Below are 121,896 nucleotides of genomic sequence, written 5' to 3'. Positions count from 1 at the left end.
GCCCAGGCCAGGTTTAGGAGGGGTCCAGACTAGTTGTATGCGCATGGAAACCCCAACATGGCCAATCTCCCAGAATCACTGCCAGCTTTTATGGGCACTGACCATATGTTGATACACAACCAGCAGATTTTACAACCCTACATAGAAACTTATTGCTGTGAGCTGTGGCCACTATTTGCAGAGCTCGTTGTTTGTGACTCTGTCACTCATATTTGCAGTTGCCCTGAAACCTTTGCTCTGAAGAGCCCCGCCTCCCATCCACTTCTGATACTTCTCTTGCTTCATCAGCCGCCTCCATTACTTCCTGCTGCAACTACAGCGAGCCTGCAGCTGAGTAGGAGTTGGAAAAAGGTAAGTATGAATATTTATTTCCCAAGCATCTCCCCAGAGAAGTGCACGTGCACACGCCATTTGCAAGTGTTTTGCAGGGGCGTGCAGCACATTCCATTCCTCATTCCTAGAGGTCTAAAAATGTTTTTAACCTCTTCTTTTTCCTTCTCTATACCACCTTAAGCTGGGCAAAATAACCCACAGTCAACCTACCTCATCCTTTCTTGTATACAAGTGGAAAAATAACTTAAGGATACTATTAAGGGACCCAAGTGTATTTGGGGGGATCAGGTGTACATGTGCTTTAGCAACTAAGGTGTAAATGATTCATAATCAATTTGAATGCATAATTGTCTTTAACTAGAAGGTTAAAGACCAAAAATATAGTTTAATATGTATCACTAGTCACTTTAAGGCTCAAACAAGTTTTGACTACTTTGATAATGATGGAACTAAATTAACAGTAATTTATAATTAAAAGCAAGAATGGCAGCAATTGGAAATCTTGACCCACACATGACACTGATAATAGACTAATGACAAAGCACTTGTCCAGACAATGTATGGGGATGGGGAAGGCTCCCTCTGTGCTTTATGCTAGGTCCCATTTTCCCAGAAGCCAAACTTCCTGGTGGAATTCTAAAGCAGAATCCTCAAAAGTTGGTAGCTCAATGATTTTTGCATATGAATTCCAAATTGGATTAATCTGTAACAATAGTTCATATAGCAAGCTATCAGTAAGTAGTTGTTGTTGTTGTTGTTGTTGTTGTTAGTTGTTGATAGACCTTTTATTTATTTATATGTGGTGCTGAGAATTGAACCCAGTGCCTCTCACATGCCAGGCAAGTGCACTACCACTGAGCCACAGCTCCAGCCCCAGTAAGTAGGTTTTGATGTGTGCAAAAATGAAGGTGTATGGATTTGTTAATAGTTTATGCCAAAGGACTACAGGGAAGAATTGCTTTCTTGGATCAGTTTCAAGGTAAAATTTAAGAGCCTTGGGTAAAATTTAAGAATCACCGATTAGAAGGCCCTGGAATACAGCTGAATTGTTATTCTCAGATATTTTAGACAATATGAAATGAGATCTGAGAACCAAAGATATTTATTCCAAAGCTTTCTATAATAAGGGTCACACCAAGACCTGGGGCAAAAGCTAAACATTCCAGCCTGTACCCTAGTTAGGTCAGCACACAGGTTAATGTGTCTTTGAAGTTTTTCACACTTGCTAATTAAAAAAAAAAAAAAAAAAAGCAGTCTCCTCAAAGAAATGAAGATGGATACTGGCAACTCAGAAGAGTTATATTCTATTTGTAGCTTAAAATTAGCTAAAAGGACAGGAAACAGTTATTTCTACCTTAGAAAAGAACACTTCACAATTGCATAACACTTTTAACCTCTCAAAACACATTTGCATGCATGACTACAGTTTCCATAGAGCAGGTGTAATTTAATTTTTGAGGAGACCTAAGATAACTTGCAACTCTGACCTTTTTTTCCCCTTCCTTTCTCAACCTTCTCCTTGAGTTCATATTCCTTCTAAGTTTTTCCTTCCTCTCTTGTAGTTTTTGTTCAATTATTTTTACTTCCTGTTTTAAGAACCTGCTCATCCTTGAAGCAAGCCTATAGGACTTTTCAGGGTTATTCAGTGTTCAAGAGGTAGCTAATGCTGGAATCAAGGTCTAACTTGACCTAGATTTGTTGAGTCCTTTTAAAAAAAAAATCAAAATATTTTGCTTTTGAAATAGGTCAGGTGGGACCCATCATGGAAAGGCCCTTGTTTCCTTGATAGTCTCAAAGATAAGCAGGTCTGTGCATTGAGAGTCACTCAGGTGCCACATAGGTCATCTAAGTCATCTCACCTCCAGACTCAAGAGTCAGCCAGTGCAAGTTGGCAAGATCAAAGTAATCTGGGGAATGCTATGGGTTTCATGGTGTCCCTTGCCTCCACAGATTGCTATGTTGAAGTCCTGACCTCCAAGGCCTCAGAATGTGGCCTTATTTGGAGACAGGGTCTTTACCGAGGTAAGTCAAGTTAAAATGAGGCCACATGGGTGGACCTTAATCCAATAGGAACTGGTGTCCAGAGGAAATTCTGGACACAGACACACATAGAAGGCAGACCTTGTGAAAACACAAGAGGAGATGTCCTTCTACAAGCCAAGGAGAGAGGACTGAAACAGACCCTTGCTTCAAGGCCCTCAGAAGGAACCAACTCTGTCCATATTTTGATCTCAGATTTCTGGCCACCCGAACTGTGAGAAAAAGTATTTTGGCCGTTTGAGCCACACAATTGTGGTCCTTCCTTATGGCAGCCCTAGAGAACTAAGGCGTAGAGTAACAGGTGTGGGAGACTAATTTTTCCTGCCTCCTCACAAGATTGTTTTTGAGATTGAAATGAAGCCAGGCATGGAGACATACTCCCATGATCCCAGAGGCTTTGGAGGCTGAGGCAGGAGGATCACAAGTTCAAAGCCAGCCTCAGTAATTTAGCAAGGCCTTAAGCAACTCAGTGAGATCCTGTCTCTAAATAAAATACAAAATAAGACTGGGGATGTGGTTTAGTGGTTTTAAGTGCCCCTGGGTTCAATCTCAGTACCCACCAGGCCCCACAAAAGAAAAAAAAAGATCAAAATGAAGTAATAGAACTAAAAAATTCATAAATAGCTAAAACTACAAGGAAGATGAAAGCAATTGGTATTTGTTTCAGAAAAAACTCAGTGTTTAGAACCAGATGAAAAGGGATGGCACAGAGAAGCACCAAAGGAAGGGGCAGACATATACAGGATTGCACGGGATGCTGTATCAAGGATTTATGACAGAAACATGTCTTCAGCAGCAGCAAAATGGGAGTATCCCTGCACCCCAAGCAGGAAGAAGAGGTTTATACGCTAAGCCAGACAAATGACCTCAGTCAATTGCAGTTTACCTGGGCTTTCTCAAAAACTATTAACATGTCAAATGTCAGTTAAGAAACAGTCTCTGTGACATGAAATGCTCTGCTGACTGTGTCAATAACTTTGTTTATCCTCAAGGGTTTGGGAGGCATGCCAGGGTCACCTGCTGGGCAAAATGGCATTACAACCAATATGGTTGCAGCCAGATCAAGCTGGATCTCTGTAGTACTCATCTGGTAGTATTCCGTGGCTACGATATTTAAAATCCCTACGTTTTAAAAATTAACCCTCTTCCACACATACACACTGAATCCCCTCCTTTGATTTATTTTTTTTTCTCTACATAACATTTGTCACCTTCTAAGGTACTATATATTTGGTTTATTCATTTTGCTTATTGTCTATCTCTTCCCACTAGGAATAAGTCTGTGAGGTCAGGGACTCTGTGTTTTGTTTGTGGCTGTCCCCTTGGCACTTAGAACTTTGCCTGGCAAATGACAGTTCTTCAGTACAAACTGGTCGGTGAGGGATAAAGTCATATTTGCATCGTCTCATCTTCATCTATTCCCTATGGATTCTTTAAGACTTAACTTAGGAAAGACTTAGACTACTTTAGGAAACCTCCCAAGCTTCTATTCTCTACCCTAGTTTGGAACTCCTCTTCCATTCTCTAAAAAGGATACTTCTATCATTGTACTGAACACGTCACATTTCTATGGCGTCCTTACTGTGGGTTTCTTGACGGTAGGGACCACCAAGACATATCTATCCTATTGTCCAAGGAAGTGGTTCTGTGCTGTTCCTTAGGGGACTCTGGAATTGACTGTTGAGTAGTCAGGGTATTAGACTATTTCCTTTTTCTTCTTCATTTTTTTTTTAATAGTGCTGTGGATCAAACTCAGGGCCTTGCACATGACAGGCAAATGTTCTACACTGAGCTACATCCATAGCCTGTTTTTCTTCACTATAACAACATACCTGAGGTTGAATAACTTCATAAAGAAAAGAAGCTTGATTAGCTCACAGTTCTGGAGGTTCAAGAGTATGATGCCAGCATCAGCTCAGATCTAGTGAGAACCACGTGGTGAATGCATCAGAACAGTGAGAGTGTGTGTGGAAAGAAGAGATCATATGATGAGATAGGAGTGATTGAAGGGTCAGGCTCCGACTTTCATGAGTACTCACTCTCTCAAGAAAGTAACTCAAGCCAGGCATGGTAGCTCATGCCTGTAATCCTAGGGCTCTGGAGGCTGAGGCAAGAAGATCACAAGTTCAAGGCCAGTCTCAGCAATTTAGTGAGGCCCTAAGCAACTTAGCAAGATCCTGTCTCAAAATAAAAAATAAAAAGTGGCTCAGTGATTGAGCAACCCAGGGTTGAATCCCCAGTACCAAAAGAAAGAAAGAAAGAATTTAACACAAGGGGTCCCATGAGAACATCAATCCCTTTGGAGAACATCCTCCAAAGACCTAAGGACCTCCCACTAGGCTTCACCATTTAAAGGTCCTAATCTGTGTCACGTTGCCACAATGGAGACCAAATCTCCAACACAGGAACTCATGAGGGACAAATCACATCCACACCATGGCAGCCAGTCCCTAGGGAGCCAGGGAAGGAATGGGCTGAGGGTGGACTGGAAATGGCTCACTAGGGGTACCAACCTTGTTGCCTAGGCTGAGCCCATGAGCTAGAATGGTCAGCAATACCGAGCAATCAAAAGGAAGCCACCGCATTTCTGACAGCTGCTAGGCATGGCTTTCGATTAGTGACATCCATCTGTAAAAGGTACATTGCCCCACAGCCCATTACTGCTCTGGAGCTGGTGATGATAACAATACTTGCTATTACTTATTTGCAGTCTAATGTCACAGAGGAAACTATGAGTGTAAGACAGTGATGTCAACTGTGAGGGTGTAACAACAAATCAGAGCAGAGATGTGCAAAGCTACTTTACAGAGCAAAAAGAAAGCCTCCTGGATATGTAAATTGAGTCTCACCTGATTCATATGTTTTACTGAATACAGAATGAGTTCACCTGGAGCTGGGTAGTAGGGGGGTGTCAATTAAGAAACTTTGGGAAAGAGAGGACTGAGGGGCCTTTGTCAGCTAAGCCCTCTGGACTGAGAGTGCCTGAACATGGCTGCATGACCTTCCTGCAAAAAGTATGATGGGAACTAAATCCCAAAGGTGGGGGCAGGGCCCTTCTGGGAATGGAAGTGTTCTGTGGCCAGCAAGCAGTGTGGAGGGAGAGCTCACAGAGAGCAGATTTAGGTAAAAATTCTCTGGCCCATGAAACATGATGTTGTGGTTTGCATTCTACAAAGAAAAAATATAGAGGAAAGACAAATCTGTAAAATGTCATGGTGCCCTCAAGGAAGAATTAAGGCTCTCAACAAGATTGAGGAAAGTCATTTCTTGCTTGCCAGACTGACCCAGCTTTGGGATTTCATGATCCTTGGGGATGAGTCATCCTTCTGTCCTTTCATTCCTTCAAATATTTTTTCGTGAGACCCTTACTAAATCATGGGGATACAAAAATAAATGTTAACAGACGATCCAACTAAGAACCTTAACCTCCTGGATTTGTGTAATCCATAATCCAGTGGAAATAAGCATTATCTGGCATCTTCCCCTAGGGATGGGGAGTGGTTAGGAAGGGCAACAGTAACATTGGGGATAGCAAGGTCAATCGAGCAGAAGAGAAGTCTCCTAAGAGGGGTAAGATGCCAGTTCACAGGGTCACTCTGGAACCAAAGCATCATAACTTCTTGCTGGGAATGTTGATGGGGGATCCAGTACAGCAGAAATACAGCCCCAGGTAGGCTAAGAGCTCTACTATTAATAATCACTTTTTCCCATAGTCTGTGTCTTTGTCTTATCCCTATCATAACTGTACTCTTTATTCTTGGTTTTGTGGAATTAAACCAAGAAGTCTTAGCATACTGGTACTTTTTCTGCCTGAGCATTTTATAACAGTAAATAAAGAGAGTCATCTTGGGCTACATATTTCTACTGTTTTTGCCACAGTACTTGTCCTCATTCTCCATTTGGCAGAACTTTCCCCGGTCTGGTAGTCAGCATTTCTGACAGCTGCTTGGCATGGCTTTCAATTAGAGACATCCATCTGTAAAAGGTACATTGCCCCACAGCCCATTACTGCTCTGGAGCTAGTGATGATAACAATACTTGCTATTACTTATTTGCAGTCTAATGGATGAGGACCCTTTTTTAGAACACTTACCTGACCATGGATCTACCATTTCTGGATAAAAATTTCATTTGAAGAAATTGCATCTAGCAAATAGAATTAGACAAAGACATATGTGAGAATGTGGAATGCCAACACTCTCAACTACAGGGCTATCGTTGGGTGCACAGTTCAAAATGATTTTATGCATCTTCCCCAATCTCAGCTGTACCTATTTGAGGACCTTTTTTCTCCTTTTCATTTCCAAGTATTGAGTGCAGGCAGAGCATTGTGCTACAGGAGTTTGCCAGGGACTTTCTATGTAATCTCTTCCTTCTCCCATGGAAATCTCCAGCTGGATGACATAAGTCAGCCAAGGAGGTTTAGGTATGCAACATTATTAACAGCTCAGGTTTGGAGCCCAAGTGTCTGGGTTTGAATTCCTGGATTTGAAGACTGGGACACATTTCTTAATATTTTATACCTCTGTTTGTTCATCTGTAAAATGGAAGCAATAATAGTACTTATCCTTGTAAGCTTATTCCAAAGATTTAATGAGCTAATTCATTTAAAACATGGACTGACCCATAGTAAGCACTTGGTAGTAAAGATTAGCTAATCTTATTATCTATAGAACTATCATTTTCAACCTGAGTGGTATATCAAATGAATTAGAAAGATTTTGAAAAAATGCTGATGCTTAGAGACCAATCCTGGGTCGTGTTTTCTCAGCTGTGGCACTACAGACATTTTGAGCCAGAGAATTATTCTCAGTGGGGATTTTCCTCTGTATTGTTAAGATATCTAAGAGCACTCATGGCCTTCACCCATTAAAAACCTTTAGCAGCTCCTCCCTCCCCGAATTGAGACAACCCCAGATGTTTCCAGACATTGCTAAATATCTATTCCCTTGGGACAAAAATTGGTCCAGCTGAGATCCACTGCCCCAGATCAATTAAATTATAGTCAATGGAGATAGTTGGATAAGGCTTGGGTCTTTCCAAAGGCAAATCCTGGTTTTGTGGCATCAATTTGGGAGTCCTTCTTTATGAAAAAGAATGCAAATGCAAATACAAATTTAGGTATGGAAGTGAATATTCATTTAGAATGAGTAAAGAAATGACCACACAAAATTAAAGCCTTGGGGATATATATATCCCTTTCTTTTGTGATCATCATAAGCAATTTACCAGCAGAAAATTTGCTTGAAAATAACCTAGCTTTCCCCACCTAGAACACTGGACAAGTCTTACCATTCAGAGGGGCCCATGCCTGAGGGGCCCTGAAGTTCAAGTGTCCTGAGCCAGCTTCATGGATCATTCACTGCTGGGTCTTCCCCTGCTGTGGTCACTAGCTCTGGACAAAAGCTTCCTTCTCCCAGAGAGCAGGCACAAGGCCCAGGAGGCCCAGACACCTTAATCACAATTTCAGAATATTTGGCACTGGGAGGTAGGTTAGAGGTAGGTAGGGAACACAGAGGGAGGGACTCAATTTGCAGCCAAACCCTGAACTTTGGAGAACTGTGACCCTGGACTACGTAAAAGTAGTTTCGGTAACTTTGCTGAGCATTGGTTTTCCATTTTAGCACCAAGATCTTGGGCAGAGTAACCCATCAGACTTTAGTGGTGCAGGCTGGGCATCCAGTAGAGTTCCAAGGGTCAACACAATCACCCCTCCTTCTATTCCTTAAGAATGTTGAGTCCCAGCTCAGCTCAGAGACCAAAAGAATCAGGCACTGAATGAGCAGGCCATACAAGCACTCAGTGGCCATAACAAGGGAGCCAGAATTCAGGTCTTAGAAAGAAAAGTTACTTCCTGCTCCACGAGATGGAGTTGCAGGGAGAGACTACACAAACACAATACTGGATTTCCTGCCTTGGTCAGGATGGACTTAGGAACTGGGTGTGAGGAGGGGTGACTAGGATGGGGTATAGAGTCAGCTGTGAAGCTAGTTCAGAATTATAGAGCAAGGGAGAATGAGATGGGTTGACACAGGGCAATTGCCACTAAACAGAGGCTCTCTTGTTCTTGTGCAAGGAACATTGATCTTTGTAACATCAGCAGAGTTGCCCATGGAGGCATCATGGAGCCTGCTAAGAAAAAGTATTGGAATCAGGGGCCCTTCTTTTCTTTTTTCTCTTCCTCTTCCTTCCTCCCTCCCTCCCTTCCTTTCTTCCTTCCTTCTGTACTGGGAGTTGAACCCAGGGATCGTCTACCACTGGAATATATCCCCAGCCCTTTTATTTTATTTTGAGATAGGATCTTGCTGAGTTGCTGAGCTGGCCCAGAACTTGCAATCCTTCTACCTCAGCCTCCGGAGTTGCTGGGATTACAAGTATATACCACTGTGCCCAGCAAGAATTAGGAGTTTTCTAGACCCATGAAATGAAGAGTTGTACCCTGTAGTCACCCCACCATTATTCAGGTTGGCTATATACTCATTTTATCATTGAGAATTCATGCCAATTTCTCATAAACATGCTGCTATATCCACAGCACACCAAAAGCAAGGTTATAAAGGAATTGGAATAACACTAGTTGTTATTTTCCCAACTGTGTTGAACTGGGATCCCAAATATGTTATAACCAGGCTTGTCTAGCTTTGATGTCCATACTTGGTCCATTTCACCCACCACTGCCCATTCTCACAGGTGGTTAAACAGAAGCTAATGATGCTTTGCTTTTGAGGGAATTCAATATCAGCTTTTCATACTTTCAAATGCAACTCTCCATCAATATATTATTAATAATTAATGAAGTAATATCCTACAAATATCTATAACTGCTATCTTGCAGATTGCAGTGAGGAATAAAAATAATGTATATAAAGTGCTTGACACATTCATGATATTTATGAAACAGTAATTATTATTAATACTATGAATTTGCTCCAACTCCAAAGTCAGATCGGAGTTTAAATCCTAACCCTAGATGTGATTGAGCAAATTAATTAAAAGCCACAATCCCTTAGTTTCCACATCTATAAATGGTTAAAAATAGTTCCTACTTTATGTTAATGGTAGATATGTGATAATTCTAAGAGAAGGCATTTAGCATTGTGCTTATCATATAGTAAATGATGAATAAACATGAGTTATTGCATTAATTTTTTTATGATGTCCTTAACCATTCTGCTTCTGTTTGGTTTGTCCCTGATGTCATCACAATGCTATCTCCTTGTTAATAGCTCCACACTCTTTTTTGCCCTTTTGAAATAACATGCACTTTTGAAATTCTGAAATCTACTTGGAAGAATTCCATTAGATTCTTTCCTTCTGATGCTCATTGACTCTATTTTGATTACTTTTTAGTTTTCTTAAATCCTCTAGGTCCTTTCTCTTTGCCAGTATTATTTTAATTTAGGGCATTCTTGATACACAGCCCATTATTCAGGCCCAGAACATCCTGTGACTTGGAAACTCTTTGTTCAGTAACAGTCATGCCCTTGATTATAATCATGATGCTTGATTCAGATCCGTGGTTGTTTTCTCCATCTGTCTGCTTGCCTGCGCTTGCACCTTCTACTGTGAGTGAGAATCCACCATTATAGTACCTTTCCCTGGTACTTTGAAGGCCTCCTCTCACCTGTGCCTATACTCCTGCTTTGTCTCTGGAATCCTTTGCCCAAGAGTCCTTAAAGACTGTTTTCTTTCTGCTTGTCCACTTCTTTGAAGTTTTTCTCTTTTTGAGATTTACTAATGGGATTTAAATGTTTGTATTATTTATTAAGCTCTAGCTTCTAAAATAAAGACTATGCTGAGTGACTTGGGTGGCAGAAATATTTAAGTAAATTATATTACATGTAATGGTTATGTTCTTATAAACTATTGATTGGAATTTTTGTAAATAAGCTTTTACTTTAAATATTTTAGGGGAGATAACTTTTTCCCATAGTAAGGGCCTTTGTAAAGTAGATAATTACTCACTAATTTATGTTTTTTTAAAAATATTTTTTTAGTTGTAGATGGACTCAGTACCTTTATTTTATTTATTTTTTTATTTTATGTGGTGCTGAGAATCAAACCCAATGCCTCACATGTGCCAGGCAAGCACTCTAGCACTGAGCCACAACCCTAGCCCTACTAATTTGTTTATACATAAAAATGTGAGAATGTTGATATTGCATTAGACCCTTAATTCATTTGGTATTCAGTCTTCAGGAAAGGTTTATGAAAATCACAGCTATTAGACCCATTTAAAAATAGAAAGTGACCCAATAATGTCCAGCTTTTTTGATCTCCTGACCGTAAGTTTTTTAAATAATATAGGGAATAGGGGTGGAGCTCCTATTAGTGGTAGAATAGTGGTAGAATGCACACTAAGCATGTGCAAGATCCTGGGTTCAGTATCTAGCACTGCCCTCCTATATAAACAAAATGATAATACATGAAAAAGTAATACACTTCTACGGAAGCTAATGAATTAAACACATTTGTTAATCTCTGTTGTCTTCCAAATCTTATTAAAATGTGTGTATGTTTGTATGAGCGTGTGGCAAAGACAGAAAGACAGAGAGATAAAATGATACACAATCCTAAGAAAAACATAAAGAGAATAGGTGAGGTGAGCACAGCAAATGAGAGACGTCAACAATCTTTTGGATGATGGAAAATGGGTAGGAAATGATGATTCGTAGAAAGAAAACAGCAGAAATGCTGGTGTCCTTTGGGAAGTAACAACAAAAGCAAACTAATGCTTACACTGAACCCCAGAAAGAAATGGGAGATATGTGATTAGGGAGAAACTGCAAACCGAGGGATTGAGGGATTGAGGGATTGAGGGAAAACCTATATAAAGAAGAATTAGACTCCTTCAAGATTTCCCACTCCTTCTACCCAGACAAAAGCATACCCTAGGGCTGGGGATGTGGCTCAAGTGGTAGCGAGCTCGCCTGGCAGGCCTGCAGCCCAAGTTCCATCCTCAGCACCACATACAAACAAAGATGTTGTGTCTGCCGAAAACTAAACAATAAATATTAAAAAAAAAAATTCTAAAAAAAAAAGCATACCCTACTCCCATCCCAGTGGGAGATTATATAGACCTTTGCTCTCTGGAAAAGCTGACATCCAGCATCCCTAAAGTGGCTGAAGTCACCGGGTGGAATACCTTTCTAAAAACAGAGGAATCACATGAAAGTGTACAGACCAAAAATTGGGACTCCAGGCAATTTTATGTTAATTTCCAGATGCTAGCATCTATTCTTCTATTCCATTAGGTAGGAGATTATAGGATTCTTCCTTTGGGAAGACTCCGCTTCCAAACCAGCTGGATCTTTGCCCAACGATCTTACAGACAAAGAAGTTATCAATTATTCTCCACTTATGAACATAGAAACCAAGAACTGTAATTAGCAGTTTAGTGCTGTCATCCTAATACATGCATGGATGGTCAAGGATCATACAAAAAGCATTGTTGAAAATTTTTACAATGAAAGGTATTTGGAAAATAACAGAAAAGGGGCTGGGGTTGTGGCTCAGTACATGTGAGGCACTGGATTCCATAGTTGGCACTACATAAAAAATGAATGAATGAATGAATGAATAAAATAAGGGTGTTGTGTCCATCTACAACCAAAAAAAATTTTTTTTTAAATTTTTTTTAAGAGAGAGTGAGAGAGGAGAGAGAGAGAATTTTTAATATTTATTTTTTAGTTCTCAGCGGACACAACATCTTTGTTGGTATGTGGTGCTGAGGATCGAACCCAGGCCACACACATGCCAGGCGAGCGCGCTACAGCTTGAACCACATCCCCAGCCCCCCCAAATTTTTTTTAAAAAAATAAAAATAACAGAAAAGAGAAACTTGGAGGAAAGGAAACAATTCAGAAAATGCAAGGAAAAACATATATATTCCTCAGAGGAATAGAAAGACAATCATGATCATTAAGAGAAAAAATGCTCTTGGATATAAAAAATAGAATAAATTTAAAATTTTAATGAATACAAAGTCAAGAAAATCCCTCAATAAGAAGAATATAGGGAAAAAAATAGAAGGAAAATGGGAGAAGTAAAGTGAGCAAGGTTGAGGTTCGGACAAAGACCTCTATCAACAACAGGACTTCTAAGAGAGGAAGAGCTGGGGACATAGCTCAGTTGATAGAGTACTTACTTACCTTGCATGCACAAGGCCCTGGGTTCAATCCCCAGCACCACATAAATAAATAAAGAAGTAAAAGAGGAGGAAAGAGAAGAGAAGAGGAAGTAAGTTATGGAACACAGGAAAAAATTAGACATAAAAAGTGGAAAGGGGAAATTTTAAAATAAAAAAAATAGAGTTTAAATTAATTTAGCAAAAAGTTATAAATAATTTAAAACAGGCAAAATGTAACTAACTCTCTCTGAAAGAGAAAACCAAAGCAAAGGAATAGAAAAAATACTAAAAAATATAATTGGAGAAGACTTTCCTGAGATTAAAAAATAAAAAGTGTACATTGAAGAAGCACACCACATACCTGAGAACACCACCTCAGACTAAATAGCACCAAGATATATCTATGAAAATTATTAAACTTTACAAAAATAGAGGCAAGTGACTTTTAAAGGAAAGAAATACAAATTGTCCATCAGACCTTTTGACAGCAACAATTTATGCCAAAAGAAAATTAAATAACATATTTAAGATACTTAAGGGATGTAAATATAAGTCTAGCATTTTATATCTCAGTAAACTGATTTTAAGATTTTAAGAAAATCAGCTGTTTTCATATTCAAGAACTCAAGAGAAGCTAGGTGTAGCAGTGCACACTGGTAATCCTGAGACAACAAGGTTGCACAGGCTGTCTTTGAACTTGCATTCCTCCTGCCTCGGCCTCCCAAGTCACAGGGATTACAGGCACGTACCACTTTACCCAGTCAAAATGGTACCAAGTTTGAGGACAACTTGGGCACCTTGTCTCAAAATAAAGTAAAAATAGGGCTAGGATATAGCTCAGAGGTAGAGCACTTTCTTAGAATGTGAGAGGCCCTAGGTTCAATTCCCAGGATTACAAACAAAAATAAAAACCAAAAAAACAAACATCAGCTCAAGGAATATTTTCCCCCTAAGTGTTACCTGAGGAATACACTAGGTAACTAACTTTCTTTCTTTTTCTTTCTTTCTTTGTTTCTTTCTTTCTAGGAGTGGTGGTACTAGGGATTGAACTCAGAGTCTTGCACATGCTAGGTAACGTCTCTGACACTGAACTATATAATAGCTTCAATCTCTAGAAAATGAGTTCCAGAAATCAAAAATAATATCAGCATAAGGACTTATAATTACTTGTAGAGCTAAAGCTAAATGAGAATTAACGTCTCTATGTTCAGGCAATATAATATGATACAAATTCAAAAAATCAAATTAGTCAAAAATAGAGAGTACAAATGTAAAAAATATTTTAAGAAACTGTCCCATTAATTACAATTGTCACGGTAGTATTATTATTAGTAGTCTGATACTATATGTTCAATGCCAAATAAAATATAGGAGTAATAATGAAAATTTCTAATTCGATTATCCCACGTGTCCTTAAGAACTGGGATGTAATTAAGAAAATATAACTGTAATAAATAAGTAATGTAAAAAATGTAAACATGCAATATAAGTAATATATGAAAGAAAGAAATGAACAAAAAACAACAGTCCTTGTTATGTTTTATACCTGGAATGTTCCCCAAAGTCTCATATGTCGAAGACTTGGTCCCCAGTGTAGCAGTGTTCAGATATGGGGCTTTGGAGAAGTGATTGGATCATGAGGACTCTGACCATTGCTGGCTGAAAGGTCTGCTGTGAGGCAGAAGAAACTGTAGGCAAGTGGAATATGGATGAAAAAAGTAGGTCACAGGGGGCATGACCTTGGAAACTATATCTTATCCCTGGCCCCTTCTCTTTCTTCCCTGTTGTCTCTCTCTTTATTTCTTTCTGCTTCCTGAATGCCATGAGCTGATCAGGTTTCTTCTGCTGTGCCTTTCTGCCATGATGCACTCATTGTCTCTCCTCTGGCCCAAAGCAATGAAGTCAGCCAACAATGGACTGAAGCATCTGAAACCATGAGCCCAAATCAATATTTCCTCCTTTGAATTGTTTATGTCAGATATTTTGGTCACTGGGATGAAAAGCTGACTAACATATCATATAGGCCCAAATTTGAATGAAATATCAATAAGAACTCATAAGGAATGACCAATCCTGTAATGAGTCAATGCCCAGAATATAGTCTTCCCCACCCGCCATGTGACTGACCCCAGAGGCACTCTACCACTGAGCTACATCCCCAGATCTCTTTATGTTTATTTTGAGATAGGTTCTTGCTATGTTGTCCAGCCTGGCCTCAAATTTGAGGTCCTATTGCCTCCACTTCCCAAGAAGCTGGGATTACAGGTATGCACCACCATGCCCTGCCAGAATATAATCTTCAAATGCCATTTCCCATTAAAAGAAACAAGGCTTTGGGGAGGAAATGGTTGACTTTAGATCTGGGGCAGGAGATTTATAAAACAGTCTAAAATATATCACATAGCAAGGAAGCTATTAAGGATTACTAGGGTCATATCAAAAGGACTCAGAAGCCAACTTTTAACAGCACTCTCTCACTGGCTAAAGATGGTATGACTGGAACTTTAAAAAGGATAATATGGGGTCCTCTGACTTCACTTCCAGTTTGGTATGTCAGGAGGTTAGAAGTTGCCACTCTGCCCTAATAATGAGTAAAAAACTGAACAAACTGAAAAATCAAGAACTCTGTGGATCTGACAGAAAAGAGAGGTCACAGTGTAAACTGATGACCCATGATCCTAAGATTGGAGAGATTGACAAGTGACTATAGAGAACTGTAGCTTGCCAGGCTAGACCAGAGACTCATGGGCAGAAACCACTGTGGGAACTAGCACTTAGGTAGAAAAACCTGAACCCTAATGGATGACTTGCTGTAGGCTTGGTGTGAAGAAGCCTGACAGATAAAAACTCAAAGGGACTAGTCATGGAGTGGGGTCAGGGACATGATATTGTGAGATTTACCTCCTGGGGCTCTACTAGGTTCTCAGAGTGAATATCTGAGAAAAATCTCTTCATGCTTCTGGCATGGAGAGGGAACAAAGAACCATAATAAAATGTGCCAGGACATTGTGTTCTTAATAAGATCTGTCTTCAGGAGAAGCTGTTTTATCCAGAGCCCACCAACATGGGTAAAAGGATATCACCAACTTCAACTCCCTATAGTTTTCCATGTGAGGGAAGGGAAATTCCCTCTAGCCTTCCTGTCCCTCCTGAGGCAGGAGGAACAAAACAAAGCTTAGAAGCAGTTGGGAGGGTCACAGTTCAGGGGCACAGGCTCCCCATAGGACCTAATCATAGGATGACAGAATATATTCCCTCTTTTGATGACTTACTGCTAATTATTAAAAGCATTAATAGGAGTTGGGGCTGGGGCTCAGTGATAGTGCACTTGCCTGGCTTGTGTGAGGCACTGGTTTCAATTCTCAGTACCACATATAAATACATAAAATAAAGGTCTATCAACAATTAAAAAATTAAATTAAATTTTTTAAAAAGCATTAAAATATTATAGTTTATTTTACACAGTATATTTGTTTGCCTTTCAACAATTTTTTTTCAACAAAAAAAAACTGCAGTGCATACTAAGAGGCAAAAACAGTTTGAAGAGACAACAAGTAAAAAAAACTAGAATCAGGGGCTGGGGATGTAGCTCAAGCGGTAGCGCGCTCGCCTAGCATGCGTGCGGCCCGGGTTCGATCCTCAGCAGCGCCACATACCAACAAAGATGTTGTGTCCGCCGAGAACTAAGAAAAAATAAAGGTTAAAAAATTCTCTCTCTCTCTCTGTCCCCCTCTCTCACTCTCTCTTAAAAAAAAAAAAAAAAAAAACCAGAATCAGATATGGCAAGTATGTTGATAATTTTTAAAAATTATGATTAGTATGCTAAAGGCCTTGATGGGAAAAGTAGACAATGTGCCAAAACAGATGAATAACATACGAAGACAGGGTGATTCTAAAAAAAAGTAACAAACAAACACTAGAGATCAAAAGCACTGTAACATAAATGAATACTGCCTTTGATGGGCTTGTTAGTGGACAGGATAGCTGTGGAAAGAATCTCTGTGCTTATATCATAATACCAACTTCCAAAACTGAAAAGCAAAGAAAAAAACAAAACAAAAAACTAAAAAATAAATGCATGTTGGCAGATAACATAAACATCTATGTAGAAAATCTGAAAGAATTGACAAAAGTTCCTGGAACTAATAACCAATTATAGCAAAGTTGTAAGATACAAGTTTAATATGCAAAAGTCAATCATTTCCCTATATACCAGCAATGAAAAAGTGGAATTTGAAATTAAATTCACATTACTATTTAAATGAATATTCCCCCAAAGAAACAGTTAGGTATAAAACTAACAAAATATATACAAGCTGTATATGAGAAAGACTACAAACTCTGAAAGATATCAAAGAAGGTCTAAATAAATGAAGGGATATTCCATGTTCATGGACAAGAAGACTCAATATTATTAAGATGTTATTTCTTTCCAATTTGATCTATAGATTCAACGCAATCCAAACAAACTCTCAGCAAGTTATCATATAGATTGTTTGTTTTGCAATATTGGGGATCCAATCCAGGGTCTTACACATGCTAGGCAAGTGCTGTACCACTGAACTACATCCCTAGTTCTTACCATGTAGATATTGATTCTAAATTTTAAAATTCTAAATTTTATATAGAGAGTCAAATCTAGTTGACACAATATTGAAGCAGAAGAACAAAGTTGAAAGACTGACTCCTCTCAACTTTAAGACTTACTGTAAACCTACAGTAATAAAGACAATGTGGTATTGGTAAAATAATAGACAAATCAATCAATGAAACAGAATACAGAATGTTGAAAAAATTCCACATTAGTCAGCTGATATTTGACAAACTACAAAGGCAATTCAATGAAGCAAAGAGTCTTTTCTACAAATGATGCTGGAACAAATTGCATATTCACATACAAAAAAAAAATATCTAGACACAGACCCTATACTCTTGCAAAAATTAATTTAAAATGGATCTGAGACCCAAATGTAAAACTATACAATGCCTAGAAGATAACATAGGAGAAAATCTAGTTGACCTAGGGTTTGGTGATGAATTTTTAGATACAGTATCAAAGCCATGATCCATGAAATAAATAATTGATAAGATGGGCTTGGACTTCATTAAAATTAATATTTTCTGCTTGTCTAAAGATATTGTCAAGTAGGACTATAGGTATAGCTCTGGAGTAGAGCACTTGCCTAATACGTACAAGACTCTGGATTCAATCTCTAGCACCACAAATTGAAATTTTAACTGACAATTGCAAGACTCATTTTGAGGCTCAAACCAAAAGTAAATGTAACTCCAGACCCAATTTACCCTGTTGACATTTGGGGACTTATTTATAATGCTGATCTCAAAAGTAAAAGGTATTTTCCAAATAATCCTAGCTTCCCTAAGAATATATTGTAAACCCAAATATTTTTCATAAATAAATAAATTGTGGAAATGCATACCACTTGGCATATTCCTACTGTACAGTTGTGAAAACAAATGTGTTATAAACATGTATTTGACACCATATATTAGACAAATACAATTAGAAATGTTAGATCTTGAAACATGAGGTTTAATGACAATACTAAGTTGTCCAGTGTTATATATTGCAAACTATATTTTTAATATTTGCTTTTTAGTTTAATGGGATACAATACCTTTATTTTATTTATTTTTATGTGGTGCTGAGGATCGAACCCAGGTCCTTCATGTGCTAGGTGAGCGCTCTACCACTGAGCCACACCCCCAGCCTGCAAACTACTGTTTGCATTTGTTTATTTTCATTATTTTATGTTTTTGTTTTTTTGTAGTGCTAGGGATCAAATCCAGGGCCTTGTGCATGCCAGGCAAGTGCTCCACCACAAAACTATATTCTAAGCTCCTATTTATATTTTATTTTATTAATATGTGTTTTCATTGTCAATGGATCTTTTTTATTTTATTTACCTATATGTGGCGCCTCACATATGCCAGGCAAGGGCTCTACCACTGAGCCACAACTCCATCCCTGATCTATATTTTAATGGCATATTTATGTAAACACAAAAAATAGTAACCTAAGGAAAGAAGGAGAGTAAGTGGAATAAAGAATAGAGGAGGGAATATAAGGATTTCAATTGTATTTTCAGTGTTCTTTTTTAATCTGTTATGGAATTACTTCTGGTTTTCTCCTGAAGGGCCCCAAGGTATACAAGTTCCTTAAGTTTCCCAGCCATTTTGTAAGATGCTTTCATTTGACCTCAAGTTGAACTTTCAATTTTGAGAGTCATACCCTAATTCTGGCATTATGAATTTTATGAGTTTAATTTTGGGGAACAGGTACTAGGGATTGAACTCAGGGACACTTGTCCACTGAACCACATCACCAGCTCTTTTTTTCTATTTTATTTAGAGACAGGGTCTCATTGAGTTGCTTAGAGCCTCACTGAGTTGCTGAGGCTGGATTTGAACTCAAGATCCTCCTGCCTCAGTCTCCTGAGCTGCCAGGATTACAGGTGTGCGCCACTGTGCCCAGCATATGAACATAATTTTGTTCATTCTGTCTTTACTGTTGTACCATTATAGATGGTCTCCAGAGAGAGTTTTTTTTAGAGTTAGTCAGACACCAGGTAAAATCCTAACTTTATCAATTGTTAGTTGCCTAACACCAAGTGATGTAATTATTTCCTTGTCTGTGAAATGGCAGTAACAGAAACTCCCCTCTGGTTATTAAGCTATATTTTAGAGGTTGGCAGAAAGATGACACTCAATAAATGCTAGTTGCTTTCAGACATACATCCTATTCTTTCTTAACCTTTGGACTAGTTTTTAAAGGAAGGAATAAATGAATGTGTACCAGGAGAATTGTAGAGTCTGCAATGTAGTAGGTACACCAAGGCAGCAGGTTTTATACAGAAATATAAGTATTAAGGGAAGACATCAATTATAGTTTTTGAATAAGTGTATTTTAGGGATAGAACAAAAACATGCCAATTTTTTGCATACCATTGAAGAGGAAGCTAGTATATATAGGTAAAAAATACATGATAGAAGAAATTAAGTTGTTTCTACTGGCCTCCATATATGGATGGGCAAATTCAGTTTTATCAGCCAGAATGCAGTAGCACACACCTGTAATCCCAGCTACTCAGATGGCTGAGACAGGAAGATCACAAGTTTGAGGCCAGCTTGGCAATTTAGTGAGATCCTGTCTCAACATTTAAAAAGGAAAAAGAGAGGCTGGAGGTATAGCTCAGTGGTAGAGTCCCCTTGGGTTTAATCCCCAGTACCCACCAACACACACAATTTAGTTATGTCATATGATATATTGACTAGATTACCTGTAATAAATACAAAATGAAAGTTATGACTGATAGTTGCCAAGAATGGAATGGAGGTAAAGACAGAGTTGAATAAATTAAGAGTGAAGGTGTTTTGTGGGTTTGAATGTTATAACATCTGTGGTTAATACATGATTATCTTCTGATGCACTTTGGCAATAATTAGATGAGGTCCTTCACAAACCATCAATCAATCAGACCATCCAAGACAGTAAAAGCTTTGTTTCCTTTTCTGACCACTTTAGGTTCTGAGGCTTCTTAGAACAAAAAATGGCTAGTCAAATATTTCTCAAAGAATTCAAGTATTTCTTAAAGTGTGCGCCAACTCACCAGTAAGAAGTGGATATCATACATCTCCAGAGATGATACTCTCAAAAGGGATTCCATTATGTGGGATTCCAGCCAAAAATGCGTAACGTAAATCTAAGCACTAACATTAGCCAAGACCTTGATAAGGGATGGTCTATAAAAACTGGCTTGTATTCTTTAAAGAATGTCAATGCCATAAAAAACAAAGCTAGGTTGAGGCACTGTTCCATACCAAAGGGAACAAAAAGGATGTCATTCAAAAGATAATATGTGATCTTGTACCCAATTCTGTATGGCAAGGAGAGCTGTTATAAAAAGGCATTCTGGAGACAACTGGACAATTGATAAAACTGGAATATGTATTACATCAGATAAAAGTATGTATTAATATTAAATTTCCTGAATTTAATAACTGGCCAGTGGTTATTTAGAGAAGATATCCTTGTTCTTAGGAAACACACACTAAAGTTTTGAAGGGGTATAGAGATGTGATATGCAATGTGCTCTCAAATAATTTAGGAAAAAAATTTTATAAAGAGAGGCAAATGTAGAAAAAGACTGATAAAGCAAATGTTGCAAATTATTAAAAATTAATGGATCTTGATAAAACATATATGAAAGTTCTTTGTGCTTCTTAATGGTGCTAAGGATTGAACCCAAGGCCCTGTGCATACTAGGCAAGAGCTCTACACTGAGTTACACTTACAAACCCCTCTATGTTATTTTTGCAACTTTCTGTAAATTTTCAATTATATGAAATTGAACAGTGCCCATTAAAAATAATAATAACAAAAAAAACAATGCCCATGGATCACCTGAATGAATCAGAAAGAATACTGGAGTACAGTGTTTGCTAAAGGTGCAGATTCATCTGGTGACAACTGTGGGCTCTCACATGCTCCTTCAACCACAGAAGAGGGCAGCCTGCCCTCTCAGCCCCACACTTACATACTTGTGGGCAGACCCTGGCATAGCATTGCTGTCCTGGGAACTAGAAGAGATAATGTGGACCAAATCTAAACCTAGAAATGGGCAGACATGAGCCATTGGGGAGTGGAGGTGTGAGCTCAAAAGGCTCATTCCACAGCATGTCATCACTTCGGGTAGGGTCTCCATTTTGAAAAGATGAAGAAATCAGAGAGAAATAAGATGATGAGAAGTGTTCTGACTGAGCAATCACCATGGAAATCAGGAAGATGTCAAACTTCGAAAATGTACATATTAATCTGGGGAATTCAGAATATCTGGGGACCAATAAAATCTCCTCCTCTTCTAGAAGTTCTAATTCCCAGGGCCAAGGATACTCATGCTTTAAAGCACAGAGAATTAGCCTCATAATATGGCTTAAGGGTGGCATTCTATAAAACTTCCAGTGACAGTTCCTGCAGGACTGTGACTCTGAGGTGCTCCTGGCTTCACAGGAGAGACTGTCCAGCTCCCTAAGCATGTCCAGTAGCAGAGCATCAGCTTATCAGGTGATGTATGGACTCTTAACCAGTGACCAGAGCAGCCAGGACCTGCAGAAGTCCAAGATCCCTGAAATCCAGGATCCATGGAAGAGAAGGAGAAATAAGTTTAGGCCAGCTACCAAGAGAGAGGACAGGTTTTGGCCCAAATCAGAAGCCCAGGGAGAAAGGATTGTAGGAGAGAGGCTCTCCGGTGCTGGGGGAATGGGCCCTTTTGTCCCAGTCATGGAGGTAGGAGACACTATGGGGAACAAGTCCTCCCAGGCTCCTTCAATAGGAACTTTGGGGATAGGATAAAGAACTTTCTGCAGTATATTTCCCCCAGTAAAGGCAAAGGGCAGACAAACTCCCCACCCCAAATCATGATCCGATGAACTTGTACCCAAAGCCAAGGGTCAGTCATAGGCTGACTGCTTATAGACAATAGGGCATTGTAGCCCAAGTACCCATAACTTCTGTTGGATCATCATAGAGCAGAGGATGAGGTTTCATCATGATTGTTCTGCCTCAAAGAAAAACATGGTCAAAGACGTATCCCCCTATCCACTATCCCTCTGTGGATAGGCAATTCCATTATTCCTTGGGTCCCCTTCTCCAGGAATAAAGGAGAGTGATGGGAGCTAAGGCTTGTTTGTGGTCACCATCCCAGTCTCAGTGGCCACAGCCATCCTGTGAACAGTTGGATCAGAAACAAGGACAACAATTAGGCCTTCCTGCCGAAGGAGTCAGCACCTCTGCCCAGCCCCTGCCAGCATAGGGTGGCACATATCTCAGACCAAAAGTGTTCACTGTCCAAGGCACTGTGCTCTTCAGAAATGTATGTTGTCTGGTCAATATCAATATGCTTCCCACTCCTGTCCTGCTGTCCTGCTGGGAAAAAAATTTTCTTTTCCACAATTCAAACCCTATTGAAAAAACCTTACCCCACGTGAGTCCAAACTTTGTTTGACAATGGCTTTTTCTGAATGAGATTATGATTGCTTAATAATACTGTTTTTTTAATCAGAAAAAAAAAATCATGAGATGTGTCACTAACTACTAAATCAGAAATTCTAGCGGGTAGAGCCTGGTAATTTCATTTAAAAATTATTCTTGATGATTATTATGCATACTAAAGTTTGAAAACCACTGGGTGGGGTGAACTTCGAATACTGCTTTCGTATCATTTTATTGACTAGTACATTTTCTTTCTTTTTTTTTTCCTTTGTAGTTGTAGATGGATAGCATGCCTTTATTTTGTTTATTTTTATGTGCTGCTGAGAATTGAACTTAGTACCTCGCTCACTCTGCCAAGTGCTCTGCCACTGAGCTACAGCCTGAGCTGGACAAGTGCATTTTCTTAGCCTAATCAAGTAAATGCCTTGAAGTCTATTATGACTAGTTAAAATGTTTCATGAGCTTATCTTGTGATAAGCAATATAGATATATAAATACAATTCAATTCTCACAGCAACTTTTGTGAGTTACTATAATTATACCCCTTACAAATAAGGAAATGGGGGCATACAGTGATTACATAATTTATGAAGGTCACATAGCTATTAAAAGATGGAGGCAGGATTTAAATCCAAGGACAATCTAGCTCTAGGACCACACTCTTGCCACTCTGCTATTGAGCCTAGCTAGGCAACCATATGTTAAGATTACTGGCTATGCCTATCATAAAACTGACATGTTGTTTAACCTCTTATAAAACCAGTTTTTAATGACATAAAGGAAGGAGGCAGTGGTGCAGCTAAATGCAATGAGCATTATGATAAGATGGATTGCTTCTGCTAATCCTCCATCCTGGGGACAAAGCCTTTGTTCTGTGACTGAGATAAGGCTAAAACCTATTTTTCCCTTCAGAGCTCTACTGTGATGTTCCCATCACAGATTTCTAGATCCTCCTCAGCTCCCAGGTACTGAACAAAGTGAAATCCAGAGATACCTTCACCAAAGATAGATCTACCCTTAGCATGGAAGGATTTTCTTGAAGAGGTAGAATGTCGTAACAGTTTAAGTAGGAAAGGAATCATCCCTGATAAAACCAAGGAAATCACAGCAATAAAAACAGGAAGGCATTATTCAAGGGTCAGCACAGTCAGTCCTGCCTCCTCTAGTACCACTATCCCTGGGGGCCCTGCACAGAGGACACACCTAGCCCCAGAAGTCAGCATAAAGAAGTGGCTCACTAGGGGCTGGAATTGTGACTCACTGGTAGAGCACTTGCTTAGCACATGAGGCACTGGGTTCAATCCTCAACACCACATAAAAACAAATAAATAAATAAATAAAACAAAGGAATTGTGTTCAACTATTACTAAACATATGTGTGTGTGTGTGTGCGTATATATATATATATATATATATATATATATATATATATATTTTTTTTTTTTTTTTAAGAAGTGGCTCATTGGACCCTCAATATCTTGTATGTGAATTGGGCAGGTTTTAGTCTCACAGCTTATACAGACAGAGCTAGACTGGAAACCAATCTTGCAATTCCAGATATCAAGCACTTTTCATTAAACCATCGTATCTCCTGAATGATTGGGATCAATAGGGACAGTTTGTTGAAATCATGTATTCATGCAGATTGAGGGCAATGCTTGAGGTAAAAAAACATGTATTCTTTTCAAGTCTACACAGTGGACATGTAATTTGTAAAGAATTTTGTTGAGAGATTCATTGTGTGGGGAGTGGGGGAATGGGGCAGGGAGAGGGAAAGAGACAGGAAAAGATATGCTAGAAATCAAACCCAGGGCCTCACACATGCTAAACCTGTGTCCTACTATTGATCCATACCCTCAGTCCTTTTCTACTGAGAAAAATGACAGGGTTTCAGCAAAAAAGAACATTGCTATTTTAAAAAGTTGAAGAGCCATTCCCAGCTTGCCCCACCACAGTTGTTGCTATCATTCTTAAGATCCTTCAGGTTGCAGGTATTATGATTTCATACAAAGAAAGGAATCTGCCTGAAGGAAAACTTTTAGAGCTAATAAGCAAATTCAGCACAGTTTCAGGATACAAGATTAACATACAAAAAATAAATGCTATTTCTATATACCTGCTGTGAAACATCTTAAAATTAGAAAGCCAATTCTATTTATACCACCACCAAGAAAAACAAAATAGTTAGGAATAAATTTAATAAAAGGAGTGCAAAACGTCTACTTTGAAAACTACAAAATTTTATTGAAATTGAAGAAGACCTCAGTAAATGATAAAACTTAATATTGTTGAGTATGGTGGTGCATACCTGTAATCCCAGCTACTTGGGAGACTGAGGCATGAGGACGGCAAGTTCAAGGCCAGACTGGGTAGTTTTAAAAATTATCTCAAAAAATTTTTAAAAGGTTGGGGATATAGCTTAGTGCAATTCCCAGACTGAAAAAAAAAAAAAGATTTAATTTTGTTAAGAAGACAATATTCCTCAGGCATTTATAACACAATCCTTATCAAAATTCTATTTGGAGGCTGGGGAGTTAGCTCAGTAGTAAAGCACTTTCTTAGCATGCATGAGGGCCTGGGTTCAACCCCCATCACCACATAAAAAATAAACACAAAAATTTAAAAAAATAATTCTACCTGGCTTCTTTGCAAAAATTGACAAGCTTATCTAAAATCCATATGGAAATTCAAGGAACCCAGACTAGTCAAAACAGTCTTTACAAAGAATGAATTTGGAGGATTCACATATCCTAATTTCAAAACTTATTACAAAGTTGTAATAATCAAGATAGCATGGTACTGTCCTAAGGAGAGACATACAGATCAATTGAGAATCCTAGAAATAAACCTTCACATTGATGGTCAGTCGACTTAGACATGTGTGCTAAGGCCATCCAATGAAGAAAGAATAGTTTTTTTTGTTGTTTGTTTTTAACGAGTGGTTCTGGGACAACTGGAGAGCCGTATATGAAATAATAAAATTGAACCCCTACTTTGTACCACATATAAAAATTAACTCAAAATGTAGGACTAAAACTGTCAAAAGAAAACAGTGTTGTAAACTTTATGATCTTGGATTAAGCAATGGTTAGATATAACCCAAAAGCACATACAATAAAAGAGAAAAATAGATAAATTAGACATTTTCAAATTAAGTATTTGGGCTTTTCTATCAAAACAGAAAAACCTACAATATATATCTGAAGCAGATATATATTGAAAGTATGTTTTCCTATTCTTATATTTATAATTTATGAAAGATTATAAGTCAAAAATAAAAAGAGAACCCAATGAAAAATAGACAACACATGTGAACAGACTTTTTTCCAATGAAAATATACAAGTGGGCAATAGGCACATGCAAATCAAACCCACATTGAGCTACCACTTCACACCTATTAGGAAAGGATAACCAAAGAGAGGGAAAATAACACGTGCTGGCGAGAATGTGGAGAAAAAGAAACACTCATAATTTTCTAGAGGGAAAATAAAATGGTATAGTGGTTTTGGAAATTAGTACAGCAGTTCCTCAAAAGATTAAGCACAGGGTTACCATGTGACCCAGCAATTTCATGCCTAAATAGTCAAGACAATGGAGGTCACATGTCCATGCAAAACATTTGTATATGAATGTTCACAGCAATATTATCCATACTAGCCCCAAAGCAGAAACAACCCAAACATTTATCAACTGATGAATAGATAAATAAAATGTATGTATATCCAGACAACAGAATATTATTTGGTAATAAAAAGAAGTTCCAGTACATTCTATAACATGGACAAACTTTGCAAACATATTAAGTGAAAGAAGCCAAACACTAACGACCACATATTGTATGAGTCCATTTATATGAAATATATAGAATAGGAAAATCTATAGAATAGACAGAATATAGAATAGCAATGATCCAGGGCTAGGTAATTATAGGGGAAAGGAATGACTGCTAGTGGATGCATGGTTTCTTCTTGGGATGATGAAAACATTTTAATATGGATTTTATTAACAGTTGCACAATTCTGTAAATATACTAAAACCTGTAAATTCTATAAATATACTTATATATATGAGATGACAATGTCTAAAAACTGTTACATACTTGAAATGGGTGAATTGTGTAATATGTGAATTGCATCTCAATAAAGCTGATGTATGCCCTGCACATATTACTATATGTTTATATGCACATATTTCTTTATATATAACCAAATATATTTAATTATATCATGATGTATACACATATCTAAAGAACCCTTGGGTCTGTATCTTTTCCCATCACTTGCTCAACAGGTACTCTTGACTACTTAGAAATTAGATTGTTTAAAAATAGTAACAAAATTGAGATAGTTCCAGTAACTCTTTGGCTTAATGTGAATTAAGAAACATGAATTAAAACTTCAAACCATGTAAAGCTGGCTATGGATGGCTTTCTACTTTGGGGCAGGAAATTAAGGACTTCTGATGAGACCGAGGGGAGAAGATTTCCATTGAGTTTCAAGAAGAGATGCTGATATACCCATCATTAAGTAGAAAATATCATCTAAGTAAAAAATATTTGCAATACATCTAAGCCATCTAATATCATAGCTTTAGCAAGACAGCATACTGCAAAATATTGGTTGTTTACCTTTCTGATCTTCGACTGACTGGGAGCTGCAGTTCTGAGCTGCTCCCCAGCATCACAAGAGAATATGGTACTACATATTGCTAGCCCAGGAAAATATCAAAATTTGAAATTGGAAGTATAGTTTCTACTGATTGCATGTCACTTTTGCATCATCATAATGTCAAAAAATTGTAAGTCAAACTATCATAAGTTGGGGACATCTATTAAAAAATATATTATATTTAAAATGAGACAAACGGATACTTACCTGACAGGGGAGATAATGTGATCACATAGGTGATTTTCCCAGGGTGGATCTTACCCATTGCACTCCAGATATGCTGACCCTTGTGATTTCTCCAAATGCAGGAAACTCAACTGCATAATTTGTGGTAGTAGGGTACTGATTTGCACTTTTCCTTGAAAAAGAATAAGAAATGAATCAAACAGGATAGGAATCTGATCAGGGAGCTATAAAAAGATTCCAAATGACTCAGAGGGATGGTTGAGTTCTGCTGTGTGATTTTTTTTTTTTAACTAAGCCCAACAGCCTCAATATGAGTATGACAAAAAAGGATTTAGGGCCCATTCTAGTTTGCTGGGCAGATATAAGATAAAGACTAGGGAAGGGCAAGTTGAGGAAATAGTGAGCATGATTGTGATCAAGGTGATTAGAGAGATGAGAGAAGCCCAGAGGAGAAGTGGGAGGAAAAGAATGAGTGGTGGGTTTCAAGGTCTAGATGTGAGAGAGTGAGAGCTGAAAGAACAGGAAGTTGTGGTCAGAGATGGGAATAATGGGGCTTAAGATCTCATAATTAAAGCAGGTCTAAGATGACCCTGATGGTGGGTTGCTGGTGTATGGATACTGCATAATTGCCAACTCAGCTTCTTTGGAGTGTCTAGACATTGGAGCAGCCTTTTAGCTGTTTTGGATGAATCAATTATCCTCAGAGAAGAAGGCAGGGTTTATTGTAGACAAGCACATCTGCTCCTGCTGCTGATGCACTTGACCCCCAGTCATCTAAGTGTATCCTGGTCACAGTCATAAGATTTTCAGTATTATTTCATTAAAATTATTTGTATTGTATTTTATAATAAAGTTAATTCATTCAAGTTAAAATCATGAAATGCTACTGGGTATAGTTGGGCTCTTTTAGAATGAAACTTAATAATATTAAAACATGCTAATTATTAATTTGCAAAGAAAACATGTATGTCCTTCATTGATTTAAAAAAACACTAAAAGTTTCTATAGGATTATTTAAGGCTTTATATATAACTGGAGAAAAACAAGCAAAAAGGCAATTATGCATAAGTTTTGATTCTATAACGTCAATTTTTTTCATTATTTTTTCTTGGCTCACAATTTGAATCTTTTATTGATAAGGCCATCAGTTAGTTTTCTGATGCAAAAAAGAGTACCACAATTAAAAAGGTGGAACTATATATCTACTAAAAAATTGGAACAACTTGCAAAGAATGTTAAAATTACCACAAACCACAATGACAATCGTAGGTAAACAATAATTTCTTTAGCTATCTTCAGTACATGAGTCTTGGAATATGCAGAAACAAGTTATTAAAATACTTCCAGAAATGCAGTTCTACCAAAAATTTTTAAACAAATCACTCGTGGAAATCGTTAAAGCACTTTCTAGTGGGAGGCAAAAACTTTTAGAGCATATCCAGGTTCTTTTTTTTTTTTAAGCACAATTTTTCATTTCTCTGGTTGTACACAAAGTAGAGTCACAACATTTGTGTCATCATACATGTACCTAGGGTAATGATGTTTGTCCATTCCACCATCTTTCCTACCCCCATGCCCCTTCTCTTGGCTTTTCTTATAGCAGAACTGCTTGGTGTTAGGTATGGTTGGTAGGCTATAAAGAAGACCAGTTTCCTTGTGAAACCATTGATCTGAAATAGTTTAAATGACCCTCAATAAAGGCAGCAGTTAAAGAGCCATAATTTTTCTTTAAAGCCGTTGATTCATAAAGCTAAGGTCTAGACCAGATAGTTTATACTTTGACTAAAGGCAGTGTCATTTGGACCTAACCTTGTGTTTTAGAGCTCAAGATAATATACAGAGTAGAGTAATCTCATGTGAGGTCTGAATCCAGATTTTACCTTTATATTTCAGATAACCCACGTTTGTTTGTTTTGTTTTATTTTGTTTTGCAGGTGTGTGTGGGGGGGTACTAGGGATTGAACCCAGGGGAGCTTAACCACTGAGCTACACCTCCAGTCCTTTTTATTTTGAAAACTGGTCTTGCTAAGCTGCTTAGGGCCTCACTAAGTTGCTGAGACTGGCTTTGAATTTACAATGCTCCTGCCTCAGCCCCCTGAGTTGCTGGGATTATAGGCGTGTGCCACCATACTAGGTCTCCTTGTTGTCTTAATAGTGTCATTTCCAGCATGGACAACTCTGCTATCCTAGACAGGTGAAGCAGCAGCTGGCCTTAGGAATCAGGGGCTGCTACCACTCAGTGTCTCCCCATTTAACACAAGTGACTACTTTGAACCCTGGAACATCTCTGAATTAGCTAGATTTCCTGTTTGGCATTACCAGCTTTTTAATAGAAAAAGAGATTTGTTACACCTGAAAAAAAAAAAAAAAAAAGGAAAGAAAGTGGCATTACATACCTCTTACCACTTCCTGCCAATTTTTCCTCTAAAATTCTCTCCAAATCCATACTTTTCTCCTCAACTCCATTGTCACCAGCCCAGCATGATCTGCCATTGCCTGCAGACCCCAATAATCTCCTAACTGTTCTTATCAATTGCACTCCTGCTTTACTCTAATTTGTTTTCCACACAGTAGCCAGACTGTGATCTTCAGGGAAAATTCAGATCATTGACTACTAGAGTGACCAACCCCTTGGTTTGCCTGGAATCATTCTAGTTCTAACACTGAAAGTCCAACATCTGTCCCAGTTGGCCACCTGAGGATTCTGCTCAAAGTCTGCCAACAGCTTCCAGTTGCCCCTGGAATAAAAGCCTTCCTGGTAGTTTGTGAGGCCCTACAGGGTGCTTACCTACCTTTCCAGCTTCTCTCAGAGCTGGTATCCTCTGGGTTCACCACGCTGGGTGTGCTGGCTCTACCTTAATTTCAAGAATTTACCTGTGTGTTTTTACTTTTTCACCATAGGCCTTGTCCTTCAGTTTCCTTTGGGAGATGTACTTTCTGCTCTCCTTCACTTAGTTAACTCAGGTTCATTCTTCGTATCTTAATTAATCCTCCCTTACTATGTCAGATTCCTCTGATACAAGCTCTTAGAATGTTCTGTTCCTTTCCTTCAGGATACTTATTAGAGTACGTCATTATAGGATTACTTATTAGTATTTAATGTATGCTTCTCCTACCAGGCTGTAAACTCGATAAGAACCATGTGTGTTTTTGTTTATCACTGTGGATTTAAATCCTAGAATGTGCCTGGCACATACAAGGGGCTCAATTGACATCCGCTTCAGTTCTACTACTAATGCCATAGGCCAGACTTGAGACTTTGAAAGTATTTTCCTGCTTCTTTTACCTTCCAAACTATAATGTCTGCTACTGCCATGCCAATCTTTTAGAAGTAAATTCTGTCAAAATTTCTACAACCATTGTGTTCCAAATTGATTTGCTGACCTACCCTTGTATATAATTAAAAATAGTAGCCACACATGATGGTATAGGCCTATAATCCCAGTGACTTGGGAGGCTGAGGCAGGAGGATGACAAATTCAAGGCCAGCCTTAGAAATTTGGTGAGACCCTGACTCAAAATAAAAAATAAAAAGGGCTGTGATATAGCTCTGTGGTATAGTACCCCTGGGTTCAAATCTGAAGTATTGCAAAAAAAAAAAAAAAGCATACTTATTAAGAGTATAGTATGCACCAGTCCTGTGTAAATTTAATATCTTTTGCTCTTCACAATCACCCTCTGAGACCTCCTCCATTCTTTACAAATGAGGAAACAAAGGCATAGAGAAATTAGGTAGCTAACATATTAGGGTCATAGGGTTAGTAAAAGGTGGAACTGGGATGATATCTGGATTATCCAGCTTCTGTTACTGTAACCAATATCTGAGATAAATCAAGTTATAAAGAGAAAAACTTTATTTTGGCTCACAGTTTTGGAGGTTTTAATCCATGACTGATTGGTTCTGCTGCATTGGGCCTGTGGCAGCATATCATGGCAGGAGCATGTGATGGCATAAAGCCATTCACCTCATGGTCAGGACACTTTATTTTTTATTTTATTTATTTATTTATTTTTTGAGAGAGAGAGAGAGAGAGAGAGAGAGAGAGAGAGAGAATTTTTAATATTTATTTTTTAATTCTCGGCAGACACAACATCTTTGTTGGTATGTGGTGCTGAGGATCCAACCCAGGCTGCACGCATGCCAGGCGAGCGAGCTACCGCTTGAGCCACATCCCCAGCCCGGTCAGGACACTTTAGAGAAGAAAAGAAAGGGGCTAGGGCCCCAATATCCCCTTCAAGGGCACACTCCCAATGATAGGAAGACTTCCCACAAGTCCTCAAGGCCTTGTCTATTAAAGGTTCCACCACCTTCCCAAAACACCACAGACTAGAGACCACGCCTCAGACCCATGGCCATTTGGGGGACACTTATTCAAATCATAGCAGTTCCTGGTTGCATTTTTTTAAACTTTTAATTACATGTTTTATTTGTTCAAGTTAGGTTTGTTCATGCACAGCAGAAAAGTCCAAAGTATAGTAATAGTGGTTTAAGAAAATCACATCGAATTTATAGACTCTCTCATGTTAAAGTCTAGAGGAAAGCAGTCCAGGGTTATGTGGCCTGATCATCAGGCACTGGACATGTATGTTTGCTCACCGTAGTATACAACTTCCACTTTTAGGTCCAAAATGGATACCTGAGATCCAGCTATCCTTAGCTCTATTTAGTTAACAGAAAGGAGAAGATGTAAAGAATATCTTTTAAAGATACATTAGAGAAGTTGCAGCTGACACTTCTGTTTCTATCTCATCAGCAGGAACATAGTCAAATGATCACCTTTGCGAAGGAGATTTGGAAATGTCTTGGTTTTCATATGATATAGGCCTGAGTTTTTTTTTTTGTTAAATCCTCTTACCAGAAAGAAAGAAAGAAAGAAAGAAGGGATATTGGGGGAAATAATCAGCATCTGCTAAACACATGTATAGCAAGATCTACTTCTGACTTTCAAAATGCTCTATAATTCTGTTTCATTCTGCATAACTTTCTAGTGTTCCACTCCTAGCTCTTTTTAAACCTTTGCCACAATGGGGCCAGTCACCTCTTTAGAACACCTCAGAAAAATAAAAAAAACATTTTTAATTTTGATTTGTGTGTGGGGGGAAGGGTGATGGGAGTTGAACATTTTTAGTTTTACTTTCCTTGTGTTCCTCCTTCCTGGGAAGGCTTCCTGTCAGCCAGGATAAATCCCACACACTCTTTACTGACCAGCTCACCTACTCCTTCTCCACTTCTTTTACTGTTCCAGTCTGCTTCCCTTTCTTTGAATTGCAGTTGCAAACAACAATATCCACATAGCATAAGGGCATTTCATTATTGTCTAAAAGTCTCTATATTAGCTTTCTTTATCCCCAATAGATTGGGAGAAGCAACATCTGGGTCCATATCAAACACCTAATAAGTGCTTATTGATTAATATATAAAACAGCTTTATATATCTGTCGTTATACTTAATCCAGACTTTGGTTTTATTCAGATTTTGCCAATGCAAGTTAGTTAACTTTTTTTTCTGGGGGGAGGGTTGGGTACTGGGATTGAACTCAAGGGCACTCGACCACTGAGCCACATCCCCAGTACTATTTTGTATTTTTATTTAGAGACAGGGTTTCACTGAGTTGCTAAGCACCTTTCTTTTGCTGAGGATGGCTTTGAACTCATGCCGCCTGCCTCAGCCTCTGGAGCTGCTGGGATTACAAGCATGTGCCACTGTGCCTGGTACAAGTTAGTTTATGTCTTATAAAGTTAGGGGGACTTCTTTAGTCCCTCTTCCATAAAAATACATTCATCTTACAAATATTTGGTGAGCATATGTCAAGAGCTCCCCCCTCCAAAAAAAAACTTGTTCCAATTTCTGAATTGATATGATGTTGTTTGTTGAATTATAGTCTTTTTGAACCTTATGCACACACAAATCACCTGGGAGTTTTATTAGGATTCTAATTCAGGAGATCTGGGGTATAGACTGAAATTCTGCATGTCTAAAACATCCCTGTTGACACTATGGTGGCAGGTGTGAAGAGCAAGACTGTAGAGAGCCTCAGATCAACTGCCTCAGACCACAGGAAGATGCTTTTTTAAAGCCAGAGATCCTTGGATCAGAACCCTGAGAATGGGGCCCCAGAATCAGCATTTAACAAGTTCTTTCAGAAATTTACATGAACATAGAGTGGCAAAAGAACCCCAGGTGAATCCTATGATTAGACATGTCTACGAAACGGTTAAATAGATCATGTTGCTTTTTTTTTTTTTTTAAGATTGTTATTCGGTTCAGCATAACACAGAGCAGCTGAAACTACCAACACTTAATACAAGAATTAAACTATGTATGAATTTAACTTGAACCGTTCTAACCTTTGAAATTCCTATACTTGAAGAGGCTGCATTTTAGCCTCACTCTTTTTCCCACAGCTTTTTAAATTTCCTAGCACTAAAATAGGAACAGATCCAAGATCCCCCAGCTCTACTTGGGGGTTTCTCAAGGCTGGTTGCCAGTTGTTGATTTCAAATATTTTAGATTTCCACTTCAGTTTATGCTTTGAAGACAAAAATTTCAAAGAAACAAAGGTATGAAGGAATGAATAGTAAAAAATTTCTTAAAGACATTTCAAGAGAAAACTACCTGTAAAGAAATTCTCGTTCCTTCTTCTTACTTCTTCGAAGCAATAATTGTCTACCTATTTCAGTTTGTGCATTTTTAATTTTTTCATTAGCATCAATAAGATCATGTGTGTGCAAAAGAGCTTTGATGTCTGTAAAGCACTAGTGAAATGCAAGGTGGCATGGCTTTCATTGTACCAGAGTCTCAGCCAACAGGCTCAGTCCCCAAACTGATAAATTAACCTTAAACACACAATTAATGTAGGAGCAGAGTGAAAAATTCTGCTCAGACCGCTTATGATTTATTCTACACTGCAGAAGGTTTGGATAAGCAATTTAACCCAGGAAAGTTAAGCCAGGTAAGGACAAGTGATATTCTTTAAACAAAACATTAAATATCACTATCAGCCTGAATGACTTAGCCTCTGATGTGCCAGATCACCAGGAGGCAGATTTAGCAAAGCAAAAGGGGGAGGGTGTAGCGGGGAGCTGGACCTCTATAACCTTGCTAGGGGATTGCATGGAGACCCAGGAGTCAGGTCACATAGGTTCACCAACCATTTGCCAGGACTGAGGATGTTCCTGGAATATGGAATTTACAATGCTAAAAATATGAAAGTCCTGAGTAAACCAGAATCAGTGGGTCACCTTACAACCACAGCAACTCAATTTCTGATCTAGTGTGTGGTGAGAAAGTCCCTTAACTTCTCTACACCCTACTTCCTCCAATATGTGGAATTATCCAGTGTTCCTTTTCTATTGAATTCCTCTCTCTTGTCAAACATCACTAAGTTCCACCACTCTAATACCAGAACAAAGATATCCCCAGTGATTTTTGTTTGTTTAATTTGTATGGAAACCCAGAAACACAGAGTACTGGAGAAATGAAGGTTTCCAAAAGTGAGGAGTATGTTATGAATACTAGGACTCGGAGTCACAAAAGAAAACTTGAGATGTGAGATTTACTGGTTTCTTTGGGGAGGAGGTGAGGCCAGAAGGTGGGGAGTATAATCTGGTTCAAAGCTAGTCAAGGTACTATTCTAGAAATTTCTATGGGCAAAATCCAGGGAAATGCCAAGCTAGAATTAAGGTGACTATAAGAAGAGTAGTTTGGCTGGAAACTCAGGGGAACCAGGACCTTTTGAAGACCTAGCTTTCCCAAGGATGTAGAGAGGATGAAGAAATATTTGTGTTTGAACCAGAGGATGGAGTGTGGAAGGACAGAATTATTAGAAGAATGAATCTACTGAGAGACCAGCAGATAAAGAAGTGAGATGGGAGAGTAGGAATTTGCTTGCAGTCTGAATGAAGACATGTGAATCTGCTCCCAGAACTTCTCAAGTGTCTTTAGGTTGTATACTGAGATCTCCTCAAACTTGAGATTCATAGTTGGAAGGTCGGTTGTAGCTACGCAGTACTACAAGAAAGTAGAAGGAATGTGTACAAAGAACCAAGTAAATTGTGTGTGCTGTTCTCTTTTTTTCTTTCTTTGTACTGGTGATTAAACCCAGGGGCACTTCACTACTGAGCTACATCCACAGCCATTTTTATTTAATATTTTGAGACAGGGTCTCTCTTACTAAGTTTCTCAGGGCCTTGCTAATTTGCTGAGGCTTACCTATGAATCTGTAATCCTCCTGCCTGAGCTTCCGAGGTCGCTGGGATTATAGGCATGCACCACTGTGCCTGGCTGGATGTAGTGTTCTCTATACATGCAATAGATAACTCAGGGAAAGGACTTGAGTCCTGGATGAGGAGACAGGCTTTTCCTGGTAGTTAAATGATGGTCAGGGAGAAGGATGGCATTGTAGGTGGGGTACCATCAGAGTGAAGGTATACTACTTTAAGAATAGAAGGGGCTGGTTGGGAAGTAATAAGAATGGAAAGAGAATTTGATAATGTTTTCCAGCCTCTCAACTTTATGGTACTCACTGAAAATAGTAATAGTATGGGGTAAAGGAGGAAGCCAGCCAGTGTCCAGCAGCACCAGCCTCTGCCACCTGAATCTAATTGAAGCATTTCAGTGTGTATGGCTGTTGGTTAATAAACTCTTCTAGAACAATCAGTGAGGAACAGGTGTAGAAGGCCCTGAAGTAAACCAGATTGATTCGGAAAAATGTAGAAAAACACTGTTAAAACAGGAAAACGCAATATTAAAAATGGTCATTTAAGAAAAAATACTACAACCCTATTATCAAAGATGGATGGGAATTAGTTGATAGCTTGAGCATAAAAGAAGGAAGATGTTTTAATAATAAAAAGGTACTATTATTTTATAAAGTTAGTGGTTAAACTGAGGTACTTCTAGCCATAGATTGGTACCGAAATAATCTATTTTCAAAGATCAAAGTAAAATTTAAAATGGAGTATTAGTAACATTATTTCTTCTGACCATGGTTTGAAAGATGATGATGATTTCACCATTCACTGTATCCTATTGTTAATTTTTTTGGGGTACCATAGATTGAACTCAGGGGCACTCAACCACTGGGCCACATCCCCAGCTCTATTTTGTATTTTATTTAAAGACGGTCAAATCTTGGTGATTTGACCGTCTTTAAATAAAATTTACCTTGATTAAAAGATTTTAAAGTTATAAACCCAGTAGGTCTTATATTAAATGATTACTGATTCTAATAGAGAACATCCATACATATATTTCCCTTTTTTGTTTGGAGTTAAAGCTGACATTGGTGGCAAGGCCTAACTCTTTCAGGCTGCTGATTTTTTTTTTTTAAAGAGAGAATTTTTTAATATTTATTTTTTAGTTTTCGGTGGACATAACATCTTTATTTTATTTTTATGTGGTGCTGAGGATTGAACCCTGCACCCCACTCATGCCAGGCAAGCACGGTGCCGCTTGAGCCACATCCCCAGCCCAAGGATGATGATTTTTAACTAACTACTCTTTTCTAGTGATGTGGGTCCTGTGCCAAGTCATTGCACATACACAAAATGGTTGGTAGGGTTTCCCCTGGAGAGGAAATAGTTCATTGGAACTTCAGTGTAGAAACCAACACAGGTAAACAAAATGTTTTTTTAATTGCCACTAGGAGAGGGGGGAAAAAAAGAGGGCCCAAGAGGATTTTTTGCCCTAGGGAACTCCTCTCTGGTTATAATCTAATTTGTTGCATATATGTGAACTAGATGGGTAGAATTAAACCTTCTAAGGTGTTATGGTTAGATTGTTTTCAAATGTCTGGAGACTCCAGGAAATGTGAGAAGTCCTATTGCTCTCTTAGAGGACTATCTCTGTAGAGCTTTCAAAACAGAAACTATCACACTTATGACTATAGGGTGAGGTCTGTCTCCCATTTTTCCTATTGGTGGTATACATGAAAGCTCTGAAATTCTGGATTTCGGGTTTTGATAAAGGTTGAGGGAACAGGAACCTAACTGTCATTGAAGAGGGTCGTTGCTTTCTGCAGATCTAACTTGAAAAACTGGCCATCTCAATCTCCCTGTTACAGTCATCCATAGCATTTATGTATGTATGTATGTACGTATGTATGTATATACGTACCAGGGATTGAACCCAGGGGCACTCATTCACTACGGCATATCCCTAGCACTTTTTATATTTTGAGACAGGGTTTTGCCAAGTTGCTTAGGGCATTGCTAAATTGCCGAGGCTGGCTTTGAACTTTCAATCCTCCTGCCTCAGCCTCCTGAATCCCTGGTATTACGGGCGTGTGCCACCATGCCTGGCTCTCCACAGCATTTATATATCCATCTGCCTTCAGTGTAGTGGGGGTAAGCAGGTTGCCTAAGTGGCTGAAGTATGGTAGAGAACAAAAAAGGCAAGAGGAAGGTATTGTATGTAAAGTGAAAGAATACAAAATGAACTATGAAATACAAGAAATAAATACAACCATTACCTGAAATTGTTCCCAGAAGATGTTAGCACAATTTTTCATGATTTGTAGATGATTTATTTATTTATTTATTGGTACTGAGGATTAAAACCAGGGGTGTCTACTACTGAGCTACACTTCCAGCCCTATTTTTTGTTTTGACACAGGGTCTCACTAAATTGCTGAGGCTGGACTCAAATTTGCAATCCTCCTGCCTCAGCCTCCCAGGTTACTGGGATTACAGGCCTGTGCCACTGCACCTGGTTGCCACATTATCTTAAAACTCAATGTGTTTATGTGGTCAGAAAGTTAAAGACATACATACACACACACACACACACACACACACACACACACACACACACACACACCCTTGGCACAAAACTAGGGCATATCTGTATCTGGAACACGATGTGTTTTACTGAGCTTCAAGAAAATTTGAATGACAGGTTGGGGATAGAGCATGTGCTTAGCAGGTGTGCAAGCCCTGGGTTCAATCCTTAACACCAGCCACCTGAAGTCTAATGAGGTTGGAGCTGGTCAATAGGAGAACACCTGCAATGAGATGAGGGATTCCAGGTCCTTCCTATGAGGAGCTAGTGAAATGGCAGAATTTAGAAAAGAGTAGAAGGATGTTATAGCTCAGCTATGCCCCCATAATTCATACGTTGAAGTCTTAACCTCTCCTTTTTCAGATTGTGACTCTTTGGAGATAGGGTCTTTAAACAGGTAAGTAAGTTAAGATGCAGACATCAATGTGGGCCCTAATCCAATCTCAGTTGTCCTTATAAGAAGAGATTTGGAGAGAGAAACTAAGAAGAGCAAGCAGACAGGTGCATGTACTGGGAGATGACCATGTGAACACCCAGTGAAAATGTGGCCACCTGCAAACCAAGAAGCAAACCTCAGAAGAAATCAAACCTGCCCACATCTTGACCTTTGATTTTGGTCTCCAGAACTGTGAGCAAATTAGTCTCTGTTTAAGCCCACTCAGCCTGGGGCAGCCCTAGCAGATTAGTACAGAGGAGAACAGATATGATCAAATGATTAAAATTATGAAGTGTCTAGAAAAGGATGTGATCATTTCAGGATAACTCTAGGTTGAGGTTTTTAAAGCAACCTGATTATACTACCTACATGGGAATCATTTATGATACTTTTTAAAAAGCAAGCTTCTAGGCCCTCTGGATACAGAAGTGTTAAATTGCTCTGGTATGAGGCCTAAGAATCAAGGCTTTTTTTTGCTCTTTCTTTCTTTTTTGGTAAACATTCCAAGTGATTTTTTTTTTTTCCACACTAAAGCTTGAGACCCACTGCTTCAGGTCCTGCTGGACAGACCTCTTCTGGCTCTTTTCTGGGCTTGGCTGGCAGGTACTAATTTTATCTCATTAAGTGCTGGTGTATCTGGTGCTCAGGCAGATGTTCCACCTTCAGTAACCAGGCTAAATCCCATTGTAGGTTATCCTCTCCAGGTGTCAGCCTGTGTTTACTCAGCATGTGGGAAAGCTGAATGGGAAGGAAAGAATGGAATCTTTAGGGGAATTTATTCTTGCAAAGAAATATGTGCCTCACTAGGTACTAGGTTCCTTAAGAATATAATGACACCTTGTGAACAATAATCTAAAATACATATATTATTTTGCTCATGATTTATTTAAAAGACAGAATACAAGGAATAGAATGGGCATATCTAGCTTTTCTATTGCTATACATCAGTTGAGCTTCTGTGGACAGTTTCCTGACTTGGCCTGTGCTTTTTTATGATCTATACAGCTAAAATATAATATTAGTGGGATGGGGGTGTAGCTGATTGGTAGAGTGCTTGCCTAGTATGTGCAAGGGCCTGGCTTTAATCCCCAGTACTACACAGACACACACACACACACACACACACAAAATATAACATTAATGAAATAGATAACACATGAATAAAAATAAACTAATAATAAATGAAAAGAATCTAATATTTTTTTCAAGACAGACTGTGCTTTGAGAAGACTGTGCTTTAAGTCAAGAATCCAAAGCAACATAGTGAACAACATTTTCAAAACAAGCAGAATATATTGTACTTATTCAAATACAACAATGCTCTAGGGACATGGAAAAAGTGCCCTCCTATTTAAAATTGTGATGAAGGGGTTTTTAAAAACAAATTTAGGCAGATCATTTGAGACTGTTCAAGTGGACCAACCATTAGGCTATTTCTTTGTTTTCCTTCCTGTGGTCCAGTCTTTCAACCAGAAAGCAGCTACAGTACCTGCCAGTATTGAGTGTCCTGTCTAGGAGTTCCTATAGTCATTTTTTTGAGGATTTGTTCAATTCTAGGCACTTGGTTAAGTGCTTTTCCTTTCTTGACTAACCAAATTTCAGTCTTTCTGTGTAGATCACTGGATTCCCACTGAATTCCTTTTTATCTAGGGTGAGGGAGGATGGGAAATTGGAATTGTCATTAATGTCCGGGTGCTTTCCAGAAACAAGAACTCTGGCGCTTAAAGGAATTGATTTAAAACTCTAGACCTTAATACTCTGGGGATGTTTAGAAGAAAAGCCAGGAGCACAACTGGGTTTCATTAGGAATGAAAAAAGGACATTCAGTCCTCAAGGAGACAGCTTCCCACTTTTGGCAGAGGCGCTCTAACAATGAAAAGCGGCGGTTTGGGCTGAAAGGGGCTCTCAGTTTGGACCGAAGCACTCGGCGTGTGGTGTAAGGGTTGGTGTTCATTCCTAGACCTCTCAGAACCGCCCTCAGCTTGGGTTCTAGCTCGGCGAGGTCCTGGCCTAACGGCCAGGCAGCCCCGGGCCCAGACCCGCCGACGAGCAGGGTCGGGTCGCGGGCGGCGGCCGCCGCGCTTTCATTAGAGGGCGCTCTGGGGGCGGCTCCGCCGCAGTCCCGACTCCCGCCGCTTCCTCCCGCCGCCCCTCCCCGCCAGCCCCGGCGAACGCAGCTGGGCCCCGGGGACCAAGTCTTGGAGCCGCTAGGGAATCGGCGCGAGCCGCGCTTTTGCCGGAGCGGGGCCGGGCCGGGCCGGGCCGCCGCCTCCTTCCGCCGGCCCCGCCGCCGGCCATGCATTCTTCCGGCTCCTCTTGCTCCCGCAGCCGGGGCCCGACTCCGGCTAGTCCGAGGTAACCTCCGGCTCGGCGGGTGCAGGCCCGGCGCGGTGGAGCCGGGCCCAGGAAGGCGCTGGGGGCGGGGAAGGGGTGTCGTCGCGTGGCCCGGGGAGGAGGCGGCGGCGGCCTGAGGGACTAGGGCGCGGTAGGCCCGGGGGAGGAGGCGGGGGCGCGGGGCATCCGCCCGCCTCCCCGGGACCCGCCCCGGTGACAGGTTCGGCCTCTTGAGTCCCTGCCGTCCCTCTGTCCGCAGGCAGTCGCGAGGGGAGTAGGGCGCTCGCGCGCCCGCTCGCGCAGCGCCTTGGGCCGCCTCGGCCGCCGCCGCGTCCATGACCGCGACCTCTCGGCAGGGGACACCCGCCGCCGCCCCGTCCCGCGTCCCGGGCCGCGGGCTCCCGACCCCGCTCGCCCTAGCGCTCTGCCGCCGCTCGCCTCTCGCTGCCTGCCGCCCGCTCCCGCCGAGGTGAGCCCGGAGCGCGGCCCGCGCCCGCCGCCCGACCCCTTCCTCCTCCGCGGAAACCGCTGCCGGTGCCCTAGCCAGCGTGCGGTGGTCGCCTCCTCGTCCCCGTTTCTTTCATCGTTCCTCGCTTCCTGGTCCTCCGGTCGCCGACCTCATTCTCTTCATCCCTGGCCTCCTGCCTTTACCTCCCTCTGGCTTTTGCTCCCCTCCCCCTACTGCTTTCTCGTTTTTGCCTTATTAAGCCCCTCTTTCTCCTTTCACCTTTTATCTTCTCTTTTCTAGGCCCCTCTCCTTTTTTTCTTAAAAAAAAAAAGGAAAAAGAAAAAAAAAAAAAAACCCCATTGCTGCAAATGAGAATTTTGAGCGTAACTCTTGGCTGATGCGAGGGACCTTTTAAAGGGATGAAGCAATGTGCAGGAATGGTGGTGGAGAGGACGCCTAGCTTCTCGCTCTCTGGGAAATCTGACCGAGAGGTGCCTGCTTCAGTCCTTTCACTTGTGTACCCTCGGTTGGGAGACACTGAAGGTGTCTGAAGCTAGCGGGTTTGTTTTTCTTCTTTAAAGTCTAGAAAGACGACCGCAGTGAGACGCGGTGCGGGGACCGCCTCCAATTAGGAGTGGGAATTGTATTATCATTTGCTAAATATATTATGACATGCCCCAAGTGCCCCGGTGAACCGCTCCCTTGACCTTGTGCGGTTCCTTCTCCCTCGCTCTCTGTCCCCCTCTGGAATTTGCCCGTGAGATAGCTGAGGTACTGCACCCGGGAAAGCTTAGACCCTAGCTTTTTCTTTTATTTTTGTGCTGGAGGCGATTCTTTGCTGGTGACTGTTTAGATGTGTTTAGTCGATTTTCCTTTTTAAATGAATTTTCCTTTCACCCCAGGAAGACAGAATGGACGCCAATGTGAGAATGGCTGCGACTTTGGAAGAAGTTCCACGAAGGGGCTGGATCTTGGTGAAAGCTCTGATGAGATTTGCCTTCATGATCTTCAACAACCTGGTTGCGATTCCATCCTACGTCTGCTATGTAATTGTTCTGCAGCCCCTTCGAGTGCTGGACAGTAAGCGGTTCTGGTATATTGAAGGAACCATGTATAAATGGCTTTTAGGAATGGTGGCTTCCTGGGGATGGTTCGCTGGATATACAGGTAAGAATGTGAGCACTTTTGTTTAATGCATCTGAAAAAAAATCTGTAATGTTATGCTTAAGTCAGTAGACATGACAGAATATTTGCTATGCTTGGGGTTGAAGATGCTTTTATGCTTACACTATTGAAAAACAAACGAAAAACAATCCTATTTGGTTTCTCTTAAATTCCTTAAATTAAATTTTTAATGTGATTGACATTCATTTGTTAAAACTGGGAGAGCTTTTGTAGAGAAACAGGAGTGCATTATGTAGGACTTGAGGGCTTATAAAGATGTTTAGCCCATAAACATTGGGAATTGAGAAAAGTGACGAACCAGATTTGTGCAAAGGCAGTTTAATAAGTTTTTTCATTTAATGTGATATTGAACTATGTTAATAACATTATAAGCCAAACAAAAATGGCTTTTTGTGTTTTTTCCCTCTATAATCTATGTATTATCTCAGTGTTAAGTTTTAAAAATTAAGTTGTCTGTGTTAAGCTTGTTTCTCTCTTGAGTGCTTTTAAGCAGATTTCTATTCTGCTTTTAAATTGCATTTTGGGGAGCAGTCTGAAGTGGACTGTCATAGAATTAAATGAGAAGTGTTATTTTCTTTTTATAAACCATATGTACTTTGAGAACTTAATGCTTCTGTGAAAATGCGATCTCCATTATTATATTTACTTGATTTTTTTTTTCCTCCAAGAATTAAGATAATGAAGAACACATTGAGATTTCTAGTGCTTGTCAGATGTGGAGACTTTTTATCACAGAAATGTTTAACTGGCTGGCAGTTTCCTTAACAATCATGCCACAGATGCTGGTGTCAGTAGTCTGCAGTTCAGAGCTTAGAACAGTGAGGTGGGTACCTACTCTCAAGGTTAAGCAGCATAGCAGTTCTCCATTTTTAAATTTGGTCTCCTTCTTTTCCTGCCGAGGCTGCATCTGCAGATTTTGTCCATACACAGGAGAGAAGGACTGACAGTACAGAGCTTTTATGGAGCCTGGCAGACTCTTGCTGTTGTCAGAATGTTCTCAGTTGCCCCAGATGATGCCTTTTCTCCTTCCAGCAATGCCATTTATTAATCTGCAAGTACTGAAACTCCGGGGATAGGTGTTCATTGCTTTCTTGTCCTGTGTCTTGTTGAGATTCCTGCTTTTTATATACAGTAGGTGAGCTTCAGCTTCACTTTTAGAACCAGAAGCAGTAGCAGTGGTAGAGAAAAAAATGAAGTTCAAATCTGTTATGCTGAATTTTTATCTGAATTTCATTGCTGTCTTTGAATGACTTTGCTTGATATAGTTTGAGCTTTTCCAAATATATATTTCTTAAATATTTATTTTTTAGTTGTAGGTGGACACAACACATTTATTTATTTATTTATTTATATTTATGTAGAACAGCAGAATGCGTTATAATTCTTATTACATATATAGAGCACAATTTTTCATATCTCTGGTTGTATACATAGTATATTCACACCAATTTGTGTCTTCATACATGTACTTTGGATAATAATGATCATCACATTCAGCCATCATTAATTACCCTGTGCCCCCTCCCTTCTCCTCCCACCCCTCTGCCCAATCTAGAGTTCATCCATTCCTCCCATGCACCCTTTATTTTATTTTTATGTGGTGCTGAGGATTGAACCCAGTGCCCCACATATGCCAGGTGAGAGCTCTACCTCTGAACCACAACCTCAGCCCCACCAAATATATTTTGATACTAGTTATTTTATTCTTTATACTTAAGTATGCTCATTTTAAATGAGCTCATTAGCTTTTTACAGATTCCAGAAGTTGTTTCTACTTTAAATGCAACAAAATTATTGAAATGTTTGGGCTTGTGTGTGATGTATTTATAAGTGAAAAAGGTGAAAAAATTAATTTGTCATTGATTTTGAGATTATAAGAAATGTAGAGTTACTATTTGAAGTTAGTTATCCTTTGGCCATAGCACAGATATAGTGTATTTTTATTTTCTTGGGGGTATCACTCCCTTACTGATTATAGAGCTACTCTGTAGTTTATTTTGCTACCTGCTTAGAAAGTGGTCTTGACACGATCTGCATCAATGTCTTTGATGGATCTGCTCTTTTCTAGGCTACCTCATTTTGACAATTTGGTCAGTTCCTCATTTAAATATAGAATATTTTAGTGTGTATATTTTAAATGTTTTCCCCATATGTAAAATATTTGGTTTCAGAGAGTCTGATCATAATAGAACACAGTCAGGTTCTCTAGTTCTGCACAGATTACTGGGCTAGGGATGTAGCTCAGTGCTAGACTCCTCTAGCATATGTGAGGCTCTGGGTTCAATCACCAGCACAGCAAATAAATAAATAAACAAACTTCTGTTTGGGGTAACACAAAGTTGTGTTTTTTTTTTTTTTTTTGTACCAGGGATTGAACCACTAAGCCACATCTCCAGCCCTTTTTCATTTTTTATCTTGAGACGGTCTTACAGGGTTGCTTAGGGCCTTGATAAATTGCTGAGCTGACTTTGAACTTGTGATCCTCCTGCCTCAGCCTGCTGAGCTGCTGGGATTACAGGCGTGTGCCACTGCTCCCAGCTACAAAAATGTACTAAAGTTCTGTGATGTTGCCTCTTAATGTACAGCAGATGTCACAAAAATGAGTCCTTTGAATGCTGACATGCTTCTTGGATGATGAATGGTGAAGCCTAAGGACTTTAATGAATTTTCTTGTATTTAGTTTATATTCTCAGAGCTGGAGAATTACTTGTGGCCATAGAAGGTGGAAAAAAGGATTTTCTGGTCTTTCTGCTTATTTCTGACATTGTCAGAGGAACACATTTATTGAAAGAACTCTGAAGACAATGAGTTTGTTCCTCCCTAGCTTGCTATTATTACAAGGTGGAAGTGATAGTTAACATTTCTTTTAGTGGGAAGTGCTGTACAGGTATCTCATGTTGAGGAAAAGTTTTATACTGCCTTTATCCTAGTATTTTAAGGACAAAGTAGTAAGTCTTAAGTATTTTATCCAAAAGACATAACTAATGATTCATTTCTACATGCTTTGTTTGGATCTGGGGTAAATCTGTGTACCCATTTTTCCAATTTAAGTGAAGGTTGGCAAATTTCAGAGAGATTTTGTGAAAAGCAAAATGTGTTTATTTATAGCAGTTTATTTTGACTTTCATTTATTTTAATAAAATTATTGTTGTCCAAGTACATTAAAGTCTCTGTACATGAAATAGTTAAAAAAATATTCATGGGGCTGGGATTATGGCTCAGTGGTAGAATGCTTGCGTCGCACATGCAAGGCCCTGGGTTCAGTCCTCAGCACCACATAAAAATAAATAAATAAATAAAATAAAGTTATTAAAAAAATATTCATTGTAAGTGGGAGCTCCAGAATTTCTATATAGGATTGAGAGTCTTATGGGCCAGTCTGATTGGCAGGGACTTGGGGTACCAGGAAACTTTCTGCTAAGCTGTTTTTGCTTAGCAAATGTTATTTCCCTTAGATTGGGTATTTACTTGGGGTGGCTTTAGGGAAAGCTGATGCAGATGAGGTTTAGGTTCCTCACAGCTGCTATGGCTATATGTTCATCTTTGTGTGTTATTTGATTTGGTAGTGTTCTACATTTTTTATTGGGATACAGATTTGTTATGTAAGCAAAATTAATTTTCAGGAATTATATCTGACCTTGAATTTCTAGAGAATGTTTTAAAAATGTATCTTCTAGAGCAGTAGTTTTTAGCCTTTGAGTCATAAAACCAATATAGAATGTCAAGATGAACATTTTTGGAAAGTGAAATTAAATATAGTCAAATAGAAAAGATAAGAAATGTGTATATCTGTGCTGAGTGTTGCCTCAGATTGTGTCTTGTTACAGTGTGTTTAGTCAACATTTGAAAGAGACTGTTGTAATGGAAAGAACACCGAAACTTAGAGTCAGCAGAATTAATCTACCTTTAACATTTCTACTTATTAGTAGGGGGTGACAGCTGGATCTTTTTTATAACCCTAGAGCTTAATTTGTTGCCTGCTCCTCACAGAGTGCTCAATTAGTCTCTTTTTGTTTGTTTGTTTGTTTGTTTTTGTTTTTGTTATTTTTGGTGTGGTGGGGATCAAACCCAGGGCTTCATGCATTCTAGGCAAGTACTACCTCTGAACTATATCCCCAGCTTAAGTGTCTCTTGAACAATCGTTTCTTTTATTCCTGATCCCAACTAAAATTCCTTAGCTGCCTACCTTCCTGAAAGGTCTGATGTCAAGATGGTTGCAATCCATAAACTATAAATCCTGAACCAGATCACGTGAACTAGATTGTATAAAATACACATTTGTTAATTTAGCACATTTGTTATGTATAGGAATGGGTGCGTTGGAAGTGCTGAGACACCAATACAATTGCTCACTTTTAGGAACTCACAGCAGCTTTGGTGGGGAGACAGTGAAAATATATTGAATGATGCTCTAATAGAGATGTAGCATGGTATAAAAGAGGAGGTGCTTCTGATCTAGCATTAGTGGTAGTAGAGAGGGAATAGGGAATTTAGGGGAGGAGAGGCTTCAGATTCCTGTTTTTTTTTTTTTACCCATTAGGGAGCTGTTTCTCTGTGGGTATCTTTATCTAATCAGTAATTATAATGGATTTAAATTACTTGAATAATGTATCAGTTTGAGACTTACATCTTTGAGGCAATAATGTTAAGCTAACATTTATTAAAATGTAAGTCAAGTAGTGTTCTAAGAGTTTCACCCTAATGAATTATCTTTGTCATTTTGCTATTAGTCATTTAATACAACAATTTTATCAGGTTGGTACTATTATTATCCTGCTCCTTTTGTTATTGATAATTGAAACAGAGGTTTCACAGGTATTTCTCCTTAAGCATGAACTGAAATTGTTGTTGCCACAAGTTTATTTTTGTATTTAAAAAGCCAATATTGATCTTTAGATAATGTCCCTAGAGTGTTTTCTTAATTTTTACTATCCCATTTGCCTTTTATTTGGAAGCATGAAACATCTGAAAGCATTATCACAATGTGGATTTCTGTAAGAGGTTAAAAAATTGTTGCTTCAGTGGAAACATTTCCAGTATACTGGAAATTTCATAAAATCCCCTTTCGTAATGGAAAGAACACGTGATATATATACACATACATACATACATACATATGTGTGTGTGTATATATATATATATATATATATATATATATATGTATATGAATGTGATGTATATATATCACAAAAATACAAAGCTGGCTAAATACCTGAAAAAAAAAAAAAGCAAAGAACAATAGCCCACACGGGGAAAGATCAAAAATTTGATAGTAACTCTTCTATGAACAAAGGCAAAATTCTTTTAAATTCTTATTTTTTCTCCTTTCTCTTCTCCGTTGCCCAATTTTAGTCAATAGTATATTCACGGTAGTATATACTATTATGTTTGTTTTTACTGCTGCCTCTTCATTTGTGAGCTTTGAGGGTACCTTCAGCTCCTAGCTATTACATTAAGGTCATCAGAAAGCTTATTATACTTTCCCTTGCTCTCTCCCTGCTCCCAGTTTATGTTACTTGCCTTTATATAATTGTATGGCCTGTTTTTATGTTCTATTTTGTTACACTTATCTCCATCTGTTTTTGTCTTAATTCTTCTGTTAAATATGTCTAATACTTAAGTATTTTTGTGAAATTTTTCCCAGTTGTCTTTTTGTTAGTTGAAGTTTATCTTTGTACAGATTGAGCTTCTTTAATATGAAAATCCAAAATTTGAAATGCTTCAAAATCCTAAACTTTTTGAAAATTTTTTCCCACTTGTTTCCAAAAACAAGTGGAAAATTCCACACCTGACCTCATGTGAGGTCAAAATGTAGGTTTACTAAGAATGGCTTATGAAATTACCTTCAGACTACATGAATATAAGGTATACATAAGACTTAAGTAGCTTTTGATCTCAATGTCATTCTCAAGAAAGCTCATTATGTATATGCGCATATCCCAAAACCTAAAAAAAAATTGAAATCCAAACTCTTCTGATCCCACTCATTTCAGATAAGGGATGCTCAACCTGTAGTTTCTCAATAATGGCTCATGGGAACAAAATGAGTTTTCTTAAAACGTTTTCAGAACTGTTTTGTTGCTTTACTCTTGAAAGGCAACTTATCAGGTTATAAAATCCTTGGCTCACCCTTTCTTTCCTGTAGTATCATATGGTATTATTCAAATGCCTTCTTGTATTAAATGTTACTGTGGAGGTGTGAAGAGCCAGGTTTATTCCCACCCCATTATTAGTGAATTAATCTTTTTTTGCCTATCTATACAAAGGATTCTTTCTTTATCTGAGAGCTAGTAACTTTACTAGAATATGTTGTTGTTGACTATGTATAGATCATTTTTCCGTGGTACATATATGTTCTTTTAGTATACAGATTCTATTTTTATTTCAGGACAGTTTTTTTTTTAAATCTTTAAATGTTTATTATGTTTTTATTTGTGGATCCTAATTATGTGTGTGTTGAATCTCCCTTTGTATGTCTTTTATAACAAGTATTTTTCCCTTAATCCTTATAAATATTTTTTGTTTATTTGTCTCTTATTGTGTTTTCTGTAATATCTCTTCTTCTGCTTTCAGTTTTTCTTATTTGTGTGATTGTTTTGTTTATTTTCTATAACTGTTGATTGAGTTCTGCTAACTCATTCTTCCTCTATTCCTGTTACCTAGACAGTTCTGTCTTGAGTTTTTGTATTTGTGTTCTGTGGTCTTGCTTCACGGGTGGTGGATTCACTGATTTTCTTAAATTTAGACAGGAATATTAATTTATAATTTTTACCTTCTCCTTTGTAATATAATTCTGGTGACTGTTCTTTGATAAATGGTACATTTTGCTGCTCATTTCTACCAGTTTTCTTATAGCATCTCCGTTAGTGCCATGCCAATTATTTTTATTCCTTATAAGGTATTATATTTGAATATATGAATTATATTTCCCTTTGTGCTAGACAGCTTCGCACCACTCTAACCAAAAGATCTAATAAGAACAACTTAAGAGGAGACATTTTTTTTTTTTTTTTTTTTTGCTTATGGTTTCAGAGGTCTCAGTACATGGTTGGCTGACTCCATAGCTCTGGGCCCCAGGTGAGGCAGAACACCATTGTAGAAGGGCACGGAGGAGGAAATCTGCTCAGTTCATGACAGCCAGGAAGCAGAGAGAGCAAGAAAGAAGAGTAGAGGAGGGGGCGGAGGGAGGGAGAGGAAGGTGGAGAGGGGTAGGGATAGAGATAAGGATGCCTGAGACAAAATATAAACCCCAAGGCGTGCCCTTCAGTGACCTACTTCTTGCCACCTCACCCTACCTGCCTATGGTTACACCCAGTTAATGCATTCAAGTGGATTAATCCACTGGTTAGGTTACAACTCTTGATCCAATCTTTTTTTTTTTTTTCCCCCCACCTCTGAACATTCTTACAATGTCTCACAAATGAGTGCCTCCCTCTCCCCAGCCCACCCCCTCTACTGGGGATTGAACTCATTTCTTGATTCCTACAGAATGACTCGGCTTCATGAATGAGTAGGTGAGATCGATAACAAACATTGGGGTTTTTTTGGTACTAGGGATTGAACTCAGGGGCACTGAACCACATCCCCATCCCTATTTTTTTTTTTTTTTATTTTATTTATAGACAGGGTCTCACTGAGTTGCTTAGCACCTCACCTTTGCTGAGGCTAGAAATTCTAAGTTTTCAGAGCCACTGGGATTACAGGTGTGCCCTGCTGCACCCGGTACACCTGAGCTTTTTGTGGGATACCTCATATTCAAGCCGTAACACCTGTGTTATTATTGGTAGGTGATCTGGATGGGGCCAGGGTAGATTTCTAAATTTCTTCCTCTGATGGGTTTTTTCACATATGGAGACTGATCATTTCTCTGTTGCCACAAGTGATCCTCCCCAAGTCAGACTGTTTCTGGTCTTTTGTGGCCAATTCTGGATCAGTTAATTATATTTGAGGTCTGCCCCAAAGCAAGTAGTAGTTTCTAAAGTGTGTGTGTGTGTGTGTGTGTGTGTGTGTGTGTGTGTGTCCCCGTCCCCCTCACAGTTCCCAGACTGTTTTTATTCTTGGACTATTTACCAATTGTACATAGTTAAAACATTCACTGTGTTTCTGCTTGACTTTAGTAGAAAATTCTCAACAAAATGAATGGAGGAAATGAGTTACCTTTGATACTTCAGTAAGGAGTATGAATGAAATGTGACATGAATAAATAAAGAAATGTGACATGAATAATAATACTAATACTTTAGGGTCTGATCTGTGGAAAATCTTAAAATGTTTAAGGATCACCAGTGCCCCCCAAGCTCTGATAAAAATTACTATAAACTATTTTCCTGTATTTACTACTCCTAATCTAAAATTGGGGTTTGCTAAGTATTTAGCTTTTTAAAAAAAAATGTATTGTTTTTTTAGTTGTAGTTGGACCTTTATTTTATTTACTTATTTTTAGGTGGTGCTGAGGATTGAACCCAGGGTTTTGCACATGGTAGACAAGCACTCTACCGCTGAGCCACAACCCCAGGTCCTAGCTTTTGTTTTAAGAGTTTCTTTTGGAGTTTGTAAATCAGTGGCCATATTCAGCAGCTGATGTGTTCATATGGCCTTATGCTTTTTTTAAAGTTAGTTGCCAACATTTTAAAATTAGGGCTATTTCACAAAACATGAAAAAAAAATCTGCATTTCCAGCTGCTGTTGAGAAATTAAAATCTGGCCATGCAAGGGCCTCACTCCTGCTGGCATCAAGCATGAGATGGCTGCCTTCTTTAGATGGGGCCTATACCCTAGTTCATCCAGCATGCCACTTCTTCCTTCTCTTAACTTGAGCCTACTTTAGTCATTAACATTACCCATTCAGATCCCAGAGACTTGGGGATGTTCATTTAAAAAAAATTAAATTACAATTACTATTGTTTCTGTTAGGTATGTGATAGTTTTGTTTGTATTCATATGCCTTCATAGTGCTTAAAACTGGTGTAGTCTGTTATTAAAAACTATGTAGGGTGAGTGCAGTGGCACATGCCTGTAATCCCAACAGTTTGGGAGGCTGAGGCAGAAGGATTTCAAGTTCAAAGCCAGTCTCAACAAAAGCGAGGTGCTAAGCAACTCATTGAGATTGTGTTTCTAAATAAAATACAAAATAGGGATGGGGATGTGGTCCAGTGCCCCTGAGTTCAATGCCTAGTACCAAAAAAACCCCAATGTTTGTTATCGATCTCACCTACTCATTCATGAAGCCGAGTCATTCTGTAGGAATCAAGAAATGAAGTGCCATTAGTAAGAGCTGTGTTCACAGATTTTTCAAGTTTTGTGTACCATATCATTAACCTAGTAAAATGTTTCCTGCTGTTTGTATACTTATTAATTAGTATAATTAATAAGTATACAAACATAATTATTAATTATAATAACTAATCAGCAAAATGTCTCATTTCTTCTTATGAATATAATCACATAAAATCTAGATCATTAAAATTAGCTATTTCCCTTTATTATTTCATATTTTAAAATATGAAAAACAATAAGCCTGGTTGATTTCTGCTCATTTTAAATTATAGTATAGATAGCTAATCTTTTTTTAATATTTATTTAGTTGTACATGAACACACAATGTCTTTATTTATTTTTATATGGTGCTGAAGATTGAACCCAGTGCCTCACACATGCGACATAAGCACTTTACCACTGAGCTACAGCCTCAGCTCCAGATAGCTGATCTTTTTAGAATATTGTTTTTAGTTATGAGGTTACACTGATTAATTTGTGTGTGTGTGTGTATGTGTGTATGTGTTTGCTGGGGATTGAACCCAGGGCCTTGTGTATCCAACTGAGCTGTATCCCCAGCCCACTGATCAAATTTTGCTAGCAAAAAACTTGCCCAAACTTTTAAAAATCCATTAAGCATTAAGAAACTATGAATTATGCATATAACACACCTGCTTTTTATTGGAAGTTTTTAAGGTTAAAAAAAATTGTAATTTAAGTACATCAAGATGTTGCTGAGTCCTCCGAAAACTAAACTGATCAGCATATATTTATGTTAAACACAGTTTACATATATTTTAAAGGGATATAATTCACATATGATAAAATTCACTTTTAAAATTCAATGTTTTTTAATATATTATAAGCATCCACCATCACCATCTAATTCCAGATCATCACCCTCCAAAGAAATTTCAAACCTGTTGGCTGTCATTCTCCATTCCTCCTCCTTTCAGCCTCTGGCAACCACTTATCTATATTGAGTTTTATAGTTTGCTTATTCTGGATACTTCATGTAAATGGAATCATACACTATATGATCTTTTGTTCCTGATTTCTTTCATGTAATATAATGTTTTCAGTGTCCATCCACATTATAACATGTCAGTATTTCATCCCTTTGTATGGCTGAATAATATTCCCTTGTACGTGTAGACTACATTTTGTTCATGCATTCATCAGTTGATAAATATTTGAGTTGTTTTTACATTTTGGCTATTATAAATAATGTCACTATGAACATTCATGTACAAGTTTTTGTATTGACATATGTTTTCAATTTTCTTGGACCCAGGAGTCAAATTGCTGGGTCATGTGGTAATGCTATGTTTAACTTTTGAGCAACTGCCAAACTATTTTCCATAACAGCTGCACTATTTTACATTCTAAGCAGCAGTGTAGAAGGGTTCCAATTTCTCTACATCTTCACTAATACTGGTTATTTTCTGCCTTTTGTTTTTGTTTTTTAAATTCTAACCATCCAAGAGAATGTGAGGTAGTATCTCATTGTGGTTTAGATTTACATTTCCTTAATGATTAATGATCTTTTCATATATTTCTTGGCCATTTGTATATCTTCTTTGAAAAAAATGTCTTTTTAAATTCTTTGCCTATTTTTAAATTGGGCTTTTTATTGTTGAGTTAGCCTATGATTTGGATGTTTTTTGTCCCTTTAAAAGTTCATATGTTAGAAGCTTGGTCCCAGGGTGGTAGTGTTAGAAGGTACTATGGACATCTTTTTAAGAGGTGGGTCCTGGGGTCAATTGGGGGAATGCCCTCAAAAAGGATTAGCATATTTCTTATGGGACTCTGGTTGTTCTCTCAATAGGATTGTATAAAAAACCTGAGCTGGTCCTACACAATCTCTTGATTTCCCATTTAGTGAAATGATTACTTGGTCTCGCCATTGCAATATACCATAAGGTGATGCAGCTAAGGTGACAAGACTCTTACCTGAGCCTGCCAGTACCATGCTGTTTGGACTTTCAGCCTCCAAAACTCAATATAACAAACCTCTTTTCTTTACAAAGTTAGCCTGTTTCAGGTATTTTTTTTATAGTAATGCAAAACTGATACAGGTTTTAAGAGTTCTTTATAAATTCTGGATACTAGACCCTGTTTTTTTCCTTGTTTGCTTATGCATTTAGTGTCATACTCCATTGCCTAATCCAAGGTCGTGAACACTTATACCTATGTATTCTGTTAGAGTTGAACTTTTACATTTATTTCTGCAGTCCATTTCAAGTTGATTTTTCTATATTGAATGAGGAAAGGGTCCAAACCTTATTCTTTTATATTAGATATCTAATTGTCCTAGCACCATTTGTTGAAAAGACTGTTTTTCCCTATTGAATGATCTTGGTATCCTTGTCAAAATTAGATGTGCATTTATTTCTGAACTCTTAATTGTTTCATTGATCTGTAGTTCTTTTTCTTATGCCAGTACCACACTCTCTTGATTTACTGTAGCTTTGTAGTAAGTTTTGAATGCTAAGTATATTGTTATATTTAATTCTTTAAAAATCCATAATCTTTTTGTTATGTATTATAACTTTAATAATGAGGCTAGTTCACTACTCAAAAATCCTAATTAAAAACCATTTGGATTTAAAAGTGTTTACTGAGAACAGTGTTTTTCAGAATTAATATACATAATTGGATTGAATGATCTTTTTATGTCCATACAGAGAAAATATTTACTAGTTATATGTTTCACTAGGAGTTGGTTTAGAAATATTGTTAATACTCTCTCTCGTTCTCAAAAACAAAACAGGACATCAATTATAGAAGTATTTTGTATAATTGATCAATCAAAAATGTATTCACTACCTACTGCTAGTTAGCAAACTTGTTGATTTGTAAAATACTGGGATAGAGAGAATGATTTAGATAAATTTCTACCAAAAGGATATTTTGGCATAGTTTTCATTTTGCTGGATGGTTTTGGGAATAGCTGTGTTTCATATGAATTCTGTGTTCAAAAGGCATCCGTACAATATTTTCTGAAAAACAGATGAATATGCACATTTTCACCTAATGTGATGGTTCTATTTTTTAGTTTTTAATAGAGTTCCCTTCAGAGAACAGTTAACAGAGAATAAATTTATTTTGTAAAATAAGGGATAGATACCTGGATAAGGAGCAAGGATGTCAATAGGAGTAATTGTTGTAAGCTATTTTATGAATAGGATAGTATTAGTTTTTGTGTATGAGAGACTGAATTAGACAACTTTTTTTGTAGTTATAGATGGACAGCATACCTTTGTTCAATTTGTTTCATTTTTATATGGTGGTAAGGATCGAACCCAGTGCCTCACACATGCTAAGCAAGCGCTCTGCCACTGAGCTACAGACCCAGCCCTGGGTAACCTTTTTGAAGCTTAAATAATCACTTTAAGTTGTCTTAAGCCCCCAGATGCTTGAATATAGATGTATTCTCTGTATTCAAATAATACACACTGCCACTAATAGATGTTGCTAAATAAGTATGATATTAGGAATAGCATAATATATTGGGAAAAAAAACCACTGTCTTTTGAGTTAGTATGAGTTTGGATCTTGCCACCCCAATGCTAGTTGTGTTACTTTGACCTAGTTGCTCAGTTTCTCTGATCCTCATTTTCATCTTCTGTAAAAACAGATTATGATATTTATTTCTTGTGAAGCTTGACTATAAAATGAATAGCAAGGTGTTTGGCCCTCTATAAATGATAAATTTTATTATTAGTAGTAGTAGGAAAACAACTATGCTAACCTTTTGGGTAAAGGCCTGTCTAAGTCAATATAGTTTTAAAATATATTTGAGAATACTCAAATATACTAATAGTATAGTTTAATAGAGTTCTTCTTTTAAATCAATCAAAAAAGTAACGTAAACTGTAGTCTAAAATTTTAAATAATTAAACTGTATGTTTATAAATTCTGAAATAGAAGGTACTTAAACTTTAAGTACTTTAAACTAATTAATTCAGTTATTTATTCTAAGATAAGTTACTTGGAGGCCTACTTTGTGCCAGTCATGTTGGTAGCTTAGGAGTACAGTGGCAACACACTCTCTTTCTCTCTCTCTCTCTCTTTTTTTTTTTTTGTACTGGGGATTGAACCCAGGGGCACTTAACCATTGAGTCACATCACCAGCACTTTTTAATTTTATTTAGATAACAGGGTCTCCCCAAGTTACTTAGGGACTTGCTGTGGTGCTGAGGCTGGCTTTGAACTTGTAATCCTCCCAAGCCACTAGGATTATAGGCATGTGCCAGTGCACCCACCTAACAGTATAATCCTTATTCTTAATGAGTTTACCTATTGGTGTGGGGGACAGACAGCAGAAGTCATATAATAACCATATAATCACTACTGTGGAGGGTGCTTTGGAAAACAAGTTGAGGGGGGCTGTCAGAATGAAATAGGAGACTTAAATGTGGAGACTTGTGGTATCAGGGAAAATGGGTTCCTTGAGAAAGTGACATTGAGACTGAGACCCTAGGAGTAAGTAGGAGTGAAACCAGGAGGAGCAGGGATAACATGTGCAAGGATAGCAAAGAGTTTATTGTCTTTGAGGACAAAGGGAATGTCAGGTTGGCAGCAGCTTGGAGTGAGTAAGGGGAGAGGAGCAGAGGTCATTTGGGAAGCTGGTGAGGCTACATCTTCTGAGGCTTTATGGTGCATTTAAAGGATTTTGAAGTTTATCTTAGGAGAAAACTGGAAGGATTTTAAGTAAGGGAATGATGAAATCCAATTCTTATCTGAAATTGTATACTCTGCTTACTTTTTAGAATGGATTAGAATGAAGTGAATCAGGTATCTTTGGAGGCTGCGGGTTGCAGCTCTGAAAGATTCTTGTGTGGGTGAAGGTAATAGGTGATTGGTTAAGGGTGATGGCCATGGAGATGGAAAAAAGTAAACTAATTGGGAAGTTTATAGGAGGGGAAATTGTCAGGACTTGCTGAGGATGCAGTAAAGGTACAGGTGACAGACATGCCCCTGAGACTTCTGGTGGGTGCTGCTAGGCGGGATGGGGAAACCTAGAGAAGGAGCAACAAGAGGAAAGATGTTTTAAAATTTAGTATGGTAAATGAGAAACATCCAAGTGGAGCTATGAAATAGACATTCGTGTGTACTGTGGAACTTAGAAGGGAAACTGAGCTAGAAAGAGAAATTGGGGAATTTTCAATGGCATTTAAAGTTGTGAAGATGGGTTGGATCACCTAGGGAGATGGTTAAGTACTGAGTGATGAGAGACCCAGAAGCAATCCCTAGGGAACCCAGCATTCAGAGGTTGGGGAGGTAGAGGGCACAGACTTGGGAGGAGCAGCTGGATAAGTAGTAGGAGTAATGCCTGCCTCCATAGTGCAGTACCCCAGAAGTCAACAGCATTTCCAGGGATGAACGCTCGGGGGAGGGCGGGGAGAGCTGCTGAATGCTGCTGCAAGTTTCTGTTTTGTAAGATGAGAGCTAATATCTCTTTTATTGTTTTTGGCAAGAACAGCTTCATTGAGGTGGTAAAATTGGAAACCAGATCCAGATGAGTGATGAATGGGAAGGAACAAAATGGAAATAAGCAAATATGACTTTCCAGAAGCTTGGCTATCACGGAATAGAGGATTATAGTGGCAAGAAGAATTTAGGGTCAAGGCAGGTCTCTTTCAAAATTTTTATTTTTAAGAAGTAAAAGTCTAGATCTTGATCCACTCAGGGTTGTATCTGATGGAACAAGGGTCATTTACGTACACAGCTAATGTATTTTGGAAACTATTCTTGGTGAGAATTGAATGAGTGAATGCCTACCAGCACTGAGTGAAACCACTTAAATGTTGTCTATAGTGGCAAAGACGGCAGAGAGGTCCACAGCCTCCATGATCTAATCCTAACCAGAATTCTTTATTTAGTAATAAGACTGCCTTCCTACAACTCCTCTGCATTTTCTTATTGATATTCTTCCTCTTCTTAAAAATCTGTTCTACCATTTCTTTAAAAGTTTCTACCTGCTTGGCTAACGCAAGACACTCTTCCCCTCTAGTTTCTGCTGTCTCCTTTCTGAAACTCTGGATCTCTTCCCTAATTGTGGTTCCCAAACATTAGGCTTTCCTGGAGTTCTCAGAGTTATCCCCTGGGCTCAGAAGGCCATATGCCTCTCAGGTACCATCTGTGGATGAAAAAGAAGTGTGTCTTGAAATATGTGCTAATATTTTCCTAATATATATGTGTATAGTTTCAGTTTTGACTAACATCTTTTGAAGTCATTATAGACTTTAGTAGCTTTTTGTTATGGATATTTTCACTTGGTGCTAGAAGAACTATTATATAAAGGTCAGCCACATTTTTTTTTTGGACTTTAAAAAAATGTTGTTACTTTAAAAGATTAGAAATCACTTCTCTACAATATAAAACATTCAGAGTTCTGCTGCTTGTTCTTTACCTTTGCATTTCTTGTCTCTTGGCAATTGCTTAAGGGCAATGATTGTTCCTTCTTTTACCTTACAGTAAAGGTTAGCAAACTACAACCCTTGGGCTAAATCCATCTTACTTCCTGTTTTGTAAGTCCTCTCCAGCTAAGGTTTTTACAGCTGAACTTTTGCAATCAATCTGACAAACAAAAACAGTAACTTTAAACTCCAATTAAGCAAAATGTTCTCTCTCCCAATAGGGAATTCCATTCTTCTCATTAGTAGATCTATATTACAAAGATCAGTTATTGTCTTTTATATTTTGAGTTTTGTCAATAAAAATCTTGTAGAAACATGTTAGAAAATGTTATATAAATACCTACATAATATCTTCAGTGTTCTGTTTTGTTTGTGTATCTTAAATTTTTTACTGACTATCATTACCATCTTTTAGGGAACATTTGTCAACTCCTGCTGTATAGTAGTAATTCTCAGATTTATCTGCATATTTGAATTTTCTAGGGAGCATTATATAAGTGTAAATATATACATGGATTCCACTACCCTGAAGATTCTGATTCAGTACAGCAGGAGTAGAGCCTAGGAATCCACATTTTTAGCAAGGTATTGAGTTGTTTAGGAATTACTGCCTTTTAATATATTATGAGGTTTTAATCCCAAGAAATAATGAAATAAATATTAAATTATGTCAGAGGATATCTTCAACATTTACTAGCTATGGGACCTTATCCCAGGAACTACTTTTTCTGTAGGTTTTAAAAATTTCTAGTTTCCTAGTTAGGCACAGTGGTACACTGCTGTAATTCTAGCTACTTGGAAGATTGAGGCAGGAGGATCTCAATTTCAAGGCTAGCCCTGGCAATTTAAGAGAGAACCTGACTCAAAATAAAAAGAACTGGGTGTATAACTCAATGGTAGAGTTCTCTTTTGTTCAATTCCTAGTACTACTACTACTACTACTACTACTACTACTAATAATAATAATAATAATAAATTAATTTTAGATCCTTATTAATGGATAATTTTTCTTTACTTTCCACAGTAGTAGTTCTTTTATCTTTTGGGGTTCATAAGAATATATTTCAGAATCTGATGAAAAGTTATGCTACCCTCTCCCCCCCAAAAAATGTATACCTGTATTAGTTTCCTGTGACTGTCATAACAAATTACTACAGAAGTGCTTAAAGCAACAAATATTTATTTTTTCAGAGTTCCAGAGGCAAAAAGTTCTAATCAAGATGTCCCCAGAAGTTCTGTGAGAGATCCCTTGCCTCTTCCAGCTTCTAGGCTATGTTCCTGGGTTGTGACTGCATCACTCAGTCTGTGCTTCCAGGGTCTCATTGCCATTTCCTCCTCTGGGTATATTTCTTATAAAGACAAGTGTACTTGGATTTAAGGTCTATCTGGATAATCCAAGATAAGCTCTTACTCTTGAGATCCTTAACTTAATCACTTTTTTTTTTTTAATCATATAGGGTAGCATTCACAGGTTCCAGGGATTTGGATTTCCATGGACATCTGGGGGAATTCTTTGGCTTTCCATAGTACCTTTGCATATGCTCACAATTTTACAAACAGCTTTAAGAGGTCATAACTCTCTGAAATCCCTTTGTAGACCCATCGACTCTAGGTTTGGACTCCTTGTTTGGTGAGAAGCTTACACTTACCGTGTTTTCTAATTAATATAATTTCTGTTCTCTTCTGTTTCTTAATTCCTCATCTTACTAATACCAGGTTTGAAATGATTTTTTTTCTTCTGGCCTTAGATTCTTAAATTTTTAGTTTACTCTTTAAATTAATTTCTTTGATTCTTTTAGGAACCATTTATCTTCTGGTAAGACTTATTTTTAAAAGAAAAGCCATTTTCCTTCATCCTACAGACTAGAGAGTAACTTTTTTATGTAGATGATAGATAAGTAGTAGTGCTTCCAGTGAGAAGAGAAACTTATCAATATTGGAAGGGAAGCATAACTTTTATTTATACATGGCTTCTTATTTAATACTGAAAACAATACAAGAAGTAGGTATCATTAACCCTCTTACATAATGAGCAAATGCAGACTGATAGAAATTAAGTAACTTGCTCTGTGTAGGTGTTAGAATAGCAAGGTTCAGAGCTGGTCTCTGAAGTTCTTCTACTCTGAAGCCCATCATACCATGAGAACATAGCACATTTCACTTTTAATTGAATGATTACTAATCCCATTAGATAGAGGCAATCTTCACTTTGGTTTCAGGGGTCAACAGACTTGGGTTTTAGTTAGATTTCTGTGCTCACTTAGAGTATTACCTTACATCAGTGTCTTATTTGATCCTTAGCTTTAAATAAGACTAACAGTTGGTTTTGTATGTCTTTTAGGGCTGTTGTAGAAATTGAGAGAATATGAATGAAAACCCTTTATTAAGATATAATACAATTAATTACTTTCTCATTTTATCATATCCTTAGTACTTTCTTCTTTTCATTCCTAAATTTCAAATTTTGGAGATGTGGTGAAGCCTCAAACCAGAGGCTTTTTAAACCCCAACTGTGAATTTCTTTTCCTTAAGATCTCTTGGTTGTTTGGCTGGTTGGTGTGAATGCTTATATTCTGCTTTCTGCTCTTTAATGTTAATGGGCTTCCCCAACTTTGTTGTCTAGCTCAGTTTTACTTAACATATTTGTGAAATCTTTGTGAACGGTCTTTTTCCTGGGCCAGTTTTTAACTCCTCATTACTCTTCTTTGTCCTGGGTTTTTTTGGTACTGTGCTCTCTGGAGACTAGTTCCCTTTTGTCTTCTCATTCTCCCCTAATGTCTTCACACCCTCATTCATCTATAGTCTGTTATCAAAGGCTAATATCCCATCTTTCTTGCTTCACCTCACTAACACTACCTCCTTCCACCTTTGTGAAAGACATTCTTATCTTAAAAAATAAATAGCCCCTGTAGCAAACCACCACTTTCCTCATTTCTACCTCCTTTATTCTTTTTCTTCTATTGTCAGTCCCTTTATTACCTGGTTTTCTGTTATCTCAATAGTGTCTTATGGAATTCTGGTGCTCTAATAGGCTTGCTCCCCAAGCTACTTCTTCAGACTTATCTTTTAGTAGTCTTTCCCTTTATTTTTCCTGTTACAGAGTAGAATGTTTCTCCTGCCAAGAACATTCCCTTTGTTTTGGATTCCATTCCTTCCTGCTTGCTCAGGAACCTTCTTCCATTGTTAATTTGTTCTTCTTTAACTTTCACAAAAGTTTTCACATTTTCAATTATAATTATGTTAAAGAGATATTTTCTGAGAAATGTGTCTTTAAGTGATTTTGTCTTTGTGTAAACATCACAAAGTATATTTATACAAACCTAAATTATACACCTAGGGTATATGAATTAGCCACCTTCATCTATTTAGTCTATCATTGACTGAAACTTCATTATATAACACGTAAATGTTTTCTTAAAGATGGGAGTATATGGTGATCTTGGTCTACATTCCCAAATAACAAATATCAGTGAGAGACTGGAGCTGAAGAGTATTGCCCTCCTCGGATGGGACATGTGCTATCTATTTAAACAGTCTCAGTTTTCTGATGTCATGTAGGAAGCCTACTTTGCTCAGTTGTCACTTGTGTGGTAACAGAAAAAGAATTTTATATTCCTGGCCTTTGTTTCATTATCTAATAATTCATTATCTAATAATCTAAAAGTTATTCCATACCCCTGGACTTGTATTTACACATACAACCTTATTTCCTCTTCTCACCAACTCTCTGTTCCAGAAGGTTTTCACTCAGGCAGGTTCCCCATGTTTCAGCTCACAAGGATTTCTTCTTTTCCTAGTCCTCCATATTTTCATATTCTCTACCTTGTCTTTTATTTCCAGTAAGTGAGCAGATACCTTGAGGGCAAGGATCATATTTCCTTATTTAAAAGTTGGCTTAAGTTTTATATGATAGGAAATGTACCTTTAAAAAACTCAAATCATAAAGCTCAGTGAGATGCTGGCATGATGATGGGCACATGAGAACTGAAAATGACAGGGAGCAGCAGATTCACAATTCCAGGCTCATGCCTACTCCAGGGCATGCATCTGTTGACTGGAAAGTTAGACAAAATTGCATGTACTATTAAAAATGCTTCTCTTTGTCTTTTTTCTTCTTTCTTTCCACCTTCTCCCTTCCTTCACTGTCTACTTTTTCTTTTTGCTAAGCACATATAGTTGATTTTTTATAATTACTTCATGATAGAATTCCAGTGTACTTCTCTATCTCCCACAATGGTGGAACCCTGTGTCTATATGAAAAGAATTAACCTAGTTGAATGAATGAGTACATCAATAAATGCTTTGGGGGATAGTGAGCAGGAGGTAGTGCAAATTAATTATATTTACCATCTGTGTGGTTTTTTTTTGCAATTATTCAGTCAGGCAAATTTCTTTTTTCTTTTTTTTGGGGGGAGGGTACTGGGATTTGAACCCAGGGGCACTCAACCACTAAGCCATATCCCCAGCCCTAATTTGCATTTTATTTAGAGACAGGGTCTCACTGAATTGTGTAGCACCTCACTTTCTGCTGAGGCTGGCTTTGAACTCGCAATCTTCCTGCCTCAGCCTCGGGAGCCACTGGGATTACAGGTATGTGCCACTGTGCCCAGCCTCTAAATTTCTTGAAGATACCCCTACAATATATCATAATCTGATTCTAAAGCTTTTTAGAGATCCAGTAACAAAGCAGAGAATCTGCATGGTACATTTATTTCCTGATAATTTGCTATAAATTTTTGCCTTCAGAAGTTAGAATTTCCCTTTTTTTAGTTCCTCAATATACTTAATTATGTTACTTAAAAGTTCTTCCAGTGGAATAAAATTAAAATACATTTGATTTAAATCCTAATCTCTGAATTAAGTATAGTGTTATATAAGTCAATTCAAAGATAAAGGAGCTATTTAAAAGACTGGGAAAACCAACCCTTTAAGCAAGTTGAGGATTTTGCAGCAGGTACTGTTATTGAGATATACTATAGAAATAGACCCAAGTAGCTACCCCAGCTTTCAGTGGCTTAACAAAGTAAATTTGAACTAGATTACTTTGGGGGAGAGGTTGTTAAGCAGTTAATATAAGACAAGAAACATTTAAGAAACAAAAAGGGTATAGTCTATTTAGTAATATCTTCCATCAATTACTTTGATTTGAAGGAAAGAATATTTACTCTCTGGCTCTAGGGGAGGTTTGCTGACCCCTGCTCTAGGGTAAATATGAAGGAGTGGGCTTACTGGGTTATTTGGTGTCTTTTTACCTTTATGAGAAACTGCCAGACTCTTCCATAGTGGCTACACTATTTCACACTGTCTCAGTAATTTTCTAATTTCTTTTTGCCCTTGCTAGTCCTTGGTATTATCAGTAGTTTTAAATTTTAGTCATTTTAATAAGTGAATAAAGATAGTTCATTGTGTTTTGAATTTCATTTCCCTGGTAGCTAAGTATATTGAGCATCTTTCTTAATGGTTGTTGCAGTCCATATGCTGTATCCTCCTTGATGAAATGTCTAAGTCTTTTGTCCATTTCTTCATTGATTGGGCTGTTTAATACTAAGTTTTGGGCTGGGGATGTGGCTCAAGCGGTAGCGCGCTCGCCTGGTATGCGTGCGACCCGGGTTCGATCCTCAGCACCACATACCAACAAAGATGTTGTGTCCACCGAGAACTGAAAAATAAATATTAAAAATTCTCTCTCTCTCTCTCTCTCTCTCTCTCTCTCTCTCTCTCTCTCTCTCCTCTCTCGCTCTCTCTTTAAAAAAAATACTAAGTTTTGAGTATTCTTTATATATATTCTGAATACAAATTCTTTGAAGGATATTTGATTGCATATATTTTCTCCCATTTTGTTCCCTGAACACAATATCTTTTCCTAAACAAAATGATACATTTTGGAAAAGTTCAGTTTTTAAATTTTATTTCCTTTTATGGGTTGTGTTTATTTGTATGTATGTAATATCTAAGAACCCCAGGCCATGGAGACTGTTTTCTTCTAGAAGTCTTATACTTCTATGTTTTTCATAGATCCAGTTTGAATTAATTGTTATTGAAAGAATGAGGTTGGGTAGAGGTTCACAGTTTTGCAACATTATGTAGTAAAGAGTGTTCTTTCTCCATCCAACTGATTTTGTATTTTTGTCAAAAATAATTTAGACATATTTGTGTGGTCTATTTCGGACTTTCATTTCTGTTTTGTTGATTTATATGTGTGTCTCTTTACCAATACCACACTATCTTCATTTTTGTAGCTTTTATAGGAAATTTTTAAATCAGTATGATCCTTCCAACTCTGTTTTTTTTTCCAAAATTATTTTGGCTATTATAGTTTGTTGGTCTTTCTATAGAAATTTTAGATGTCACTTATCTGCAAAAATTCTTATTGGAGGTTGACTGGAGTTATATTTATGGATCAAATTATGGGTCAGTAAACATTGTGGCTGTGTTGAGTCTTTTGGTGCATGAATATGGTATGTCCCTTCATTTGAACTCTCTTGATTTCTTTCATTAGGATTTTGGTAGTTTTTAGCATATAGATCCTGTATATGTGTTTTAGATTTATACTTAGTATTTCATTTGGGGGATGCTAGTATAAAGAAAAATGATTGATATTTATGTGTTAACCTTGTATCCTGCAACTTTGCTAAACTTCCTTATTAGTATTAGTAATTCTCTGTAGATCATTTGAGATATTCTACATAGGCAATCATTTCATTTGCAAATAAGAATTTTATTCCTTACTTTACAACTTCCATGTCTTTTATTTCTTATTACATGTTTTTGGACTGGCTAGAACTTCTGGTACACTGTAAAATATGAGTGGTGAGAATGGTCTTCCTTGCCTTGTTTTCACTTTAAGGGAGAAAGTATTCTAAACATGTCTAAATATTATGTTAGCTATAGGTCTTATGAAGAAACACTTTATCACACTGAGCAAATTCCCTTCTGCTCCTAGTTTGCTGAGAGTTTTTATCATGAGTGGATTTGGAATTTGTTAAATGCTTTTTCTTTATCAATTTATGTGATCATGCAGGTTTTCTTCTTTTGGTAGTTAATGTGGTAGATTACATTGATTATTGACTGTTAAACCAACTTTATATTCCTGCAGTAAACCTACCTTGGTCATGGTGTATTTTGTTAGATTTCATTTACTAATGTTGTGTTAAGGATATTTGTCTCTTCTTGATGAGTAGTGATATGTAGCTTTTCTTTTTTCTTTTTTTGTTGTGGTGTTTGATAACATCAATTCTGTCATTTCTATTCTTTTCAAATGCTTGGTGGAATATTCTAGTGAAACCATATGGGTTAGTCAGATTTTTTTTTTAAGAAGTTTTTAGACTCTAAAATCAGTTTATTTTATAGAAATGAACTTTTTGGATTGTCTATTTCATCTTGAATGTGTGTTGGTAGTTGATAATTTTCAAGGAATTGGTCCTTTCACCTAAAGCTGTCAAATTTTATAAAATTGTTCTTCAATATTTCCTTGTTTGTGCTTGAATGTCCTTGGTGTCTGTAGCACTGTCTTTTCTTTTATTGTGACAGTAGTAATTTATGTATTTTTCTTTTTTATGAGTTTTTGTTGTAAATTATTTTATAAGTTTTGTTGACCTTTTCAAAGAGTCACTTTTGATTTTATTGGTTTTTCTTTTTTTCCATATAATTTATTTCATTGATTTTTTTTTTGCTTTTAATTCTTTGTGTTCTTTAGTATTTCATCATCATCTAAAAAATATGAATTTATTCACTGGCTCAGAAAACATATGTTTAAAATCCTTAATTTTTCTAAATTGTGTGTTTCAGCCAAGTTTATAGCAAACTTTCTTAGGGGGGTATCCGGGATTTAACTCAGGGGTACTTGATTGAACTCAGGGGTATGTCACATCCCCAGCCCTATTTTGTATTTTATTAAGAAACAGAATCTTGCTCAGCTGCTTAGCGTCTCATTTTGCTGAGGCTGGTTTTGAACTTGGTAATGTTCCTGCCTTAGCCTCCGTACCCACTGAGATTACAGGCAAGCGGACCTGTGCCCGGTTGAGATGCTTTTTAGTGTATAGTCTTTGTTATGTAGTCACCACCACAATCACGATATAAAATAATTCTGTTACCTATCAAAGTAAACCTTTGGGGCTGGGGATATAGCTATGTTGGTAGAGTGCTTGCCTTGCATGCATATGTTCAATCCCCAGCACCATAAATAAATAAATAGCCAAGCTTTATTTATTTATCTCTTGGTTTCTTACCATTTGTGGGAAAGGACATTTTTTTTTACTTTTTTTTTTTAAGAGAGAGAGAATTTTAATATTTATTTTTTAGTTTTCAGCGGACACAACATCTTTGTTTGTATGTGGTGCTGAGGATCGAACCCGGGCAGCACGCATGCCAGGCGAGCGTGCCACCACCTGAGCCACATCTCCAGCCCATGGAAAGGACATTTTTAATCTCTGTTTTAAGAAAGTCACACAGAAGTTTTTAGAGCAGAAATATCAATAGATCTTTGCTTTTTATACTTATTTGTCTAACACTTTACTGTGATCAGTAATCTGTACTCAGCATTAGAGAATTAACTAATCCATAGTACTTACATGTAATACATTATTATACAGCCATTAAAAATCATGTTGTGGAAGAATATTAAATGACACCTGTTTTAAATATGTTTAAAAACATTATGTTAAGATTCATTCTTTTTTTTTGTTTAAAAATTACTTTATATACAGAAAAATCACTGAAAGATATATTACAAAATTTTATTAGTGTTTTCCTATCCCTGGTTAGTGCTATTTTGGGTAATTTTCTTCATATTTTTCTGATTTACTACAGTGAACATATATTAATATTTAGGATGCCATACTTTTTCAGAAAAAATAAGCTCCCATCTTCTTTTAGATAATATTTTAAAGGTTGATTTTTTTCTAGTTTGTATTTGAACTTTATTGTAATTTGGGTATATAAATAGGTGGAGATTTTCTTTATTATAAGTATATAAACGTGCTACATCATGGATGATCCATTATGATATATAGTGATTCAGACATAAAAGGAACAACATTGAATAATTCCACTCATGAACTATTTAGAATAGGGAAATTCATAGAGATATAAAGTAGATTAGAGGAGCCCAAGGGATGTGGGAAGGGAAAAGGAAGAATTACTGCTTAATGGGTATAGTTTCTCTTTGGGATGATGGAAAGTTTTGGAAATAGTGATAGTGGTCATAGAACATTGTGAACATAATTAATGCCACTAAACCACATACATAAAAATGAAAGGATAAATATTATGCTATATGTTGGACTATAATAAAATATTTTAAAAATTAAAAAAGATGATTCTTTAGCAATAAAAAAGAATTATGAAGATAATATACTTGGATAAATCTCAAAAGCAAAGTGTTAACTGAAAGAATACAGATAAAAGGATAGTTAGAGGAAAAGAAGGATATGATTCAGGAGGGGTCTGTGAGGGAGATAATTAAATACAAAGGGCCATGAAGACATTCTGTGGGATGATGAAAATGTGAATTGTGTTTGTGGTGATAGTTGTATGAGTAATTACATTTGTCAAAATTCATTAGCTTTATACTTTTTAAAAGATAGTTTTTATTCAACATAATCTATGCCACAATAAACCAAAGTTTTAAAAATAATAAATATAAACCTATTTGTAACTGATCCATTTATAAAATGGTGTTTACTTTGACATTCCTGCACAGTTTCCCCTAGATTTAATAATTTTGGTTTTAACTTTGCTTACTTTTCTAAGAGATGTTCACTGATTCACTCCCAAACTCTTACCAGTTTTAGATCTCCCTGCCAAGTCAATTCAGGTGTTACTCTGTTTCATCTTTTTTGGAAACTCTTTCTGGGAAACTTATCACTTCCTCCAACTTGACTGATCTTCCTTTAAGCCTAGAAGAGGATAACATCCTGATTATCTTTCTTCCCTATCATCTAGGAAATTTTTTTTTCTGGATTATGTTACCAATTTCTTGTTTCTTATGTCTTTCTTGGTTTATGCTCTCATTTTAGTGAAAAATATCATCCAGTATTTTCTTAGAACAAAAGGATAGTTTTTGAAAATATTGCACAGTTGAAAATATTTTGCTATTCTCATGCCTGTTGATAGTTTGGCTTGAGAACTCTGGGTTAGAAATAGTTTTTCTTCCAGATTTTGAAGATGAAACTCCATAGTCTTTAGTCTTTTTTTCTATAATTACTAAGAAATTAAAAAGTCAGTCTGATCATTAGCTTTTGTAAATGGCCACTTTTTCCTTCCTGAGAGTTTGTAGGATCCTTCTTTTATATTTTGAAATTTCAAGGGGATACTGTGATGATTACTGGATATCCCATGTCAATCTGGAAATCTGTGTTCTCAGATGTTATCTTAATTCATTTTCTGCTGCTGTAATAGAATACCGCAGAGTAGGTAATTTAAAAACACTAAAAGTTGATTTGGCTTATGGCTGTGGAAACTGGGAAGTCTAAGACCATGACACTGGCATTTGGTGAAGGCTTTCATGCAGCATCATTCAGTGGCAGAAGGTAGGAGAGTAAGAACAAGGCAGCGAGAAAGGGGCTGAACTCAACTTTTGTTGTAACAACTCATTCTCAGGATAATTAACCCAATCTTTTTAGGCTCTGACTCCCAACACCATAGAACTAGGGATGAAGTTTTCAGCACTTGAACCCTGGGAGTACGTGTTCAAATCATAGCAAATGTTCTTACGTTTTCCCCCTGACTCCTTTTATTTTTTTTCTCCCAAGAGGCAGTGTCTCACTATGCTGTCCTCGAAGTCCTGGGCCCTAGTGTCTTGCCTCATCCTCCCAAGTGGCTGGGACTATGGTTGTGTGCTACCATGATTGCTGGAGCAAAAGCTCTTTAACTATTTTTTTTTTTAAGTTTCTTTTTTCTGAATCTCCTATTATTTGAATGTTTAAATTGCTGTTTTTCATTTTTTTTTTTTTACGTACTATTTGGAAGATTTTTGCAAATTTATTTCTCCATCCTTTTATGGAGACGTATTTTTGCTATCAATTTAATTTCCAATAGTTTTTTTTTAAGCACATTGTTCATGTTTCATGGTTGTCACATCATCATCATCTCATCTCTTGCTTTGAGGTGGGTTTTTTGTTTTGTTTTGTTTTTGAGAGGTCAATAGTACTGGGAATTAAGTGCCTAGGGCTTTGAGCATGCTCGGCTATTACTCTTACCACTGAGCCTCAACCCTAGCCCCAAAATGTACATATCAATACTGGTCTCTTCCAAGTTTTCATTTTCTTGGGTTATTTCTGCTTCCCCCAGCTGCTGCTGCTGCTGCTGCTGCTGCTGCTGCTGTTTCTTCTTCTTCTTCTTCTTCTTCTTCTTCTTCTTCTTATTCTTCTTATTCTTATTCTTATTCTTCTTCTTCTTCCTCCTCCTCCTCCTCCTCCTCCTCCCTCCTCCTCCCTCCTCCTCCTCCTCCTCCTCCTCCTCCTCCTCCTCCTCCTCCTCCTCCTCCTCCTCCTCCTCCTCCTCCCCCTTCCTCCTCCCCCTTCCTCCTCCCCCTTCCTCCTCCCTCCTCCTCCTCCCTCCTCCCCCCCTCCCCCCTCCCCCTCCTCCCTCCTCCCCCTCCTCCCTCCTCCCCCTCCTCCCCCTCCTCCCCCCTCCTCCCCCCTCCTCCTCCTCCCTCCTCCTCCTCCTTCCTTCTTCTTCTTTCTTCTTCTTCTTCTTCTTCTCCTCCCTTCCCCCTTCCCCCTTCCCCCTTCCCCCTTCTTCTTCTTCTTCTTCTCCCTCCTCCTCCTCTTCCTCCTCCTCCTCCTCCTCCTCCTAATTAAAGTTTATTGTTGTTTTTGTATGTATTTGATAATGTATGACTCTATAGGGGAGGAAAACCTTTTCCTCTGCCCTCTTGGGTTTATAAGTGACAAACAAAAAGCAGATTGACATTAAAAAAAGGTATATGAATTTTATGTGATATTAATATTTTTTATAGGATAGAGTTTCACTGAAAAGAAGTGGAAAAATCCAAAGAAGTAGACTCAGGGTCTCGTATACCATTTTAACAGAGGGTAATAAATTGTGGAGAAATGACTAGATAAGAAAAGGGGCTTGGGCTTCTAAGAGCAGCAATTTGTAGGAAAGTGACTGGGAAATATATGGAGGAAACAAATGGAAGGTAGGGTTATTGTTGGTGCAGTCTCATCTCCATGTCAGTTCCCTGTTTCTGGTGATAAGAATGATTACTTCTTCCTGCGACTGGCACCTTTTTGGAGGGGAATTTGGCAAAAAGAGAAAGAAAGAGAGCCCTTCCCACATCTGATGTTTCTTGGTCACCTTCAGTTCCAAATAATCATTATGACAAAGTGACATTTTGGAGTGGCATATTATGATTCCCCTCAACTATCCATTCTTGTTTTAAGAGTAAGGGACTAAAAAAATAGATTGATAGCCTTCCACTGGCTGAGACTGGTTGACATTGAGCATGACTTGGTTGGAACATTTCACTGGGGAACCCCAGATGTAGGTCTTTCTTCTTGAACTAGTCATATTTGCAAGAGAAGACTTCCAGATTCTTGGCTGTCATATCTTAGGAGCTGAGTAGATGAGGGGTGGGGATAAGAGAAAGAGATCTTTGTTTGTAATAAGCACATGTTTACTTAAGCCTCATGTTGATAGAATGATTTTTATTTGCTATTTAGCCTCACTCTAATTTTACCTCTAGCTTATATTGATTCGATTAATTTTGATCACTTTAAGTTAGTGGTTCTCAAATGGGATGGGAATGGAGGCAGGATTTTTGAAATTGTCTTTTGGGTTGAAGTAGACACTACTGGTCAGGGATGCTAAAAATTTGGTGATGCTAAAAGTTTGTCAATGCTAATGATTATAGGAGAAAGAATTGCTTCACTCGGAGTGTTAATAGTTCCCCTTTTGAAAATAGTGTAAATCTAATATAAAGCAAATCTCAGTACTAAATCTAATTATCCAATATATTTTTAAAAATATTTTTTTAGTTGTTGATGGACCTTTATTTTATTCATTTATTCATATATAGTGCTGAGAATCAAACTCAGTGCCTCTCACATGCTAGTCAAGTGCACTACTACTGAGCTACAACCCCAGCCTCCAATATATTTTTAAAATTTTCCTTTTTCTTTTAATTTATGCTTGCCAGAGATGTTTCTGATTTTAAAGGTATTTGAAATTAGAATTATGAAGATTTCTTTTAAATGATGACCAGAATAGAGTAAGAAGACTAGTTAGAAGGTCATTACAGAGGTATAGGCAAGAGTTATTGTGGCTTAGACTAGAGTGGTAATAGTAAAGAAGGAGAGATACAGAGTATACAGAATGTGGAGGTAGATTTAGAGATGTTTTAAATGTGAAAGATTAAGGAAAGGGAATAATCAAAGGTGGTCTTAAGTCTTCTTTTGAGATGAATGACCGAACAAGTAATTTGCTAACATGGAGAATATTAAGGAAAAGAGCCAGTTCTACATTAAGCATGTAAATTTAAGATGCCTGCCATCTGGGCCCAATGATGTTGATTTTTCTAAGATACCCATTGCCCCTTTAGACTTTGTTATTATTTAACTGTCATTCAAAAAACACTTCTTTGGGAGTTTCCTCTCTCCCCCTCCTATTACTGCCACCTGCCAACACTATTTGTTGAGTACTTTGGGAGTTGGCCTGCCACTCCACTCCCTGGCATATTCATGTACGAATTTAGATGCTGCCTGGGCAGTTTATCCAAGTTCCTATCCATATGGTTCTTTGACCCACTGCATGACAACAGTGACAGTGTGAGATAATGGCTTGAATCCTAGTTCTCCTACTTCCTGAGAATAACTTTGAAAACAGTGCTTAATCTTTTGTGTCTCGTTTTCCTCATTTATAAATTGGGGATACTGCTATCTATACATTTGAGATTTCACCAAGATTAAATAAGAAAATAATGATTACAAATTATAAACACTTAGCATATAGTAAGCATTCCAGAAATGTCCACTTAAAATTAAAATTATTTATTTAGTTATCTATTTAATAATATATGCAGCTATTATTAGAATAGTTAGGCAACTCCTCCAAAAGCTACACCTTAAGACTTGACCCCAAAATTTTAGCCTTATAAATTTTAGGTAATAAAAAAAAATAAATTATTTTAGGTACTAAAAAAAAAAAAAGGAACACTTACCATGATTTCCTAGTTTATTCAGTATACTTGTTTTTAAAGGCGGGGGTGGGGGGTAGGGGTGGGGGGGCTCGGGGCGGGGGCTTACCAATGCTTTAATCACAGTGGTTCTTAGAGGAATACATCAGATTCCCCAACCAGGCTTTTTAAGATGTCTGAGCTTTCCTTCTGGAAGTTTGAATACAATGTTGTGGAGATCAGGGTGGCATCAAGCATCAAGCATCTCTATAATATAATAATTGCCCTCAGTTCCTTCCCTTTGTTCTTAATCACATTCTTATTTGATTTTGTTTCCTTACCATTCTGCCCTCTATTAATCAGTATTCTATGATGTTTTCTCACGGCCACCCTTAGTTAACTTACTTTCTCAGTGTCTGCCTGCCTGCCTGCCTGTCTGTCTCTCTTCTCTTCTCCCCCTTTCCCTCTTCCCTCCTTTCCTATTTGTTCTGGTAACCTCTGACCTTGGGTAAATACAGTTCAGTCTGCCTCTGATTTGGGCTGCTGAACACTATGGTACTTGAGCTGTGTGAAATTCATTCTTGGGATATTTTGGCTCTTAATATCTTTACTATTTATGTGAGAATGTCTGACCTTACATGACACAGAAGGCATATGGCTCATTTAGTTAATAGTAATTCCAAAAGGGACTCTACTGTCATGTAATCCAATTATCCATGATTTGTATGGTATTGTCAATTATATCTCATTTTCATGGCATGTTTGAGTGGTACTAATGATATTAACAATGTTTCATAAATGAGAAAACTAAAGTCCAGAATGGCAGAATAGTTTGTGACATCAGTTGGTGGGTAATTCTTTTTGAGCTCTGGGAAGGAAAGTTGTTATGGTTATATATTAAGTAACCTTTCTTCCCCATATTAATTCTGTTTTGTGGGTCAATATAATGACCTTGGCATTGATGTTTTTTAAGGAGTTTTTGTGTTTGTCTTCTTTCTGAGATGTGAATTGTCTTAATTGTAATTTATAATTTGGGGTAGAAATGAATTAATACATATGTTATCGTGTCTGAGTGTGTATGTGTATGTGTGCATGTGTGTAGTAGTACTAGTAGTAGGTAATAATCTTCAGTTTTGTTCTTTAATAAGAATTTTAAAAATTCATTACAACTATAAGACTTTTCTTTTAGTTTTTATTTAGTTGCCCTTTGTTCCCTTTGAAAATAGTCAGCCTGACCCAATATCTTTTTTGAGAATATATTTCATAGAAGAGTGTGGTAGAATATTTTTGTTCTTCTAAGCAAGTGCAGTTTAAGAGCTGGCAGGTATTCATAGCTTCTCTTCTTTAATATGTGAATAATCCTTTCCCTGGCTAAGATATTAGCTTTATGTTATGTTTACTGATCCTAAAATACCAGATACCAGAATATAATTTGAGAATCAGAACTACTTCATATATACAATAGTTTTTTCTCTTTGAGCATTTTTAATCTTGATTTAAGTATGTTATGCTCTAAAAGAATACCACATATATTAGAAATTAAACTTGTCAAATAAAATTTTATAAAATTCAACATGACTTTATGCTTGGTTAGGATAATTTCTTAATAAAATGTTGATCTAGCCACCTTCACTTTTTTGATTTTGTATAGTGTGTGAGTCTTGGTAAATTGACATTTAGTCTGAAAGTAAGGCTTGACTAAGTTCTAGTTGAAAGATAAAATGTGTTGGATCAGCTCTTACTATTATACTTTGAAAGTATTTAAAAATGAACAATGAGGACCATTTACATACATAATGTAAGAAATGTATTAAAGTATTCTAAATGTTCAAAGTTGCTGGGCAAGGTGGCACATAACTGTAATCCCAGCAGCCCTGGAGGTTGAGGCAGGAGAATTGCAAGTTCAAAGTCAGACTCAGCAACTTAGTGAAGCTCTAAACAATGTGGTAAGACCCTTTCTCAAAATAAAAAAAATAAAAAGGGATGGGGATGTGGCTTAGTGGTTAAATGCTCTTGGGTCCAATTTCCTGGTTATCCCCTCCCCCCAAAAAAGTATAATGCCATTTTTGTCTATTCTTGATAAGGAAAAAAGTCTATAATTTGGGGAGAGAGAGAATGGAAAGGGGTGATAGAGATTGGGGAAGGTTGGGGGTATTAATTTCTTTTTTCTTTTTTTTGTGGTGCTGGGAATTGAACCCAGGGCCTTGAGCATGCAAGGCAAACACTCTACCAACTGAGCTAAATCCCCAGCCCTATTAATTTCTTAAGACTGCCATTATAAAGTACCAAAAACTTGGTAGCACACAAGAAGAGAAAATTTATTCTTCACAGTTCTGTAGGCTGGAAGTATGAAATTAAGATGTCAGCAGGGTATGTTCTCTCTGAAGGATCCAGGGAAGATCTTTCCTTGCCTCTTCCTAGTTTTCCGATGATTGTCCACTCTTCTTGGTGTCACTTGAATTATAGTTGTACCACTCCAAACTCTGCCTGTCTTCACACTGCTTTCTCCCTTATAGAACTAGCCTTTCTTTTTTTCTTTTTAAAAAATTGCTATTCACTTTAGAAAACACTTGTGATGTTCTTATTTTATAGCCACAACACCTGATTATGACTTATTGAGTGAATAATTAGTGAAATACAGTGTGTGTGTGTGTGTATCTGTCTGTCTGTGTCTGTCTCTGTTGAAGGGTTGTCAACAGACCATGATATGAGGAGTTTTTCATTTAGTAAATATGTTCTCCCTCCTTTTTAAAAGCACAGCTGGTGGTGTCCTTCACACTATTGTACATTTTGCTTTTATTATATTATTCCATATTAGAACATAAATACTATGTTTGCATAGTAGTCCATTGCATGAATATAATTTTAGCTCGTCTACCTTTAAAATTTTTCTAATTGTGGTACAATATATATAAAATAAACCTTAACCATTTTTTAAGAGTATACGTCTTTATTAAAGTATTCACATTATTGTTTTCAAATCTGAAACTCTGTACAATTGGCCCTCTGTATCTAACAACTGTTTATGTAGCATTCACATTGCATCAGGTATTATAAGTAATCTAGAAATAATTTAAGAGTATGTAGGTAGGTTATATGCAGATACTGTGAAACTTTTTTTTTTTTTTGGTCGTGCTGAGGATTGAACCCAGGCACTGTGCATGCTAGGCAAGCACTCTACCAACTGAGCCATATCCCCAGCCCTCTGTGTCACTTTTTATAAGGGATTTGAACACATATTTTGGTGTCCTTATGGGCTCTTGGAACCTATCTACTGCAGATAAGGAGGAATGAATGTACTCATTAAACAACAATTTTCCCTCCCCCAGCCCCTGGAAACCATTATTCTACTTTCTGTTTCTGTGAATTTAAGTTGGTTTCCCTTTTTAGTTATTTTCATCTTTGCTTTTGCAAACAATGCTGCAGTAAATAGCTTTGCATACGTGTCATTTTGCATATAAATGAGCATATCTGTAGAATGAATTTCTAGAAGTAGAACTGCTGGGTAAAAAGGTTTGTGCATTGTTAATTTTGAAAATGTGCCAAATTGACACTACAAAATGAAAGTGTACCAATTTCTACTTCCCACAGCAATGTATCAGCAGTTTAAATATGTTTCAGTGAAGTTAGCTTGTCATCTGAACCAAATTGGGAACTTGGGAAAGGAAGTGCCCTGAAGAATTGGTGCTGTCACTGTCACAGTTTTCAAGAAGCTGGGCTCTTCAACAGTGTTTCTACCTTTATTCCAAAGGAGCATTTGGCATCATCCATTCACATCATTTCCAAGCTGTATTCACTTAAAAATCTTAAAATAAAAGCATTTTTCATAGATCCTATAAGCTATTTGGATAAGAGTAATAACATCTAATAGAATGATTGCAACGCCTTATTTTGCAGGTAGTTACCACAACTTAATGTATGTTCAGCCATGCTGAAAATTTTCTTAGGACAGAATTTTAAGATTTTTAATGTGAATAACTAAATGGATTTCAGTAGAAAGAAAAAATTAGCAGAACCTTTCTCAAATGAACTCTTATAAAAAGCTCCACTATATTATGGGGAGCTGTAGTATGTTGGGGTGACAGGGGTGAGTGGGGAAGGAGGTTGGAATGTGGGGAAGGTGCTCCCCATAGGGCTCCCATCCCTATTTCATCCAGAAATATTCCACATAGGAGACTCAACTTCTCTCCTAATAGAAGTGAGAGAGATGAGGATAAGATAAAAGTAAATGCTAATGTATAATCAGCTTCTGGTGATTCATTTCAGGCATTTGAGGAACCTTAGAAGCTTCTTTGTTAAGATTGTCATGTTTGAAAGCTGAAGCTCTATTTCATTTTTCCTATGAAGTAAATTTACTGTAAAGTAAGGCTTAACTAAAGAGAAAGCACTCTCTTCCTTAAAATACATATACAGGTTTTGGTACAGTGACTGTTCATCTGGAGATTTTATGTAAATTTAACTTATTTATTTATTTATTTTTTGTTTTCTTACTGTAAAGTGGAAATTCATAGTTTTACATTTTTCGAAATTTTTTTACACATATAATGGGATTTGCAGGGTCAGAGAACCACCTCCTAATGATGATTCATTCCCAGACTTTTTTCAGTGCATTGAATTAACACATAAATTTTATTCCTTTTTTAAAAAGACAAAATGTGCAGTATCTACTTTTTTGCAGTGTGCCTATTCAAGCTCAGGGTCTGAGGGTATAGCTCAGAGGTAGAGCACTTTCCTACCCTGCTTGAAGCTCTGAGTTCAGTCCCCAGCATCGCATAAGAATAAAACAACTTGGGCTGGGGATGTGGCTCAAGCAGTATCGAGCTCACCTGGCATTCGCAGGGCACTGGGTTCGATCCTCAGCACCACATAAAAAAATAAAATAAAAATAAAGATGTTGTGTCCACTGAAAACTAAAAATAAATATTAAAAAATTCTCTGTCTCTCTTAAAAAAAATAAAAAATAAGTAAATAAAAAATAAGTAAAACAACTCTAGTTCATTTCCTCCTCAGATACTCTCACAACACTGATTGCTTTTGACAGTAGTGTGAAGTTTTTCCCCCCATTCATCAAGCAAGCAGTTCTGCAGCAGACACCAGCTGGGAATCCTTTAATCCAAGCCAGTTCAAATACTGCCTACCTGGAGATAGCATCAGATCCCACAGATTGAGGGCTCAGTCCCTAAGACCGCCCACCTCCTCCAATTTTAAATTCCAGTTATAAGTCTCAGGTTGTTTTACTAATTGACCATCTGTAAATCAGGGTTCCCGGAACCCCCGTCCTGTGTTTGATTAATTTGCTAAAATAAATTCAGAGAAACGTGTACCAGTTTATTATAAAGGCGAGTTCGAAAGACATGAAGTGCATAGGGCAAGGTATGAGGAAAGAAGCACAGTTTCCATGCTCTCAAGAGAGTGCTGCCCTCTGTGAGCCTCCATGTGTTCAGCTCTCTGAACCCTGTCCTTGTGGGTTTTTGTGGAAACTTCATTGCATATCTAATGCTGATAGAGGGGAAACCCTCAAGGCTTCAGCATTTCTTCCTCCCTGGTATGGGTCAAGACCCCTTCTGAAATGGGAGTCTTATCATCTATTGTCAGACAAAGGTAGTCAGAGAAAGGTGGAGAAGGTTAGAGTTTCTGTGACCACTGTAGAAAAGAGAAATTCTCGTTTCTATGGCTTGCCTTGGGGAGGAAGTTATAAGCCAGGAACCTTAGACAGAAACTAAAATATATATATCATAATATCATAGTCAGTAATATGATTTTATGGAGATTATTATATAAAAATACCCTTCATTCTTTTAATACACTTAGACACCTTAGTTTTATCATATTTTTTTGTCCATTTTCCAGTTGGTAAACATTTAAATTGTAATAAACATTCTTTATATGTACATCTTTGCCTATTTGAACAATACTATTTGGATTCTTTTTTTTTTTTTGAGAGAATTTTTAATATTTATTTTTTAGTTTTCGGCGGACACATCATCCCCTCCTGCATGCGGTGCTGAGGCTCGAACCCAGGCCGCATGCATGCCAGGTGAGCGTGCCACCGCCTGAGCCACATTCCCAGCCCCCTATTTGGATAAATTTTAGGAAATAGAACTTCTAGATCAGAGATATGACCATTTTATATTAATGGATAGTTTGGGATTGTAGAAATGTTATATTAACTTTCTGATTTTTATAGAAAATGAACTTGGTTCTAAATTTTCGAACATTTTAGCTAGGTGACATATAATAATATATACCATTTTTTTGTGATGGAAAATGCCTAGTCATGTAAAAATATTTAAAACAAAACTTTTATTTAAAACGTTTTATTCTTACAGTGATGGAATGGGGGGAAGATATTAAAGCAATTTCAGAAGATGAAGCTATGATGTTGGTAAACCATCAGGCAACAGGAGATGTGTGCACACTGATGATGTGCCTACAGGACAAAGGACGGGTAAGCCATTCTGAAGGCAATAGGTGGATATCCAGAAGGGAATGCAAGAAAGAATCAATTTAAGTGTCTTACAGACTTAAATTTAACATGTATACTTTTCCTGAAAATTTAGAAAATATTAAAAAATAATAATAAGCTGCTTCAGGGGAGAATTTAGAGATATAGACACACACACACACACACACACACACACACACAACTGGGATAATGTGAATTATATCTCTTTAAACTGTTTTAAAAAATACTAAGTGGGGTGAAAGCAAAGCTGATAAAATTCAAATTAAGGACTGTCTTGAAGTGGATTGGTGAATTGCCAGTTTGAGAAGTACAAATACGAAAAGAAGAGAGGAGAGTAAAATTAGCCAGTTAATTAGGTGTTCTTGGGGATCTTTAGCCAGAAGAAAATAAGGTCATTATTACTTTGGATTTTATTTACAAAGTCCATTGGGAGGTAAGATATTATGCTTGCTTTATCCAATGTTACTAAGGCCATGTTTTACATTGCTTCAGTTAGAAGGGTCACCTAAAACAAATAACAAATTCAGTAAGATAGGTATAATGAATGTGAGATTTGTATGTGTAATTCTGTCCTAGTTTATTTTAGGGGAAATAATTCAAACTGACTGAAAGGTGAATCCACTATAAATGAAAGATTAAACAAGAAAAATAATTTTGGTATTTTAAGTCACTTCATAAATACTGTGTATAGTTAAAATGTTTTATAGGTTCTATCCAGTTACTTCTTGTTTTTTGTTTTTTACTTGGGACACTTTTCAACAAATTTCATTTAGTTAAATTGGATTTATTTAAACAAAGTAGTTATCATTGCAAAGCAAAACAAAAATGAATAATGAGATACTGGTGTTTATTTTACTCTGTATTAATTGCCATGGTGACTCAGTTCTTCACTGGGCACAAATCTTTCTTTTTCTTAAATTAAAAACATTTTTAAAGTAATTTAATACAATAAAGCTGATGGAGCAGTTATTTCACTGAAAAAATAAGGCAGAGCTGTTGTTACATTATGTTGTCTGTGGGATTTTATGATGCTTTATAAAAGCAGCACATGAGTGTCAATGTTCAGTTTTTTCCTTATATGAGAGTTACATAATTTGGGTTTTTAGTGTTTACATTTATTATTCCCATAAGAGACCAAAGTAAAGCTCATTGCATTCTACTCTGAGGTTGTAACTTTCACTTTATTTAAAGTTTATAAAAAAGAAAATCTATTTCCTCAGTAGGAAAGAAATTAACAAATTAATTAATTAGATCCTGTTTATACTTTTAATTTTTAAATTTACTTGTAGTCATCTGCTCTCAGTATGGGAATTAACTCAAATAAACAACAGAGAATATTTTGTGATTAAGACATCACAAATTATTGAAGCATTTCAAATAGTTTTATGTTGACAAAGAGTATGACCTTGTATAAACTAACAAATATTCTGTATAACATAATAGAATGTAAAAATTATTTTATTAAGATATTTTTAAATGTTCTCTTATTTTAAACATTAGCTTTTAATATTTTAACCATTAAGGTACACTCACATTTATAAATCTTTAGTACTTATTAATTAAATGTATGGCCTTCATTTAACTTTAACAATTTTATTTTATTGATTTAATATAATTTTATAAGATAAAAATTGTCAGGGACCCTGTTTAAGGTAAAACAGATTTGAAATCATTAAGTCCAAATCAAAAAAATTAATTAATTTGGGTTCATTTGTTATACAGTGATATGTATTAAGTGTATATTATATATGTGTATATTATATTATGTGTATACTCATATTCTAGTTTTCTACCTAGTACTTAAGATTCCAACCCTTGGAATCAAGATCTGCGATTTTTCATGTAGACTTTATTAGTACCTATGTTATATTTGTAGAAAGAGCATTAGATTTAAAATATTTAGGTTAATTAAGAATGCTTAATGCTTGGATGACTATGTTTAAAATTTGAAGCCTTGGCAAGATTATAGTCCGGTTACTTCTATACAATATTTAATTATCTCTTGCTTTTAAATATTTTAGGCTGTTGCTCAGTTAATATGGTTGATGGATCATATTTTTAAGTACACCAACTTTGGAATTGTTTCTCTAATTCATGGAGACTTCTTTATAAGGCAGGTAAGTGATGTACATTTCTTCCCCACGATAAAAGTCTGAATGAATAGTCTGGTCAGACTGATTCTTCATTATGAAAAGGTACATAAGAAAGCCAACTATAATAGGTAGTCAGTTCTAGTGTTTCAGGGAGTCCTTCCTCTAGGTCTTTCTTCCATAAACATTTACTTTAATGTGAATTTGAGTGTGCCTGAGTAATAAGATACTTATAATGCAAATATTTTAATCTCTACTACCCTTCCATATAGAGGATACAATTCAGTTTAATAAACATTTATCAAACGTTCATTATATTCCCTGCTCTTCAGCTTCTTAGTTATATGAATTGGGAAAATTACTTAACCAGCTCAAAGTTCCCTTATTTTTCAAATGAAGATAATATAGTAACACCACAGATAGTTATTGTGGAGATTAAATGAAGTAATGTAGGTAAAACACTCGGAACAGCGCTTGCTGCCCTTATCATGTTTACCACCTTATCATCATCTTTATTATCACTATAATTTTGATCTATAAAGGCCTGTTATATGATATAGAAGATATCTTAGTTACCAGTAGGGAGATTATTATATCTTCATAATTGTTGTCATGATCATCATCAGAAATATTTTGGGAATTTGTTTTAGGGAAATGAGTATCAGATTTTTTTCTGTGAACTCAGAAAAACTTGAGAGGATAAAATGATATTTGGCATAAATTTTAAAGAATTGTTATGGATTTTGATGGACAAACATGGATTGAGGAAGATCCCAAGCATGAGGAATAGTTTTGTGCAGTAGAAAGAATCATAAGATTTTATTCAGTCAGTGTTACATTATATTTCCTTGGTATGGTACTAGTATTATAAACCTGATTTTCTCAAAAGTGGAAAACCTAGATGTGATATGTAAGAGTTTTCATGTGTGCTAATGCAACACTTACTTATTGTTTCTATAATGAGCATTTTAATCTGGATTGTGCAGTGCTCTGCACATAAATACTTAATGAATAACTCAGGAATCAAATGAAGCCTCTTCTATGAAGCACAAATGCAGAAATAAACTGGAAATGAGTAGAAAACTTTTAAGCTCTGTGAAAAGTGTTACAAAACACATCCATTTTACTCCATACAGTTTTATGTATAGAACCTGTTATTTTCACATGATGTCCAATTACCTAGTGCTTACCATGGTTTTTCTGAGCAAAGACAGATGAAAGTGTGGACTGGAACTTCACGAAGAGGTGGTCGTGGAGATTGGTCAGGAGGTCAGGACAAAGTAAACAGTGACCACAACAAAAAACCTAAGACTAATATCTCAGAGAAGGTAGTAGGACTGACAGAAAGCTTTGCCGTCTGGGGAGTCTAGTGGAAAAAGTAGCCAAGCCTCTTTCAACATGGGGTCTGAGGAAATTATTGACTTATAGTGTAGTATAACAGTTGATCTTAGTGATCATGATCCTTAAACATCAAGAAAGTGCTAAATTATCACTGTAATTCGAGAGAATTAAAAATAAAAAATTATGTACACCAAACTATTTTTGTGGCTATTGCAATATGAAGTTTATATATGTAAAACTACATTTCACAGTATGTGGGAAATTGCCAAATTCATTTCTAAAGAGCAACATTTTTTCTCAATAGATTAGTAATGAAAATTTGTAACATGGAAGGAGGATTGGAATAGAAAGTCTTAATTTTTTTTTTAAATCTTTGGGGCTTTGCTATGAGATAATTTTTGACAAGATTTCTCAAGAATAGTAAAAATATTTTATAAGTAATCTTGGGAACTTAAGCTATTTTAATCATAATCAATTTAGTTTAGTAAACTAAGAAAATTTCTTCCTTGTTTTGCATTTGGGATATGTTTAATTTAAAGACTGAATGTGTTGTTGTCCTTGTTGTTATTTTTGTTATTGTTGTTGTTATTATTTGTCTTGGTGATTGAACCCAATGGCACTTTACTACTGAACGACATCCCCATCCCTTTTTATATTTTATTTTAAGATGGAGTCTTGCTAAGTTGCTGAGACTGGACTCAAACTTGTGGTCCTTCTTCCTTAGCCTCCCTAGTTGCTGGGATTACAGATGTGTGCCATGGCACCTGGCCTGAAAGTGTACTAATTATTTTAAGGAGCTTCTGTAATTATGTTGCCTGGAAATTAGCAAATTGATCATTCTGAAAGACCCTTTGTGATATTTAGTTGTAGGTTTTGGGTCATCTTATAAGTTTTTCTGGATTCCTGTTTTCAGTCTTCAAGTCATCCATGTTCCTTTGTTTTCCTCACAACTGAGATCAGATATATCAGAAAATCCTGGTAACTTTGCTTTCAACTTTTTATTCCCTGTATGTACCCACTTCTCATGAATACCCCTGAGTTGAATCCTTTGAAGCTCCCTTGCAGGAACCTTTACAGTAGTCTCCTAACTTATTTCTTGTAGTCTTTTTGTCACAGGAGCCAGCAGATTTTTTTTCAAATCTAAATAAGATTATAACACTGCCTCATTTAAAATCCAGTGAATTCACATCTTAAACTACCTAGCCATGCATAAGGCCCTTTTCACTTGGTCTCCACCTCCCTCTGCAGTTTCATCTCCTGCCACTGACTACCTCATTCATCTTTTCAGTCATACCAGCTTTGGTACTGTTCTTTGAACATCCTGAGCTTGTCCCTATCCAGATCTTTGTGCTTTTTGTTCTCATCCCTTGGTATATACTTCCTCTTCATGCGGCTTATTCCCTCACATTAACAGCTCTTTGCTTAAATGATACCTCCCCAAAGCAGTTTTCCCTGACCTTCTTGATTTTTTCTAGCCTCTTGATCTTTTCTTCCTAACACATTGTTATGGTTTGGATTAGAGGTGACCCCAAAAATCTCCTGTGTTAATGTAGGAATGCTTAGAGGTGAGAGATTGTATTGTGAGAGCTGTAACCTGATCAGTCCATCCTAGCTTGAATGGGCTGGGTGGTAACTATAGGGGGATGGGGTATAGCTAGAGGAGGTGGGTCACTGGGGGTATGCCCTGGAAGGGTTCATCTTCCCTGAAACCCCTTCTATCTCTCTCTGCTTCCTGGCCACTGCAAGTCAGCTGCTTTCCTCTCTCTGGCCTGTCAGCCATGATGTGCTGCCTCACCTTGAGCACAGAGGATGGACTTGACTGTCTATGGACTGAGGCCTCTGAAACCATGAGCTCCAAATAAAGTTTCTGTCCCCTGAGTTGTGTTTGTCAAGAATTTTGGTCACAGTGACCAAAAGCTGCTGAAACACACATATCACTGATTCTGATTGAGTGGACACTCCAAATTTATCACTTTCCCAAAACTAGAGTATAATCTCGCTGTTTAATCCTGTCTTTAGAATCTCTGATAGCACTTGGCATATAGTAGGCATTTAGTTTGTAGTTGCTGGATAGGTTAATGACTGAACTTTCTGGGCAATCAGAGCAAGTTACTTTTCCTGCAGAAAGAAAGGTTTGTTTATTAAGTGCTAATAAATTTTCTCTTTTTACTACTGGAGTCATAAAGGGAAATAAGTCAGGGGAAATGACTCTTTTATTCTGTGACTGGATTTGAATTTAGAAATGATTGTTTTTATTTGATCTTACAGCATTTTCATTTTGGATGTAACTGTCCTTACTATCTGTATATACCTTCTAGGGAAAATCTCATCGTGACCAACAGCTGCTGCTTCTCAAGAAGCACCTAGAAAATAATTATAGGAGCAGAGATCGAAAATGGATTGTTTTGTTTCCCGAAGGGGGCTTCCTCAGGAAGAGGCGAGAAACAAGTCAGGCATATGCCAAGAAAAATAACTTGCCATTTCTTACACATGTCACTTTGCCAAGATTTGGTGCAACAAAAATTATCTTGAGTGTACTTGTAGCACGACAGGAAAATGGAAGTCAAGCAGGAGGAGATGCTAAAGAATTAGGTATGATGGTTTTTAGCATTTCCTGTAAAGGGTTTTCTGGAGTTCCAGAAGGTATAGTTGTTCTTTTTGTGATTTTTGTCAAGTAAAATTAATACTAGGGTAGAATATGAAACTATGATTTTTTTGATGTTTCTATTTATAAAAACAGTATGTATATATTTATCATTTTTATTCAAATAATAGAGAATAAATTTAATGTAGTTGGACAGTATTTATTAAGACCCTTAAAGTGTTAATAAATATAACTCAGTTATTCCACTGAAAATGAAATAATCTCAAGTACAGGCAAAGAAATTTATCACAGAATTGTTTAAAATACCAAAAAAAAAATGGAAATAGAAGGTAAGTAATCATCAAATATCCATAAGTGGAGACTACAGTGCAGCCATTATATAGTGGCTTAGCCAGGTGTTCATGGTATACTGTTGAAACACACAACTCTGTGAAACTTGAGCATGAGCTCAAGTCTGTGATCAGTTACCAGTAGGAAATGTGTGAAAGAAAAGATACCCAAATGTTGGCAGTGATTGTTTTTCTAAGTTGTAACATTATGGATAATTTTCCCCATTTCTTAATCCTTTCCTGTATTTTTCAATTTTTAAATAATGAGTATGTATTACTTTTATGGCCAAAAAAAAGATGCAGTCAGCTAGGAAATAGCCTGGTAGATTATGAAGTTTTGTAGAAGGTATTTGTGCCAACAATATGACAACTATCTTGAGCAAGTTTATCTAAGTCACTATTACTGTAAATATTTGGTGACAAATTATAAATTTAGAAGCTCAGAGAAATTGACTTGGTCTGTTTCCCTAGTAGTGGTTTGCTATTCTTTTAATATTCTTTAAATACACTGAAAACTGAAATGATTGACTCTCAGAAATGTGTTTCTAAATGGTGATAAAGAGCAGATGTAGAAATAATGCCCATGAGATTGCCCTGAGTTTGTCTTTCTTCTTTTTTTTTCCCCACGCAGCTGCTTGGCAGTCTGCTCTCTTAATCTTTCATCATCTATTTAAAAGACAAATTGAAAGAGTCTTTTAATAGGAAAGTTAGGTTCAGAATAGCTTCACTACTGGAAAGACACTATAGCAATGTCAGCCAAGCCCAAACTGGAAGGCCAAGGTCTTCCACACAGGATTAATTGGAACAAGTAACATTGCTGTTTAAATAGTGAACCTGGTCCGAACACTGTGGTTGTCTAGATCTTAAAGGAAGGACCAATTATCATACTTAATAGCAAAGAAAGATGCCTAATAGTGAAGAAAGATGTTTTTTCTTTTGGAGAGGAAATGTTTTTAACAAAGTAATTTATTATTTATTCTACCTTAATTAAAACATTTTTTCCTAGCTGTTTAGAAACGATCATTAATAGACCTGTAAACTAGTTTTTGTATTTTACTCTTCTCTGTGTTTTGGTATTTTTCATTTAATTTTTCTTAGTGTATTTGCTAGTATTTTTATCCCCTGTAAATACAAACCATTTCTCATGTGATCCATACGCACATATCAAAATTAAGTTTTGTCTGACTAACTTTAAAAGGATTAGCATATGTGTTTATTGCTTGATTAAAATATTAAGCTGAACTCTGGTATTTTTTCTTATCATTTCATTATGAAAATGTTCAAGCATCTGAAAGAATTAGACAAAAAGTTTTGTAAAATTTGACAAAAAAAATTTTTTTTACAGATTTTCCTGTCTTCAGAATGTTGTTCTAAAATATTTAAGGAATTTAAGGGATATGTATGCATACACACACACACACACACACACACACCACTGGTTTCTAATGCATATGTTTGGACTTATGCTTGAAAATGAGAATTTTTTTCTTTTCTTTTTGGGGATTCTTAGATTCTTCAAACATAAACTTTAAAGTGTAATGGTCTATTCTATCAGCATTCTCTGAATATTTCCCTCTCCATTCTTGCTCAATTTTGTACTCCATACTGGGAATAAAAATAGTGTACAAAGGGACAAACTAAATAGAGCTTCCCCATCCTTACACTTCAACGGTAGTTATCTGCTGTCCCTTCCAAAAGACAGGAGAGTTTATTGCTTTACTTGCATGTAACTTTTGCTAAAATTGCAGTTCTTTTGCTTTGTTTCAAATAAGAACAGCAACTGACAATAATGTATGTCTAAAAATTCATAATTTTATTGCCATGTTCTTATATTTATTAGTATCTCCAAGTATTGCAAATCTTGGTGTTTGCATTATAATTATATTTAGTGAATGATTTTGTTTCAGTCTGTTTTTCATTTTTGCAATGTGATACTTCTTACCTTTTCATAGGCCAATTTTTTTTGAAGTGATAAAATATAAATAAGACTTTGAGAATGCATAATTGTACTGAATACCTGAATTATGCATGTGCAGTAAATAACAGTACTCAATTATTTGTTTTGAAATTCATCCATTTTATAAAACAATAAGAAACCCTTAATTTTGTCCTACATGTATTATAGAGCAGTAGCACCAAAGTTCATTATCACTTCTTAAAGCAAAAGCTATATTAATAAACTTTACACTTCTCAAGTGATTGATACCATGTTATTTGCTGCAGATAATATAAAAAGTGATCCAACCTTAAGTAATTTTTTTTCTTTGTTTTCAGAGAGCAAATCAAAAGGCCTTCAATGGATAATAGATACAACCATAGCATATCCCAAAGCTGAACCTCTAGATATTCAAACTTGGATCCTTGGATACAGGAAACCAACAGTCACACATGTCCATTACAGGTAAGAACTCTTGGGCTGGGGATGTGGCTCAAGCGGTAGCGCACTTGCCTGACGTGTGTGGCCTGGGTTCAATCCTCAGCACCACATACAAACAAAGATGTTGTGTCCACTGAAAACTAAAAAATAAATATTAAAAAATTCTCTCTCCCTCTCTCTCTCTCTCCTCTCTCACTCTTTAAAAAAAAAAAAAAGAACTCTATATTTGTATTCAGTATATATCCAATAGAATGACCTCAGAACAGTGTGAATGTTTTAATATTTAGTTTTTAACCGGACTGTGGAAATAGCTGGCATGGTATGTGTTTACAGGGAATAAAAATTCTACACTGGCTTTTGAATATGGAAAATATTATTTCAAGTACTTATTTTTACTGAATGACATAAATCTCTAAAAACGATGTTCCAAAGGCACTTTAGATACTCAATTGCCTGACATTCTTGAGTAAAAGTAACTGAAAGAGCAAACATCAAGTATAAATGTGTAATCACTTGGGTTAGGTAGATATGTATTGATAGGAATGAAATTGGTTTTGAAATCATTAATCCATATAAGAAGTTATGAATGATTAAACTAATTTAATATGATATACATTTTTAATATTTTGGTATGCCAGTGCCATTTGCATAAACAGCAAAAATGTTGAATATTCTGTGCCATCTTCTTGAGATTTTTTAATGTAGATTTTTTTGGGGGAAAGTTTCATGTAAACATGTGAAGGAATTTATATCAAAGCATAGCACTGATAAGGACTGAATATAGTTGATCACTTTATAGTTCATTTAGCTTTACTCTCCTTGTCAGGGACTTCAACCCATGACAGCTAACTTACAAATGTATGAAGGGGTACCAAGGAAAATCACAGTTGCCATAAAGATCCTTCACAATAAGAGGAAAATTGCTCAAATTACATACCCATTGATAATAGGTAGTGTTTTTTCCTATGTGTAAACCATCAGTATTCTATAAATATAAATATCCAGCTGGCTGGGGCTGGGGATGTGGCTCAAGCCGTGGTGGGCTCGCCTGGCATGCGTGCGGCCTGGGTTCGATCCTCAGCGCCACATACAAAGATGTTGTGTCCACCAAAAACTGAAAAATAAATATCAAAAATTCTCTTCTCTCTCTCTCTCTCTCTCTCTCTCTCTCTCTCCTCTCTTTTTAAATAAATAAATAAATAAATAAATATCCAGCTGGGAGGTTTGAAACTTAAACTTTCAACTTAAAATTAAATATTTTTGTTTGGTTTTTGATGTGTACGAGATGACTATGAAATTATAGTTGTTCTAGTGTGTGACTTAATTGCCCAATTAGGAAGTTCATGTGTAATGTAAAAGTATAATTCTTAACGGCTTTTCTAACTCCATTTTACATATGTTGTACATTTTATTTAAATTATTGAGCACTTATATACAAGGTGATGTGCTAGGCCCTGGAAGAATTTCTCTAGGAACAGTTTTATTTCATGTAGCCTTCTGTAACTTTTTAAAGTTTATTATCTAACAACAAAGGTCATTGTTAATGCCCAAACTAGGATTATGTGGCAGTTGGATATGTGTATTGGATAAAAGAAGATGATATCTTCATTGATATATGTAGATGTCCTAGCAGATCAAACCAAAAAAAAAAAAAACTGAATCAAAGAAAAAAAATTCTATTTTTTGAGCATTCTGTTATAGTTGACCCTCTTTTTAGTCAATAAATATAGGAAATTTGGTTTATAAACAATCAAAAAAATGAATGGAATCATGTAGAATCTTAATAATTGAAGAATTGGTCTATTTTTTAGAAAAATTATCAGGAACAAGAATAAGGCTCTTAAGTCACTTGAAGCAGAGGTTCTTAAGCCTGGGCCTAATGGATGGGCCTCAGATAATTTTTTAACCAAGTCTGTATGCAAAATTTTTTTGGTTTTATGTATGTTGTGCTTTCTACAGAGAGGATTCACTACTTTAACTTTATTCTCAAAATCATCCATGACCAAAAAAAAGTTAAGAAACCCTGACCTGGAGAGTAAATCCAAAGTATAGATAGAAGATAAGGAACTGTTAGTTTGATATAGAAAAATAATTTATTACCAGATGTAAAAATAATAAAGGAAAGTTCATTGTGTTAGATTAGTAGAGATTTAATTATGGTGTAGAATCATATTCTATCCACTAAAATGCACATTATGCCTGATAATTTATGGGTATATACATACCCTAGGAGTCTTGTTTGGACAGGTGAGGAGATACACTTTCCTTTTCTTCCCAGGAATTTGTAAGACATCATTGTCTGGATAGAGTTAAGGAAGGGGGATGGACCTATGTTCCAGTAGGAAAAGGAAAGCAAATGAAAGGGGCAAGACAAAACAGGGGTGTCTGATGTCAGCACAGTACTGAGGTTTTTCAAAAGTTTGTGAAAAGGGACATGGGCCATGTCCTTAGCTCTCAGGAATAAGCTCTATCAACCATAGGCTGACTCTTCATGATTGTTGTAGTATATCAGGGCACCGTTGGAGATGGGAAAAGATATCCGTTCTAGTTCATACTGTGTGTTTGGTTATATTTTTAAAATATTAATCAAAGTCGAGATGTTTTCAATTAGAGTAAAAGTTTTGAAATGCAACATTAATAATCATATGCATATATATGTATACTTGTGTATGTGTATGTGAATAAATAAGGTTTAGATCTCTTCTCTCTCTTTTTTAAAAATATTTTTTTCTTTAGTTTTAGGTGGACACAGTATCTCTATTTCACATTTATGTGGTGCTAAGAATCGAACCCAGTGCCTCACGCATGCCAGGCGAGCACACTACCACTTGAGCCACATCCTCAGCCCTAAATCCTTTCTCTTTTAATGTAAGGAAGTTGGCAGGAAAACTGAATAGTACTGACTGCTTCAACCTAGGAATGGGAGCCCAAAAAGATAAGAAAAGATTGCCTAAAAACCATAATGTTAACTGAAAAACTGCTTTTGCTTGGTGCTATCTTTCTTATCTTCATCTACAGGCAGGTTTTAAAAACGTATTTATGCCCTGTATGGCGGCATTATAGCAAGAGCCTGTCTCATAATAGAAAATTTAAAAAGCTGGGCATGGTGGTCCACACCTATAATCCCAGTGACATGAGAGGCTGAGGCAGGAGAATCACAAGATCAAAGCCAGCAGTTTAGCAAGGCCCTGAGCAACTAAGCAAGACCCTGTCTCAAAATAAAAAAGGGCTGGGGATGTGGCTCAGTGGTTAAGCGCCCCTTGGTTCAATCCTTGGTACCCAATTTTAGCAATTTAGCAAGGCCCTGAGCAACTAAGCAAGACCCTGGGGATGTGGCTCAGTGGTTAAGCGCCCCTTGGTTCAATCCTTGGTACCCAGTAAACAAACAAACAAAAAATTTATGAATTTATTTTTTTTTTCTGTAATGACATTTTCTCCAAAGCATTACTGTGCTATTCTGTTTTTTGTTTGTTTGTTTGTTTGTTTTTGTATGTGTGTGGGGGGTAATGCTAGGGACTGAACCCAGGGGCATGACCACTGAGCCATATCTCCATCCCTATTTTGTATTTTATTTAGAGACAGGGTCTCACTTAGTTGCTTAGCGCTTCGCTTTTGCTGAGGCTGCTTTGAACTCAGGATCCTTCTATCTCAGCCTCCAGAGCTGCTGGGATTATAGGCATGTGCCTTTGTGCCCGGTTACTATGTTATTCTCAACAACCCCAGCTGACAAAACAACTTAGCAGCCCTCAGTCTTAGAGGGCTTTGGTATAAATGGAATAGTCAGTACTATTGCTAGTTTTTTTAGTCTAATCTTGAGGTGTATGACGTATGAGGGTCATAAAGTAATTATTCCATTCTATTCAGCCTTGATCAAATCCAGTTTGAAATATATCATGTATTTTAATTTCTCCATTAAAAATGCAATTGGTAGATTATCAAAAGAGGTAAAATATATAAATCCTAGAACACAAGTACTCCTTAAAAGGAATTCATTTTAGATCAGTGGAAGCAAATTTGGAGATGGCATAATTAAACACAATTCTAAGAAAGTACAAACAGGTTTTTAAAAGTTGAACAATTCATAAGTACTCAATCTGTAATAAATGTCTGGATATTTGAGGTGCTTATGTCATACTATAGGTAAATTCCATAGAGAATAGTGACTGTCCTCTCCTGAGTAGTACATTTTGATGCTGCTGAGAACTAAAGAATGTGTTTGCGGTAGCTGGCATACTACAGCATTTCTTACCATCAGAATTCACTTGGGAAATAGGATAGTTGGCATAATTTATTTAACGTTAGTCAGTGCTTAGATAATTTTTTATTTCCATAATATATTTATTTGCTCTTCTTGTACATTTTAAGCTACCTAATAATTTCCACTATTTTGTACCTCATTGCAATGAACATAATGTGACTCATGACAACTATATGGACATCTGTGAGTAAAAATGGCATTTTCCCTATAGAGTGACTCCCATCATACTGTGTTAATAAGTTCTTAATTTTTTTTCTCTTTATTTAAACAGGAAGGGAATATCTACACTACCAGAAAGTGCAGCACTTTTTTTTTTTTTAATTCTAGATTTTTGTACTGATGTTTAGGAAAAAAAAATACAAGAATGCAATAGCTTCAAATAGCAATTTTCTACATTATGTCACTTTTTACTTCTTAGGCTTATGTTGATTTTTAAGATTTCTAAAATCCATGTTATATATAAAATGCTACACAAATACCTAAAATACCACATAGATGCGAAAGTAGCAGCAGATACATAGTGGCAGTTACATAATTGATCCTGTTTTATGAAAAGGTAGTGTTGTTGTCATTCAAAAGTTGATCTTTTAGGGCAGGTATTTGGAGCTTATTCTTTGGAAGACTTGGGACAAATGATGATTAAGTGCCAAGGCCACTTTGCTAATAACTAAACTCAGTGTATACATGACTCCTCAGCAGCCCACCCTAAGACTTTGGTGCTCAGAGGTTGCACCAACTTCAGTGAATGAATTATTGTGAGCACCAAATGGTGTACTGGTAAAAAATGTTTTTGACTACAGCGTGCCTTATTTTTATATAAAGTGCAATTATTAAAACATATCAAGTATGTATGAATTACTGATATTTACTATTACTAAATCAGAATTCCCATATGTCTCAACCATTTACTATAAAAGATGTCTTTTCTTATTCTTTCATCTCAATATTACATTGTTTAACTAGGGAAGCAGTTTTGTATTAGTAGGTATGCAACTACATTATTGAACTTTTTGAAAAGTAAAGGAAGAGCTAAGGCTAAAGTGTGGGAAACATTTGAGAGTATTTCTGTCAAACTAACAGTTTTCTACATTATGTCACTTATTACAGCTTATTACTAGTAGTGAGCACAGCTCACTGCTATTAAGTGGTTAATATAAATATTAAGCATAATTAGATTTTAATTGCAGAGATAGTGTTTAAGGATAAATGCGAAAGTAACTGCTGCTTTAACATAAATATCTCCTGCACTTCAAATTAGGACAGAAAGTGAAAGTTGATTATTTCTTTTGTGCAGAAGTAGCTTATATTTTCAGTTTTAAAAATCTTGAGAAGAAATGTAACCTAAGTGTAGTGGCATAGATTGCTATACAAGCAGAGGTGTTATGTTCATGTCTAATTTGACTAGGGCATGGGTTACTTTGGAGAATGTATTCAGTGTGGGACTTTAGTTCTTGCTTCAGCAGCATATATACTAAAACTGGATCATTTAGGGACTTTGGACAATAACTTATTTTCAATTTGAGGAAGTTAATTAAAAAACACATAACTAATTTTTAAAGACAAATATGTTACCTAAAAAGACCAATATCAAGTAATAAAATTGAAACAGCAATGTAAAGACTTCCAACAAAGAAAACTCAGGACCAGATGGATTCTCAGCTGAATTCTACCAAATCTTTAAAGAAGAACTAACACCAGTCTTTCTCAAATTATTCCATGGAATTCAAAGGGAAGAAACAGTATCAAATACATTCTGTGAAGTCAGTATAACCCTGATACCAAAACCAGACAAAGACACATTAAGGAAAGAAAAATACAGGCCAATATCCCTGTATGAACATAGATGTAGAAATCCTTAATATAATATTAGCAAACTGCATTCAAAAACACATCAAGAAGATAATTCAACATTAACAAGTGAGTCTCATCTCAGGGTTGCAAGATTGGTTCAACATAACGCAAATCAATAAATGTAATTGACCACTTAAGTAGAATTCAGGACAAGAATCACATGATATACAGAAAAACGGCCTTTGATAAATCCAGCACCCATTCATGTTAAAAGTGCTGGAGAAGCTAGGAATAGAAAGAACTTACCTTACATTATAAAGTTATTTATAACAAACCCAAAGCCAACATCATACTGAATGGAGAAAAACTGAAAGCATTTCATCTAAAATCAGGAATAAGACAAAGATGTCCCTCCTCTCTTACCACTTCTATTCAATATAATTTCTCTAAACACTAACCAGAGAAATCAGATAAGAGAAGGAAATTAAAGGGATAAGAAAAGAAGAAGTCAAACTATCACTGTTTGACATATTTACTTAAAGTTTTTTTTTAACAAAAGAAATTTGTTATTTCAAGCCAATCAGATTTTTCAGAAATCAAAGATGATGACTTTGACATAAACATAGGAAAAAGTGACCTCTTATATACTGCTAATAAGATTGTAATCTGTTAGACTACACTTTGAGAACTGTTTTACTACATCCATTAAGGTGAATGTGCACAGACCTTATGATTTAGCAGTTGTACTGCTGGGCACACACACACACTCTACTTTAGTTTGGAGAGTATTGTCAAAAATTACATCTGCATAGTGAAAGTAGTTGTCAAAAAGATTTAAAAAAACCTTATTTATGAGAAGTATTGCCAGTACTTAAAAATAAAGTGTAACATTTATCATAACATTTTATGTCTAAACCTGTGTCTGTTTATGATTGCTATCTATTAATCTAACATTTAGTATAACATTTTATATCAAAATCCAAATCTGTCTATGATTAATATGTCACTTGGTTTTCCCTTCTGCTTTCACTTTTACTACATAAAAATAACAATAAAAAAGTCAAAAGTTTTGGGGGGTATAATTTCAGAAATAGCCATGCCTCCAAAACATTTTTTATAGAAAATTTCAAACCTATAAATGAAACCCCATGTACTCATCCCTCCCCTTATCAATTTATGGTTAATGTTGATTCTTCTGTATTATTTCCCAGACCCCACTGAATTATTCAGAAGCAAGTCTCAAACATATTATTTCATTTATAAATATTTCATTTTGTATCATCTAAAATGTAAAAACACAAAAGACAATACGTGGAAAGACTGTGTTCCTAGAGGAGATGACTCAAAATTATAAATAAATCTGTAAATTTAAAGTAATTTATATTAAATCAGAATCAGTCAGAATCTAGTATTACTTTTTCAGGAAATTTGACAAAAGGGTTTTAAAATTCATTTGAATGAGTAAAAATAAATAAATAGCTGAAATAGTTTTGTAGTAACATAACATAGTATAAACAGAATTCTCCAGAGGAACAGAACCAATAGGATATATACAGAGATATATAGAGAAAGAAATTTATTACTAGCAGAGAAGTTCCACAGTCTTGCAGTCTGCAAGCTGGAAGCCCAGAAAAATCAGTAGTGGTTCAGTCCAAGTCCAAAAGCCTAAGAACCAAGGGAGCCAATGTTCTAAGTCCTGCACCAAACCTGAGCAAAGTGTGAAAGCACCAAACCAGGACATCGATAGTGCATATAAATCCTGGTCTGAGTATGAAGGCTTGAGAACTAGGAACTGACTCTATACATTCTGATCTGTCAGGAAGCCCAAGAACCAGGCTTAGCTATGAGAGCCCTGACTTATAAAGAATCAAGAGTTGGGCTGGGGTTGTAGCTCAGTGGCAGAGTGCTTGCCTCACACATGTGAGGCACTGGGTTTGATCCTCAGCACCACATAAAAATAAATAACTAAAAAAATTTTTTTAAAAAACAGAGTATAGCAAACACAGCCAATTTGCTGAGATACTAATAGTGTGTGAATCTTTTTTGTTTGTTTGTTTGTTTTAAGCCATAATGTGACTTGGAGGACTTTATAAATCTGCTGAGTGATTGTGAATAAACACTGGAAATGAAGAACTTTCTTCCCACCTCTTCCTCCTAGGGTTTACCATGTCTTTTTCACTTTTAAGTCTCTTCAAGGTCTAGGAAAGTGTGCTTGGAATTTTAAAAATATATACTTTTATTTTCTAAATTATTTAGTTGTGTCGGGAATTTTATGCCCCCAAATACAAAATATGTTAGGGTTTAAGTTTTAATTGAATAATGAGTATACTTGACTCTCACTGATGTTTATCTTTAGCTAAAGATCTTTAAAGTCATTAAAACTGATAAATGGAAGAACTACCTAAGTCGTTTTGTCTAACCATTTCATTTAACTTACTCTCAAAAATTGATGGAAAAAAATCCATACTAGAAAAAGTGTGTGTGTGGGGGGGGTGCGTGCGCCTGCATAGAAAGAACAATAAAGGCAGGAGAAGGTGGGAAATATTGAGGAAATTTTCAGTTAAATATATATGTGAATTCTTTGCATTATTTTTATAAGTTTTCTGACACTGAAACTACTTTAAAATAAAAAGTTTTAAAAAGTCTGTAGACACATGGAAAGTGTAATCGTGATTCTCTTAGACAAATATACCAGTACCATGTTTTGCTTACTGCATGGCTCCCTTCTGTTCACTCAACAAGCATTTGTTAAGCATCTTACAACATCTCAAGGGATACAAAACAAAGATATTATAAATTCCAATTCTGAGCAGTGTCATCTCATTGCTTATATCCTTAAGTGGCTTCTTGGTTTGCTGTAGCTTTGACTGTTGCCAGGTCTGCTCAGGAAGGGAACTCAGTTATCTATCCCTGACTGTGAAGGGAAGCAGTGGCCTTCATGCTGAGTGTTTGCCATCTCCCTATCTACACAGACTTTAAGGCTACTCAAAATTATTTCTTAATATAAGTGTAAGTTGCTACCTTCAGAGTTTTTGGAAATGTCTTCCTTAGTTTTTCTCCTGTATTTAAAGTAGGTAAAAGTTAACATCTCATTTCTATTTTCAGATATCTGAGTGTTTTTTCTTTTAAAAAAAAGCCTAATTGTTTCAGTGGTGGATCAGGCCTGAGCAGCTTACCTCAGGATAATGGCTCAAAGTAAAACGTCTGGGAATTGAATGCTGGGAGATATTCTGATATGTTAAACTTTAAAGTGTCTGTTCTTGTCCATTAATCTATTTTTAGTAACAAGCAGTTTTGGAATTTTTGAATTATTATTATTGTACCTACCCTGATAGGGTAATGGGCAGTTAACTGACACTATCAGATTACTGTCAATTCAGCAAACTTGAGTTCCCATTAAGGACCAGGCATTGATTTATACATAGGGTACACAAAGATGAGTATAACATAGTCTGATAACAGAAACAGACATGTAAGAAAATAAGTAGAACATAAACTAATAAGTATAATCATGGATTTAGTTATAAAGGACAGAGTTGACACCAAGAAGGAAATTTTAACTGCCAGAGAAGAAAAGGACAGACATGAGAGAGAAGAGAAAATCTTATAAGATAGCCAGATTCTTAGATTTCATAGTAGGAAGTCAATGAATAAATTTTAAATGGAGTAATCTGGAAATGGTGTTATAATAAGCTATATGTAAGTTAACAGCAAAAGAAACAGTTGGAAAGGGTTCTGTCTGGGAAACAGGGATCTGACAAGGGAAAATATAGTGCTATTATTTTTCATTGCCTATCTTATAGTACACTTTGCCTTTTGAAAACTGTATGCATATATTAATTAGCTAAAAATTTGTTTTAAATTTAATTCTACTTAATAATTTAGGCCAAACTCAAGTGGTAACTTATGAATTTATCATGTGCCATAGATAAGTGAACATGCACATTCCTTCATTTAAACTCACATGACAGTTCTTTAGACTCTATACAACATTTATCATATTCTCATTGCTTATTTTTCTCATCTCTCTGCTAGATTTATTAGCCTTTTGAAAGCAGGAACTGTTTTATCTCAGAATCTCCCTTAGTGCTTGATTCCTTTCATGTAGTTGACATAATTGAATTGAGGTTTAGTCATGTTGTTTGTTGGCTCACATTTTGGTATCTTGGTGGCTTAAAAATTCAAATGTTCTAACTAATATATACAGTGCCATCTGCTAAGTATTATTTTTTTGAAAATGTAATTTCATCTAGTGCTCTTAAATTGGATTCTATGTATTTTGGTAGAATACTCTGTATTTAAGAGCACATTCTAGTTTATTGATAATAATAATTTTTGTTTCTTAAAAATGATGAGCTGGTTTTTCATTGGGATAGCTATTATTATTGCAAAGGTTGATTTCTGATATATAGGTTTATTTATTTCAATCCCACAAAAATGCCTCTTATTTGATTCCAAGAAGACTGGTATTTCCTGCATTTGATCCTTTGCCATATTAGGGGATTACTCATTTTAATATTTTAATCTCATGGTAACCAAACAATCAGAGTAATAGAAGTGATTGCTCTTGAGAGCAGACATTTGGTCTGCCCTTCTGGCTATGTCTTAGTCAAGGGAATATCAAGCTATTCTGGACAGTTGGTAGAGTAGGGTGTCAGTCCATACACAACCAAAGCCTTTGATACAATGGCCTATGGAGGCCACTTATCTATACCATAGCAGGAATACAACATGCATAAAGGGAAGTTGTGGAAATAAGATTAGGAAGTTGAGTACAGATTTTGTCAGGTTTGTATTTGTATCCTTTAAGTAACTAAAAGCCCAATTAAAAAAGAGTTATACTTTAACGATCAGGGAAATTATTGACTGGATATCCAAAATAGGACAAGTTCTATGATGGAATTTGCAATGACTCAAGCTCTGCTTTTCTCAGTTTTGCTCTCCTTTCTGTGTCAGTTGCTTGCCTAGCTCATAGCTAGGTAACAGAAATTTGAGACCTCAAACTTCCATGAAAGAACACAGACAAGAGGAAAAGTAGATTAAGTTTTTCTGGCAACCTTTCTTCAAATTTTCCCTATAGCCCCTATAGAACTTTTATTATCACCTTGACCCTAACTGGTTATGAGTCCATTCCTACACCCTAATTCCTGTGGCTGAGAGAACTGTGTGTGATCACTAGCTTTGACATGGACTTCTTTTTTTTTTTTGTACCAGGGATGCTTAACCACTGAGCCACATCCTCAGCCTTTTTAATATTTTATTTAGAGACAAGGTCTCACTAAGTTGCTTGGGGCCTTGCTAGTTGTTGAGGCTGGCTTTGAACTCATGATCCTCCTGCCTCAGCCCCCTAGTTGCTAGGATTACAGGCATGTGCCGCCACACTCATCTGACATGGACTCTTAATAGGAAGATGCCAGGACTACTAAAGCTTGCTGAGTGAGAGCAGATTTGCAGACATTTGCATTGGGTGCATTTATTTCATTCCTTTTTGAGAGTGGGATTCCTAAGAGTAGTAGGTGAATAGCTTAAAAAGCACTATTTATACTGCAAAGCTGTGTCAAAATAATATTAAATCATCTAAACATAAAAACTTAATTATGCCATTCACTTAAAAATAAAATCTGATTTTCAGTTTTACTTTTTAGTTTTGAGACAACCTTCTAGTATCAAGATGAAGTGAATTAACCTTTCTAAATTTCCAAATATTTAAGAGAGAGAAGCAATGAAATTTCCTATGTGCAGACTATGCTGGCTAAAAACTGCAGGGCATTATTCTGCTAGGACTCTAACCCTTATATACGTTGCTCAAGGGTCATCAGGAGATTTGAATTTAATTTAAAATCAGAATTTGTGGCTCCCACTGTGGCCTTACTCCTAATGGGATTCTTCTTTTCCAGTTGCAATGGTCACACTAATCTCTGTCCTCTTGAATCTTAAACTTGTATGACTAACATGTGTTTTTATGTAAATTCAAGCCTCTCTATGTGGCACTGACTGAATTGTTCTCAAGTGAAAAGATGTTAAAAAAAAAAAAAAGGAGAAAATTGCCCATCTTCCAATGCAGACTCTTCTCCAGTGCCTGCCTGCTTTTAGTTCTCCTAAGTGCATTCACTGATTATTTTTTTGTTTTGTCCAAAATTTATAATTGTTGCCCATAATGTCATTACAAGAAGCAGAACTCCTTTCTTGTTTTATTTTAGTGGATAGTAAGAGTTATAAGTTGAGTTATAGCTCAGTCTCAAACTTTGAGAGGAGAGAATAGTTTTTACTCACTTTTCTGGCCTTTTACTTTTAAAATAGGACCACATTTTACAAAAATAATTATGAAAATAGGAACCAGGCCTGGCATAATGGTGCATGCCTATAATCCCAGTCACTCAGGAAGCTGAAGCAAGATGATCACAGGTTCAAAGCCAGCCTCAGCAAATTAGCGAGGCTATAAGCAACCTATTGAGTTCCTGTCTCAAACTGAAAAATAAAGGGCCCAGGATGCTGGGCACAGTGGTGCACACCTGTAATCCCAGAGCTTTGAGATGCCGAGACAGGTTCAAAGCCAGCCTCAGCAAAAAGCAAGGTGCTAAGCAATTCATTGAGATCCTCTCTTTAATTAAGATATAAAATAGGACTGGGGATGTGGCTCAGTGGTCAACTGCTCTTGAGTTCAATCCCTGGTACCCCCCGCCAAAAAAAAAAAGAGTGGGGGCTGAGAATGTGGCTTAACAGTTAAGCACTCTTGGGTTCTTGGGTTCAATCCCTAGTATAAAAAAAAAAAAAATAGGAACCAGATTCGCATTGCAGGACTTAATTATAAGATGCTTATCTTTATGACTTGGAATGTTTTTACTAAATTAAGATTAATATTTAAACTGGGCAAAGGACCAAAAGTCTGTTAATTTCAGCTATTCAGGAGGCTGAGGCAGAAGGATCTCATGTTTGAAACCAACCTGGGCAACTTAAAATATAAATATTAAATGAACAAAGAGAACTTATGGATGAATCCCCAAGAATACAGACCAAAAATGGCATGATCCTATTGAGAAACACTGCTGGCCATCATCTACAACTAAATTAGAATTTTCTGTCTTGGTTATTTTTCAGTTTAAAAATCTTCTCATCAAAGGCATTTTCATAATTTTTTAGTGGAATATAAATAGGTATAATCCTTGTAAAGATACTGTAGTGATAACTTTCAAAAATTACTAATGCATTTAACTTTTGAATTTCTCATATATAAATTTACACAGATCATACGGGTAAATTTACACACCTGTGACTGAACATCTGTATGATGTCATTTATTGCCACAATGCTTATAATAATAAAAGATGAAAACTATCCATCAATAGGAAATAAGAGAAATTTATATTATTTAACATGTATCAAGAGGTTACAGTGAAAATTAGAAAATAGTTTTAACAGAATGATTATGCAAATATGATCTCTCAAAACTTGTAGGAGATAGCCCTAAGCAACTTTGTGAGAACCTGTCTTAAAATTAAAAAATTAAAAAGACTATGAATGTAGCTTAGTGGTAAAGTACCTAGGGTCCTATCTCCAGTACCACCCTCCCCCAAAAAAGAAAACAATAAAGTTGTTCATCCTAATCAAGAAAAAGAGAGAAAACCTACATTACCACTATAAGCAATGAAAAAGGGGGATTCCATCAAATCCTATAATTATTTAAAAGACAATATAAGGATATGGAATTTAACTTTTCCAGAACATAGAAAAAGAAGGGATACTTCCTAGCTTGTTTTAGAGTCCAGCATAATACAGATACCAAAATCTGAACTGAGGACTTTATAAGAAAGAAAAATGTACAGACAAACCTCTTATATGATTACAGATACAAAACCAAACCCAGCAATACATGAAAAATACATCATGTTATATAGCAAGAACATACTTTCCAGGAATAAAAGTTTGGTTTAAAATCTAAAATCAATGTAATTTATCTCATTAACAGAATTGAAGGGAAAATTCCATAAGCAGTTCATTAGATGGAAATTTTTTTGATAAAATGCAACTCATAATAAAAATAAAACACTCTCAGCAAATTGGGACTAGAAGTAGATTTTTTTAATATGATTAATGTGTCTACAGAAAAAAATCTACAGCAAATACCATGCTTAATTGTGAGCTATTGGATGTTTCTTCCCTAAAAGATTAAGAATGGGGGACAAGGATGCTCATTATCAGTACTTATATTCAACATTGTCGTAAAGGTCCTACCCAGGCCAATATAGCAAGAATAATCGAGTGTACACATAGGACAAGTGTTAGTAAAATTGCCATCAGTTGAATTAATTTGTCTTCCTACCTGAAAATTAAGATTATATAAGGTTCATTGGAGGATATAGACATCTACTCATTCACAGACTTCTGCCCAACTAACCTACACATGTTAATGGCAGATAACTAAGGAGACTTCTTACAGAAGGAGTTGGGGAAAGGCTCTTCACAAAAACTGACTTTCTTTATACTAATCATCTTCATTTCGTATCCATTCAAGTGGAAATGGTGGCTTGAGACAGAAGGAGTGTGGCCTTTTGCAACCAAGTAGTTGAGATACAGCAGGGTAAGGATATATGAGCTTAGCATGGTATGGTAAACATATAACATTTTATCAGTATTGCCATTAAAAGGGTCTTTAAAGTCTTTGTCAGGGATTCATCTTTTTAATACTTGGTAGCAACTATACTTTTACTTTTATATGATTGGCTTGAGGCTGACTTCATTGTTGCTTTAGTGATAGAGGAAGAGAATGTATATATGGGTGTGTATGTGTATGTGTGTACATGTAATGTGTGGAAAGTCTCATATTATATGAAATAGTCATGGAGTGACAACTTCTCCTAATAAATACTGATCTAGTCTAGCTGTTGCAGCTGTTACTAAACCCAAAGAAGCACAGTAATGCCTGCCCTGAGGGATCTGGCCACCAGTACTGACACTGTATGAGTGTTTAACCCACACCAAGTACTGTTGTAAGTACTTTGTAAGGCAAATCATTGTACTAGCCCCATTTTACAGATGAGGGAATTAAGTCGTATCAAGGTTATATGGCTTACTGAAGGACACACAGCTGGCAAATGATAGAGTGAGGATTCAATCCCAGGCAGTCTGCAAATCACAATGTCACACTGCCTTCTGGGATTGTTTTAATTGTGTCTAAAAAGCAGACTCTTTAAGTGTCCCCAGGTTCACCCCTACAAATCCTCACTATTTTGTAGAAGGGAATATTAGCCAGGGAGTACTCACTTCATGAGCCTTAATCAGAACCTGGTGTGGAGAGGGCAGAGGAGAAATAGAAAATTTCATTTAAAACGATATTTCAATGACTTAGTGTAGGGGTTTGTTGTTTTGTTTTAGTACTAGAAATTTAACCCAGATGTGCTCTACCACTGAGCTATATCCCCAGCTCATGTGTATTTTTATTTTGAGACAGGATTTTCACTAAGTTGCTGAGGCTGGCCTTGCATTTGTAGAACTCCTGCCTCAGATCCCAAGTTGCTGGGAACCACCCCTGTCCTGAGTGTAAGTCTTAAAAGGGCTAAGAAATACAAGTCTATTGGATACTTTCATATACTGCAAGCAATTCCAATATTTTTAATAAGTTAAGACATTGTTTAATTCATCTTTCTGTTGTTCATCCAGAGTAGCTGCAAGCCCAAACCTGAAGTTTTTAATACCTTAAGATCTCCTATTCCATTTAAATATTCAGTCAACCAAAACAGTTCTATACTATTGCTTTGGAGAAATGTAGTTTTATATTTTGGGAAATAGAAAGATAGTTAAGATTGGGAAAGTCATTTTCTATGCAAATGAAACAATTTGGTTCCTTTTCATTCTTTTACATATTGAAAGCAAAAGTTGAGTCAAAGCTATATGAGTTCTTGAAATTGACTTTAATAGATTTTTCATACCACACTCTTTCCTTCTTTCCTCTCCTCCTTTTCTTGTTCAGTAATGTATAACTTTGGGTGTTAAAATAACCCCCATTTGATATTTTAAAATTTAAGTAGCAAAAGAAAGGAGTCTGATTATAATGTAATTCATAAATAATGTTCCTTCTGATTTTTTTCCCCAAATTGTGAACTAATGATCTTAGTACATGAACAATTTTTTAAAAGCCTTTGAAGGAGTATAGTTACTCTGTTGTTTTGGAAACCTTTGTATTTATTTGACTGGTCTGAACATTGTGTTTTACTGATTCTACTATGTAAGTTGCTTACTGTTTTTATGATGGAATGCATCATTATAATTTTTAAATCCTTACTAAGTAACTGACAAATTTGGCCAAAACCTGAAATAGCAATCTAGACTCTTTTGAGAAATGGCAAATAGTAGACCCTAGACAAAGAGAAAACAAGCATTTTAGACCTTTCAGAAATAGCTGGAGGGCTTCTAAAAAGAAAATTGAATTCATCTACTTTCATATCTCCCATAAAATGGAGAATGGGAATGTTTATTTTCCCTCTTTCCCCCAATCCCAATAAAATAACACTCAATGGGTTGTCTTTTTTAAAAATATTTTTTAGTTGTTGATTTTATTTATTTGTATGTGGTGCTGAGAATTAAATCCAGCATCTCACACATATCAGGCAGGGGTTCTTCCACTGAGCCACTACCCCAGCCCTAAATGGGGTTTTTTAAAGATATAAACCCACAAGGAAGAAAACAGTATTGGAGACAATGTTAACAAACCTTGATAAGTTAGAAAACAGATGAAGCAATAAATAACGTGACAAAACCCTGAGCCAGCTGTAGGAAGCCAGGATCCCACCTGATTTATACTTTAGAACTTCTAAAAGACTGGCAGCATCAATACCCATAGAAGTGAGGTTAAAATGTTGCTAAGCTTGGGCAAACTGGTCAAAATCTGTTTAGAAAGAATTAAAAACCCCTACCCTATATCCCACAGCTGACTGATAATTCTTTCCCTATCCTGGCAAATATGGGAGGATTACTCTAGAGAAATAGAAACTGTGCTGAGGAGCAGCAGCCCTGCTGAGGCAGAGGTCCCAGCATGAAAACAGCATGGTGAAGTAATGTCAGTGTGCCCCACCCCCTCTCTGGCTACAAGAAAGCTGCCCTCTGGAGGCGGGAAATCAAGAGGCTCTTTCCCTGGGAAAATGGGTGAGTTCAAGAGGAAAAACGGTTTTATGTGGCCCAGCCAGATGACTACCAGTGAGGCTTATAGCCAGTGGACTCCACTTATATGCTGAGGGCTTTCGGCTAACATCCATAAATGTGAGCAAATAATAGTGAATTACCAGGTAACTAGTGATCCAACCAGCCTGAACTCTGAAAGATAGAGACTGAAACAAACATAAAACATGACTTAGAGAAACAGAGGCAATACTGGAAAGACAGTGGCTGAAAAATCATAATATACATTAGAGTTCATTAATCCTTTTTTCTTCTTTTGTGAATGTTTAAACTTTCCATTACAATTTTGAAAACCTCTCATAACAATAAGATATTGCAACTGTAATAGAATATTCTAAAAAGGAACATAGAACAGTATGAATTCTAGAAATTAAAAATGCAATAAAATAAATAAATACTCAGTAAAATGTTTAGAAATTAAATAAGAAATCTCCCAGAAAGGACAACAAAACAGATGAAAAAATGGTTTCTAATTCTGAATTGTATGTGTAGCCAAATTATCAATCAAGATTGAAAACTAGGTTAGTGTGAGCTTTCTGTCTCTATAACTAAAAACTTAAGATAATCAACTTCTAAAGAGAAAAGGTTTATTTTGACTGAGAGTTTTAGAGGTTTCAGTTCATGAGTGGTTGACCCTATTGCTTTTGGGCCTTTGACAAGGCAGCACATTATGGTGGAAACATGTGGTGAAGCAAGATAGCTTATTCCTTAGTCAAAGAGCAAAGAGAAAGGAAGGGGAGGAGGTCACCAATGACCTAAAAGTCTTCCAATAGGCCCCACCTCTTAAAGGTTCCACTACCTTCTAGTAGCACCTCCTGGGGACCACGCCTCCAATATATAGGTCTTTGGGGGATATTTAAGATCCAAGCTATAGCAAGACAGAAAAAAAGACATTTGTTGCAAACTTTTAAGATTTCAAGTATCCTTTTTCTAGAAACCACTGGAGAATGTGCTCTATCCAAATGAGTAGAGAAAAGAAAAACAAGGTATAGAAAATATTGTGTCTATTTTAGGAGTACAGGGCATCATTAGGATGTTAGCAAGAGGACTTTATAGAATAAAAATTACAGGCATCAAGTCCTGAGTGTGTGTAAAATCTTTAAATAAAATTTTACTTGAATAGTCCTGCATATCTATGTGTACATTGTCTCTGACTGTTTTCATATCACAAGACAAAATTGAGCAGATATGACAAGACCAAATTACCAACAAAGCCTAGAAGTTTTTGTTGTTGTTTTTTGTTGTTGTTGTTGTTGTTGTTTTTTAAATAGAGATTGAACCTAGGGGCACTTAACTACTGAGCCACATCCCTAGCCCTTTTTATTTCTTATTTTGAGACAGGGTCTTGCTAAGTTGCTTAGGCCCGTGCTCATTTGCTGAGGTTGGCTTCAGCCTCTAGAATCACTGGGATTACAAGCATGAGCCACCACGTCCAGCAACCCTAGAGAGTATTTTCTTTTTAGTCTTCTTAGAAAAAGTTGTGGACCCAAACTAGAGAACTGATTCTAGACAATTGTCTGGGAGCTTGTGGTTGAATTAGTTGTCTGTACATAGAAAATTACATAAATAAAAAATAATGTAATCTTAATCCAGGGAAAATAAAAATGGGCAAGAAAGGAATATAGGCCATAATTCACTACATGATTTGACTGTGAATGTTTGATTATAATACAGAACCTAAATTTTACGTTAAATATCTCATTGAATTTACTGCATAGTTGATAAGGATGATGGAAAGGATGCACATGTGTGGTGAGAATAGGAAGAAACTTGATCATCTTCTGTTGGCAGGAAGTTAGTAGATAAGATCTAACACTAAAGAATAAACATAGTGATAAATACCAAGTTAACTGGCAAAAGAGGTGAATAATGTTCTAGTAGCCATTTCCAATCAATGAAAGTGCCTACTCATGAAACCATTATTATGGTGTAATTACTGAAAAGCCACCAAATTTGGGCAGATTCAATCTGGTTGTTTGACTTTCCTGCCAAAGGACACTGCTAAAATGTATCATGATGCCTAGTACTTAGTGAAATGACTGAGCATATTCTGCTTAGCTGCATTTTAAAACTTCATCTGTTCTACATACTGCTCCCACCTGGAAATATAAAGACATAATTATTCTCAGTAATAATTTCTAAGTTAGGACAATATAAAAGTATGTTTTCAGCCTCTAGAACTGGACCTAACACATTATAGGCTAGTGAATGTTTGAATAAACACATAAGTGAACTATAATGAACAACAACTTCAAAAGTCAAAAGGCCTGGGGCTGGGGTTGTGGCTCAGAGGTAGAGCACTTGCCTGGCATGCATGAGGTGCTAGGTTCAATCCTCAGCACCACATAAAAACAAAATAAAATAAAGATATTGTGTCCACCTATAACTAAAAAATAAATTTTAAAAATAAGCCAAAATACCTTGAGAAGTTCAGACCAACCTTTAGAAAGCAATGATGGAGCTAGGCATGGTGCACACACCTATAATCCCAGTGGCTTGGAAGGCAGAGGCAGGAGGATCACAAGTTCAAAGCCAGCCTCAGCAAAAGTGGGGCATTAAGCAACTCAGTGAGACCCTGTCCCTAAATAAAATACAAATATATATATATGGCTGGGGATCAGTGGTCAAGTGCCCCTGCTATCCTCTTCCCCGAAAAAAAAAAAAAAGCAAAGATATTTTCTATAAATTTATTCAGTTTTTCATTACTAAAGCTAAATTGTGGTTCTAAATGATTTTCACTTTTGAATTAAAGAAGTTTGTCCTTTTTCTTCCTAACCCTTGATAGGATCTTTCCAGTTAAAGATGTACCCCTGGAGACTGATGACCTTGCCAATTGGCTTTATCAACGCTTTATTGAAAAAGAGGACCTCTTATCACATTTTTATAAAACAGGTACACAGTGTTTTCTATTATATACATTTATGAAATTACCAGAAATCTTAAAGGTAGGCTTTAGGGAAGATAGCCATTTTTCAAATCTTTAAATTCCCTTAAGTAATCAAAGTATTTCTGTATTTAAGATATGTCAGCTTATAATTTTTTATAAAGACAAGTTTATGTTAAGTTTGCTCTGAATTAGCTTGTGGGCAAAGGCAATGAGTATGATTTCACACAAAGGAGAGAGAATCAGTGAATAACTGTGGTCATACATGTATAATCATATGGGGCATTTTATAAATGAGACAGAATGTGTGTGAGTGTGTGTGTGTGTGTGTTGGAGTGGGGGGCTGGGGATCAAATCCAGGACCTTACATATGATAGGCAGGTGCTCTTAACACTGAGCAACATCCCCAACCCTACATGGTGGGATGTTTTATGAAGTAGCAAATAGCATAGAGTTTTGGCATTTCATCATATAATCTCATTGTAGCTATTCGAGGTCATTTTTAACTGCGTTTTAGTGGCTTATTCTTTACATGAAAGGATAACATTCATTTTTTAAGTTTTCATGGATTAAAAACTTCAGTCTTTTATTCTTAAGAGGAAAAGAAATGTTGATGTAGTCTAAGGTTCTTTCTAAATATTCTCTGCACCCTATAAAAAACTATAGTGCAGTGAAAAAAAAATAGGAGGGAAGAAGAAGACAGAAAAAAGGAAGTTAGGAAAGAAGGAAATTACTATTAGTAGAACACCCACCCAGCCCCAGTACTACCAAAATGCTTTATTAATTGCTATGTTGTAGGCCTATTTTCTAGCTCCTTTATAGGGAGAAAAGGTAAACAGAAAGTTGTTCTTGACCTGAGAATGGCCTTGGTGTTTTAGTTTTAACAGAAAGCTGAGAAGGTATGGGTGATAAGAGACTACCAAGATCTCTGCTTTCTCAACCTCAATTTCTTGCCTTCATATATTTGGCCTAAATTATAGTAACAATAGTAGAGGCCTCTTTTTAAGAAAACTATTTGCATATTAGACCTTGAAACTTGAAAGTACACTCTGTAAATTGCTTGTGAGCAGCAAATCCTCTCTTGAATCAGCTTACCCTGGAAGATTATCAGCAAGGACAAAGATTGTTTGAATGCTGAAGAGTGTTAAAGATGACCTTAGGTAAAATTGATCTGGCTTTCCAGAAAAGAATTTAGAGGTATCTGTTTGCTTTGTATTTTTCCTTTTTATTATTAAGACATATAATAAAGCCTGCTGCCTTTAAAAAATATTATTGGTGTTATATAATCACTTTTTGTGGCAAAAAAAATTTATTTTCAAATGGACTAGTATAAATTATATTGTTTCAGATTATTTGGTGTCAGTTTCACAGATCCTGTGTCCCAGCCACTATGGAAATGTCTCCAGATAAGGGGGAAAAGCTACTGGAATAACTATTCTCATGCAAATTTTACTCCTATGGAAGACAAACAGTAAAAGTCTATAGATAGAGAAAAGGACAGATGAGCCCATTACAGATTAGGGAAAATTTTAGGAAGGAAATAAACCGGTGAGTGACAAAGGCCAGGAGTGGCATTTTTTTTTTTTTTTTTTTTTGATATGGGAAGGACTCACTGAGGAGGGACATTCCAGCAGAGAGAATAAAGGCAAAGGCTGGAATGAGGAAGAACCTAGTGGCTTGGAAATTGTATTTCAAATGAGATCTCTTTTCAGGAACAATGGAAAGTTATAGAAGGCTTTCAAAAAACAAACAAAAAGACCCCATGAGTCTCATTAAATTAATATTCAACTTTTATTGTAGGAGACCTGCCTTTGCAGTAAACAATATTTCTGTCTTGTCTTTCAGGAGCCTTTCCACCTGTCAAGGGTCAGAAGGAAGCTGTTTCCAGGGAGATGAACCTCAGCAACACGTGGTTATTTCTTATATACTCTTTTGCAGTGTTGTCAGCCTGTATGTGGTACAACATCATTGAGTATTTTTACCATTGCCTATTTTAGGAATTGACTTGGACTTGTCAAGGTCACCATAGGAGTTCAGACTTTCATGAGTGTGCATTATTTTACATGTGCAAATCAGAATATATAAAAGAAGCGAAGGAAATTCAGTGGATGAATTAATATTTATCCCCCTTTGGGATATTTTAAAACTCTATTAAAATGAGGATCAGTAATATAATGACCTGCTGATATATTTTAAGAACTTTTCATGTTTTAAAGAGATACATTCTACCACATATAGGCAAACATCACATTTGGAGAAGAGGAAATCATAAAAATCATCCTGAAAGACTGTCTGAAAGAAACTGTTGCCACAAGATCTACCTGGTCATTTAGTTCAAGCTCAGAATTACATCTCTCCTAGCTAGCAGTCCCTATTAGAGCAGTGTGCCATAGTGCCCACATCTCCACCCATTTGGGCTGTGGTACTAGTAGCCATGAGGGGAGGGAGCTGGAGGTACCTCCCAAAGAGTGTTTTCCCTGTTGCTTGAAGTAACAAACTTCAGTCCTTAGCACCTGACCAGGTGCAGTGTTGATATTCTCTGTGGGGAGGAACCAGTGTCCACTGAACACCTCCTGGCATAGGCTCTGATTTTATGAAGGCTAGCTCAGTCCAGCACCATGTTTACATGCGCTAGTGCTTTCCTTTCCAACAGGGTAGGGTGGGGTGGGGGCATCACCCTGTTTCTCTTTTTGATTAGAAGGCATATTATAGATTGATAATTGTATTTTACAAAATGCACTTTTATCAAATGCCAATATAGCAAATGATAGTAACATAGCCTGAAGACAAAAGTGAGTCGGCTTCCCCGGGGGCTTTCCTGTCTCTGCAATTTTGCCCACAGCTACTGTCCAGCACCACCCTGCATTGGGCACCTCCCTGACAGGGTGACCCTATTTGTAACTAGAGGCTCCCTGCACCCCTCCTTGACTTAGTATCACTAAATGCATTTGGGGATGGATGAACAAATTAACATAAAACATTTAGATGATCAATTTAAGGGAAAATAGACTAGTTCATTAGGAAAACAAGAGCTAGAGCCAGACTTTGGCTTCTACTGGTGACTGGTTCTCAAGTGGCTCCCCTCCATATCTGTATAGACAGCAGTGTGTTCCAGCATTATATCAAGGAGCTGCCCCTCTCGGGGTTGGTGTAACCAGGAGAGGCCTGCACAAAAGGCTTCCCAGTCTCTTCCAATTGCTTTTGAAGAGGGTAACATCAAGTTTCTGTTATTTCTAGAAAACTTTTTTTTTTCCTTTTGGTCAGTATGTTTATGTGATGCACCTCACAGGAGAACCAAACTCTTCTCAAAAAAAATGCTGGAACTACATCAGTATTGAAATAGAGAATGTTTTCAGTTTAGGGTTGTAAGATTAAGATCTAATAAGTCCGTGGTAGTTTTCTGTGATTTGAGCACTATAGACTCCCCTGTTGTCACAAATTACAAAAATAACAGTTCTGAAAAGTAAGCTGTAAAATAAAAATAAAGGCTAATGTTTCTGTTTTTCAGTGAACCAAAAAAAGATGTGAATTTTCCCACAGTTGTGTGGGAAAGATAAAGCAACACCAAATAAAAGCCCACAGCAGCTTCATCTTTAGGATAACTCAATATATGTGAAGGGAAAGGATGCATTAACTGAAATACCTCATTGAATATTATATTATACTATTAAAATGCAGAAGACAGTTTTGATATGTTTGGTTTGGTAACAATTGATATAAAATGCAATTTTCTTGAAACTGAAGCATTTCATTATGTGTTCTACAGTGACAATGAGTAAGTGAGACCAGTCTCACTTGTAAGGTGTCAGTGATGATAGGAAGCCAAAGAGAAGCTCAGTGATGCTTCTGGTTGAGATCCAGCAAACATTACTTAATTACAAGATGAAATGAATTGTTCATTTGAGATATTAGCCATCTGGGGAGAGGTTGCTCACTCTCAAAAAATAGTTATGCATAGTCCTAGCTTGTAGACCTTTCCCTCATTGCAAAGCAAGTCACAGGGTAGAGTGAACAGTTCTCCTATTTTTTTTTAAAAAAAATGTATACATAAATGTGGCTTAGAGCCATTTTTGACATCGCTGTGCTCCAAAGGAACATGACACTGTTAAATTTACTGTACACATTAAACTTTCCTGTAAGATGCGTTATTTTTCAAGTGCAGTATCATTTCCACAGTCTTTATAGATGTGAGTTAATTTTTGAAAATTGATCCATGAGTTGTAAATAGATGTGTATTTGATCTGCCCTGCCCCTCTTTGATTCTTTCTAATATGTTCTTTCTCTTCCGTTTGCAAATGTATTTGTTTGAGAGCCTTGATAGTGCTTTCCTTGTCAGTAACTGGAGTTCACCTGCTGTACTAGGAAATATAAAGAGAAAAATCAGTGTTCTTCTATGGCAATCTGGGGAAGCAGCAATTTGCCACTATACAGAGCTGAATAAAAATTCGTATTTGAACTTTCTTTGTAAAGTGAGATGAAAGGAGGTCATATATTTTGTCAAGGGGAAAGAAAACAAAACTATGCCAGTGTTATACCAATGGTTCTTTAGAATCTCAGCACTTCTTGGTCTCAGCTGGACTGCCTAGATTCCCACAGGAGATAGAGTTGAGAGCTCACTGTTGGGATCCTGGCATCACCAAGAAACAGTGATAGAGCATCTGCTTGGCCACAAGCAGATTCCGTGACTGCAAAGAGTGACCAAGCCAGCTAGTCACTCTTAACTTCAGAAACAATTATCGGTGATGAAATATACACATGATAGATGGACTTAAAAGCAATAGAGGGTAAAGAAAAATTAGAGTAGAAAATGATGTTTTGGAGGAGCAAACTAGTTGGTTGAGAATTTAAACAGAAGATTTTTTAAAAAAAAAAAAGATAGCTGAGTTCAAACCTGTCATATCATTAAGTAGTTTTTGGTTTTTGATATTCAACCAATCCTTAATTTTTCACAGTAAAGGAACTAAAGATTACTGGAAAATTAATTACTGTATACTTAATCCAGTTATAAGTCATAAGGAAGCCAAAAATCTTATTCCTGAAGGAGTTTGAAGTTTTACTTTTCATCAAACTCTTTTTTCCTTCTAGGGATGCTTGCTAATTAAAAAAAATGATTTGAATTGTTTATTAGCTTTTTCTTGCCTATGTATGTAGGACTGTTAATAAGTAGTGAAATAACATGGAAAGACAGAGAGCTATGAGGAAGAGGAAACTCCAAAGCCTGAATAATCAATGGGCTGGAAAAGGCATCCCTGATTATCAAGAATAGGTTGTACTGATATCGTTACCAGCCTTTTTATCAAAATGAAATCTTACATCACCCAGGGTAAGCTTCAGAACATCATCCTAGTGTTGCTGCCATCTGCTGATGCTGAGGATGGCCCTTCATTCTTTGTTCATGTTGCTTACTTCTTGTGGATTTGTCTTAGTAGTGTTTTTTGACAATCACTTCTCTGAAGACTCTTCTAAACTAGTTGGTCCTGGTTATAATCATAGAATGTAGTCTTTAATCATGGGTAGTCTTCTTAGTATTCTTTTTTATATTTAAAAAGGAAATGTTTTATTTGCACTACTGAATAGGAAGAGTTAACTGTTTTCTTTGTTCTTTTTCTGAAGTCACTACATAGGACTTCACTCCAGAGTTACCATTGAGTGTGCTCAGCTCTAGTCCACAAAGGATGGATAAAAATGGTTTGTTTAAAATATTTATATTTTTTTCCTTTTTTTTTTTTTTTTTTTGCCCTGCAGAGCTATGAGCTCTACATGTGTTAACATGCCAGGCAAAGTCAAAAAAGGAGCACAGGGCAGCAGATATACTAGTTCATTTTATAAGGGGTAGAGACTAAGATGTTTGGGACCAAAACACCTACGTTTTGAAATTCTGTATCACAGAAGAGCCAGTGTACTCTGGAGCAGTTATTGCTTGGTGCTTTGTTGTAATCATTTTGCACCAGTCCCCAACAACTAGGAACTGGGCCCTAGGAAAATGCTGGAGGTGCTGATCTGTTGGGGGAAGGTGACTGTAGCCATATAGAAGATTAAATGGGTTTTTCTGTAAAATGTTCATCTGAGGATTTTTACATTTAATATTTTTAAGACAGTTTAAAGAGCAAAACATATTAAGTGTATTCTAATTGCAAAGTATGCACACATTTTGAATGGCTTTATTTTTATTGTGTAAAACTGTTGGACACATGACTGTGATGCACAAATTCTTTACATGTAAAGAGTCTATGCATTTTACAGTAACTTATTTTATGATTGGGTAATGAGACAGTTATACTTTAAACTGCCATTATTTTTGTTAATTGCTTTCATTTTCTTTACAGTTATTACAAAGTTGTATTTATTTTATACAGATGGATTTTCATTTTCCTGATGCTGTAATGTTTACTTCAACTTGTTTGACCTTTCTTTGTATATCTGCATGTTGTAATGTATGAAAAGAATGAATGTAAAGGCTGTGGCAACTGTAATTAATTTTTGTAAAGGGCTGGTCACACATGGATCTGGTTTATGAATGCATTCGGGATGATTTTAATAACCAGGTTGCATTTAAAGAAATTTAGACATGAACACCAAAAGAAGCATTTTCTTAGCAAAAATTAATAGCTGGTTCTATTTTTTTTTAACCTAGAGAAAATAAAGTTGATTTTTTCCAAGTACAGTGCTTTAATTCTTAGCAGTGGGGATGGTCTGTGTCATACTGGAGCTCTTTGGGCATTAATACCTGTAGGCCTGTGCTTAAGGCCCCTCCTGCAGTAGCATGCTGAGAAGAGCAGGCTGAAACATCTAGTGAGAAAACTCTGAACCTCCTTCCCTGGGTCATAGGGTCTAACCTCTCCTCTTCATTCTCCTGGTGTGCCAATAAGTGTTTAAAGGTCCACTATCTCAGAAAAAAATATATATATTCATATATGTTACACAAATTTGTTATAAATTTTCCTGATAGCAAGGATGTGTGACACAAAAAATAAATAAATAAAATAAAATATCAACATTGTATATAAACTCCACATAGCCAGTTGATTCTCACAAGATTCTTAGTTGCTTTTTTCTGAACCCTTTAGCCAACCTACAATTGCATTTCAACATGAGTTTAATTATGGTATTATATCCTACTCCACTTGCTCATCTCCCAGGAAATTTACTGTCATTCAATCTAGAATGTGATCTACTCTTAAATTCATTCTTACCCATAATACAAGACCATTTTTTAGCTTTAGCACTAATTGTAAGTTTATATAATTTTAATAACAATTGTTTAAGAACTGCTAGCAAAACCCTGAAATTTAATGATTGGCCCTTGAGAGCCAGTTGTAGATGTCACCAGCACACCATTGCCCTGTTCTTTTTGTTTCATTTTGCTTTAACTATTAATGTTGAATAAACTTCTTCCAGTTAATTTGCTTACTGTTCTGAGAATATTTCTATTATTGACCCTAGCAGGGGATTGAAGGGTAGGAAAAGCATTAAGATCAGTCCTACCACATGAGCTTTAGATTTTGAGGAATCTGACAAAAGCAAACTTTGCCTGAAGTACAGGGGAAGTATATAGTTCTCAATTCGGTTTTATGCTTTCATTTCTTAAAGTAATTGTGGTATAGGCATCTCTAAGATTTTGTTTTAAGCATATAAAACCTCAGTTGTTCAGTTCCTTATAGAATGTGTTTGATCCGACTGAAAATTTTAAATGTTTTAAAATATTTTGCACAATCTACCAAATAAGTTCAATAGTTACAGTTCAGTCTACCTCTTTTTTCTGGCTGGATTTAGGCTACTGTTTTGGTGAGGTTCTAATTTCTTTTCCCCCAGACATATTTTATGTAGAAGACAGAACAGATTGGGGGCAGAGGTGGAATGCAAATTTGAAGCACCCAGAGATCTATCGCTGACCAGCCCTATTCCTCATGAGTTGGAGGGTGGGAGGGGAGTTGTTTGTAATACCCACTTAATATGAAAATGTTCGTTTTTAAAATGTTTCTTCCTGCTGAAAAAAAAATGTATTTTTAAATGGAAAAACAGAATCCTCTTTTGGCTCTAAGAAGTCAGCTGTGTGAACAGGCGTGACCATATCATAACATGCTGATATGATAGAAATTAATAAATTTTTACCTCTCAGGATTTGGTAACATTGTTCTTAAACTTGTATAGGCTTGAGGGGGGAAAAAAAAGAATAACCTAAGTCTCTATAGTTTCTGTCAAATGGAAACAGAAATAAGAATGGAACTTGGGAGAAGGGTGGGATGACCACTGGAAATAAGGCAGGCCCCTTTCATAATCAGAATACTCTTAATTAGGTATGATTAAGCCTGTTGTGCATAGGGAAAGACAAGACAGTGTTTTCTGCTAGAAAGCATGGACCATATTGTGGGGTGCAGACCTGGTCTCAGAATACTTTTTGCCTTTTAGGTGTCAGACTCAGTGGAGCTGGAGATGAGGCTCCCACTCATTACTCACCTCAGGTGGAAGAGGACTCAGCCATACTTGTGATTATAGCAGCTTAGCAGTATCATTGATAAAACATAAGGCTGAGCTACTGCCCCTAAAATATCAATGGTTGCATCTTCATCACTTATTTTCATTTTTTATGCAAAAAACTCCTGGAAGTCTATCTGCAGTTTTCTATGGATCTACACTCAGCTGATGGACAGTTGAGGGAAAAGAAAGTAGATACTTGATTTTTCAAGGAGTATTCAAACTCATGGTTGTCAAGAATATCAACTTCCATGTGAACTCTTAAGCGTGCCATTCCTGAACATTACTCATCTGTGAGAATCCTCCCATTTCAGATAACTGCCCCCCATATATAGGAGAAAGGCGTACCTCCCAGTCATTCAGCAGTTCCCTCCAGGATGCCCAACAAAGGAACAATTCAAAATATCGATGACACAAATGATCCTTTAAACCAAGGCATCAGTAGGCCACAATAGAACTTTTTGTCATTCCCCGATTTGTACACATTCTAGTAAGGACAAAGGATGGCATTAGAAATGGGGCATGTGGGCCTGTATTGGATGTGTTGAATTCTGATAGCTTTAGTGTGAGGCAATGAGAACAAGGATAGCTTGGAGCTCCCAAAAGCATAAAAGCAGAAACTACCAAGACTTCTTAGGGCATTGGGCCAAGACTGGCATGGTGACACTTTGATATTTTCAGTGTTGCATTTCTTTGGTCACAGGGTCAGTCTGATTCAGTTTGGGAGAGTCTAGGAAAGGAGAAAGGACATAAATACCCAGAGGCCTGGTTCATTGGGTGCCATCTTTGAAGATCAGCTACCACAGCAGAGCATTCCTTAGCTTAGAATAAAGACCACCAGTTAGGTCTAGAAGTTTCTGTGCTCTGGTCAGTTTGCCCATAATTTCCATTAAATGAAAATGTTGAGTTTCAAAATACTTTAAAAGGATTAAATCTGTTGTACCATTACTCAATCAAAGGACACCTATCTAAGAGAGGTTTTGTTTGAGAGTAATCTTTATTTTTTACACTGATTGATGCATGGCTCATTGGTCTTTTGAGATTTTGGAATTAGTAAACTTCAGAAATCGCCTTGTTTTTAGAATGGCACATTTCATTCTGGTGCAGTTTTGATCAACTGCTGGTAGCATCGAATGGCATGGGTAATTGATAGAATTGTGAAGACTAGAAACAGCATTTCTCATTCAAATGTTTACCCCAAACAGCAGATTTGCCTCACTTCAGGTTTCTGTTTTTAGTAAATAACAATTAAATGACAAGGACTAAGTATACTTGTTAAGGGGTGATGAATCTAAAAACTTCTTTAATGTCCTCTTCCTCAATTTTAAAAGTAAACATAATAGTCCCCAAACCCTAAAGGATAATTTTTTTATGTTTGCCCTCAGCTGTTGGAGAGATACAGTTACCCATTTAAAAAAAAAAAAAGTCTAAATCATGATTTATCGTGATTTTTATCTTTTTGAATGTGGAAGTGAAATGCATTTTGTTTTTGACTTTGCCTGGTGCAGTACAAGATAAAAAGAATGCCTTCGTTTCAGACTAAAGGGAATAAAGATTTCAATCTCAGAACAGTTCCTTTTATTTCTGATTTCCAGGTATAAGACTGGAAGTGGTTAATGAATTCTAGGTCATGTTGCATCTAGGGCTGGGGTGACTTATTACGACACCATTCAATTCAAGGTCTTATCTAAGTACAAGCCCAGAGAAGAGCAGCAGAACCACTTCCCAAGCCCTTTTTATTTTTTATTTTGAGATAGGGTCTCACTAAGTTGCCTAGAGCCTCTTGTAAGTTGCTGAGGCTGGCCTTGAATTCGAGATCCTCCTGCCTTACTCTCTTGAGTTTGCTTGTATTATAGACATATGCCACTGGGCAGCTCTTTTCAGTCTTAAGTAAGATGATGTATGTGAGGCACAGAGGACATTAGTATATTTTGCTGTGTGTTGGCCCAGGGGCTGTGTTTATCCCACCCCCACTGAGTTTAATGGAATGTAAATTATTCCCATAAACAGCTGTGACTAAACTCCAACCTAATTGTATCCCTGCCACATAAGCTATTAATGTCACATAAGCTTTTAGGAACTCTGGGTCCTTCGAATTTCTAAGGTAGACAGATATAATCAGCATAGCCAAGCTCCTAACCCTGCACACTCAGACTGTATCTGATATACCCAGGGCCCAGACAGCAGCAAGAAAGAGCTCTGAGGTTGGAGAGGCAGTTAGGAAGGTGAGAAGAGAGCATAAAGAGGAAATAGGATCTGCTAGACAGAAGACATTACATAGTCTTAATAGAGACCTATTTTTGCTTCTGAGACATGATGTCACTGGTGAAGACCTTGAACTAATTATCAAAAAGGAGGGAAATGTAATTTCTAGTGTTTGGGAGCTATCCACCAGATGATGGTTCTCTATGCATAATTCATAAGATCCTAAATATAAAACTGCATTGAAAGCATCCTAAAGCTTCAGGAAGGTGAAAGTAATATTGAACTGTTTTCTCTTTCTAGTTGCATAAGTCTCCAAAGTTTATATCTCAAAAATTGACATTTTATCTTCCAGTGTAAGTGCTCAGTGTTCACTTCTTAGGAAGTAGGGGTATCAGAGGAAAGGGGCAGATCAGAATCAAATATTGTTTATGGTTGTCAAGGTATCATGGCAGACTACAAAAGAATCTGAGGCAGAGCTGGGTCTGCAGATGAGCTGAGTGGTAGGAAGAAAGAGGTGCTGAGAACCTCGAAGAGCCTGTGATTTCCCCAGCCTGATGCTCAGCAAGTTGCCAGCCCACCATTCACAGAATACCTAAAGAGCAACACTAGAAGATGGGGATTCTAGGAGGGAAGATGCAGGGTGAAGTCAGATTATAGAAATGGTGTTTTAGAAGAGGTTTGGAACTGCTCAAGCCATTGTGCAGTGGGGAGCTTGCCTTGAACCACCACTCATGGACCCAGAACTTCAGAGAGTGCTGGCCTGAGATCAGGAATAAACTGGAGAAGTATTTGGAGCTGAATAGCCAGAGGGCCTGGTGGGTCCAGAGGCACACAGGCCCAGACTGATTTATTCTCCACTAGGCCTTGAAAAAGGAAGGTCAGGAACAACAGCAGGGCCACCTCTCCAGCCCCACTAGAGGCACAAGGACATTCTAGCACATGCAAGAGCCTCTCATTTGTTAGAGGAGGAGTGACAGGCAGTGATGTAGGTACTAAGACTGAAAACCACAGCCAGGAAGGAAGTGAGAGGCTTTGAGCTACTGAGGGTTTGTTCTGGGCTGCGGAAGTAGGAGAGCACTAGGCCTAACCAGCAAATGGGAACAGACAAGCTCAGACCCACACATCTCAGGGCAGTGCGCATGCCTGCTAGGCGCAATGGTGGGTCCACATGATGAGGCTCATTTCACCTAGACAGTCCCCTCACTGGGTGTAGCTAAGATCCTAACCCCACGTGGTCAAACTTCATTGGTTATATCCAAGGCTCTCAGATGGTAGCAAGAAAAAGCCTGGAGGTGGAAGGAACACTCTTCACCCCTGCACCCCACCTAGAAAACAGCAAGCCAAGGACAGCCCTTCCCATGGCTCAGGTCCTGGGACCTGAAGTCTCAGTTCCTCACCCCACCCCCACCACCTGCTCAGGTGTCTGTTCTATGAATTGGGGATTGGTGAAGGGTTCAGGTTATTATTTTTATTTTTTGTAGATGGACACAATATCTTTTATTTATTTTTATATGGTGCTGAGGATCAAACCCAGTGCCTCACAGTGCGAGGCGAGTGCTCTACCCCTGAGCCCCAGCCCCTGCGCCCGGTTCAGAATATTCTCAATGAATATTTTTCCTCTGATGTGGGGGTGAAGTAAAAGCCACTTGGTTCTAGAAGCTTCTGTGCCTTTCCTGGATTGGCACTTTTTGGTATGTGCTCTGCCCTCTGTCTTCCATGTTGATGACTGTGGTTGTTGGAGCTTCTTGTTATGCTTTTGCTTTGTTTGTGAATTTTCCATGTTTATTCCTTGGGGTACTAGGAGAGGGAAGTTCTGGGATCCCGCTTTATTCTGTCGCCTTTAAACTGAGGTCTAATATATTTAAAACATTTGAAATGAATGCTAAAAAGGCTGCTTTGGCTCATACTGTTTTAGGGCTGTTATTCAAACAAAGCATATCTGAAAAACAGACATACCATTGCCTACATTCTGGCTGGGTGCAGTGGTGCATGCCTGTAATCTCAGCAGTTGGGAAGGCTGAGGAAAGAGGATCATGAGTTCAAAGCCAGCCCCAGCAACTTAGTGAAGCCCTAAGCAACTTAGTGAGACATGGGATATGGCTCAGTGGTTGAGTACCCTGGGTTCAATCCCCAGTACAAAATAATGATAATAATAATAATATATGTGTGAATACACACACACACACACTGTATATTATATATACACAAATATACATAGCCTAGGGAGGGAAATAATTTTATTACAAAGAATGAGAAGTTTTCTCTGCCCCACCCTATATATACACACCATTTTTGTTGTTTTGTTTTTAATTTGCTGTACTGGGAATTTAACCCAGGGCCTTACATGAGCTAGGTAAGCGGCCTCCCACTGAGCTACATCTTCAGTCCTTTTTTAAAATATTTTTTTCTAGTTGTCAATGGACCTTTATTTTATTTATTTATATGTGATACTGAGAATTGAACCCAGTGCCTCACACATGCTGGGCAAGTGCTCTACACTGAGCCACAACTCCAGCTGCCCCCGCCCAACTCCTTTTTATTTTATTTTGAGACAGGGTCTCCCTAAGTTGCCCAGTCCGGACTCCAACTGGAGATCCTCCTGCCTCAGCCACCCAAGTAGCTGGAATTACAGGCATACACCACACTGCTAGGCTATTTCTTTAGACAGGCTGAGAGACTTCCCAGCTGAGATTTCGATTGCTGCTAGAAGGAAGGGCAAAGGCTGAGTGGGGAGAGTAATGCTGCCCATGTGGTTTTGATAATTTCCTCAATTTCCACTCCTTAGAAAATGCTCTACACAGAGGCGAGAGCAGTGAGCCTCCAGGGAGATCCCCCTTGTGAAAGGCTGGGGCCTCAGAACACTTCACAGGAGTGGGGGCAGTTGTGATAAGAGTCACAATGAAACAGGAGCTCTCTTGTCATGAGAAGAATTCACAGAGGCTGGGAGAGGCTGTGCCAGGGGTGCTGAGTGGAAAAACCAACTCTGGGGGAGGGAGTGGACCAGCCGGCCCCTAACGCCTGTCCCCCACCAGCTGTTGTCACAAGGACCCTGAAGAGAGCTCCTACTGAACCTTCATTTTCTGTTGTGCTCAGAGGACAGAAAAAAACTGTAAGTTCAGCTTGGCCAGAGGACAGAGTTCACTAACTCTCAGCACTACAGAGCATGGAACCCCTGGGCAGGACCACCATGTAGTCTGTGTTCTGCACAAACTGAAAATGTGGAGGCCCTGGTTCCGAATAGTAAAATTTCAAGACATCAACAGCAGAGCGTGGAAACCAGGACAGGTCACCCACTCATGAAGACAGCCCTGCTCTCAGGACCACCAAGGACGAAATGAGAGGTGGGAAGGAGCCGGCCTCTGGGGTCCTCACTGTCCTCTCTCTGTCCGTCCTCCTAAGGCACTGCACAAAGGGCTCTTAGAAAGTAGGAGATAAGAGGAGGGTGAGCTCAACTCAAAGGCCTCCCAGACCTAGGTTCTGAAGGACAGGAGATGGACATTCACCCACCACCTCCCAGCTCTGTGACCCTTCGAGGCTTCTGGGCTGCCCCTGAAG

The 121,896-nt window shown here is 37.0% G+C and overlaps 1 protein-coding gene and 1 non-coding gene across 9 annotated transcripts; both read left to right on the top strand.

Annotated features, from left to right (window-relative positions):
* The first annotated feature begins 278 nt into the window (after positions 1-278).
* On the top strand, positions 279-115,782 carry Lpgat1 (lysophosphatidylglycerol acyltransferase 1). Of its 8 annotated transcripts, XM_078022773.1 has the most exons (9): positions 41,709-41,858; positions 42,270-42,534; positions 78,678-78,796; positions 80,836-80,931; positions 84,564-84,837; positions 87,454-87,580; positions 107,563-107,669; positions 109,507-109,570; positions 111,170-115,782. In XM_078022773.1, exons 1-9 carry the CDS (start codon positions 41,787-41,789, stop codon positions 111,216-111,218), a joined length of 1,173 nt encoding a protein of 390 aa, XP_077878899.1. In that variant the 5' UTR covers positions 41,709-41,786; the 3' UTR covers positions 111,219-115,782. The 8 variants fall into 8 exon arrangements, with proteins under 8 accessions (XP_077878903.1, XP_077878902.1, XP_077878901.1 ...); XM_078022777.1 differs by lacking the exon at positions 41,709-41,858 and adding an exon at positions 279-351 and having other exon boundaries at positions 109,507-115,782; XM_078022776.1 differs by lacking the exon at positions 41,709-41,858 and adding an exon at positions 5,927-6,043 and having other exon boundaries at positions 109,507-115,782.
* LOC120887767 (U1 spliceosomal RNA) lies at positions 27,382-27,544 on the top strand. Its single transcript, XR_005731093.1, has one exon. It is a non-coding gene; the product is annotated as a U1 spliceosomal RNA (small nuclear RNA).
* Positions 115,783-121,896: the final 6,114 nt, after the last annotated feature.

This window comes from Ictidomys tridecemlineatus, chromosome 10 (genome assembly GCF_052094955.1).
Source record: "Ictidomys tridecemlineatus isolate mIctTri1 chromosome 10, mIctTri1.hap1, whole genome shotgun sequence".
NCBI lineage: Eukaryota > Metazoa > Chordata > Mammalia > Rodentia > Sciuridae > Ictidomys > Ictidomys tridecemlineatus.
The sequence above is the reverse complement of the archived record's forward strand: the minus strand, read 5'-3'. Positions and strand labels throughout refer to the sequence as shown.

What these genes read in the sequence shown, in the direction of transcription:
- Lpgat1 (XM_013360389.4), top strand. Translation starts at nt 41,787, where the DNA reads ATGAAGCAATGTGCAGGAATGGTGGTGGAGAGGACGCCTAGCTTCTCG. An exon ending in GAGACTTCTTTATAAGGCAG is followed by an intron (nt 80,932 to 84,563) that starts GTAAGTGATGTA and finishes TATACCTTCTAG; the next exon opens with GGAAAATCTCATCGTGACCA. An exon ending in GTCACACATGTCCATTACAG is followed by an intron (nt 87,581 to 107,562) that starts GTAAGAACTCTT and finishes AACCCTTGATAG; the next exon opens with GATCTTTCCAGTTAAAGATG.